The sequence below is a fragment of the Lipophrys pholis genome (assembly GCF_963383615.2).
Source record: "Lipophrys pholis genome assembly, chromosome: 2".
Classification (NCBI taxonomy): Eukaryota; Metazoa; Chordata; class Actinopteri; order Blenniiformes; family Blenniidae; genus Lipophrys; species Lipophrys pholis.
The window spans coordinates 26,997,830-27,137,511 of NC_137636.1; the positions used below are offsets into that span (position 1 = coordinate 26,997,830).

The following is a 139,682-nucleotide window of genomic DNA, read 5'->3' on the forward strand; positions in this document are numbered from 1 at the left end:
TCACTGTGTTTTCTGATTCTGTGAAGACACGAGTTGTCCATTGACTAGTCTCTAAAGTAGGGGCGGAAAGATGCACGTGTTGTTCCTTTCTAATTGTCGTGCCAAGGACGACCCCTGAGCTAACGCCGTTAATTGGATAATAAGCTTTCACCGGCTGGTTGCACACAGGAGGCAAGAGGTACATGTTCCTGGAGCCAAGAGGAAACACAGATGATATTCACATAAGTCAAACGTGACTTCATTAGTCGGGCTTCAGAATGAAACACAAGATGTTGGAGATAAAAACCTGTGCGTCTTTACGCGAGACAAGTGTTGTATATGTATCAAGAAAAAAGTCACCATTCAGATTTAATGTCATTCAAAGTGCTTCACAATTTAGAATGAGCCATTGAAGGAAATGTGAAATTGTTTACAAGCAATACAAAATATAGAAATTACTATCGTAAAAGTAAACAAACAACTGGAAACAAGGAACAATAGCTACTGATGACCCACAGGACTGCAAACACCTGACTTCAGTTTGGGATATCTTTTTTTGACACACACACACACACACACACACACACACACACACACACACACACACACACACACACACACACACACACACACACACACACACACACACACTATTACTAGACTATCACTGTTCTTCCTTTTAATTTCCCAAACGAAATCATCTTGAAAAGAAATGATTGGAGTGTGGAACTATGAATAGCTTCATTAAAATACACATTCATGAACATGTAGATAGAGAAATTACAATGAAATAAGCTTCAAAAACCATCAGTGGTTAATGTGACGAATTGGGCATTTTCCTTGAGAGTAGGAACTAATTTGAAGAAACTGTGTATATCAAAAGTCTTCCATGTAATTTTTGAGAAGAAATCATGATAAATTAATTTTAGGTGTAGAGGGAAAATAACTAACTCAGTTTAATAAAAACTGAAGGTTTTGTTGAGTGTTTCAAGCCAAAGTACCCAAGCACATGAAATAAGGACTAATTAAAAGCTATGAAATAGACAATGAGGTAAAACCAAGAGTGAGTCAGGTATGACAGTTGTAGGCAGTCATTCCAGAATGATCACTAATTGAGCCAATAAAACAGTTTTTTGCAATGGGAGTTGGCCTGCTTGACCTGCAACCAAAATGTTCTCTACTTTTATGTTAGCTTTCACTAATATGTACTTTACAGGTGAGCTGTAGTACACAGAAGTGTTTCAGGGTGTAATTTACCTGACCTGCTGGTGTTTTCTGCTGACTGATATTCTGGATGTTTGTTCAACAGGTTGGGAGCAGAGAAAAATAGAAGCTGCTTCAGATTGCTTGGTGTTGATCCTGGAACTCTGAAGAAACCTTTGCCAGATGATCCGAGGGGTCTGAGGGCTACACAAGGTACCACACTTAGGCCAGAGATCATTCAGAGCTTTATAGTAAAATTATATTAAAGTAGCTCTTTTGGCACTCGTGCTCCTGTTTCATGGTGCTGCAATCAGAGCTTGTAGCAAATATTGCACAACATTTTTCCATGTGGTCATGTAAATTGTTAGCCAGCTCTCCTGAGTTCCTCCATTTTCTGATAATTAGTTTTTTCCCCACATTTATTCTGGCTTGAATAAAACCTGCGTCTCTGCAGGTCAGTGTCGTTTGAGGATTATTTAATACAAACGGCCTCTGGCACAACTCCATAGTCCTGGAAATGTTTTCATTGCAACCGTGAAGCTTTAGCCAGTAGTTCTGAATCAAGAGACAAAATTCTCATGGAATTATTATTCAACATTTACTTTGGTGTATTGATACCAAACTGACCAGTACCACGACCTGGCTGTGCAAATTACTGAGGTCATTTCACTCCAAACCATCTAAAGAGACAAAAAGTCAGAATATAATCGTTCTCCATTCCTCTTAACATTTCAAGACCACTATCTGAATCTTATTTGACTTTATTTGACATGAGCCAAATAAAGTATTAGAGGTTATCTTCAAGTCAGAAAGACACAAATTTCTCAGAGGCAGGCATGACTGAGTGTCCAGCACTGCAGGAACAGGGCAAACCTCAGTAAACAAAATACCTCATCACATCTGGAGGTTCAATGTACATTTGTTTAGCAGTTTTTCTAAAGAATACATCCATCTTCTATACAACCATGAATCTGGAGGTGGCGGAGTGCTGGAGCTGATCCCAGCTTACACCAGCGGAAAGGCAGGGTTCAACCTGACAGGTCCATCACAGTACAAACACAGAGAAACATGTCATCACTCAACTTCGCATAGCTGCAATACGGAGTGAAATAACAGAAAATCAACTGTATTTTTGTTTTGCCTTGAAAACAATCTTTTTATGGTACAAGACCAAGAGTGTGCAAACTTTATGACCAATTTATTTTGTTTCTTTGTTTGAAAGTATATTGAAAACGGAATACATTTCTTTACATATATCAAATGTGCATTTACATGTATTACACTTATTACTCTTTGCTTAGTCGTTGAGGTATTAGTGAGTGACCTTTGCTTGGATTCTGTTGAGATGTGTTCCCTCAGCCTTTTCTGAAGTGGGTGTCCACTAGCCAGTGGGAGTTTTTGGTCCACAGCTGGAAAGACAGCAGAAAGGTGGTCTTCAAGGTTTTGGGATCCAATTGCGTTCTGCTCTGTAACATTGACCAAACCAGGTTCCATCAGATGTACTGGAAAAAATGTAAGAAGACCAAGTTTCCCAGCGGGGACATAGACTCGACCAAAAGGCCCATGCTCCTCTCTGCAGCCTGTGGCTGAAGGTTAATACCAAGTCCACATCGCTGAGAAACATCACTGAAGACCGATTGTCAGAGAGCTCAGTGATTCCAGTCCCTCTTTGTAGATGAGGCAACAATGCATTCAGAGGAAGAGGATCCTTAGTTCCCACACATTGATTTTAGGATTACTGACTCATAAAAGAAAGAATACTCTGTCTTTTGACATTAATAGAGACTTTACTGGGGGACTTTCATATCTTTTGCAGGTTTTGTGGCCGCCATAGGTTTTCTGACATGATTGGGGGATAGGCTACATGCCATTCAATGTGACACAGTGTATGTTTGAGCTCGCAAAATCTCCTGAATCATGAAGAAATCTTTGTGAGGACATGATTGCAGAGACATTTGGTGGTAGCTTCAACAGTGCTAATGGCACCCATGAGGCCTCAGTTGAACAATGGTCATAAAACAGCAAAAACCTTGAATATAGCTGCAGGGGTGTATTACTTTTGTTCATGTTGATTTGTACATGAACAAAAAAAAACAAAAACATCCCAGAGTTGAGCAAGAGAATCACAACTCTAATCATCCAAACAGTTCCTGCTGCACCTCAGGTCCATTTTTATTATTTTTTTCAATTTGTTGTTGGCTTCCATTCTAATAACCTTGTAAATCACCCACACCGACGTCGTTTGCTGTTGCCAGCCCGGCATGAAATATCTATACTCCTCCCCACTGGCAAGCGTGGCTCACAGCTGGTGGGCAGTCTGACTCATTCTTTGCACCACATGCCATACAGCGCTCCAGTTTGAGTACAATGCTACATGGGGATGGAGAAGACAAGAGAGGGAGTGAGAGAGGGGGTGGGGGGGGGGAGGGTAAAAGAGATCGTCCAAATAATCTGAGTGCATTCAGTTTCTATTTGTATCCTAATCTCACATTAGGCGACAGACTGTCACTTTACAAACTTGTTTGAGTAATTCTTCAGCGTTGCATCTCATCACCTTTTCTGGGATTTCTGCTTCATTCAAAAACAAATTTTTGTAAAATTCTTGAACCAACAGCGTTGAGAAGAAGACACGACGAAGGACCTGAGGATAACACTACCGGCCGCTTCCTCATCTCGGTGACTGCTGTCACAGTTTGTAGTAAATACCATCCTCCATCTGTCCATTTGTAACCTAGAATAACTCGAATAACCTTCCAAATGACAAATGACTAGAAATCGTCTTAATTTTTCAGTAATACACATAATTGCAGTGCATACAATCTTTTCAAAGTCCATTATAAAACCGCTTTTGAAAAGATTTTTTTTTTTTTACACAATTTGCACTGTATTGTGTAAATGTTTTTTTTTTTTTGGATTCAATTTTCTCACCTCCTGCACCTGCAACCCTTTCTGAAGTTTCAGTTTGAACCACCTCTCTTAAAGGTTTTTCTACTGAGCTTTTTCTTTACCCTCTTCATGTGTACTTCATATTCTCATCTTTTTTTTTCTTCTTTTTTTTTTTTACACACCTGAAGTAAGCCAGCCTTTTAGGGCATTCAAATTTTATGTATACAGTGATTTAGCTTAGGCTGCAGTTGCATGAATCTGACACCTCGTCCAGTAGGAATCTTCATCACAATTCATTCGGCGAAATGTCCGTCCTGTAGATCTATTGAGATCTGAAATGATCCTCTGCTCATATAACTTAGCACTGATAATACAAACAAACACATCTGAGCCTTTACATATGCTGGAAATGTAGAATCAATAATCTTGTTATCTTACTCACTGTTTGCTCGATTCAAAAATTTCTGATAAGATTATAAGAGAAAAAACGGCTTAACAATCTGTGCAATATCTCCATAACAAGGTGATGTTCTTTCTGCCGAGAAATCAAACAATTTAATTGCAATGGACATTTCTCCTCAGTCTGGTTCAGTGATGCAGTAAGGTTGTGCATGTTGTTAATATCAGTTTATTGTAGTGATTAATTTTGGAGATGGACCACGGTACTGTGTTTATCGATGAAGGGCTTCAGATTCATTTGAGACATGGCTTATTAGTATTGATATATAGAACAGTTGTTTCCATATTGGGTTTTCGGACCCTCTTGGGACGGTTTCCAGTTGTCAAAATCTAATTTACATGTTAAAGAGAGCTGTAATAACACACTTTCAAGAGAGTATTGCTATTATTTTGTAAGCCTTGTCTTATGAAGGGCAGTGAGAGTGGGCTTGTCCATCAGACTGTACAGAGATTGTATAGGGGGTCTGAGCCTTTCCTAGTGTGGAACTTGGAGCCTCCAAGAAAAGAAAAAAAAAAAGGGAACCTGTGCTGTAGAAAGTAGGATCTCAGAAGTTTTTGCAAATTTAAGAGAAAGAGTATTTTTAAATTGTTCCACTGTTTGCAAACAAATTCTTAATATTTATATTTTCTGATGGTCTCAGAGATCTTCATTCTCAGTCACGTTGTTGAAAAGGAAATGTTTCATTAAGTTAAATGTTCTTGCCTGGTCAAAGGATACTTCACAGGTGTGCAACTGGGGAGCGCTTCCATGACTAAATGTATTCATTGCCTTTTTATGGCTGCAATCAAGGCAACCAAGGGGGTTCCTTAACTTGTGGGCTTGTAATTACCTCACATTTAAGTAATAGCCGTATTATTTACTCCTTCTTTAAGAGCTGCTGATTGTCAGTCTACTAATTGCATGTTTTTTTTTACCTTGTCATTAAAAGAAATCATGTTCGTGGGAACATAGATTTTAAAATTTTCTTTCCAAAGATGAACTCTCTGCTTTAGTGTTGTAGCTGTGTTTGTTTCTAAGGACTATGACATGCCTTTTTTTTTTTCTTTCTCTTTTTTAACTCTTAGGGGGGGTGAACTAAAGTATAAGTTCTTGAGAAATGGACTGACTCACAACAGAAATCACACAGTTCCCTTTCTCACACTCTTTCTCTGCTCGCACCGTCACAAAGCTGCAGGAGAAGTTTGCTTGTACTTCTGCTTTATTTGTACCTCATGAATATGTTTACATCGTCCCTGTTTGTACATGTTCATTTTCTCTGTCAGTCAAGCCAGAAGCCACCCAAAAGAAATCAGCAGTGCTGGGTACAATCACAAACGCATTCTGATTTCCTGTTTGATGGAAGGAAAACAGCTTTTCTTTTTCCAGAAACCACCAATTTTAATTTAGTGGTGTTGTTTATACTGTATCAAAATCAGCGTGAGTTTTTCAGGTCCTCATTTAATCTATGCGTCGGTCTTCTATTCTTTACACACACACACACACACACACACACACACACACACACACACACACACACACACACACACACACACACACACACACACACACACACACACACAGATTAATTCATGATAATTTAAACAATAGTTTACAAGATGATCAAACATTATCAAACTTCTTGTCTTTCCTACCCGAAGACTCTTGATACCGGTGAATTTTACACCATTTCAATAAATGTCAAATGTCTCTCATAGTCCGAGCAGGACAATTATTCTTTTAAGTCTTATTGTGCCCCTGTTCGTCAGAGAAGTGTCACATGTTTAGACTTAAGTGCAAGTCAGGTTTTTATCGGATCAACAAAGCTGAGGGTCACCGTTTATCAATGGAAATAAATACACATTGCTGTCATTTCATTGACGTTTCTGTGTTGTGTTGTAGGACTACTGTATAAATCCAGCATCTAGTTTGACCTTAGTCCGATGCAAAATGGCATTTTCAAAAGTAAACAAGTGGGTGGATATCGTGATTATTACTGAATAAAGAAAGAAAAATATCCTGACGAAAACTGGCAGAAATTCAAAATCCATTTCTCAGTTCTGTGACTCATTTATGCCATTTAATGCACTTACATACTCAAATTTTGCTCAAAAATTGCTCCATAACTAACTTCTGTATATCTTTAGCACAAAGTTGTCTGATAAATTTGATTTGGAACCGGGGTGTTCTGTGGGCCAAAACTGGCCCGTAAGAAGCTCCAATACAGCCACGAAACAAATGGTAAAAATTTCAAAGAAAACACATTTCCTTAGAGTAGTGGATACGACACAACACTGAGTCCCGAGATCAAATATTGGTGATGTTACCATGAAAGACAGCAACCTCATTGCTATCAAACTCGCCTCAAAGCCAAGCTGTGAGGGGGAGTTTGTCAAAATAAAAACAAGCATAATGTAACAGCGATGGGAAGTTATTTGGGGCATTTCACTCTATTTTGCACCAAAATGTTTCATTAATATTGGCTTAATGTTGAAATTGTTGTCATTTTCAGTAGTAATTGTTTGACTTTGTGAAAATATTAACATTTCCATCACGTATACTCTGCGCCACAACAAAGAAACACTATAAAGTTTGAATTAAAGGTTATTATAGAACTATTTCACCGGTCCGGCCCACTAAAGATAAAATTGAGCCGTGTGTGGCCCCTGAGCGAAAATGTGTTTGACACCCCTGATTTAGAGGCTGCATAGTGGTTCATCATTGCAAGTATGTCATGGACTCGAGTCCAGAATGGACCTTTGTGAGTTTTCTTGTTCTTCCAGTGCATGTGTTTGTTTTCTTCCAATACTCTGATTTCCTCCCGCAGTCTAACAAAATGCAGGTGAGGTTAAATGACGACCCCAAATTGCACATACTGTACATAGGTGCAACCATGAGTGTGTGTGGTTGTATCTCTCATGTTTTTTGCCTCATGATGTCCTGGGAACCAGTTAGTTGGGATGAGCTCCATTACCCTTGTGCCTCAGAGATGAAGGGGTAAAGGAGGTTGATGGAGGGATTTGATTTAAGCCAGTACTGTTTCTTTGTGACGTGTTCAAATGGTAACAAGGGTACTATCAAAGAGGTGATAAAACATATTAAACCATCTAAAATATTGCAAACTTTAGTCTACAGCAATAGATCAGCATGCATCTAAAAGCATAGGTTGACAATATTGAAAAGTATCATATAGTAATGAACACGAAGCTCAAATTAATGAGGAAATACACTCTTGTGAGGAGTGAGGACACATGAGATACAGAGAGAAGGTGTCAAAAATATCATCTTTTATTGCCCTGTGTCTGCGCCGATTCTGAGAGCTGAGGATTACAAAGGAAAGCCACAAATATCTCTGCATATACAGCTGAGATTTACTGTACAATATGGCCTGTCACTCCAACAGCCGACGATCACCTCCCATAATTTGTGCCAGCGAAGGCTTTATGAATAGAACATGACAGGCAGTGTGGGATGTCCCTTTGATGAATCTGGACGGGTCTTCTCTCAACAATTGCCTATTACTGTCGGAGTAGAAAAGAAGAGAATAAACCAAATAGTCTGTTTTATTGCTTTAGGCGATCTGCAGTGATGCTGACTTACTGTGGCCTGGGTTATACTGTCAGTGGAGCAAAGAAAGACAACTCACTTTAATCACTGAATAAACTTTTATTCAAAACCAGCTAGATTTTTTAAAAAGTATGGTGCAGGAAATTCCAGAACTTCAAACAACTCACTGCTGTCATTCACAGACGATATGGAGCAGTGCCATCTTGAGCATTATTTATCATCCCTGTGATTTTCCTCATCATTATTTAGAGCAAAATGTTTCCTCAGTGCTGCAGCTGTTTGGGCACCATTGTCAAATGAAATGTCACCAGAAGTCGGCAGAATTAATCGCTCCTTTGTACGGGGGTCTGTTTTGACCATGTTTTGAAAGGATGCAAACCTGCTGTTATGTGCAATTTGCATCCCCACAACTGAAGTGTTTACATGTTAGATGGTGGAAGCAGCCCTGTGGTTTTCTATGTCAGCGTGACTGTTCACCTCATAATATTAGTAGTTTATGTTGTATGACTTCACTGAGGATCCAATTTGCTCAAATGGGTATTTTGGACCTGCAGTGTTTCAACATGTATGTATGCAATAGTCGAGAAGTTCCCTTTGCATGTTACTTTGAGTGAAAAAATAGGTGATGTTTGAACACCACAGTATAATAGCTTATGAAATAACACAATATAAAGTACTAGAAGAAGTCAAATTAAGAAATAAAATTAAGCAATGAATATTGACTTCTTTAATTAATATAGATTTTTACCAGAAATTGTAGATATAATCTAGATACCACCCAAGTGAAACTGATTTAAAACAATAAAAAAAAATAAAATAAAATAAAACAACTATTCATAGATTTAAGCATAGTATTATCAAAAGAGTAATAGCCCTCACATGGAAAAATATTAGGGAACCAAAAACAAACGATGGTTTTCCCATCTGTCGACAACCCTCCCCTTATAGAAAATTACATACACAGTAAAATATCAACGAGATAAAGTCCATCAAAAATGGAAGCCTTTTTATCTCATCCTTTTATTTAAAAAAAAGGCTGTATAAAAAAGTTATTACGATATTCGATCAAAATCTTTTCATATATGTGCTTTGATCGAAAAATATATTTTTTTAAATGATGAAAAATGTTTAAAAAAGAATCACCTTGTGTTCAGAGTGTTGAACAGCCTGGCCTCCCCCGCCTCCTAATGAATTCATTAAAGAAAGGAATGGTGAGACTCGTACTCGAGCCACAGTGAGGAGAGACTGTGAAGTGCTGTTTCTGAAGTCGAGGTTTGCGCAGAATGTGCTTTCAATCAAGGGCCGTTCTAGCTGGAACACTCTTAACAAAGTACCACCTATGTCTCATTCAAGAGAAGCACGTCTGCTCGTTCAGCAAACTTGTGACCACTAGGAGGTGCTGTAGTACACAGAGACATATAATTTTCTTACCATTAGTAGGTCTGTGTGCATGAGTGTGTGGGGAGGCAGTGTGTTTGGGTAATATTTGGAATGTGTGATAAGGCACCTTAACTTCAGCACTTTATGAATAGATATAGTGGTGTGTTTCTGTATGCTGTATTATTTGTTTTGTAATATGGAATGTTTTCTCGTGTGTGTTATGTCGTATATGCTGCGGATGGAAATGGGCTCTGAGCTAAATCCGGCATATTTAGATTATTATATGAAATGAATTAAATGGAAACAACTGCATATCAGGAACAGACTTATTGCATGTGCAGGAAATGCTCTGCAGTGACAAACGCCTTATAGTACTATCTTAAAAACAAATCAAAAAGCAGACACACTTCAGAATATGACCCAGGAGCTTGATACCGAGCCAAATACTTTGCTTGTTTGATTGCATGTTTATTGTTATTTATTGTTTCAAATTGAAAGAAAAAAGAATGCTTTCCGAAGGCTGTTGTTGACAGTAGCATGGATTGTGCGCTATACGCCACAGTACGCATGTGTCCCAAAAAATAAATAAAAACAATCTACATTCAGAGTACACACGGGGCTGAAGCTTAAAGACAGGTTAAAATGTGGTGTGAAATTTCAGAAGTCGTAGCGGTGTAATCGGTTTAAAAGACGGAGCTTGTTGGTGTAAACCGATCTCTACCTTGAAGGGATGAGGAGGTCAAGGGATGAGGAGGTCAAGTGTTTGCTGAGGACGCTGACCTGCAAAGCCTGAGCTCTGGTGACCTGGACTGATTGTTTGTGAGACGTCTCTCTGTCTCCTTTGGTTTGAAGGATGAGTCAACCTTTGAAACCCTGGAATCACAATTTGATCTCATTATTTGATCTTGCTGTTAGTGTTAAGTACCATTTATTCATTAATCAAATGAGGCACATCTTAAATCCATGCGGGGACAGAATTGATTACAGACTTCACCAGGGGAGGAGACAGAGCTCAGGCGATTGAAAATGTTCATATGCCTCATATACGATCCTCCTGCAGGAAAAAGATCGTCCTTTGGTCTCCTTTGAAGGACGACCAAATCTGTACCTGGAGTAATATCGCCCCCTCCTGGTTTATAATTTTCATAACATGCTCATTCAATAGGAACGATGAATCTGATTGCTTTACAATAATTCCTTTTTCTTTCAGACAAATTACAATTAAATAGATCCGTCCTGTTAATCAGAGTCTTCAGACACTGTAAATGAGTTTACAATTAAAGCAAAATCAGCAGTTTTGTTACATGAAGACTACTTTTACAAATTATATTTGGACACAAAAAAGAGGTACCATTCAGTGGATGTTCAATGAAGAAGAGTAGTAAGGGATACACAAGTAGAATAAGCAATACAATAAAGTGGAATAATGTAGTTAAACATAGACCGTTTTTTTTTTATTGCGTGAACGTGATGCACAGAAATGATAAACATACAATGCAATTTTGTTTGAAATGATGATAGATTTTTTTTTTTTTCAAATGGCAATGTGTTTCATTGCTCCCCAGACAACATGTGATGGAGATCTCCTTTTAATTTATTCCTTGGCCTTTTCACCAGACTGCAGCTTTTCCCCCTTCTGTGTCTTTTGCTCTACATCCAGCCATGAACACGGCACAGCGCCGTACCGCTAAATATCCTTCTTTAACAAAAGTCATGTGTGTATCTTAGATCTTCCTCTTTAGAACGTGTTGAACACAAGTCAACATTCTTTTAAAAAGTCCCAAACAGGGGGACATCATAAAACACTACAAATATAATCTAACTCTCAAGACAAAAAGTTCATATTTCTGTTTTTTTTTGCAGCTTTTTTCCATAACATCTTAGTACACAAGAATCCTTCATCATTCACCATAAATGTAACTTATTTACAATGGGCTTATTTAAAAAAACTAAACAAAAACACACACATCAAACATAACTGGAATCCAATCTGTACCTGCTGCATAATTGTCCAAGATCGGCTTTGTTCTGTCGCTTGGAATAAAAAAAATAAATAAATAAGCTTTTCCTGCTATTGGGTTTCTCAATTTGTAAATTTAAAATACAAAAAACACATCAGTATCCTTCAGAATTAATTAGTTACCTTCGCAAGCTTATGGGCCGTCGCTGTCCTGGATTTGCAAAGAAAATACTTTTACCTCGTCTAGCTGAACTATTTTGCCTCGCTCTGTTGATTTACTTTCTAATGCGGTAAAGGGAAACCACCATTTCAAGCAGGAGTTCATTCTAAGATTGAATCAGACGTGACGGCAGGAGATGAGGCATGAGGATTCAAGTCTTCATATTTCTATTTGCCACAGTCTGTCCTGTAAAGCAATTTAAAATTTTATCCAAACTGTGCGCCTGCTACTAACTCACTGACCTGTATGGTTTAAGATCAACTTGCGTGTAAAAATAAACTATTCATCAATCTAACTTTTTGTAACATTTCCATTTCTGTCTTTTCGGGGATTCAGCGCCAGTATTTGCTTTAGTTCTCAGCGCTTTGGAGAACAAAGAGCTGAAAACTATCAGAACCCACAAGCTCTTGTCTGTGGTCAACTCCCACGTTTGTTCCCTCAGTGACCAAAGCAGAATTTATTCAACAGGCACAACTGCTTGTATGTTTTCAGCACTGGGAACTGTTTTCAGCTCCAGTAAATTATAGTTTTTTGTTTTGTTTTATTAATTAGTATCTTAATCTATTACTGGGAGCTGTTTGCTCTTCCTCCACAGCAGCGCCTGGCTCTCTGATATGAGAAGCGTGAGACTTCACATGGTGTCAGCTGGAGATTCAAACAGCTCCTGGAAACGGCAGATGAAACAGAAAGGCTTCCCCTGGTCAAATTAGTGTTTTGCCAGCATCCCGCCTACACTCCTCCTCAGAGATTTCATCGAGAGCTCTGATCCGACTCCCTCCTCCTTCTGGTGTTGGCTGTTCTTTACTTGAGCAGGCTCACCAATTACTATTCAGCTGTGTTACGTTATTTTTGTCCTCACAGAGGATGTTCTGTTGTCCAAACTTGTGTTTCAGATTCTACCATTCTACCACTTCTTGTGTTAGATTGGAACAATTTCATAAACAGACCTTTTCCGAGGGTAACTTTATTAAATTTTTTCCCCCTGCTCATAGGAGCCCATTGTGTGCTCAGAAAGCCATTTATTGGCAGACACTTATTGTGGAGCAGATGATAAATCTATTATTCTCCACATGCAAAGCTGTTTTTCCGTCATCAGCCTCACAGTGTTCTGTTGTGTGCACTCAGTTGCATAGATTCAATACTCTGCGGATTCCCCGGAGATCTGACCGTCCAAACACATGGTGATGATGTCAGAAGTTTATGAATGGAGTGAAATCGGGTTGTCATTTGGCCGCTCTTCCGTCAAAAAGAACCAGCTGTTTCTCCTCCTTTCTTTGCCTGCTTGAATTATGAGTTGTGGTCAACTTTTATTTCGCTTTTCCTCGAGCAAGAAGGCTCACCTCACTCTTCACTTTTTTTTTTTTTTTTTTTAAATTTACCCTCGGTTTCCATCTCCACTTTGTTGGAACTCTTCAGAAGACGATATTCTCTCAGGGACTGTGCGTCCATCCTACACGCGGTCCCAGTGACCAATTCTTGTGGTTAAAATGCGATTTGAATTGTTCACTTAGTTTTTTGTTTTGTTTTTTCCGCTTAAAGGAGACATATCATGCTTTTAAATCCTTCCTTTTTACATATAAATCATACAGTTGTGGTCTATACAACGCGAAACTGCAATACTTGGGTCTGAATTCCTCATTATTATAGCTCCACAGGCCCATTTTCAACCCCTTTTCTGATGTGCTTCTGAGAGCAACTCGTTTTGGGCCGGTCTCTTCAAATGCAAATGAGACACTTCATACCCCGCCTCCTCTCCAGGTTGCAGAGGTCACACTCGGTTCAACGTCACCCTGTTCGGCCATCTTTGTAGTTTGATAGAACAGATACAATTATCTAGCGGCGCAGAAACTTTATATTCACACATTATTTACAAAATGTCAACAACGGAAGATTTGTCCATCCAGCCATACATGTTGGAGCCAGAGTCGGACCCGGCAGAGCGAGATGAAAATGACGATGATGCACCTTCAGAACAACGTCTTCATATGGATGTAACGCAATGGTGTGTTACTATATTTACACTAACTTCTCCATCCATGCCCACTACTACAATACTGCCTGTATTACAACGACTATTTAACACAGAAGTTACATTATAATCTAAAACGAGCACACAGCGCTAACATATGAAGACGGTGCAACTGCTAATGCTAACAAAACAATGACAGGGACGTCTTATCATCACACTTTTTAGCGTTATATACAGCTTACCGAAGTGCTCTGTTCGTCGTCTCCATAGATAGAAGGAACTGACCGCTCAATCAGACGAAGTCTTTCGGCAAATCCTTCTTTATACTGGCGGAGGTTGCTGAAGCAGTCGTCCTTAAAGTGCTTCGCGCACACAAAAATGACCTTACCCACAGATGTGGGTACATTTCTGTGAAAAATAAAACTCAACCAGGCACTTCGAAAAGGTTCTGATGCTGGGAGACGGTGTAACGAAGCTTGTGGGTTACTACATCCAACAACCGAACATTTCGACTTATCCTCTCGTAACTTCGGTTGGACTACAAAATCGCAGCGAGAAACAAAAATGGCGGATTGCTCGAAACGTCGATGTCCTAATTTGGCAGTTCCGCTGAGAATACTGTGACGTCATTGTTCAAAAAACGTAATAGAGAATAGAAAAATCGAAACCGATCGCAAAATATGACCAAAACAGAATATAAAGATATCAACGGAGCACCTGAAGAGACTACTTTGAACTTTTCTGTACTTCTAAACACTCTAAATATACAACAAAATGCATTTAAGGGCTAAAAAAGTGGATTTAGCATGATATGTCCCCTTTAAGCTGTTTCACAGTGAGTATCGCACAGTCAGCGGAGTCGGTTAAGTTTGTTTGGGTGGCAGAGATGGAGCTGCTCACCAAGATCACAATGATGAGTCGGATTAAATTTGACTGGATCTGCCACGATGGGTCAGCGTATCGCTCTGGACTGGAGCGAAGTAGCTGCAGGGAGGCTGCCTCGGCCTGCTGATGACCCTGCTGTGACTACTGATACCTGCGACTCTTTGGTTATCCAGTACTTCCAATTGTTGTGGTTGGACCTTGCTCTGGTTGTTCGTGAACATGATCTCTTTTTCTTGAACTCAAATGAGTTTGTCAGCCCCGCACTAAATGGTGAAGTTTTCTAAATGAGACAGGAAATATCTTCAAAAAGTCACATTGCCTTCATAATTTTACTAAATGTGACCCGATCTGGAGAACTGAAAATCTTCTGAAATTGGGCTGTTGAAGTGAGAAATGTTTAAATGTTGGGTTTAAATACTCTATGAGAAATATGTACATTATGTACAGAGTATATACATTATTAGGGAAACTAAACATTTACATTGATTATTTTTACGGACATACACAATAAAATTAAGAATAGTAATAGACAAAATCCTGTTATCACAGAGTTCATGAAGCACAAATGAGTGTTTGACCTTCATCGTTTACGTCTAACTGAGAGGCTCTGAGGAACATTTCAGAAGTAAGCGATACCGTGCGGCATGGGCCCTTTTTTATTGTTTTCCCAACTATCCACCCAATGTAACTCAGACTACCTGAGAATGCCAAAAAACCAGAAACCTCTGACAAACCTGCTTTCCAAAATAGCATTTTGGTCTCTTTAAAGTACAGTGAGAAACGGGATAAAGGGATTTTGGTTTCAGTTGAATCTGTAATAGAGTCAGCTATCATCAATATCACCTATTAAATGTTCAATCTACAGTCACTTTTTAGAGTCTTTTCACTAATCCTGGATCTCCTGTTGCCTCTTTGACCTTGACGTGCACCGTGCAGTGTACGCTATCAGGAGCAAACCTCACAAAAACAGCCACTGGGGATTCCTCTGTGGTGCAGAAGACCGGGATGAGATTTCACCGTCGACCGACTCCGAACCGCTTATTGTGATTTGGAAGGTTGAACAGAAGTCATGTTTGAATGTGGCTGACTGCAAATCGGTCGTTTAAGATGCTATGCAGATAGTTTTTTCAGCACCCTGATGACCAAATGAACCAACCCACTCAGAATACTGTGAGGGGAATGCTGGTCTCCTGCATCATCTTTCATCTTCATGCCAGATCTTTTGGACTCGCGCCTTTGGATGGATACCATTCGCCTCATTACAGGATCACAAAGCAGCAGTTTTCAGTATCAGAAAACAACAAACACAGCAACAATATCAGTGGGATTTTTGTATGAAAGTCAGCAGTGAAATGCGTCCGACCAACCGTTACCCTGGGAGACATAGCTCATTAGCCACGACCTCCCGCCGACTTTCTGAAAGAGAAACTGGATATTCTACAGAAAGACATTCACTTCTCTTTGGTTTCTATAGTTTTAATCTGATAAACAGCACAGTGCAAGTCGAAACAGGCCCCCTCATTTGTATGCAAATCCCCTAAGCCCCTTCCTACTTTCAGGGGCTGAAAGTAAATAACAGAATCCAACATTGTGTTTTGACTCACCGGCCTGCCCATCACTCACCCTGTCCTCCGTCTGATCAGGAGCCACTTCCAGTCCTAATTATTGGATGTAATGTTTTATTTGACACGGCAGACGAAAGAATGCTGCCGCTCAGCAGTTTTCCTTGTTGTCTCTGTCATTACTGGCGTATGATGCCAGGAGCAAATATCAGACACTCACTAAATAACCATCTTCCAGCCACTCAGGTATTTTTCCTTTCCTGAAAAGGAAGGAATAAAAACAAATCTAAAAAAAAAAAAGGACCCTCTGAATGTCAACACACTCAAGTTTGGTGAGCTTATACAGCCAATACAAAGAAGTCTGGTGTCACATATAGAGGCTTTGTGATAGAGTAAAAGCTTATTGAAAGGTTAAATGTCAACACATCTCTGAAGTTGGACACACTTTCCAATCATGCCTTAAAACCTATCTGATCCACTCTGAGCATGATCATTGGAGGCCTTAAATGTCAGGAAATAGTACAAAGGACTTTCAATATAAGAAAGAAGAAACAAATTTTGCATTAAGATTGAGAAACACTTAGCCTAATGGCCTGGCCTTACGATAATCTGATAATCAAACTTTATTAAACCAAAGTATTCAAAGTCTTCTTTGCAAAGTGCCTCTCAATTTGATTCGAATAATCCATTGAAAACCATGTTAACCAGACATTCTTGTGCATTTCCTATGAATTTCTATTCCATTGAGCTCTGGTCACTCTGGATTGATATGTATCTCGTTTTTGTGAATGAATATCTTCAGAAACTAGAAAAAAGTTTCCAATTCAACCCTGAACATGAACTGTCCCTCACTTCGTACTTGATGAGAACAGACAGACAGCCACATGGTGGTAATTTCATCATGCAGTTGTGAGCACTTGTATACTTAAATTCATTACATTGCCATATTGCAACATTGCTTACAACACGGTAGCAGACAGCACAGATTCATTGAATTAAATTTTTTTTAAAGCTTCTCTGTTTGCTTTCAGCTTTCATTTGCTTTCAGGTGAGCTTTATTATAGTGCAAACCATTCTGAGTTACATGCTGTACTGCACTGTCAACATCTGAAAATATTTTTTCATGATTATGTCAGTTTTTAATAATAATACATTTTATTTCTAATGCAATTTTCTTTTAAAAATCTCAAAGCGCCACAACCACATTAAAAAAGGAAACAACACAAACACCTGATGTTTGAAAAGGAGGTTCGATGTGGCTCAGACTTTAGCAGAGATGAAAGAGTTTTACTGCATCTTTGGTCTCTAAATCTCTTATGGGATAATTGCCCATATTGCATCTTTTTTTTCTTCAGATTGATTTGCGGTAACAAACACAGCTGAAGCTCCCAACTCTGATAATTTTGGTAGTGACCTCCATCAACAGATGTAAAATATAACAAACAAAGTAGCTAATTAGACCCCTAAAATAACAGCTATTGTGAGTAATTTCCAAGTTGTTAAAGCAAAAGGTAACGCCTTAGAGACTTTCACTGTTGCTGAAACTCGAGTAATCCAGACGAAAATCACAAAGCTAGCAATAGATTTTGATTGACATGTGATCTTATTTAAGTATCGTGCAAGAACAACACAGTAATTTGCGCTTCACGCCACAGCGTCTGCATGCCCGGCGCACAATAGCAGATGCAGGACGGGTGCCACGAATCACAACTGCTTCCTGCCTTCAAAAAGCCCTTCAGCACTCACATGTACCTGTGTTTATTTGTGCAGCTTTTCTGTATTGTGTGTGTGTGTGTGTGTGTGTGTGTTGTGGGTTATTGCATGCCACTGAGACAGCACTGATGAGAGGTTTTTCTCTGTTTGTTAAGTATTGCCTCTGCCAGAAGTCGGCACAAGTGTGAAAACTGAAGACACGCAAGCTGTCAGTATGAGGAGGGTGGAGCCGGAATAACGAGGTGAAGGCCCGGGCACAGAGACACATAAATACACACCTGCAGGCATACAGGCACACTCTTTTCTCTCTCTCTCTCTCTTTCTCTCTCTTGTACACGCACACACACACACACACACACAGCAACACAGCAACACAGCTGTACCTGACCTCACAAGCCATCCTGTTAGCTGATTGGCTCTGATCAATCAGGATTTTACCACATTGGTGGGCGATTGTTATGCGAGTCATGGGCTTGGCGGTGACGTCATGCAGTCTGAGACATGGCTGCTATATTTAGCCTCAGACAGCATACAGAGGCTGTTGCCTCAGTAGCATCCTTACAGGGGCTCACAGGCTCCACCAATGTGCCGGACGGCCAGACACTGCGAGCAATTGTGAGCATGACTTGCATTTTTTATTTTTTTTTTAAAACAAAGACAAAAGCCTTTGTACAAAATCACAGACAGAGATAATTACCGCACACTGATCCATCTAACGTCTCCTCCAATATTTAACAAGGCGGTCCTCATGAGAATAAGCATCTGGCTGCTTGTTTGGATGTGCAGAATACAACAACAACCTGTTTTATCTTAACACAAAGAAGCAAAAGCACTGAGAAACTAGAACAATAGAGCTGTTATGCCATTGTGCTGTCAAATGTCAAGTCACAGACATACAATGGCCCACTTGCATGTTCAGCAGACAGTAAAGTTTGACTGCAGAGCTGTTGAGAACTACCTAATTAGTGTAAGTTCATTATCCCTTTGATATTATGTCAAGTTACCTTGTAAGACTCTCATTGCTTCTTTGCCATTTTAGTCTGGGCTCATAATACACTGGAAAAATAGATAAAGTGGTTAAATTATTCAGCTTTTCAATACCTTCACATGGGGTTGTTGTTCCAAAAACATTGAATTCAAACTTTATTGACCCAAATCCAGCTTTTCCTTGATTTTCCTCCATTTGAATATTGGATCATAGGAGCTGCATTCAGAATCTGCTGTGTCTGTGTGAGTTGGACTGGCTCCGCCCACACATGTCCATCTTGGGAAGAGGAGGAAGTACTTCCTCTCGTGGTGCCATGTGCCAGAGCAGAGCTGCCTAATTTTGGGAGGGTCAAAGAGAGGGTCTACCTTGATTGGGATTGGCTAAACCCCCGATGACACTATACAGAGTTTGATTTCTGATTGGCTCGTTGGAGCAACACACTTTTTAAAAATTGAAACAAGCCAGGGAGAGAGAAGACAGACTTTCTTCACTTCTGGGACGTCATTATGGGGTTGATTATTACTGTTGGAAAACCATTAAAAAGTAAATTTTGCATAATATGACCCCTTTTAAACGATAAAACTGAAAATTTACCACATTCTTATAAAAAGATAACTCTGTTATTGGCTGTTGAAGTAACAAACAACACATACTGACATCAGTGTAATTGAGTACTATTTCAATTATCTAAACCGTTGTGGGGTTTTGTCCCCAGGCTTGTAATTTGGCTCATATTCATGTATAATTTAAACCATGGAATGTACCGTGTATTTCATCATTTTATTTTATATCAAGGCACATCGAGCAATATAAAGACATGTAACATATAGCCACACCAGGTACCTAACACAGACATTTATACATCAAAAACAATCAAATAAGTGTATAAAAGTGTATGCAAGTATAAAAATGTATGGAAATGGTATATTTTTATAGTCATATGTCCCTATTGAGTATTCACAATTTGAATTTACATTCAAACATTTGAAACCTTCAAATCTTTGAATGAGAGTTCAGTAGCCAAGAGGTGTATTCTACTTTGTTGAATTGAAGCCTGCTAAAGCAGTTAAATATGGAAATTTTTTTATAAATTATTGAATAGTCTGTCTGGCCTCGCTCACAGCACGCTGTGATCGGCTCCAGTGACCCGTGACCCTGAACAGGATAAGCGGGATAGAAGATGGATGGATGGATGAATAGTTTGTGACAATACTTTGTACTTTCACTTGAGTGTTTTTATTTGCAATTCAATACAATTCAAGCAATATAACTGTACTGGTATGAGTGTGTGTGTGTGTCTCTGTGTTTGTCCAGGTTGGTACAATCTTTTCACAGTCAGCTCTGATCAGCTCCAGACCCCTATGACTTTAAATTGGATGAAGTGGTTATAAAAATAGATGATCAATGGATGATAACCCAGTACAGGGTGAAACAGGGACTGACCCAGCTAGACTGAGTTATGGCTGACTCAGCAAGTTAATTTATGTCATCGGGATAAAAATGACTTTATTGTGATATAATACTGGTTATGCATAATGTAAAATGCACGCAAGCCTTGTTTATAAGACGTATGAAAGGAACAGCTTTTTGAATGAATACCTGCACATAGATTGCTTGATGTTGTTTTGATGTACCTACGTGGTGATCAATGAATGGAAACTAGATCAAAGATATTAAAGGGATCATATTATGCAAAATTCCCTTTCTAATGCTTTTCCAACTGTAATATGTGTTCCCATACCTGGGAATGATGCCCAAGAAGTGAAGAAAGTCTGTCATCTCTCTCCCTGTCATCCTCCAATGAGCCAATCAGAAATCAAACCCCAAATAGTGTCATCGGGGGTTTAGCCAATCCCAATCAAGGTAGGCCCACCCTGTGACCCTCCCACAATTAGGCAACTCTGCTCTGGCACATGGCACCACAAGAGGAAGTACTTCCTCCTCTTCCCAAGATGGACATGTGTGGGTGGAACCAGTCCGGCTCACACAGACACAGCAGATTCTGAATGCAGCTCCTATGATCTAATATTCAAATGGAGGAAAATCAAGGAAAAGCTGCATTTGGGTCAATAAAGTTTGAATTCAATGTTTTTGGACCAATGAGACCATGTGAAAGTGTTTAAAAACTGAATAATATGACCACTTTAAATGTGTACATATCTTTCACACCAATTCTAGTCATTTTGATGTAAAAAAGATTCAAATCCTATTAAAAAACAAAAATAACACGCAGACTGGTGAGATGAAAAAGAGTCCTATGGTGAGAAAAATACTATTTCTGAAAATCACGAATGCTGTCTCTTTGGGACTTTAAAGCCATTGCACTTGATATCAGTGCAGAGTTTAAAATACTGATCAACATTTGTGTAGACTTTTCTGATAAAAAGCTTTACTTGTTGGAGCCAGATGATGCTCAATCATTGTTAACATGCTTTAAACCACATTAGTACACATTTGACTTGTGCTGAAACAAAAATATAGCAAAGGGGGCTTATGTTTTTAGTTGAGTCTCAAACAAAAATGAAGAAAACACAATTTGTATGTGATGTAAAACCTCTGCCTTTAAAACATATTACTAGAACCAAGTTCAAGAGAGATTTTAAAAACCGCATTTCTCCAATTTAGCTAAACATGTTGTCTTTGCACTGTTCAGATCAGACATTTATTATGTGTGTAAGTCATTGCATTGCATTGTTCATTTTGCACATTTGGCCTACTTCTGCTGGGACTGCAGTTACTGCCATGTATTTGCATGTTTACAGTATGTGGTGGTGCTTTGCCTGTGCTGAACAATGAGCCTCCGCTGCAGTGTTGCTCAGCTCTCTGCAGAAGAGAGAGAGAGAGAGAGAGAGAGAGAGAGAGAGAGAGAGAGAGAGAGAGAGAGAGAGAGAGAGAGAGAGAGAGAGAGAGAGAGAGAGAGAGAGAGAGAGAGAGAGAGAGAGAGAGAGAGAGAGAGAGAGAGAGAGAGAGAGAGAGAGAGAGAGAGAGAGAGAGAGAGAGAGAGAGAGAGAGAGAGAGAGAGAGAGAGAGAGAGAGAGAGAGGGAGATTTGCAGCGGCTGCGAGGCGTTGGCTGCAACATGGGTGGACGCTGACGCAGCTCATTCACACTGCTGCTGGGAGTGTCCTGTCCACCTCCAGCATGTGCATCACTAGACACACACACACACACACACACACACACACACAGAGGGCCCAGGCGATGATACAAATGATGCTTCTGGTTATGACTCTGCCTTTGTCCCGGTGTGTCCAGCTGCTGCTCCACCCCATCACCTCATTACTGCATTGACTTTTCTTTTTTTTTTCTTTGAATGCCGAGCCTCCCTCGTGGTAAAACACTATCACAGCCCCTCCTTTTGTTCTGAAGATTGTTCTGAAGAGGAGAATCACTGTATCTCGCTGCTTCCTACGTGTGGATGTATATTTGTTACTGTGAGCATGTCAAGTTCTCCTCCTGCAGCAGGGGATCTCTGCAATAGCGCAGCTTACTCTCCCTCCCCTCCCCCTTACCTCCTCCCCTCCCTCTCGCTCTCCCTCTTTCGCTCTCTCGCCCCTCCTCTCCATGTGCACACAAGGCAGCGTGCTGTGTCTGTATATGTGCGCGTGTGCTCGTGCGTGCATGCGCAGGGTGGATGGGGATGCTGCGCGCTGGAGTCGAGAGCTGCAAGGTGACTGAGGGAATGGCGAGGGATACAGAGCTCTGACGGCAGGAACGATGCAGTGCCCTTTCCATGAGCACATTTTTCTCCTCCTCCTCCTCCTCCTTACATCCCTCCATCTCTCCACGCGGAGGCACACCGCCTGCCCGGCTCGCGGCGCCTCTTCCTCAAGCGCATCACCAGGTAAGAAGAAGGGCTAGCGCTGCTTAACTCCCTCCTTCCCACAGGGCAGGGGGACGGGGGATGGTGGCCGGAGGGTGCCACCTCCCCTCCCGCCACGCACACACACACACACACACACACACACACACACACACACACACACACACACACACACACACACACACACACACACACACACACACACACACACACACACACACACACACACACAGGTTTGCCGTCGTAGGCAGTTCCTGTAACCTAGAAAACAGCCGTCTGGAAGCTGTCTTCATTACTAGAGTCTATAACATGCAGCCACCACATGAGAAGTTCTAATAATGCAGGTAATGATTTCTGATTTGCAGGTTGAGTCATTCCATGAGCAGCACAACAAGGTAAGGGTGTGTAATAGGAGGTGTGTTTTGTTTCTGCTTTATGCACTTTTGTTTGTCGTGTTCAGTTTTTCTCCCCCCGTCCTCTGGGCTCAGTGATGGAGTTAACTTGGTAAAGCAGCATCCTGCTCGCTGAATGAGGCGGCCCACTAGTGGGAGGCCTGCATGTGAGTTTCAGCGCTCATTAGCCTCCTTCGCCACAGTCACCTTGTGCAGTGATCGATCCGACCTGACAGCCGAAGCCACCCCTGCTGTTCTGGTGTCTCACTCATTCACTGTCTGATACTCTGCCACAGAGAGAATCAGGACCAAGTGAAGTAGGCAACAAATAATCCGCTCGTTTACCCAGACTCATCTGGCTTTAGAGTGACACCTAATTCCACATATTTTATGAACTCTCTTTCATAATGTGGAGACATACCAATCTCCTATGACTTTGTTATTCTGTTTTTTGTTAAAGTATTGAAATCTAACCCACCTGTTTATATGTGTACCTGTAGAAATGTGGTGTGTTTGCCTTTTGAAAGTGTTTAATGCTGATAGGAGAACACTGGTGCTCTGTTGCTAGGTAGAGAGGCCGAGCTCACACAGTCTACCTGCCGTAGTTTTGGACTCGGCAGACGAACTTGGAGCAAATAACATTTGTAAACTGCAGTGAATATCAAATTTGATCCAGTTTTGAGTGAAACCTGCCTGGTGTTAATCAGATTACTGTTTGTCACGAGGAAAAATGACAGTTTTAAGTCACACATCAGGATTTTGTGGCATTGAGGGGCAAGTGCAGGTAAAGTTGCCAGGCACTTCCTTTGTTTAGCACATTTCAACAACAAGGCAATTGAAGAGGCTTCACATCAACAAACAAAAACATTATGAAGCCTTAAAATGATCAAACAAAATAAAGAGAATGAAAAATAAATGGATTACAAACTGAAAAGACACAATTGAGCACAAAATGAAACCGAAAGGTCTGCTATAGTTTGAGTTTGTGTTGCAGCTTTTTCCAGGAGCTTGTTCCAAATATGTGGCGCATTATCACTTGTGAACATGAGTATATTAATCAAACACACTCTTGATACATATGTGATCCATATATGATCAGCAAAATTCAGCCATAATAACATAAAATATCTATAAAGTCATGCCTCCTTAGGTTCCAGTGCAGGGTTGCAGTTTAAAGACCAGACGAAGCAGCTGGTTTAAAGGCAGCTGACAGTGACGATGCTGAGGCAGCAGAATCTTGTGTGTGTGTGTGTGTGTGTGTGTGTGTGTGTGTGTGTGTGTGTGTGTGTGTGTGTGTGTGTGTGTGTGTGTGTGTGTGTGTGTGTGTGTGTGTGTGTGTGTGTGTGTGTGTGTGTGTGTGTGTGTGTGTGTGTGTGTGTGTGTGTGTGTGTGTGTGTGTGTGTGTGTGTGTGTGTGTGTGTGTGTGTGTGTGTGTGTGTGTGTGTGTGTGTGTGTGTGTGTGTGTGTGAGAGAGAGAGAGAGCAATCGAATTTACAATGACAAATGACAAGTTTGAAATGCCATTTTGAATAAAAGTAGTTGTTTATCATTGCTTGCATGTCATTGCTCTAACTCAAACTGGTAATTAATTTCAACTAGACTTACTCTCATGCTGGGAACAATTAACTTTCCCAAAGGGGACACATAATCGCTGTAGGCGACTGAACAACAAGTTGAAGTAAATTCTGCTCATTATTAATACAATTAATACATCTGTTGATAAGAGCCAATGTGTGTGCTCTTGATAAGCTGTCCAGCATCAACCATTTTTTTTTTTCTGGGGATTTTGTCTATAATCGTGATTAATTTAAAACCTTTGAATTCAGAAATCAAATAAACACTTGGCTTTACAATAGGTTTTTATATGTTCATATCTTGGTAATTTATCATATCTCATCACATTTTTTCATCTTTCATGGCTTCATCAGTAGCCGTGATTTTGACTTTATGCTCTGTAGACATTCACAGTTGTCGCTTTAATGGTCCAACAGATGTAATTGTCTGACCTGCTTTGGTCAAAGAGCCACCATCAGGCTCTGTGTAGCACGTCTGTGTGTAGGAAGTTCCATGCAAATGCTTCATCAAGGTTATTACCACAAATTAGCAGAGATGTGATCTCCTCTGCCTCAGAGAGCATGACTCTGCTTTTTCATGTCTCCCTTTACCACAGGCCAATTTTAACAGTGCAGCAGATTTTCACTATTATTATTGCCCCCTGAGTAACATCAGACTGCCTAAGTGTTGGCTAAATTACCATTTTATCAAAACATGTTTTAGCTTCTGTCAGTACAAGTAGGGGCACAGTGTTTGACAATGGAGCATAGATGGTGAGATTTTGCTGATTTGTCTCATCTGATGGCTGTGTGGGATTCTCAGGATTAAATCATCATGTCTCTGTGGTACCATGAAGCTTTGAATCCAGTCACTTCTTGCACAGGAAGCTTATGTGTGGCTTTTACTAATGAGCTTATTCACAATGTTTCTCTCTCTCTCTCTCTCTCTCTCTCTCTCTCTCTCTCTCTCTCTCTCTCTCTCTCTCTCTCTCTCTCGCTCTTTCTCCCTTTCTCTAGTCTCAATCAGCTAGCCTGCCTGCGAGAGTCGCACCACCCTTTCTGAGCTCACCCTGGATGGGAATCCTGTAGCCCTGGAGACATGGTACAAGCAGGCCGTCCTACGCTGTGTGCTTCATCTGAGACAGCTGGACATGAAGCGCATCACAGTAAGACTGAACAAACCGGATCTGAGTGTGTGTGTGTGTGTGTGTGTGTGTGTGTGTGTGTGTGTGTGTGTGTGTGTGTGTGTGTGTGTGTGTGTGTGTGTGTGTGTGTGTGTGTGTGTGTGTGTGTTTACAGGAGAGTAACTGGCAAGTGGCCAAATGCTACTAAAAACAGCATTTTGAAAGATTAGTATGAGCTTTATTCAGATATGTGGGCCTCTATTGGAGACTCGATTTAGCACTGAGAAGCTGCTTGGAACTTAAATCAGCCTGCAGTAGGTCACAGGTCTTCCACAGAGGAAGAAATCGCAATAGAAATGGGATGTTTTGATATTTGGACATGCAGATTCATGTCACCGTCTGATCCTTAAAGCCTATACACAAGTTGTGACCTTAACTTATTAGGACCAACATTCTTCCCTCCAATTCACTGTCAGTTGAACATCTCCAGTCTAATATTCATCTTTCCTTTCACACTTTTTCAATGCACTCATTGAACTCCCTGTTACGTATCAGAGGGAGAAAAAAAAAACCATGGCTAGCTGAACCTTGCCAATCAGATAAGCTTTTTATAATACGTATAATCTTGGAACGATTTAATAATAATGACTCCCCGCATGAAACATGAAGTCATAGTATTTATACAGCATGCAGGAATTATGCCGCCGTGAAACATAAGCATGCATTTAGAAGCTGTCAAGCAGGGAGCACCCAGGTCTGAGCTTGTACTTTGAAGGAATCTGTAAGTATCACACACCTTGCCCTCCAAACAAAATGCTGATACAGTCACATAAAGGAAACTTATAACTCCAAATTCAACAATATTCCTGTTTTCACATGGATTTGTGAGGTAAATGTGCTCTAGAGCAGGTTACATTATCATTAAAATTGATTTAACATCCTTACATTGTAGCTATTGGACTTGGAGACAATGCTGCTTGCGACCTTACTTATCTTAAAAAAAAAAAAAGGCAGTATTCATAAATTAATCAGTGACTTGATGATGTATTTTCAAACTGTATCTTCAAGTGGTTTGAGGGAGCGTGTGCGTTTTAGCTGCTGAAGATTTTCCTCTCTGGTTGATTTGGTTGAACATGCCCGCAGTGCCCAGAGCTGCCAGAAAATCCTTGCTTGACTGCGGATAGATGAGCTGATATTTATGAATGAAATGTTCACACAACACATCCAAGAAAGAAATATTAGAAAGCAATCAAATTTACATGGGACATATTTTTAATTTGATCTATTTAGGTTGCCTGCAACCAGCTACTCATCATTCATTTTATAATTATTTCTATTCTATTGTATTCCATTCTATTCTATTCTATTCTATTCTATTCTATTCTGAGTTCTTGTGAAACAAACCTTTTTCTAATATTAGCACTGTGCTAATAAATGCCTCATTTAGTCTCCCAGCCTCATTTAAACGATTGAACAGTGACAAAACGTAGGTCTCAAAACGTGAAAAAGATTAATTTGTATTCTGCTTTAAAACAGTAAAAGTGTGCTTGCTAATGAAGCAACATTCAGTTCTGGGAAAGTCTCTCTTCTGTCTTCGGCTGCCAAGAAATGTTTAACTCTTCAACAACTTGATGCACGCGGCACATTTGTCCATTATTGCTGAGGAGCATACATATTATTCCCTCTAACCTCTCCGAGAGGTAAATATAATATAAATATAATCCCACAAAAGAGGTCGTCATATGTAGACCAGAAGGGGGGTATACATCTTTTCCCATCCAAGCAAATCACACGTTGTGTTTTAGTGACTGATGAGGGTCAGTGACGCTAGCGCTCGCTGACTAATCGAACATGGCTGGCTCATGACCAGGGGGAAACATACTTCACTGCACCCTCGTTCACTGGTCAATAAAATACTGAAAGCAGAAAATATGAAATACTCCCTGAAGATTTAATCCCAGCTTTTTTTTCAACTTACTTTATTTATTTTAGTGTTACATGATTTCAGCCCCCTTTTTTTTCTGATAGATCGTATTTAAAAAAAAATAACTGCATATGCTTCATGTGTGGATTTAGCTCACACTGTGGTATGTTTATATCAAATTGGATATTTTTCTTTACCGTTGACTGAACCCTTTAGAGCTGAAATAATCCACATGATGGATGCTGCCTAAGTAAAGACAAAATTATTGCTATAAAGAAGCAACTTTTTGCAGCCACTAAGACATTGATCAGTTGGAGACAAAAGCATTTACAGTCTGGTGGTAGAAACTGTTTTGGAGGAAAACTGCACTGCTCCTTAATCTCTCCCCGATGGCCGACGTCACCGTCATTTTGCCCCCATTGATCACACCGCCGCCTCGTCTGCGCCAAGCTCGTCACACACAGCTGAATACCCCCTCTGCTCTTAGCCGCCACCCTCAGATTGTGTTGGCAGCAATGCATTCTGGGAGTTTTGGCTTCCCCCAACAGCTGGGCTCAGTTTATCTGGGAGACTGAAAATCAGACAGATAATCCTTGTGATGCAGCCGGCTGGTGGGAGACTTTCTCTCAGCCTCCTCCACTAACGCTGGTCCACTTCGGCTGCTGGGGAACAGTCCTTCTCCCGGCGTCCTTTGTGGCGTCGCCCCTCTCTCGTCAATTATTCACGTCTCCTGAATGGAGCGACACTCTGATTGCACCGGCTATCTCTTTCAGGACGAGGATCGGCGCATGGCAGGTGTACAGGCTCGAAAAGACGAGGAGAAGAAGAGGGAGAGTCACAAGCAGACCATTCATAAGGTACCACTCCAGCCTGATCTGCTCTTGTTTTATTCCTCATGTTATCTGGATTTTGCTTTGACTTGCATTGCAAATGCGCAGTGCGGCCTACATTTCAGAAGAGATTAAGTATTCTCTGAACACACTGGTGCCTCGGTTTGCTAAATGTATGTCAAGAAGTTGTTTGTTTTTCATATGCACATGAGAATTTGTTCAAAATACAAAATTAACCTTCGATATCAACAAAGCTTGTTCGAAAACATCACCTATTAATGATTCATTTTTCACCCATCTGTGTAATGTCTACTTGTACTCTTAAAATGTGGGAATCATCTTTAAAACCTTCAATGGGATTTTCTACAGTTTTTTGGTAGAAAAATACCTGCAACAAATGAAAGTCTATTGGAAATAAGACCTTCTTTCTTGGTTTTTGCAATGTAAACATTAGAAAAATAATAGTGTTCAGCTCAAAATGGAAATATACCTAAACAATGACTTCATCATGACCAAACAAAGTGTTCCAGTTTGTTTTGTGAACATTTGACTCTTATTGACAAAAAGACTAATCGCTCCATTCCGGTTTCCCGTGAGAATATTGACTTAGTCTCTAGAGCAGGAGTGTTAAGTGTCAAATTCAGTACAAATGAGCATGCACAATGAGCAAACAATTCACAATGCATAGATGGAGCCCACATACTAGGTGATTAATCATCTTACATTATCCTGCAAGCACAGCCTGTGAAACTCCACTTATTTCAGGCTATGGTTGGAAATAGCTACTGATACAGGCACCAAGGAGGTCTTTAACTGATTACATTTGCATCACTGACCTCTAATCGTCTCCTTGGTGGTAACAGCTCATACTGAGCTTACAGAAAGTGGGGTGGATCACATTAAATCCACCTGTTTAAGTTCACTCCGGTCAAACACAGGCTGTAGAACAATAGAGACGACAGAGTCTGAACTAAATGGTTTAATCACTGGACACTTTCAAGCTAAAGGAATCACATATGGTGTTTACATAAATATTTATTATTTTGAATAGAAAGTGAATATCTACCGTATACTTCAATACAAGAGAACCAGACACACAACAATGCTTACTTACGTAATGGATATTAATATATAATGATAAAGTCTGATTTCTGTCACATTAAAAACTATATTGTCTCTGCAAACCGTTGGAAACAAATATGTATGTATATCTGCATCAGCAGTGCTGTCTGGATGTTTGCATGTATTTGAATGTTGTTTGTTTAGCATGTCGTCAATGACTGACACCTTTTACCTGTTTGTTGATGGGAAACCTCAAAAGAGTTCAAGTTGAAATTGTTTTCCCTCATTAATTTCTCAAATAACTTAGTTGTTTGATTAGTTTTGAGATGAACAAGACCGTTTCCTGTGGGTCAATAAGTTTAAGGTTATGGTTAAGGTGTGTGTGTGTGTGTGTGTGTGTGTGTGTGTGTGTGTGTGTGTGTGTGTGTGTGTGTGTGTGTGTGTGTGTGTGTGTGTGTGTGTGTGTGTGTCTGTGACGGATTCATGTGCACAGCTCATTGTCTCTGAGTAACCTAACTCTCGCTAATCCTCGGCGTGAAGAAACTATCATGTTGAATGGAGCAGCCAATGGTTCAGGAGGACGCAGGACTCTCTATGAATTGATACTGACTCACCAGTGCATTGAGGAGTGGCACATTCCACAGCCGAGCATATCGAAACTACACCTTGGCCAACAAAGAACAATAGGAAGGAAAAAAAAAAAAGCAGAGAAGCATCTTTATTCCAGCAGGGTGAGATGCAGCTTTCTTATCTGCTGCAGATGTGATCAACCTACACATGTCTTCATGTCTTCAGATCTCATTTAATTGAGACAATATGTATCCACATGCAGTTTTTATACTCGTACACAGACAGGGAAGACAGGATGCATTATGTTTTGTTTTTTTAGTGAATACGGAAACTACAAAGAGATTTTATCATGTTAATTTATGTTCTTTGTGCTGCTCGGGAGAATTGTCACTTGAAACCTCTTCTGTGTGTGTGTGTGTGTGTGTGTGTTTGTGTTTCCCTCTTCCAGGAGAAGCGGCGCCTTGCTATCCGTAATGCCGCGCAGCAGTGGGAGGGCGTCAGGGCCTGCCTGGAGCTGCCACCCACGAATGGCTCGAGAGAAGAAGTGAGTCCGGAGAACAGTCCCGCTCACAGCCCCGCCCAGACCAACGGCCTCGTACAGGAGCCTTCTCCAGATGAACCCAGGTACATTTATTTACATGCAATTCTAATTCCATAGCACCACTTATAACGAAGTATCTCCAAGCAATGACTTCATCACGGTCAGAAGATTAATGAAACAGAAAAACAAAAACACTTTGAACATGAGCAATCATGATGGGAAAAGGCTCATTTTGGTGACGGATGTCTGACTCGACCGCTTCTAGTTAGAAGGTAAAGACCAGTATGTAACAAGTTACTTAAATACCATGTACTACATCCTACTGCCTACTTTGAAAAGTAACTTGTGCTTTACTTACTTTTCACTCATAATTAGTTTGCGGTAATAGCGTGAAAGTAGTGGTCTTGCTAAGCTGTCTGCACTGTGTGGGTCAGTCTAATGACAGAGTCACTCAACGTCAATCAGTTACAAGGAGGAAGACGCTTCTTCAGAAAATATGATTTTTGAACAAATGACGCAACAATCCCGTACTATATCCTGTTCCGGATATAGTTTATTTGTGAGACGCTAAACAAAGTTTTGTGCAACTTCGGTCAGGGATATACTGAAATTGGAATGAAGAACATGAGCATAGCGCCTGTGCAATGACATGCGATTTTATAAAGCGTTCCTCAATTTTTAGAATGTAATCCAAACCCCACATTTTGGTGATATTAAAACATGCCAATAACTGAACAATTCAACATAAAATTTTATTAATGTGTTTATTGCGCCTGCAGGTAATGCTGACTCCCAAAAACTAGCTGATTTTTCACCTTTTTATTCTAAGGTTTGATTTAGGATGAAAAGCAGTAATAATTAATTCATCCTGCTTTAAATTATTTGAAGAAATAATACACTGTGAACCATACGTCCTAAAAAATGAAGTTGCCTCTTGGTTTACTTGCTTATGGAGAGAGAATAATGCAGCATTTGATTAGTATTGGACTGAGAGATGGTTCCTGCCTATTGGTGAAGCCAAACTCTGGATTTCTTCTGTTTCATGTATATAATCCTTTTTTTGGGGGGACTAAGCTGTGATATGATATACATTCAATGTCATATAGAAGGCAGTCTGTGAGATTTAATGATATGTGTGTGCTTCTATTTCAAAAAGTTCTTGTTTTGTATTTAAAATGGCTCTCATTTTATTTATTTTCTCTGTGAAGAAATGTGTCCACTGTTGCCGAGGGTGTTTGTCTGTATTTCGTCAGGCGGGTTAGCCCCGGCTCAGGACCAGAGAAACCATCCTCGGGAACAGAGAGTAGGCTCCGCACCAACAGCCGTCCAAACAGCCCTCGAGACCCCAAGTAAGACATCAGCTTCCTTCACTGTCCTTTCAATATTAAAAGTTGGTGACAGAATATAATTTGCAGAAATGATATATTAAATTGAGTTCTGGTGAGACCTGTTCTTTTGAAAACCATACTGTTCCGTTTAGTAATGCAGTGGTCCAATTTACTTTGAAATGTGGGAAAAATCAGTGTACGGATGTAAAAAGTATACAGAGGAAGTTTTGTACTTCTTGTCTTCACAACATGATGTTGGAAGCTTTCAATCAGTGCGTGCAAAACAATCTGCGCTCCACTTAACTTGACAGTGTCTCTGCGCCTCCTGCAGTTTGCTGTCAAGGTCTGGGTGAGTTATGAGGGAGAGGGCGGAGATGATAGTGGGGGCTGCGTCGAAGACTATTATTACAGGTTCCAACGACGACTTTTTCTACCTGCACTAGGTTATAAGACTGGCCCCCAAGCAAAATCCTTCAATAGCAGTAGCTCCCCTTCCCAGGCTCTGTTGTAACTTAATTCACGTTGCCATCAGGTCAGAGTAATGTCCGGATTTTGTGCATTCGGTCGACCACAGTTGCTTTAACTTGTATTGTGGGTCAAACAGCTTGTTTTACAAACAGCTTTGAAACAGAAGCAAGATTTATAACTGGAAGGGAAGAAATCCTCAGCATTTGTGAGTGGGAGGGGAATAGCAAAGCTGTTTTGCTCAACACTGTGGATTTACGGAAGAGTGGTGATACTTACCCAGCCGAGTCCAGATTACATCTGATTAATGTTGGAGAGGTGCAAAAACTTGCACCATCCTCCCCCGGTTGGAGAGTCTAATGGGACAAATGATGGATGAACTGTGCTGTTTTTGGAGCCCAGTACATCAACGCTCTTACTATTGGCTGACATCACTAATCAGATCCTCGGGGGAGTGAATTCCCAGGAAATGCGACCAGCAGGAGAAGGTTTGTACTAATGCACCATGAAGAGATGGTGAATGATTAGTTACAGGCCATACATAACAATCCTACATTAACATCAATAGATGTTAATTTCTAGGTACATTTTTACATCTGGATGAAGTCTACATTAGCCAGGACAACATCCATCCTTCTATATTGCTTCATCCTACTGACAGGAGCTTGAGCCAATTCCATCCCACTGGGGGCAAAGGCAGGGTACAAACTGAACAGGTTACAGTCCATCAGAGACAAACGATCATGAAAACAACTGTGAAACAAAACCAGAGAGCCCAAAGAGAATCCACACGCAAACCAAACGGCCCCCAAGCCTGAATCAAAGTGAACTGAAGTTGGTTCTTTGAAACTATTTCATCATACAACAACATTCACCATGCGTCTGGCTCTGCAGGAAACATTTGCATGTTCACATCGAATGGAGAAAACCTTGGGGTGTCCTCCTATTTCTTTAACTCCAGAACACTGTCCATTAAAAACAAACTAATGATTTAAATGTTGAATAGTCCAAAGAATGTCCACTGATAGTTGTAAATTATTAAAAATTTTAACTGTCGGGTGAATTTTTTAACATGGACTGCCCTTTTTTCATATAATCTTTAAAGTTGTACTCAACCTCAAAGTTTTATTGTTGGTATTTTGAAATATCCAACAATAATGATTTAACTTCAGTTTTTTCCCGTTGTAATAGACTTGATCACTTCGGTGAGACTCACATTTATGTATTATAAAGAGGTGAGATTAACGGTTGTGAAGATGGGCTATGCAAAGGAAGTGAAAGTTTCTGTTATGTGGAACCAGAGCCTTCCTGTACACAGAAAGCTTAACTCAATACTACATAATAATACAGTTGTCAGTGTATGGATCCCCTTTTTATTGAATATAAAACACAAATAAAATTTGTTTAAAATGTAGTCTGAAACTCTAACTTGGAACGGAAGTAGAGATTGGAAGATAAAATGAGTCTAGCACAGTGATGCAGTGCTAAGCATTGTATTAAAGACCCATGAACAATTTCTCTGTGTGGAGTTTGCGTAGTTTCCCTGAGCCTGTACAGGTTTTCTCCTGGTACTTTGGTGTGTAGCCACAATTCAAATAAATGCTATTTATATTTATTCTCATTTATCCAGGTAGGAGGCATATCTAATGCAAACTGAATCAGGTCTAACTGGACTTAAACAGCATGAACTGATGAAACCACTTGAATGAGGCGCTAAACGTCCTCCAAGACATGACATGTTTTTATTTCATTTTGGCACCGCTTTATATTAAAGATCCAAATATTCGTCCATCTATTGGGTCACATGACAAAGTGGAGAGCGCAACGAGTCAGACATGCCTCTGCTCTAAATCTTCCCCACTTGTCTGATGACTTTTAGAAAGGAAAAGAAATAGAATATTATGTCAGTAAACTAATAGCCAATTGATCAACCAGTTGATTACTCAACTACATGCACTAATTGTCCATAAAACCCTGACTTTATTCCGACTATGTAATATAAAATGATTACACCAATCAGTGTTTCCCACCACTTCATGACTCTCGCATGACTTTGTGACCCTTTGGTTGCTGACCACACAGAAATAGGAATTTCAAATTATATATTCAAATCATTTGTGCCAGTTTCTCAAGCTTCAGTTGCACTGATCTCATTCATCTTTTTAATGGAATCACTTGTTTCCTTCGATAAAGCAAACTCATGAAGTCATCTCTCGCTGCTGTCGGTACGTTTAGTCCTGCGACAAATTAAGGTGAGAGTGGATGAAAAAGTGACAACAAAGGCTCATGAAATTTATGGTACAAAAGCTGGTGTCGGTGCCAAATTGTGTCTGTGATGGAGGACAAACTTAATTCATTTGCAGGTTATTTGTGATTTATTTGACCTTTTATCCGCTGAGAAATGGAACAAGCGATGCCCAGCAGCGGAAAAGTTATTACCCAGGAATCCAAGAGGGAGGATGGAGAGGACTTTGTACTTTGCTAGGCAGTGATTTAATAAAGACTTGTCCTACAATCTTAAGCAGGGTTTAATTTTTTTTCCAGGAACATAACTCATGAGATGTCTGAACAACGGTGGGAAAGGTTTAGAGGGGTCCTTGTAGGAAACACGAAATCCTGAAGGCACACAAGCTGTAGGAGCACTTTGCGTTGACGGGTTGCAGGACTCGTCACAAAATAAACATACAGCCGAACCTCTGGATCGCTGTTCGAGAGGGAAATGATTGAATACTACGTTGCAATGACAGCTTGAAGAGTAATGCTGGGTGTGTGTCACTGCTGCGCGGCGTTCAGACGTCGCAGACGTGGACAAGTCGGGTTTTAGAGGGGATTAAGTTGTTGAGATCTACTTTTTTCTCGGCTCGTGGGGGGGATTAAGTGAAATCGCCCTGATTGAATTAAAACCGTACTCTTAATAGGTCGGAGCAAGATCCCTATCAATGTAACCGAGTCCTGGCTCACGTCTTCCTTACATTGTTGTCTTCATCTCTTTCGGGGCCACCTGGCAACCTTTCAGCTGTGATTATGAGGGAACAATGTGCGACACGGTGTAGAGTGCATTGATGGCAACCTTCCAAGCAGACAGAAGTTACCGGCTTTCTCTACACGATCCTTCTACATGTACACTTGCACTCTAATCTCCCGCTCCGCTCTTCAGCCCCCTCCTGATTTACAGCCCTCGCCGATCTTACATTGTGGAGGCGTGGCGTGTCCCGACGTTTAAACTGCCTGTCAGTGTCTGGTGCCTCCCCGTCTCGGTCCGTGTTCATATCCACGTGTCTGCTTGAAATATTACACACTTAGGCTTGGCCATTGCTAAGTTTCCTTGCTGCCAGTTCTGGTTTCAGGTCTTTAAATCTCACACCTGCTCCCAGTCGGAGCTGCGTTCATTGGAAAGTTTTAGCTTTTAGCACAATCATCAGTCAACACAAATGACATTGAACATTTTCATTTCACCAAGTTGAACTCAACACTAAAAGTAATAAAATGGTTGTTTATTTCTACGTCGTAACAATGCTTCTTGGCAATAAATCCTATACCTTTGGAAAGTCTGTTTATTTCCCTTTTTAAATGGTGCCATATTTCAAAGATTCGCAATGTGCATTAGTGGGATGAGCAACAGAGCTCAGTAACAGGAGCAAAATGTGGACAGACCATTCACAGGCTCAGCAGTCTGCACACACCTGACTGAGAGGGCAGCGCTTTCTGCAACCACCTTTTATTGCAAATCAACCAAAGTGGTTGTGTTGGTCAGTCCAGGATGAAACAGCATGTTCTGGCTGATCCCACACGTGTTCAGTAGAGATGAGGGAAGGACTGCTGGCACATCACGAGGAACAGAAGATCATTTGTTACAGCAAGGGTTAGACAAGGTGAGACAATCCACCAAACACAAATTTGCTCTTGGAACAGAGGTCATTTCAATTCACTTTCTGAAACTCTCCGTTGATCTATTTTCATCCCTGAGGTGGGTTGTGTTCCAGTAACTGACCTCATATGGTGCTCATGCTGCGCACGTCAACATTTCACACGTTTGTGTTGTAATCAAGGTGCTGGCCGGAAATGCTTCCTATTCTTTCAGGGGAGCTCAGTGACTAAGTGTGATTCAGACATGAAATATTGGTTTCTTCCAATACTCCAGTGGATTTCCCCATGCTGTAACCATTCCATGATATTTCATGAAGTCTTACAGGGCACATGTTCAATGATGTTATCTGTACATGAAGGCAAATGATGTGTCTAGGCAAATATTCTGACTTTATGGGACGTTCCCTAACACTGATCATGCTGGATGAACAACCCTATTGCATTCTTCGTACAGTGTATAGCTGTCCCACTCTGTTCATACAAATATGAATACAAAAATCCTACATTCATGATTAATTTACCAGATTATTGCTACTCTATACCAAAGTCTGTAAAATCTGTCGCCATGCCAACTAAAAGATATTGTAGATGCGAGTGAAGTATAATACTGTTACGTGCAAAGCAAGATTTCTAATGATTTACTGATATATCTTTAAGATGCATATTTGTACGAGGAGTAACGTTTTCTTCAACTGTATTTTATATATTCAGAAAATGTAGTTTTGCAGGGTTTTATGGTTTATCTTGCTTTGAGCTTTACTTCTGGCTGAAGGTCAGGCCCACAGTGCCTCCTACCGCTTGATTATTTTGATCACTAGGAGAGGATAAAATATTTCAAACTGTATTTGAAGATCTAAGTAAAGCAGCCCTGTCAACTGTCAAACCTTGAGAGTGAAATTCACACCAAAGACAAACTCATGGCACACCCCATTTGGTTCTCACGTATTGGTTGTGCAAAAGCACAAGTTTGAGGTTATTTAGTGATGGGGGCTCTAAATAAAATAAAAATAAATCATATTTGATCCTCATTTATATAAAAATAGCAGCTCAGGTCTACGAGTAATTCGTGTTTCCCAAAAGAAAAAAGGACAGAAGCAGAAGTTTTACTCCTTTTTTTTTTTAAGAACTAGTATTTTCTAGTTAATTTGCAACTTGTGTTTAATGTGTATTTTATATGGTTGTGAGGACGCACGCACGCACGCACGCACGCACGCACGCACGCACGCACGCACGCACGCACGCACGCACGCACGCACGCACGCACGCACGCACGCACGCACGCCCCAAAGGCTGAACAGTTGTGACCTGTTTTACTATCAGGTGGTCTTTCCTTGGCCTGAACTTTGCCATCTCCTGAGGCATTTTGACCATTCACATATCTCGAACACAAGAATGACTCCATTGAAGCAAGTCAAGGCCAAATTATCCCCCACCGAGGACCTGATGTCCATGTTGTGTCATGTCTGCTCTCCAGCAGCTAAAGTTTATGATGTCCAAGTAGAGTATTCCACTGTGAAAACTGTTTTTTTTTGTCATATTTTTGCCATCTTCACTCTGTTTACTCTTCAATTGAGTGAAAAGTATAAAATCTTGAAAAATGTTTTAAAATGTGTTTCAAAAAATAAATCTGTAGTTTCATCAAGAATCGAATAGTAAATTAAATATCTTTGGGTTCAGGACTGAAAATTAGATGACAGCAGTCTGAACACATTATGTGGACATCAGGAAAATTTGCTATATTCTTTTTAACTTATGGTCAGTAAATGAATAAAAACAAATATGTGTAGATTGACTTTTTCTCACCTTATTTTAATAAGTCTTTCCAGACTGACTTAACTAAGATAACATCATAAACTGATGAAGCCACAGATCTGATTCAAATGCTTTGAAACACATTGTGCTATTTCTCACAATGCATTCTGGTGTAAAAAACACGTCCTCAGTTAGCAGTTTATAAAAAAAAATTTCTTTAGATTCTGTTGGTTCCAAAATTTGCAACGATTGATTTGACTTTGAGCTTCTCAAATCTGCTGAAATATCTGAAATCCTCTGGACGATCAGTGTTTCTCTTCAGGTTAATGCTTTCAATAGACTTTCACTTCAGGGCACATGGTTTCTGCCGACTTCTACATGTTTTCACAATCAGAGTATGTGTTTGATGCAAATGCTGCTTTACTAGTTATTAAGGTAGTTGTCTTTCACTGTGATATCCCTGGATTGTCAGGGAGTGTTGTGTTAGGCCTCCTACATTCTGTAAAAACAGTGCAAGCCTCTTGTTACTGAATATATTGGTAACGGCATTCAAATTCAGTGACTGAATTTCTTTACACTTGAAATGACACTGCAATGCAGCAAAATGGAGCCTTTACGTTTGGTATTCGCCTGCAGGCTGCAAGATTGACCCCCCAGCGAGTGGGGAGATGTGTTTGCATTTTCTTTTCTTTTTGCTTTACTTGGTCTTCTAGGTTGATCTGATTATATCTCATTTTAAACTGACTTCCTTCAGTCTCTCATGGCTCAGTTGCTCCTCACTTGCAAAACGAAAGTAATCGGTTGTATATAAAAATGTAATCTTTGCCGGGTCTCACAGTATGGAATCTCTGTTTACATTATGACTTCTTCCGCACATTGTCTTTTCCATTGTGTCACTTTTCTACACACATTTCTAAAAATGGGTCTGTGCAAGGCTCTGGGATAAGGCTTCTGCCATCAAAGGATTAATCCTCTATCCACCATGGCTCTCTGTCGCAGTTAGGTTGGATTGAAATATGAACAGGGGCGATTAGTTTCTTGGCAGGATGAACTCGAAATGATCACAGTGGAGTAGCGTGCAGCCAGTGGCCATCCGATGCCCTGCTATGCTGCAAAGTCCCATGAGTGTCGGCAGACTAAGAAGGCCGAGCAGCATGGGCTCCGGCGGAGGGAGATTATGTCTCCTTGAGACTCGCCCAAATTCTCCACTCTCACGACTCTCTTATCAGGGAAGGGTATTTCAACTGCCGTGCGGGAAAATGGGGAGCAATTGGGCAACACAAATAGGACATTGACTGGAGCAGTTAGTGTTCTCTTGCCTCCTCTTCCTCTCTGCACAGAGTCTTGAGTTTCAACCAACTGTGATCGAAGCACTTTGGACTCTGTTCAGCAAATTTAGCACGTCCAAGTAGCGTTTCTGTGTGTGTTTCTCCATTCTTTGCAGGCTTGTGGAAACGGGGAGTGGCAGCGTGCAGAGCTTGTCCTTGTCCGACAGTCACCTGGCGGAGCTGGATGGAGACACTCTGCGGTTATTCGGGCTCGGGGCCCTGGAGGCCCTGGAGAGGGGCTGGGGTGTCCAGACTGCTGCCGCTGTCACTGTAATCACCTTCCGCTACATCAATTTTGACGCCATCGTACCAACACTGCCGCGAACACGGGTCAAGTTCCCGAATCTATCGGTGAGCTTGGATACTGTTATGAACCGAGTCGACATTTGAGAGGACAATGAGATTTTACATTGCCGATAGCTTAATCCACTTGGAAAAAGTTTTAGTGTCTGTGTACGGAGTAAAACTTTGGAACAGACTGGAAATACAAATCAAGCAATGTCAAACAGATTTAAGCTGTTTATAAACATCAGGTCTGGTCACAATGTAGAGAGAGTGGGTCTTAATCTTATATCAATATTCTGTCTACTAGTGTTGATATGTGTTTTGGTTTCCTTACCATTGATGATATATTGTTTATTACCATTGCTGGTATGTTTTACTTAGTTATTGCTGTATATTTTATTAAAGAGTGTTGTATACATGATTGCCAAATCAGTTCATAGTTTATGAAAAAATGGAAGATGTAACAGTGAAGCTCATTGTGTAGCATATTAATTAAAGATGGTGGTGGGATTAAATACGTTTTCTTCTTCTCACTCCCTTTCAAGCCGAATTGGAGCTGGCTTTCGTTTTATGTTCAATATATGTTGATACGACATGTCATGAACCATGTGATGACTTTGTCTCCCATGTGCTCCACTGTCGAATGCTTTTGCCTGAAATGATCCCTGTTATCATGACATAAAAGGTTCAGACTTTAGATGTCTACTTTGTTGGTTGCAATAACCCTAATGGCTTCTTTTTAGTTGATATAAGCTGGCCTGTTTCTTATCTTACGGTATTAAACCAGTCTAGAATTCCTGTCTTTGAGATGTTGCTTATTTTGCTTTGCTATATGCAAACAAAGACAATAACTTTCATGTCTCATATTATCATATGAACATTCTATCCACAGTGCTTTCCTGTTTCTTAAAGTGGTTTTGAATTTGTCATTAATCAATATCTTAAGTTATTTGTGCTTTTTTTCTTTAGCACATGATCTTCTTGGAAACCAACATTAGCCGTCTGCCGCAGCTCGCAGCCTTGGCTCAGGTGAGACGTCTGGACCAGCTAACCATCCACCCCGAGGGCAACCCAGTGGTCAGTCTGGCTTTGTGGCGCTCCTTCGTCATCTACCGCCTGAACCACTTCAACCTGCAGAGGATCAATGGCCAGGAGGTGAGAGACTGTTTGGTTTTGACCCCAAAATCTATTTCTTCCTTTGTGTGTCACAATATGTAGGTCTCCACAAAAGGCTTTTATTGTATTGACCTCCACATGTTAAAGCCAATTGGTGTGTGTGTGTGTGTGTGTGTGTGTGTGTGTGTGTGTGTGTGTGTGTGTGTGTGTGTGTGTGTGTGTGTGTGTGTGTGTGTGTGTGTGTGTGTGTGTGTGTGTGTGTGTGTGTGTGTGTGTGTGTGTGTGTGTGTGTGTGTGTGTGTGTGTGTGTGTGTGTGTGTGTGTGTGCGCCTCAGGTGACCATGAATGACGTGATCGCAGCAGAGCGGGTGTTTGGGACTCTGGGTCACATAGCAGCCACTGAAACTCCACGTTGCCGTCTCCTGCTGCTGCTGGAGGAGTCCAGGTGAGATCCCGATCCACACCGCAACACAACATTCAGTGCAGTTCATTACCAGCGGTGTCCTGAGACTGTGCACGTTATTTGTCAAAGTATGAGAAGAATCTGTGGATTTTTAAATGTGCATATGTGAGTTATAGCTCCTGAGCATGTTGGCTTCTGTACATGTGTGTGCATGCCTGTGTGAGGAATTTTGTGTGTTCACATTTGTGTACGCGCGGGTGCAGGTTTGTGTGTGGAACACGGAGACAGAGCCTGGCACCGAGGAGCCAGGGGAATTAGACTATGTGTCTCAGGGTAAGGGTGGGTACTTGGCACTTTGACACAAACATTCCTCTCTCTCCTCAGCCAAAAAAACTCTTGAGGTCTGTCACTCTGGGTCAATGGAAAACATCCTCACAAATCAGAAAACTGCTCACCTTGTCACGCACACGGCTACTTCAGTGGCTCTGATCTTGCTGGAGGCCATTAGCAAAATCGGCGGTGTGAAAACGTGCTTCATGTTTGACCACTTAAAAAAACTGTCGAGCGTGCATCTTTGTTTCTTTCCTCTTCGGCTATAATTAAAGACGTGGATTGCTGTGGCAGTGCCAGTAATTATCTGGTAAAGAGACTCAGTCATTTCCTCCAGACAAAAACAGTGACAGCAAAGGGCAGATGAAAATGATCTTTTTGCTGTTTGAACAAAAGAAGAAATGAGTTTATTTGAACAATTTTCAAAAATCTCTTTTTTATGAAAAGTTTAGTGTTATATGAACCAAGTTAAAAATCAAAGATGTTGCAGTCAGGAAAATGAACAAGTGAACTTGGGGACAAATTATATCCACATAATGTCATGGATAGATAATACACACATTCCCTGAAATGAAATGCTTCTATTTGTTATAACGGATTTTACACATTTTGTCCATCATCACTCCTGTAAAGTTAAATAGTGCATCTAACACTTCCAGTTTATTTGCACAAATGGTTTAATGCAAACGAGAGAAAAAGTGAACAACATCAAAGGGAGAGTGTTCCTGTTTCCCATCTTTGCTCCATGATTTTCATTTGTTGTTATTGTTGTTGTTGTGTGCCCCTCTTCAGTGGGCTGTGGCGTCAGCATCAAACACTGCTGGGGTGTCGTGTTTCCTGCAGGGGTCAGTCAGGAGAGGAAGGTTATGGCGTTCCCAGGAGATCTAGCCAATCAGAATGTGTGTGGCAGACACTATTGTCAACAAGACAAAAGCTAGATGTGATAGACATTTTCCTGCTGCACTATATCTCCCACTATGATTCACAAATCTACAAGTGCTTTCAAATGTCACTTCAGTTTCATTTCACTCTTCTCGCTGCATCAGGAACATTAAGTGAAACCCATCATGCTGTACTCATTAAGGAAACATTATCCATGTGTGGTATCATGTTTGTTCTGTATAAACCATTAAATGTTCCATATTTCACACAGGTCGGCCATTTTATATGTGTATATATTGTTTTAGGGTTTGCACTAACCATTCATTTTTTAACTTATTTCCACCATCCTCTGGAGGCAGTGTTGGCGCTTGTGATCCAGACCTTAAGTGAGAAACAGTGGGTGTCTACACTGATTTTCAATATTGGATGTAAAGGTGGGCGCAAAACACCTGCTGGAATGTGCTAATCACGTGTAGGATATCATGCAAGGAAATTTTTACAACAATGGTTGGTGCTGCAGTGTATGTGTCCCCAGCCCTTATAAACATCCATTAAGATATAAAAACCTCTCTGGTTCACTTGGAGCTCCCTGGTCCTTGTTTGGTCTTGAACTGCACCAGAAAACATTTGAGAGTGGACGGAGATCTAGTCTTTTAGGGGACTTGATCTGTTTTCTTCATGCAGATGGAAGCATTTACAAATTCCACCAATGGGTTGCACTAATACTGTAATCACACCAGGATTCATCTAAAGAGTCACATCTGTACGGTGGATTTTCCTTCTGAAATAACTTTGGGTTTGATGTTCTGTTTGGTTTTCTTTGTACTCGAAGCCTGCTTGAAGCCTGAGGCTGCTCAGGCTGCAGATACTGTCAACCATGAGCAGGATGCAATTTATAAACAAAGGAAAAAAAACTACCCTAACCTTTGTGTTTCAGTAAAACTGAACATAATGATGTAATCCAGAAGAAAAAAAAAGAGCAAGACCATGATAAATGTAACGGTTGCAGACATTCACTTTAACTTTGAAGTAAAATTTGTTCATGAGCGCCAGTCAACAAATATCAATTATTGATCATGGATAAGCAATGTTTATTTTAATGAGCATACTAAAAATAAGGCATAACCTCAAATTTACCACTCGATGTGACACAAAGTGTGAATTTAAAAGGTGTAAATAAAATGTGACATCTGCTTTGCTGAGGTGTTAAAAATCTTTAATCACAGTGCAGGGGAGTGAGATTTTAACCACCCGGCAGTAAAAATAAATAAACAGAAGTGAGGGAGAAGTTGACCAGAAGGATGGTCTATCCAATCCAGATCCCGCCAAGCAAATCGCACCCTGGATTTAAGTGTGACCTTATGACACGGCCCGTTTATGAACACACATAAAAGAGGCAGATGTTCTCTTTAAAAAAAAAAAAAAAAAAAAAGTTAAACTAACAGGTAGAAATATCCACTCAGTTCTGGTTACATCAGAAAGCGTTGATCTGTTCTACAGCCGATATCTCCTAATATTGAATTATATCACAAGTATACCGACTACTATATAATGTAATTGAATTAGAATTTATCGTAGCTCGTTCATCTACTTCACAGGGATAAGCAGTAATCGCTATCTACTAAAGTATGTATGACTTTTATCATGTTGCATGGCCAAATGTGATTTGTTTCTCGTTTCATTGGTTTATTTCACAAAGTTGCACATGTTTTGCGAGAGGAATATAGTGTGTTGGAGTCCTGTGTTGATGAAGGTGAGAAGAGCTAACTTTTTTAACACGTCAAATGGCAGAGAAAAATAACATGGATTTTTTTGTGTAAGTGAATGAGCGCGATATTATCAAAGACTTCCAGCTTTAAAAAAAAAATGCTACTCTGCTGCAGTGGATGTTTAACGGTTGCGTTCTGTGGAGCTCACATAGTAAGTACAGTATCACCAATCGTTTTGGCTCAAACCCAAAGCTCTGTCACAGCTTTTCACCACACGTCTCATTTTGTTTGTACAAGATTTCACTCACTGGAAGCTGATCACCACTACTGCTCCTTCAAAATGAACTGTCGCCTCAGTTTCACTCACAGATGGATGCGTTCAATGGTTGCAGCTTATTAACGAGGATGATGTGCAATTGGTGCCCACTCAAATACTTTTTACACACTGACTCTTCTCGTATGGAATTTTTTTATTTTATTTTTTTTACCTCCAGCCTCCTTTGGAAATCTCCTGCATCCTGATACTGTCCGGATTTCACACTGATCGGCAGCAACTCTGCTGCTTTTGTAACTGTGCATATCTGTCTTCTTGGTTGAAATGTAGATATTGTATTTCATGGAAATGCATTCAAACTAATATTTCATTCAAAGTGTCATGTCAATGGTGTATTTGAAGCTCTGAGGGCTCGGTCAGCTGTCCCTGGTGTCAATTCGTAATTCTTTTTCAAACGAGTGAAGATCGACACTAGAACACACCCTCATGACTGTCATCCTGTTCCTGACTCGCTCTTCTCTGTCTTCACCCCTAAAGGAAGCGGCAGCTGCAGTTCCTGTTGGAGGGACGTGGCCGGCGGGCGGGACTGAGTCCGGAGGAGCTGCGGGATAATGGGAAGCTCTTCGGAGAAGGTCTCAGCAGAGCGCTGTTCAACTACCCAAGCAGAGACTGTAGTGCAGACAGTCCCGAGGTTCGTCCTGGAGTTCTTCTCTATAGTTTTACAAACCAACACTGCAATAACTCCTGGGAAAGACAGAAGTTGCCAGTTGAACAATCAGCTTTGGTACGAATTTGTTTGTGTCAAATGAGTTTGACCCTTCATTGTCATGCTATTGTCAAGTTTGGATTCTCTCCATAGTCAACCGCTAAAATACAATCACTCACTCCAAAAAGTCTTTAAATTCCAAGTTGTGATGCATTATCATTTGGACCATTATCTATCATGAAATCCCCCTCTTTCTTTCTTCAGCATCCACCAGCTCAACTTACAAATGAACTGAAATGAAGTAACTCAGAATTCATCTGGTGGGACTGCCCAAAATGCCACAACCTAAACAAACCAGTAGAACTAACTTAACTCAAAAATCCAAACACACTACAAATAAAACAACCAGAGCGCAGGGGCAGCACTCATCCAATGTCTGCACAAACAAATGCTTCTCGAAGTTTGGCTGGAAAAAACGTTCATCCATCCATCCTCACACACACAGAAGACATAAACACACAGAGTAAAATGCAAAACAGAACATCAGATGACAAAGCAACCATCTACATGTTTTGTCTCCATTTTGTTGAACATACACGAACACAATGGCTGGACATTTGTGAATCTGCTGCTGGTGTCAATACACAATATTTAGATTTAGAATTTAAAAAATACATATCTGAAATATTTGGTTATTTTCTTATTGTCTTCACCACGTAGCCATTGAGCTTCCTTAAATTTCTATTAAAGCCACAGTTTTGTTAGCAAGTGTAATAAGCAGCTCTTGTATTACCAGAAGGCGTGCACAGACTGACATGACATAAAACCCATTCATTACACCCCAAAGGTTTAACAGTGATCGCTGCTAACATGATTACACTGGGGCTTACTCCTGGTTCAGAGTATTACTTAAATCTCTCCTCTGTTGAATCACACTACAGAAGATAAATGGGATTTGGGATAACATGCCACTCAAGCAGATATATTATATAGCTACTTTCACTTTTTCTTTTTTTTCTGTGGAATGAAACTGGCAATAGCAAAAATGATGTTCTGATCTTATTTGCATGCAGATGCTTCTGTCTGTGTCTGTGCTGATTGGTGTCCATTCTGGTGTTACAGTCCACTTCTTTTTTGTGCATGTACACATTTTGGCCACAATTCAACCATCACAATAACAGATTATCCTGATTATTGATGTTGACAGAAACATAAATAATGATACAAAAAAAACCATTTCCATCTTTCTTTAACTTGTGTTTTCTAGATATTGTGTCTCATTTTTACTTTCTCTGTTGAGACAAGAATGTCAAGGGTCTTTTTGTTTTTTTGTCTTAGTAGGGTACGTGTATCAATGTGTCAGGTTAGAATAATGAACTGTGGTCTAATGGAAATAGGAGCCTCTCAATGGTTTAGGGGATGAATGCTGCTACCCAGTTCACTCCAACCTTTATCCAGCCGCTGCTGAGCCACTCCAAGTATCATGATAGGCTGAGTGGCAACCTGTATTAACAAGTTGTTCACACGTGTGCAGTGGTGCAGATCGGCCTGACTAACACACTGCTGAGTTTTCCTTTAACTTTGAAGACACAACTCAGACCTGACTGTCACATTTACTTTCCCTATCCCTTCATTGCTCTCTGTCTTGTGGCAAAACAATAAAGGACATATCGGCGATGGTAGCTGAACATGGCCATGCCAAGAAGATTGGCTTTGAAAATCGAGCATTGAGTCTGACAGTCGTGCAAATTAATGCGCATCATCAATGCAGTGTATCTGCCTTCATGAATGTGGAATGTTGGGGGTATTTTCTAGATTGCACAAAATACTGGAAGACGTTTATTGTTAACAGAGTCATGTAGCGCACAATGTGATTTACTACCTCTGAAAAGGCTTGCTTTGTTTATGATTATGTCTGTTTTTAATGTCTTTGACAAGAAGTTACAAATCTTCCGAGCCTTCAGCAGATATGCTGCTGGCATTTTCCCATCTGGCTCCCACTACTTTAACTTGCAGGCTCTAATATATTTTCTCTCTTTCATTGGTGTAGCACTCTATCTTGAATGTCTTCCGTTGATGTTTGACATTGTGATAGATCATCCCCAAGACTGCATTTTTCTGTTCTGTTTATTTTTCCAAGTTCAGATTTATCTGTTGTGATGTTCTAAAATGTTTTGATACATTCCTTCACCAACACACTCCACTGTGTAACATCCGATATTGTACTCAGCACTGCATTCAGTCACTCCATAGTGAACTCAAGCAATGAACTGTGAACCCAAACCATTTCCAGCATCTCATTCTCATATAAATAAGGCCTAATGCACCTCAAACCCTCATTTAACCACTTCTGTTTGCATCCGATGTCACTCAGTGTTATTCTTAGATGACCACCTGCAAAACTCATGTGACCATCGCTCCTTGATCATTTATATCAGGGGTGTCAAACATAAGGCCCGTGGGCTAACACCAGCCTGCCAGATCTATTCCAGCCCTGGGTTTGACATATCAAGGAAACAATATAATAATACTGCAAATGGCATTTCACTGTATTTTGCAGGAGCTTCAGTAAAAATAGCTTCATATCGAGACTAACTACGTTGAATTTCTTTAGGTTTTCCAAAACTGTATCCTACATCTTTGAAATAAAACACAAGGAAGATTTGGAGCTGTTCGGTGTTTCAGGGTTATTACGCTGTTATTTTACTGCTCACTTGTGCATTGTTAACACTATATTAAGATTTTATGACATATTATTTTTAAAACAGGTATATTTGGTTAAGTGGAAAACCACAAACTGGCATGGCTATTTTGTTACTAAAGGAGCTTTGTCTGTCTGTCACATTTTGAAACAAATCAACAAAAATAAAAAGCTAGAAAAGTCTGAAAGTTTCACACTTTTTTTTCCGAGCAGCTATAAATTGAATCCACATGAGTAACGTTGTCTTCCTCCCCACAGGAGGGCACTGTGGAGTCAGCGGAGCGTGCAGCCATGATAGAACAGTACCTGCGGGAGTTGGTCCAAAGGGCGTCAGACACCAACCTGAAGGGCGAAGCTTTGCACAAGCTGTGGCCGTCCATGTTTGCAGAGATGGTGAAAGACTGTGTGCTGGAGATGAGGGACCGAGCGGCATTCCGCCAAGCCAGCCTGGCAAAGCTCTCTGAGACCAAGTGAAAAGAACCAAAGGTTCAAACTATTAGGCCACACACACACACACACACACACACACACACACACACACACACACACACACACACACACACACACACACACACACACCTTGGGCACCTACTTTGTGTCATCTCACACCCCATCGATAACACACAATCACTTAGTGATTTCATTCTAGAGTTTTTAAAGGTTTTGGAAACTGAAGTGTGTATTCTCCAGACTGTTGGTACTCGTGTCTTCAGATGGATATATACTACTGTGTTTTAAACATGTCTTGAGGAATTGTCATGACAAAGGCATCTCGACTGAATGTAGATTTCCACTGAAACTTTGCAGGTTGACCCCTGAGAGTTTGGACCTGATTCATACTTGAAGAGAGTTTAAAGAGACTTACCGACTCCCAGTGCATCGTGGGTCCTGACAAAGCATCCTGTGCACTTTAAAAGCCTTCTGAATGATCCCTGTGCGACATCACTACTGTCACCTGCTGAAAATGACCAGTGTCTCCTTATTTGAGACTTGAATGATATTTCTGTCTTGAAACTCATTTCTGTCCCACGCACCGCTCGCTCACTTCCTCTGGCCTGACACGAAAGTAAGGGCACACACAAGGACAATGTTTTCTTTGTTTACCACTGATTTTCTGTATTAGTATTAAAAATATTCTGCATTCACACTGAAGTTGTGCATATAGTTTGCATGCTTTCTCTTGTTGAGGCGGGAATCTGTGGCGTCTTTCCATTCAGATCATTTCCATTCTAATTGAAAGCGTGCGCCTGCTACCAGAACAAGAATCCACTCCTCAACTAGCTTGTCTTTTTGGCAATAATGTTGAGAGACGGCATTATGAACACCTCACAGCCCAGCAGTCTGGAGGAACTATGACAGGTATAGTGTGAATTCCGACTGGAATGTCCCTGGAGGTGTAGAGGCTCCGCCAGGTTCTCACCACCTGTTCCCGCGCTCCTCACTTGCGCCATCCCAACAAAATATAAAGAAAGAAATTCAACCCTTTTTTACCCAGACCCGTCTGTGGAGGAGACCGCCCCGGCCCGGAGGAGTGTCTGCGGGGGGACGCAGCATCTAACTCGTCCACACACACACGCCGAGCAGCTGACAGGGACTGCTGTCCCGAGTCATCCGCTCCACTGGAGATCAACCACTCGCTCACAGCGGCAGGTTGGGCAATAAATTAGACTTTCTTCACTGAGCGTTGGAGCAGTTTTAAACTTCTTGAATGACTAGTAACTCTGAAAGGGTCATCACCTCAATAATATATGTATTTATGGAAACAAGTTAATTGGTGACTCTAAATTGACTGTAGGTGTAGAGAGAGAGAGATTATGTGGTCTTCTGCCTCCCTTTGATGATCTTTCCACTATGTACATTCATTTAAAGTCGGCTATTATCTTCTGCAACCCAAAGATAGATGACTGTTTTCTTTAGTTTTGAAATGGGTTGATATACTTCAGAGGAGTTTAAGCTTTCAGATTATACATTGAGGAAACAGTAAAAAACTGTTACTGCTCAGAAGCACAGTAATTTCACGGTACGTATAATAATATTCACAGTGTACAAACATGGAGGTCAACACAATAAAACAATAGAAAGTATTTTATGACGTAATAAACATTTTCAGAAAACATCACAAGTTTGCAGTTTAAAAAGTAAAATAAATTGCTCCACTAATTAAAACTTTTGTGCAGTTTATGTCAAACTACTCTTAATTTCTTCAAGTTCTGGAATTTTTTTGTCCAACTCGTTCAATACAAACAGAAGTTGCTAAAATCGACATTGTCCGCAGTAGATATTTTATTTTTTGTCAATAACTGAAGAGGTTTTTGGTATATTTTCATTGTTCAAACCTTCATGACTCGTGAACCTGCTTCTGGAGAAAGATTAAATAAACCTCACCAAGTTTTAAATTCACTCATGATTGTGTTTATCTGAACCACAAACATCCAAAAGTGTTGCGTTGCAGCTATAATGACAGAATAATGTCCTGCGTGCAGTCAGGCCACAATAGCAGGTTAAATAAAGGTAATGGACTGATGTTATCACACGTAGTGTATATAGTGTACATATTTCAATAATTTTTTTTAACTGTAGATGATCAAAGTCTCCTAAAATTATAACATTTATGAGAGTAAAAGTTAAGGCATGATCTCGGAGATGTCTTGTGCTACAACAAACATTGTGAAGTGAACAAGTTAGCCAAGCAGATTTGATGCTATGGTGACTCAGCATCATGACCCATGGTACAGGGCTGACATTTTGAGATATTAGTGCATTTTTGATTTTATAATTCAAATCATTCCATTTATTTTGACATTATTCAACTTAAAGTTCCTCTAGCAGAATCCACAGGATAAAAATGACAAATTTAGGAGCCAGTTGTAGTTGTTCATGTACATTTCTAATTCATTGTCAATACCTTTCTGAAGAAAATTCACCATTACACTCATAAAAACAAGTATTTACAGCATTTAAATTTTGTGGAACATACCCAGGGTTTGTTGACATCCTGCGGTAACGGAGACGCCCGAAGATTCTTGAGGCAAGATCCTGTTTGTACACTCGATCTTGATTCGCACAGGACAAACGATTAACGATCAGTGTCACAACATTTAAGACAATTCTCATGGCTTGAATACTCTCTTTGATAAAGTTTGGCTTTTTTTTTTTTTTCGGGCTGTGAGGCAGTTCAGCCAACACAAGCTCAAATAAAAACTTAGATTTTACAAGAGAAAGCCTTTTTGGACAAGTCTGCATTGTCACTAGTGATGCTGCCTGCCAACATTTCCCAGAATCCCCCTTGATAACCGCTGCAGGCCAATGCTCATTCAGACGTAAGCTTCAATGATTTCTATTCAAAAGTAATAATTTAGTGTAATAGTTTTGCAGGACCAGAAAGAATGAATGAAGCAAGGACATTGTTGCACTTGTGTAGACTTGCTGACTCAATTCATGCGATCTCAGATACACAATCTGTGTTTGGGTGAATGACAAGCAATGAAGCTGAGGGCCGAGTTGGAAGCTGCAGTGTGTCTGTGGCAGACTTTTGTGTTTTGTCTGGAGATGCGGCTGACAGTTTGTTCCACCTCACAGGACCAACTATTAGTTCCCCCTGGAATGAACCAAGCTGCATTGTTTATTGTCAGCCTTGCGCTGCACAAAATAACCATTTCATTCCACTTGAGAGAGAATCGGCCAAACAAAGAGAAGAAACGCTCCAGATTTTTCTCAGCCACAGTGCAACTTTAACCCATTATAAAGTGCTCATTAGAATACTCGTAAGAGGAATATTTTGAGACTAGGTATTATTTGAAGAGTATTTCAAGAGTCTCCCCACCACTTTTTCTAATTAATTCACTAATTGAGAGTAAAAACAGTAAGAGGTGTTTTCCCAATTTTCCAAGGCAAAGGGCCAAGATATCTGTGTTTATATCAAATTTATAAAACATTTAAATCAAAAGTGTCATTATTTACACAAATTGTTAATGTGTGGTACAAATATTATGTGAAGTCTTCTGTCATTGTCAATAATATTATGAATGAACATATTGTGAGTTGGGGGAAAAAACAAAGAAATTATAAAGTTACCAAATATGGTCACTTATCCAATAAAAAGTGAACCCAAACAAACCTTTACTGAATTAGATTAAACACTTTATCTTTAGAAATGGAAATGTGTCAAATTCCTCTAATAAAGTTTTCACATGGATATTTTTTTCCAGTGAAAACCATCTCCAGAGGCACCTCATTGCATATTTTCAGCCCGTCTCAAACAACAGACTGCTCTCTCTGGAAGTCTAGTCCAGAGGGGCCGTCAGCGGGGTCATCCGGAACAGCGCTTCATTACCGATGCCTTAATTGGAAGCTTGTTTGCCTGTGAAATGTTTGGAAACATTGACGTTAAAGGCAAATTCCTGAGCTGTATCATAAACTATGCACCAGTGAAGAAGGTCGGCGGGGTCAGCAACGGGGTGAGATCCCCTGTAGATACAGACTGTAACGAATACACTGTACGTTAACACATGGATGGAGCTGTGGTGCATGGGAGGGAAACATGACACTGATGGCTGTGGAAAGAAATTCATAGATTTCATAACATTTAAACATGAAATGGTTACTGAATAGTATAAAAATAAAACATGTTTACAGACATTGGTTAGGATGAGCTGCTGCGGTTCAGACCACAGAGTTATACCTAGCTCTCTTTGGCTCTGTCAGAGTAAACAAACGTGCTGAAGAGAACAATACATGTTATAAATATATCAGTGTGTAAATGTTAAAAAGTTAGATGTCAGTGTTTTCTGTCCTGCAGCTGTATTTACTAAAGTTTGCTGAGCTTTGTGACCAGAGGGAAAAAAACATCAACGGGAACCATTTCATTTTTTTTTGTCATGAACAACATAGAAACACACAGTTTAGCTGAGTTTGAGAGGAAACATCATTCTAATCACACAATTTTGAGAAAGGATGAGCAAGAGTCAATAAAAATCCCAAGAGAACTCAGACACTCACTACTTTATCCATCTATTGGCTTTTTTGTTTTATTTTATTTTACAATAAATCAAGTCTTGCTGTTTATTGTGTGTCAAATGTGCTATTACTTGATTTATCATCCATTTAGACCAATGATTCCCAGGGGGACCCGACCTCCGCAACAGACGCCAAAGATTCATGCAGGATTGTGAAGCCCTCTTGATTTGAAGGCATAGAACATATTTTTATTTCTTCAAAATAAATGAGTTTGCATTTCATTAATTTATGTCACAAAACTACAAATTTTACACGTTTACATTAAAAGTGTAAACAGCGGGAGAAAATTGGGTGTGTAGCCAACCGAGACAGTTACATAGAATATGGCCTCACAAAAGCAATAGACTAATTTAGAGCTGGATGCATCTTTTGGGGTGAAAAACTTTTTATTTTATTTTTTAAACTAGTTTTAAACAATGTAAACTGCAGTGGGACCAGACCAACAAAACATCAGAGATGGTGAGTAAAACCTTTTTTTTTTTTTTTTTGGAATAGGACAGGCTGTGGCAGCTCTTGTGATAGTAAAAATGTGGGTTCCACAAGAAAAAAGGTTGGGAACCTCCGCTCCAGATTACTTTATCCAACTCAACATGCAACAATTAACCCCTAAAAGCATATTTCTGGAAAACTGCAGAGAAAACAATGAACCATGGATATTCTCACCGTGATGCGGGAGTGCAAACCACTTCGTACCATGTCACTGTTGTCCAATCCTTCAAAAGCCAAGTTTTCCACGTCTTCCTTCACACCAGAGCTCCATTGTGACACGCTGATTGGATTCAGGTGTGTTGGAGCAGGAAGACGTCTAAAACATGCACGAAACTGCCCCCTCGGATTGGACAAAAGAGGCATGCTATGTTTTGCTTAAACTGCCACTTTAATTCATTATATACTTACTTTTATGGTAAAAGACTGATTTATGATAAGTGGCAGCTGCTTGAGCTAATTAAAGTACAATTACGCATTAACTTTACGCGTGAGGGGAGAGAAAGAATAGTCATTGCAGGATTTCTTTCATGCCTTTTTTTTTTTTGTTTCCTGGAGAGAGAAAGAAAATATCTGGTTTTGTTACCAGCTTCAAAAGTGTTCTGCCAACGTTGGAGAGTCACTTGAGGTGATCAATCAGATCGTTTACCTGCCTCTGGCTGCAGCTTGGACGGTGAGAGAGAGCAGAGGCGGGGGGAGACACTCGGGCTGATCTGCCCTCTTTCTTCCCACGCAAACCGCCGCCGACACTCACACAGCGAAGGAAGGAGGCTCACCTTCACATTTGACACGACACACACTCAGACAAAGTAGTGTATTTCGTCAGGGGGCGCAGCGCGGTGTGTTTTCCGCCCGCTGCGGCCGCTTTCCAGCTTTCTGCCACTCGGTGCCTCCGTGCGTAAAACCAGACCCGCCGAAATCACCGCGGTGACCCGCGTCCGGAGTTTATACTATGTCTGGCTTTGATTTTCTACTCTGGTTGCGGAGTAGCTGATTTACATGGATCATAGTGAAAAGTCCTGATCTGTACCTGGATTAATGTGTCGACCATGAGGATACCTGCGCTTGGGGAGGATACGCTTGTTTGAAAGTACAGTGAAGTGTCAAATCCTTCACCATACCCGCATCATTAACCCAAAGGTATGTTTACTTGGTAATGTACAGTGGGCTGCACGTTCTTGTCATAGTTCTGCAATAACTTTGAAATCATCAGCAATTTTTCTGGAGTCTAAATCATACTAGAGCAGCCAATTTGCTTTTTAAGGAGTTCTTTCTCCTGTGAAATGTGGTTCAATAGATTTATTTAAGCAAATGTGTAGAGTTATGGTGGGCTATATTTTAGGAAGGTGAGGGCTGGATCTGAGGCAAGGGTGTCAAACATATGGACAGAACTGGTCCTCCTGAGGCTCCATTTAGTCTCTGGATGACCTTGTAAAGTGAAAAAATTTCCATTAATTTCATTTTACAATAAAGCATACAATAAGACATCACTCAGACCACAGTGATACAGCAGTGAAAGCTACCTGCTTCACTGGCTGAGAAGAAATGTTGACATCAAACCCAAACTGTAATGGTGAAATTGAGGAAACATGTTGAAGACCGTAGAAATAGGGTTTCCTTTGGAAAAACAGCCTTTTAGAAATTTTGACAGCTTTTGGGATTCAAAAAAGGATTAAGAGAAGTTATCAGTTATCAGTATTAAAATTTAGGTGCAACAAAAGGAACAGAAACACCAAATTGACGACATGGTTTTTGAACATGTATTTTGCACCAAGAGGCATCTTAAATATGGAATAATGCTAAAATGTTATGTATTTTAAAAAACATTTGGTGACAAATATCAAAATGCCTAGTTCATATAGTTAAATGGAGAGATTTTTTTTTAAATGAACTCAACAAAAACAAATTGGTATAAATGTCCCCGGAACTTCAGTTGAGCTTGACAGCCTTGCTGGGGAGGGAGGGTCAGTTTTTCAGCATGGTTGGGGGGGGGCAAGAAGGAACCCAAGAGGTCAAGTCACACGGTCAAGTGAGTCGGAGTCTTTTTTTAGGTCAGGATATTGAAATGTGCGAGTTCTCAAACTTTGGGGTCTAGCTCCCGATAGAATGATAGAATTTCTTTGCACATTTTTGTCATGCCGTCACTTTTCATTGCACAGTTATTCAGTGTGGCCACTGAGAGTAGAAAATGCCACCATCACTTTGGTGTTTGCTAATGTGAACTTCTCTTTTCACACCCAAGAGTCCCCCACTGAGCAGTAAGGAGCGATGCAGGGAGCCTGTCCCTGGACTATCAGGTAATTGGACTATTTGTGCATTCATTTGTTGTTTGCTGTTCTAGTCCTGCCGCCACTTTGTAACTCCCTACCTTGCCTATTCAGTATATCCGTAATTTAAAGTACGAGTAGTGCAAAGCTGTAGTCATTTCTCATGTGTCTGCAGAGTTTCCGTGCTGCTGTTCTTGCTTTGGTCGGACCCCTTGGACAGCCAGCAGACGACAGACCACAGAAAGGTGAGCAGTGGTTGCATATTAGATGGTGCCATGAGCAAGCTGTTTGATGTCTTCACAGTCATGAGTTGAGACCGCCTTCCATTTTTTTTTTCTTTAAATTTTTCTTTACTCTTTCATTAAATGCACCAGACATTGCTTCCCTCCGAGCGTGGCACGCATGATTGTGTCTTGTCAGCAAAGCCAAACAGCACACTAAATAAAAGTGTTCCCACGGGAGGAGAACCCAACACGAGTGGTAATCTGTGAACTTGTAGTGTGAGGGAGTGAAAGCTTCTGTGGATAGCGGCAGAATGGAGAGGGCTGATGTCAGCTGTCAGCAAAGCACCTCTTGAACCCTGAAGCCAAAGGAGCCACATGGCAGAAACTTGTGGACGAGGCTGACGGACACATCGAAGGGCCTGTCAGTTAGTAGGGGGTCAGTGCAAGTTGGCTCCACGTGTTTCCACTGGGACTCCAGCTGTGTGACCTATTGCTGACCCGGAGACGACAGTGGCGTTGAGTTACAAAAGCTGCAGTAGTAGAAGAGGCGGGGGAGGGAGGTCTGAGCTCTCTCTGAATAGCTGCACCGACTGATTGACAGTAGAGGAGCTCCCTGCCAACTCTCCCGACTGCTTCTGTATTCTCTTTCCATCCTCAAGAAGTCAAAGGCAGCTCAGCTTTTACTACGGCCATGTGTTTGCCCACAGAGGTTGCTGTGAATGGAGACAAAGTGCTCCTTAAAGAGCAGGACTTCCACGCAGCTCCGCAAATAAAGCCGGCTTGGCATCGCGCTGCCGCTGGCAGCTTACTCAAAAAGAGTGCAACGATCGCTGCTAATACGTCCCTGGCAGAGTCACACAGAGGGATAGAGTCAACAGTGAGAACCGCAGGTAGCCAATAGGGGATGGACCGCTCGCAGACACCCACTAATCAGCTAAATCAAGGCTTTATGAGCGTGAACAGAGGTCTGTTTCATGAACAGTGGTGAGGGGCGGTGAAGCAGGATAGTCATGGTGATGAGATGAGGTCACTGACTTGAGCTTTTATACAAGGCCATGATCTGCAGGGATTAAAGTCTTGTTGTTGATGGGTTTTTTTTGGGGGGGGGCTTCCATCAGTTATTGGCATTCACATGCAATTGCACTGCTGGACTTCTCTGCAACTTTGTGGCCATGCTCATAAAGGCTGTTTCATCTCCCTACAGGTTCCTCAGAGGGCAGAATCCCTACAGGAGTTCAGGGCAGAGCATGGAGAGATTCAGGGCTCCTGGGGAACCTGGGGGTCCTGGTCCACCTGCTCCCGGAGTTGTGGAAAAGGAGTCCAAGAGCAGACCAGACCTTGTCTGCCTGTGTACAGTCCGAGGTACCCCTCCAGAGGGGGTATCCTTCCCGAGCAATCGGGCCATGTAGTTTCAGCCCTGCGGCCTACTGTTCCCCTGCATCATGACCCAGTCAGATCTTCCAACAGCAGCGGCCGTGGAGAGACATGGAGGGACCGAGAGACCAGGCCTAGTGGGCAAAGGTACGCTGTGGGTGCGGGTTCGGTCTGTGTAGAGCTGACCAAGAGATTAGCAACCATGTAGGCATAAATTTGCTATATACACAATGGAAAATAAAAGCAGTATCTGCAACTAGAGTTTCTTTTAAATTGTGTGTTTAGTTGCTGTAGTGTGACACAATGTATTGCTTATTAGGATTCTGTGACGGGACTGATCAACAGAAAGGTATAAAAACTATAGTATAGGTGACGATAGATGTATAGATTACCAAAATATATTCTAGACTGGATGATAGCTCAGTGCTGATAGTGGAAGACAACTTATGTTGGATTTGGCACAGTTCACGTTTTTCTGACTGCCACATCAGACAGTCATAGACACTTCCCTGTCCGGTGACGGTCATATTCATCTGCATGATAATTGGTTAATATGCGTCAGTCTTACTGAATATTGGGATTACAAGATGTTTCATTAGGAAAATGACAACATTCAAGTTGCCTTTCATGTGGCAACGTCCTGCCTGCAGTCCGGTGACAAATTAGATTCAAATGGTTAAGTGGCAAAATGTATGTATAAAAGAGCTCTGCACAACTATGTAGCTTCCATGAAATAAACATCCATTCAGTTGAACATTGAGCCGCAACACATGGAAACTGTAGCATTGCTGCAACGCATCTGTGACCATCTTAAGCCAATGTGACTTAAAGATCAGCACTGAGTTTGTCTTTATGCAGATTTTCTTCACTATCCACACATTTTACTCGCATTTCTTCAGCGGCCACGGAGATTAGTAGGTTCCATCTGACTGGCTTAATATGTTCACGTTCAGAACATGAACGCACCACGCATGGTAACTTGATTTATCACAGTTCAGTCTTTTGCGATATGTTGATATTGTAATGATGAGAAAATTCCAGTATATTTAGCAGCCCTGAAGTAATTCAAAAACACTGAATAAAGTCCATGTCAATCTCGGCAAGATGACGTAAGAATATTTGGACTTTGGCTTTTTTGTCTTTGTTATGGTGAATCCACAGTTTCGAATGATTCTTCCTCTTACTTGTGGCCCATCCGTTTTTTTTCCTTCCCACAGGGAACTGTTGGCAAATTTGATTATGTGACATTGATTTTGACTCTATCAAACTTCGGTAAGAATACGCACAGCATTTTCAGCCCCCCTCCCCCTGGTTTTAAGATGGGCAGGTCCACATAGCTGGAATACAGCTGCACTGCATGCAGAGCTGCCTGGTCTAAAAGTGACTCCTTGGAGCCATCACCGTGGGCCATCTGACTGCCCTCCAGCTCTTTTATGGTTGAAGTCAAAGGCCCGGCTGGTGCTTGGCTGCTTTGTGACCTCCTTCCTGTTGTGCCTGCTCTTAAACAAATAGCACTGACAGCTGAGGGCCGGGTCGAGGTGGCAGTGGGGAGTTTGAGCATAAAGAGATGAATGACCACACTGGTGCCCAGATTTCTCTTTCTTGGCTCCTACGAAAGTTGCAGGCTGGGCCACAGTGCTCTTCCCGCGTAAAAGATGGCACAAAGCAGTAATGTGCTTTCAGTTTCAGGAATGTTGCCAAAGACTTGTATTGTTAGAAGTGAAGATAAAAGCAGTATGTTTTGAGTGATTAATTCCCTCATATTTGTGTTTTCAGGAGGTTCCCTCACATCATCCCTGGGCGATATGGCTATGGTAGAGCCCCTTATGTTGCTCCTCTGCAGACGGATGCTGGCCGGGTCACTGAGACACATCACCCACGCAGACAGAGACGCTCTGCTGCTGCCAGTTCCCACCACCCCTCTGCGAGAGGCCACGGTGGCCACAGGTCAAACAGCCCGGATCCCTCCAGCAGCCACCATCGATACACCAGACCCTATGTGCAACCTAGAAATAACCCAGTCTGGGCCCCCCTGTACCAGCCTTCATCAGTCAACCAGGCCGAGGTCCAGACGAAGACGCAATCGGGCAGCGAGACCTCCAACACTCAGCAGCATCAAGAGAGGCCCTACAACCCTCTGCCTTCTTCTTATTGCCGCGGAGAGCACGCTCACTACAGGATCTGCAACAGTAATGTATGAGAATGTGTTCCTCCAAAACATTTTACCTTTTGCCACGGTTCAAACTGTCCCGAGTACAGGAGAGAGCATTCTTTTCACATTTTGCAGACGTACAATTTAGAGTAATTGGACTCTCTGATTGTGTGCTGTTTCCTCGCTGCACTGTGAATGGACTGGCAACCTGTTCAGAGTGGATAAAGCATGTATGAGGGATGGATGAACAAATAGAAGAGGGTTTTCTTATGTGTGTGCATGTAGGGTGAACCTCACGATACAGTTTGAAAGCAAATGTTCGTCTTTTTTTTTTTTTTTTACAAACTGAAGGATCAGTGTAGTTCTGTACTGTCAGATTCATGTAATTATTACTTTTCTGTATATATTTTAAACTCACATCTCGGTTGATACACCTCATATTACAAAGGCGAGACACACTCATAAAGTTAACCAGGTGGTGGAGCCTGTCACAGCTCGCATTCAGCAGGTTACCCGTCCATCAAAAGGAAAACACTAAACAAAACACACATTCTGGCTCAGGGAGGTCATGCAAATTCACACAGGACTTTTTCCTTTTCGGGTGTTATTCTGTCACAAGCAAAGTATTTCCACCTTCACATTATTGAGGGTTTTTTCCTCTCTCTTTCTGTGGGTTTCTCTTTATTGCAGTTTGGCGTTTTGGTTCTTCGTTGTTTGTGTGTGATTGAGTTTCACCACAGAGCCACATCTATACCTGAACTTTAATCTTGCTAATTGGAGAAATCCACTCTTATTTTTGATAGAGCTACTAAAGCTATGACTGTATATGTCTTCATGAAATGAGAAATGAGTGCTACAGCGTTCCCGTCTGTGCTGCTCATACTGCCAAGCTCTTCAAAATATTCTGTCATTTATCCAAACGTGAACCTGCTGCTCATCAAACCCTCACTTATTTATTGTTGTGCACTTGACTTGTTGAAGTTTTCACTCAGACATGTATATTTTTCAATTAACATTTATCTAAAGCTAAATCTTCCAAATACCAGCTTTTAAATTTAATCTGCCGACGGTTTCAGTAAAAAACGCTGCTTTAACAGTTGTTTATGTGGACGTACCAGATGTACAGCCAGCGTTGATACAAAGTGTTCAGACGAGGGCTGTTAATCTGATCCGATGGAGCCGTGCAGCGAAATAAATTCAAACAATGTCTGGTTCTGTACATTGTCTCACTGGTGTGTGATGACATAGATATTCAAGCAACGTAAAGCAGGCCTGAGGCTTGTTTGGACAAAGGATGTATGGAGAGACTCTGTGGAGTTCAGGTTTCACTGCGGAGCCGTCATAAATACTGCAATCTGCACCACTTTGAAGGCCGAGCTTCGAATGGAGGGAGAGAAACAACGCTGAGATGGTTGGTTGTAGTGGTCGGAGGCCATCAAAGACTGAGAGGCGGCTGTTGATCCAAAAAGAGTTACCTGTCCCAGTCTGTGTTTTCAAGGAAAATAAATGCATGTATTTGTGTGTGTGCTCCCTGATTCTACCCCTCAGGCCTGTCCTCCATCCAGCAGACCCATCAGAGCTGTCCAGTGTTCCTCCTACAACAACCAACCCTTCATGGGAAGACTTTACGAGTGGGAGCCTTTCAACGAAGGTACGTTTGTAAATGTATACGTTTGGAGCATTTCATGTTTTCTGCACTCTGGAGATATTATACCAGCTTTTAATAAAATATTGGTAATTGTTTCTCATACATATATGAAAGTAATATGGAGTTGTTACAAAAAGTAGTGACGCGACACAATAGCAAATCATTGTGGCCAGTTTTATTTTCATCTTGGCAATTTATTGTTAAGGATTGAATAAAAAGTGCCTCAGACATGAAAACGTCTCAATTAGGTAGTTAACCAGATTCAAATTGATTATAAAAAAGAATCAGTTGGAGCTTAGAACTTGGCTGCTTCAAGTCTATAGCTACTTTACAGGAACAGAGAAATTAGTTTTCTCCCTCAGGGCTGTGAGAATTTGGGACCTGTCATTGACCCCCGGCTGGGTTGTTTGATGGTTTACTGTAGATAGGGCTTTATGAAAAGATTGAATATCGCCCACGGTGATCCTGAAGGAAAACGCATAATGTTTTTTTTTTTTTTTAATCAAACGTTGCAGGACTGAAGTACTTTTTGGTATTCTTAAGTTGTAAATGTCATCACAATGCAGGTGAAGTATGAATACAGTGTTTATTACAGTTATCAGGCTTCATCCACCGGAACACCATGAAGGTTTAAAATCTTAAAGCAGGCAGGTCATGTTGCCAGTATGGCTGAAAAATCAAACCGGTCCCTCTCATCTGCGAGAAAGCTGGCGTCCTCTCCTGAAAAGAACGCCATATAGTCAGTCCACCTCCATATTCACTGTGTTTTATGCCTTTAGCTGCCTGACAGATGACCCACAAGTCCTCCAGGCAATACATCACAGTACATTTCAATAAATCTCCGGCTCCCTGAATGATGCTCATTCATACAAACTCTCTGACCTCACACACCTGAGGTATCCCGGCAACGGTTAAAAACACCTGACGATCTGCAAACCGTTGCGCGTGGTAACAACAGCCTCAAAAATAATCATGCAGATATGTATTTTGAGCTCTGCAGCTTTGACTGACGCCTGATGCAAGATTAAATAACCGCAGGTGACAGTGCAAGGTTGAGTCCGGATCATTCGACACCTTTCCTAAACAGCACTTTCACATACTCCCAGACATCTGTTTAACAAATACCTGGCTTCCCAGGCTTGTAGTATATCTTCAGTAACTGTTAAAACATATGAATGAAATGGGAAACACGGGATCAGGATTGTCTTCATCTGCTTACTGCTGTTTTTGTGACATCAAATGTTTCAAGAGCATCAGACTTTTTTTTGTTGTTGTTGTAAAAAGATGTAGCCTACAGATGGAGGAATAATTACCTTGTTACAATAAATGCAGTTTTGTAACTTTCTAGAAATGGAAATAATGCTGTAGTTCATTGCAAGACTAGATTTTTAAAGGTGTACAGACGGTGTGAGAGAATAGAAATCGAACTCGGTAACATGGCGTAGCATTCCGTGTGGGGTAAAGTCTATTAACCTTTAAAGTGTTTTTTAAGAAAAATCATATCTTTTCGGGCTCATGATTTTATGGAACATTACTGTGGAAAATGTGCAGAAGCTGGAATGTATACAACGACATATATCAAACAGAGTGAAGGAAATCTACTGTGATTGTGCTCTTCTTGTGTCCATCCTGTGTTTTTCACATCTCCTGTAAATTTGCACCCCGTCAAATGATGCCTTGCCTTATGTGGGTCATTTTTAGCCGGAAGACATTTAGGTTTCGGCATCAACACCTGATTGCAAATCTGTAAATGTAGTTTCACACTGCAGATGTTAAAGATGTGATATTTAATTAAAGCTTCAGATACAGATCAGAGGGGTTAGCAGTCCTGCAAAAAACTACATGAGCAAAGTCGGCACCATTGCATGTCTGTTGGATATTTGTTTGGTATCTCATGGAGCAGCCAGGTATAGTTATTGCTGAATAACATCCGCTATAAATGCTGAACTTTATTACCTTCATTTTTTGCTACATACAGATAAGCGTTTAAATACTTGGGGGGGGGGGGGGATGCTCATGTTGAAATTCCTGATTGAAATTTATCCTTCAGTTCCTGGGGAGCAGCACTGCGAGCTCCACTGCCGGGCCATCGGCTTCAGGTTCTACGTGCGACAGTCGGAGCGGGTGATTGACGGGACGCCATGTGGGCTGAACGACTCGTCTCTCTGTGTGGCGGGGAAATGTGCGGTAGGCTACAAACACATTTGCTGTTTTCAACGTTGAGGAAGGAAATGGGAAGGCTTCATTTGATTTGTTGAAGATATTTAAAGTTGTAATCTACTGGAGTCCTGAAGGGGATTTGTGAAATGCAGGGAACTGTTACTATTTTTGCCTCACTGGTTCCCTTTTAAAGGTTAAAATATAATTGCACCATTGCCTTCATTGGGAAAAAGTTATTTCTGTGGAACAAAGCAGATTTTCCATTCATCCCTTTTTAAACACATGGAGGAAGATGAAGAGAGTTCTCCTGCTTTGTAGAGGAGCGGAAGCTTCAAGATGACGGTTTTGGTGCGGAGACACTTCAGTGTGTGTGTGAACAGAGACACACACACACACACACACACACACACCTGGTTATCGTAGGACGTCTGTAATGGTTGGAGAGGGTCGGGAGTTTATTAACACTACATCTGAGGTCCATGATAGTGTTTGGATGTGACGTAATGTTTGACTGATGGAAATAATTGCATTTCAAAACTCAGAACGAAGAATGCTGATATGATGAAAGTGAGGCTTTTTGTGTGTTTGTCTTTGTTATAGTTTCATTTGTCATAGTTTCATTTGAATTAATAGGACTGCTAAAGTAAATGGACCTAAATACCGTAAAAATATACCCAAACCCTCATTGGGTCACTTTTCTTTATTTTTTAAACAAAAGAAGATTCAAGTAATGTGTATTTCAAAGAAAAGATGGCTTTTGTCATCTCATTCTGTCACTTTGTCAATAGCTGTCAGGCAAATGTCTTCTGATCAGTCGGTCTTTAACAGCTTTGTCTTGGCTGGCAATTTTGTAAGGTACTCTTAAACGAACATTGCAACTTGTTGATTAATCTGTTATGGTAAGGTTTTGAATAGTTGGAAGGAGGCAGGTGTAAAAGTGGCTGCTCAGCTACTCCATTGTCAGAATGTGGTGGTCTCTCATTTCACTGACAAGAAGCAGGTTAAAGGTTTATATGAAATGTCCAGTGTCGTATTTGAACAAACCAAGATTCAAACTTACCAGCTGGAATGATGATTGTCCATTAAACACCAGGTCATTGAGCAGAAAGCCTTGATGTGGGACTTCCTGTAATTATGACTAATGCCCTGTAACTGCATTGGCAATAATAAAGATGTACGGACATTCAGATTCTTTGAACCCAAAAGGTGTCCATTTCCATGTACAAAATTTGTTTTAGTTTTATTACAATGCAAAGTACATACCAGTAAGTAATACTATAAGGCTGGCATGATCTTCATCACGTTATTTGTTTTTTTTTCCTGGATTCCCACTTTCAGTTTCAATTTTATCCTGAATTAATTTTGCGGAGAGAAATGTTTTATTCTTTGTGTCGCGTGAGTTAAGTTGTAATGCTCCTGGCTGTTAGCAGCAGAGGGCAGCACAGCATTACGAGTAAGATCTGGGTTTGTGTTGAGGAGAAGTGAAGGTCAGCCGGCTGAAGCGGGGACGCTGTCGACATACGGGCCTGTGTACGGTTGGCTGTGTGTATTTTATGTGCTGGATTCACTTTAACAGTCTTTTGATCAAGGTTTAACTGTAAGAAATGGAGCTGGTTTCCAGCTGGCCGTGCTGACCTCACTGTATTAACCCTCATGTGTTTCCCATGCACAGTAATCCTGCAACAATCTCTGCAACATTAAGATTTAATCAAGACTGAGAGCCCTCTGATCTCTGACTTTGGCCTTGATCACATTTCATCCATTGAAACACACAGACACACACTCACACACACACAACATTGTGATCCTTCACATAGGTTCATTTGTTTTAGTCTCAGTAGTTGCAGCTAAACTGTGATTTATGAGCTCAAATAAAGCAGCTATGTAAAACACTTGCTTTTCTTTCCCCCTCTCCAGGATCAGATTTTTCTAACACACTAATGAAATACTTAAACTTGCCAGCCCTTTATTGGAAAGGGGGATTTATTTATTTTTTTCTCTTCTCTTTCCCTGCTGAGATCTTCTCAGCTGGTCCTGCCATTTAAACAGAACATCCCTCCAGCTACAGTCCAACATACAATGCAAAAACATCTGGATAATTGAATTTAATCATGGTCGTTGTCATGATTGGAATTGAGCATTATTGTGGGAATTTATAAATGTTTGCAGCAGTTGGCCCCCACAGGTTTTTATCTCCCCTGGAGGAGGTAAGAGGACCCTGCAGATACACCACATATGGTATATACATGATGCTCAAAGCAAGAGATGTCCGTAGATGTATATTGATAAAGGGAGAAAAAAAAGACCCTAGCAAGTAGAGCTTGGTTGAAGTGTGCAAAGACGGCCATTCATCAGTAGCAGAAACGGGAACCGGAGGAAGAAAGAAGACTTTGCTGCTCTGAGGAACTGTTTGAAGTGTCAGTCATCGCCGGAGCCTGTCTGGGTCAGCTGACGGTCAGCTGGTTCGCTGGACTCTGCTTGACTTAACATGGCACTTCGCAGCATCAGAAGGCGACATCCCACGAGGTTTAAAAGAAATTAAATGCATTCATTAAAGTCGTTACGTCACAGCTTTGTCAGAGGTGCAGGCCCGTAAGTCTTCAGTAAATTGGAGCTCATGAATTGTTTTTCCACCAGTGCAGAAGTGAGCATTTGTTCACAGGAACTGCCGATTCTAAAATCATACATTATTCCATATTTAGCTATATGAGCTCTTGTTCATTCACAGAACAGCCATCAAATGAAGAGGATGAGAGGAAAGAACGCACTTTAAATGCTGTTTAGCCTAAAACTCGCACTGTTGCAGAAGTAAAGAAGTAAGGGTTTGATATTAAAATGTCAACAATGTGTCAAGACAGTTAAAATTGACTGATATAGGCCAAGATGATGCTGGCATCACAGAGGTGGAGAATCCAGCCAATCGCAGGTGAAGTTTCCTGGAATACATTTCTTCTGAGGTTTCGTAGGCCACACACACTGAAGTGTTATGCAAAAGCATCAATAACATATTTAAATAAAAAAGATCAGGTTATATAAAAAAAAAATACATAATTTACTATTTGAATAAATTTGAACCATGTTTTGTTGCACTATAAATCACGCACGTTTGAATTTAAAGAATTAGAAAATGGATTATTGTGGATAACAAACTAATTGCAGAGTCTTGTATCAGGCCTGGAAAAAAAAATGTAAATATAGTTTGTGCCTAAGATCAAACTGAAATCTGGGGAAAAAAAAAAGGATGAATGCAACAAATTAAATTTATTCCTGCAGCATTTAGGACCTAATCTGTTGGTACTAGTGTTTTTCTTCAGACTGAAGTGAGCATGATTCATCCTCTGAGGATCAGGAGTATCTCCAACATTTCAGAGTTTGACCAAATGCTGCTTCGAGGTTGATCTTTGTGCCTCCGGCTGTGTAAAACTGTACTTGCTCTGTTCACCAGGGTTTATTCAGACTTTAATGTGCTCATCAAGGATGTCTGAGGACACCAAACAAAGATGTGACAGGTGTCATCGGGGCAGATCTTAGTTGGTGCATCAAACATGAATTACTGCAGCTGTTTTGACTCTGTTTTACATGACATCAAAGGAAAGTGCATAAGTTACATACCAACATTTAAAGTTAATGTCCTCACAGAAACCGGTTAGATATTAATGTTTGTCTTAGTTTAGATTCAGTTTGTGACATAACATAATTGAATGCAGGTCTTGTAGCCTTGTCAGTGGTTAACCGATGGGCTGTAGTTTCTGGGGCAGTCGGCCGCCGCATAGTTTGGATGTGGCCCTCGTGGTTTTAATGTCTGCACAGAATCCACTCCGCTTGGAGGACGAGAGTCTCGTATATGTAGTGACGGCGTCATTCAGTTTGCGGCGTGAGCATGCTCGCAGGATTCCTTTGGAAATCGGAGCCACATGAGTAAATGTTACAACTGCGTCTCGCTTTACAAGTGTGTACCGGATTGTATCTTACAACATCTTTTTCATAACTTGTGAAAGCCACAATGTTAATGCAGCTTCTGACTGCATTACTGGAAAGGTTTACACATAAATATGAAGTATTGTTTTCTCTTTGTGTATTTTTGTAACGCTTGTGACATATAGCTACAATTTATTGGGTTGACATGATACACTGTGCAAAATCATTTTAAGAATTTGAAAGCGCATAATCTCTGAATTACATAATTTCCAAGTCGAGTAAAAACGATTAGTTGGGCTATACTGAAAATCAACCCTTGAAAGAAGAATGCAATCCAACTATGTCGGGAAAACAAATTACATCTTAATATTGAGGTATAATTATGGTTTTGTTGTATTAATTCACATAATGAATTCTATTACATCGACTCAGGCATCGGTTGCTGTCTTACGGTCTTTAAAACCTGCTGGTTGTTTGAGCTGCACAAAGCACAGTGATGTTTATTGTTTGATATTGTCCATCAAGATACAGCAGATAAAAAGCCATGTCTATTTTATTTTCCTCTTCAAGGAAAGGTTTTTGCTTTAGCACAGTCATTCTATAGCGTACTTGAAGAAAGATGATTACAATTGAATACCTCAGAAAATGTACGTTATCCACCAATTGCTGTTGGGGTGAACACATGCAGAGGGTCCTGTCGATAGCAGCTGAACCAAAGGAATGAGTGAAGTCAGAAACTTGGATCAAGACAAGTGGTTCGACATAACCATGAACCTGCTTCTTCAAACATATGAGAGTTGATCGCGAAGAAAGACAAAACTATGTCGCTGTATGATGATTGGAATCTAACAACTTTGAGGAATTTTTAAAAAGAAAACACAGACTGACACACTGGAAATGCAAATGTGTCTGTAGAAGCCATTTTTTTTATGTTCATCATTTCCTTAATCAAAAGTAAAATAATTGCGATTTAAATTATAACTCGTAGGACATTTATGGAAATTAGCTTTGTAAAGAAAGAGACTTCAGATTTTTGGCCATTTTGATCTTTAATAATATATATTTGTGGTGAGTCGTTTGTGGTTGTAGAAACTAATTATTGAAGGTGAGGTTGAGTGATTGTTTGTCAGAGGAAGAACCACACCAATTTTGATTTGATCGTGTTTAGGAGAAATTAATTTGTCCAGCTTGTTTGTTAAAAGGACCCGTGAAGTTTGTGAACGCTTAATAAACTTAATGGTTCCAAAAATATAAACGGAGCAAGTCATTTGATTTGCTGTGGACAGTCGGAGAGAGTCTCTGCCATTTTACCTCATCTGTGAAAATGACACTTCACTGTCCTTCAATGTAAAACTTTGTCATCAATCCTTTCATCCGGAGCCTAATTCTAAACCTCTTAAATATCCAGTTTCAGCTTTCATTTGTTGTATTGTGTGTGTTAGAAATTTACAACGCTGGGATGGAAAATGTGGAGAAAGCAACATCAACCAAATTATTAAAATCCACAGTGTTATTTTGTTGGAGTTGAGTTTGTAGAATGGCTTAGATATTCTAGTAGCCATGGATCTCCTGTTCCATTGTGTTTCATCACAATTCTTCTGTGATTAATTCATTCTATGCCGTTAGTGTCTGAGCTTTCAGTCTGCTGTCAAAAGTAAAGGTTGTATTTCCCCAGAGTTCTTGCTATGAGCCCTGTGCTTTCATCGCCATGTAAACTGTTTTCTAAGCAGCTGAGTATTTCCTTGTATTTAAAATTGAAATGTAAAAACCAACGTGACAACTGTTAGGAGACACACTTCTGAATCATTCATTACTCTACTTACTGTATCTCCCACCCAGCCACAGTATTTAACACTTCTTGGCCCCTGAGGCGCCGAGAAGTGTTGCAAAAATACCCCGACCTGGAGTTATCCCAGGTACTCTGAAGCGTGTGATTTACATCCGACACCAATGTCGAACCAATTATTCAAGCCTGTGCAATCAAACGAGTCGGCGCATGTCTTCACATAGTACAGAGATCCCTGATACTGTAGTACGTATTCCTCAAAACGCATTACAATTTCCAAGAAGAGCTCCTTATGCAAAGGTGGGGGTAGAAAAAACAAATTGCATTGTGCATTCTATAAATCTCACTCAAACATGATCAAAGCTAAAAAGGATCTGAATTTTTTTTAATGTCGATTTGAAGTTCCCAAATGTTATTTTGAAGAACAAGAATGTTGTTTCTAGTGAATCAATATATTTGCTGTGTGCACTCCTGTGCAAACAGTTTTAACTATGGATCTTCTACAGTTTTGTTTTAAGCCTGTTTATGAGGAAGCCTTAATTACATTAACCAATAGTAGTAGATGTGAGGACTTTAAGAATATGTATTCGAACACACGTGAGGAAGTTTGACCTTTACCTGCTTAATTGCAATGTTCTTGAGGGTGGATGAAGATTTGTGCCAAATTTGAAGAAGTGTCTTCAAGGCAACCTGGAAATATAATCTATAATCCACACCTCTCTGGGCAGAGTCGTACAATGGTGATTGGATGTTAATATTATTTCATTCTATATTGTTGAAAACAAATGCACTACTGACCCTACACTTATTTGTTTTATAGCAATACTGTCTTTTTTGGGGGGGATGGAATTGGTTAATTTTTCATTGTTTTTTTGTTGCTTCTACACTCTGATGGAAAACCTTCAATGCAGTGAAACTGCATATTGGGGCCAGTCTTCCTGTTTGAAAGGTGACGGCACTGAGCACTTCTTATGGTTCTCGCATGTTGGGGAAACGTGCGGCACTGAAGCTCCTTTAATGTGGCTCATCATGTGAGAGGAACCCTGAAAGAACACTCCCTTTATAGTGAGAGCTCCATTCAGCTGTGACCTCCCCTCCACCCCTTTAATTCAGAAGGATTGCATCTGAGAAGGGGGTGTGTGTGTGTTTATGTGTTTTTAAAAGGCGATCGCTGACTGCACACTTTGGTGGTGTGGCCAGCTGAGGGTAAAAACCTATCTCTCAGAAAATCACAGTGCTGTGAGTGAGTTTGTCTCCTACCCCACTGTTGAGCGCAGTGTGGTGCGAGTCGTGATGAAATAACAGGAAATCCCTGTTATGATGGCTGAAGTTTGGATCTCGGTGATCTATGTGGAAGATAAATGAGCCAGATCTCGCATGAGCCTATCGAAATGTTTCAATTGAGACCGTGGGAGTAATCAATGCTGATAAGCACCGTAACATTTCCCTGACGGACCTCACTATAGATTTTGACTCATTATTGTGGCCTAATGAAGATGACAGGTTGAATGATGGTCGGTTCGACCTGATGCATCACCGAGGTTCTCCGACGCAGCCTTCCCCCTGTGACTGGCACGCTTCCCAGCAACCAGAGCACAGCTCAGGCCCAAACTCATCAAACAGCAGCCAAGGCCACTCCTCACTTCTCCCGTCTGACAGCTGCATCTGTTTTATGCATTGCCCGCTGTGGTGGACGGGCGGACTTGTTAAAAGGGCGACGAGTGCTCTGATATACAGCCTGCCTGGCACAGACTGGTGGAGATACCTTAATCCCATCTCTGTCACGACAAGCCCCAGCTGCACCTCGCAGGGTGTTCCCCGCCGTTCCCCGCTGCAGATGGTAGATGGTCGGCAGAGTTTCAATTCAGTCGGCAGACTTGCAGTAACAGATATGCGTGTTTCTTGAAGAGAGATGTCTTTACAATCAGTCCCTCAAATACCAGGCCAGAAGTTTTATCTTGTCCTTTTCTTGTAGCAGGTGCAAGGCTTCATTGTTGTGGGACCAAAGGTTAGTTTATAGCAGCACTGCTAGAGTAACTTATCTGCTTGTGTTGTATAGATGATCACAGTGAGGTTTGTTAGTAAACCTACTGTATGTCTTTATTTTGAACCTCATCAGTTCATTATTTGAGTGTTCATATAAGAAGAAATGGTTGTGTTCTACTGTCATCAACCATTTAAGCCAGTACATGATTTGATGTTTGTAAAGTCATTTATGATAAAAAATTAAATGATGATATGCATTATAATAATATAATAAATACGGCTGTCTTGTATAGCTTGCTGACTGTGCAGTGGTCTGCTGTATATTTAGTATTTCTGCTACTAGGAAGTGGGACAACTTGTGAGCTTTCCCAGTTACTAGCAGTCACTCATGAATGTGCCATTAGCAGACAGTGTAAAAAACACTGAGGCTACGAGGAGGGGGGGAGGGGGGGGTCTGCTGCTGCTGCTGCTGCTGCTATCTATAGAAACTTAAAAATCCTTACATTTGTCATTAGACATTAAAAATTTTTTTTAGAATTCCTTAAACATTCACAGTTGTTCATTGTCTGGAAATATGGGATGAAAATGGGACCCGTGGTACCCAAGAAAATCTGCGGAAGTATTAGCATTTAGTTAAGAGCCCTGTGTGCCAATATAACTGCAGCTTACAGAGCTGCTTTCCTGTCTGTAGACTTTTACTGTTGTGAAAATGATCAATGTGAATTCTCAAGGCCTGTCTAACTTTGTACTTTACGCTCAAGTCGGTCTTTGCCCACACCTCTGTTATTTAGCTGGTTTTGTATCATTTCTGAGTTTTACACAATCCCAAGTTGATGCCTGAATGGAGACATTACTTCTCGCCGCTCTTCTTTCTCCCCGGGGCAGAAGGTCAGGTTCAACTTTAGCGCAAAGGAAAAAGCGGAGATTCTGAGACACTTGTTGGGGCACTTGTCGCCTGTCAGGGGGGGCTTGAATGTAGGAATTCCAGTCAGAAGACAGTTCAGACAAATGGATGTGAAGTTTTGAAGGAGATGACAGATTGATGGCTTAGTTTGGCCCTTCCTGTATCCTGATGGACCCCCCCCCCCCCCCCCCCCCCCCCCCCCCCCCCCCCCCCCCCTCCCTGGTGGCTCTTGGTGGCCCACATCGGCCTTTGCTGGCTCTGCGTGACCTGCGCACCTCCAGCAGGCTCCTGCGCTCCGGGTTCCACTTGTTCTGCTCCCCCACACCTCGGCTACAGCTCATAAAGCCTTCAACAGACAGGGGAGTGTTTAACCTTGTGCACAGAGCCGGCGTTAAGATATGAGAGAGCAAAGTGCTTTTTGGGGATCCGGTTGATGCCCGTCTGCTAATGTTGATCTGTGCACTTTAGTTTTTCTCTAATGAAGGACAGCTGTATTTTCAAAGACGAGGATCCGTTCTGGATGTTTTTGTAGTACTTGTCAACAATAAGCAAAGAATACTAAACTAAGCCTGAGTTTTCACAATTTTAATAAATAGAAGTGCGGTTTAGCACAGTACTCCACAATTCCGCTCAAACGTGTCAATGCATTTTTATGGATATAAATTGTATACATGTATAATTGGATATGGCCAAACAAGCTTATTATATTTATTCTATATTACATATCATTAATTATTTAAAAAATGTTTTTGTTTATTTATGACCTTGTCATCACCTTTTCAATAGTTTAAACATGTTTAAATGAAATGAATATTGAATAAGTGGAAGCTAAAGAAAATTGTCTGTATGGAGAAGAGGTGGGATTAAATAAGTTATACTTCTTCCCACTCCTTTTTGGACATGCTCTCTAAATATATTGTTCCGCTGTAATTATTCACTGTTTGTGTGGTGAAATATCTTTGGTTATCTGGTGTCCACTGTGGTCGTGATAGTGATTTTGAGCATGTCCGAAATAATATGAAAAAAGAAACACACTAGACTCAAATTATTTTTCAGTGAGTCGGGCTGTTTACTTGAGTCAGTTGTGTTGGAGCAGAGAGACGTCTGAAACATGCAGGACTGTGGCCTTTGAGGAGCAGGATTAGAAAGCACTCCTCCAGCCAACTTTTAAAATCCTTTGGAAAATTTTGCTTCCTGACCCATTTTCTTCCCACACATTTGTAATGTTTCTGATGCATTGAATGTGCTGTAGGGTTCTGAAAAGCAATTGGTTCTCACTTTAGTCATCTTAAAAGTAGTTTGAGGCCGTTTTGTTGTTTGCAGAGGCGGGTGGTTTTAAATGGTTTGTGCAAAATATGGAATACCCTGTCAGTAATGATGGCTTGTGAAAAATAAAGCAAGATATTGTATGCATTAACATACGTAACGGCAAAGTCATGAGTCTAAAATGTTATTGCATCCTGGATTTGATAGCAGAGTCTTAATAGTGTAACTGCAGTGATGGAAATGTCAAACACTGAGCATCAGTACAAAAGCAGTCATTTTTAATTGACAATTAAGACTAGGAATACTTTATTAAAACCCAATCTAAAAAGTTCATTTGTGATGAATATGAATTTAAATGATAAAACTTTTGGTGAGTTTAACTATTGCTGAATATACATAAAGCCTTACCAGATATTTCAAATTTGAAGACTCTAAATAGCAGGCGAATAGCTAAAGCACACTTTTTATTACCTCTGGATGCCAACAGCTATAAACAATAGCATTTTGTTGATATAATATGTGAAACACTCTTGGAAAATGTTCTAGTGTTTGTACAGCTGCCGGGTTGTTTGCTCACATTGACACAAATATCGAAAAAGACTAAAACCTTCCTTATAATTTGTGTGTGCTTGAAGCATGTGCTTAAGTGAAGCGAGGACGTAAATAAAACAAGGAACATATTTCTATGATACTTTTATCGTAAAATGGAGCATGCATTAAAGGCATTGCTCTAAACCTCAGCTGTGCTTTGTGTTGTTTGTGTTTTATGTGACGGTAAAGATCCAGCAGTCATGGTCACTGTGACTGCTTCATTGTCTGGGCTATATCGGGCGCCCCACACAGAACTGCAAGACCACAGGAAGAGCAGGAGCGTTTGAACTTCCACTTCCTAATCGTATTCTGGTGGCTCAGGCAAACAACAGCTGAACCGGCACCTTCCAATGATGCCGTCAGCAGAAATGTATAAAAAAGTATTTGCGCAAACGGATCCCAGCACTTTTCCTCTTAAAATATCTTCACGAGATGATGCACAGATGTAGGAAGCTTCCAGCAAAGCAAGCCAAACAAGGAAACAAGGTTGACTGCCTAAAGGTCAGTCTCCTCAAATACTACATGGACTTCTCTGTATTATTACACTGCTCCACATGTGATTACTCTTATTGCCACTGCTTCTGCTGGAATGAGTGAAATGTAGACCTCTAATTGGGTTTTTTTTTTATTCCTGAAAATTTAGCCGCCATATCTAAGGGATTATGAGTTGTTATGTAATACAAGATACGCTCAATAAACATGCTATGAACTGAGATACAGACTTCACATGTGTGGGGTTGATGTGAAGAACATAATTGGAAAGATTTCAACGGAGACGAGCAGGTGTGCAACACATGACGAGCCGTAGCTTTGTATGTTGGAGTCGGAGTCCCCTGTACAGATTGAGGAGGGTCTACCAGACGGACACAAAGCTGTATTTTTGGTGGTTACACAGGACTCCCTCAGACGGACGGCTGTTGACTGAGACTTTCTGCTATCTGGGTGGCTGTTGAATGAAAAGACAGTTGAGCACATTTTAGGCCTCATCAGTTTGTTTGGAATGTGGTGTGCAGCGCTCGATGTGTGGTCAGCTCATGCTACACATCAGAGGAAGAAAGGAAAAAAAAAAAAAGGAATGGGTGTCATTTGAGAGCCAGAAAGGAAACAGGAGTGTGAGGGGCGCGTTTTATCTCGGGACTGTAAAAGTTTGTCATAGAATGTTGATCATGGGTTGTAGAATTCCCTTTGTGAATGAACTCTGCTGTTTCTAATGAGTGTGTGTGTGGTTGTGTGTGAGACGAGGAGTAGGTCAGCAGTTTCCTGCTGCTCGGGGTTGAACCCCCGTTGTAAATCACACTCTTATCTGGCTGAGAGTAATGGCTGTATTAGCAGAGCGGCTCCAGCAGGTGTATAACGCCATTAAACCTGGGAAACACTGCCGAGCACAGGCTTGGCAACTTCCCACTTCAGTTGACTCGAGGTATTTTTGTTTTTGTGCACACACCCAATATTTATCTGGATTACAGTCAAGTGAGTGTTGACCCGTCAAAATGCCAATACCAAAGTTGCACTGAAAGCTCTTAATTAATATTTTAGGTCTTAAAAGTGGACCTTAACATTGAAACTTCTGGCATGTCGATATCGACTGCAAACGAAATGTAGTTTTTTTGACAGTATTTCTTCTCGACTCAATGACATGATCATGACTTATTAATCTGGGAAAACAGATCTGTTGGTGTTTGTGGCAAGAATTTTTGAAGTCTGGGCACAATATTAGTTAATGCCTTTGTGTGTTTTTGGGGGCGATGGGTTTGCTTGGTTTTAGTCACTTGTGCATCTCTAACAGCATCTCAGAAGCAGTCCAGTGGTTGACTTTGTTTTTAATCATTTCTTTTTCTGTGCTTGGCATCTAGTTTGTTACCTCCAGAGAAAATGTTGAAAAAGTGAAGTGAAATGCACAATCAAGTGCGGCAGGACAAAATCTTCACATGCATGAATGCACATTGTGATGGTTATATGTGCTTTTTGCCATATGTATGCTGTGATTGTTGATACTGTGGTGACAAACTTTTTTTTTTTTTAATATTGTGCAGATTAAATAAATGATGCAACACATTATAACACAAATATCTGCTGCTTCCATTCTAACCAATACGTTGATCTGTTCTGGGCAGGTTCCTCCACAATATAAATGTGAATTTCATTACACCAGCTTATTATTTCTGTGTTGCAAGAACACTCCCTGAAAGAAACTGCTTGTTCCCATCAAACCTACAGGTGGAAGCCCAAAAGAATTCAAAGATCATAGAAAACTTTTTTGATGTGGATTTTCTAAAACACTTAACATGACTGTACTTGTTTCATGTAAATTAATGCATTTCTATTGCAGGACTTTTTAGTTTGAATTCTGACTTGCAGGCAATGAAAATATAATATACAGTTTCTCAATATGATGGGAATGTTCATTAGTCTGTCAAACTTCTGAAAAGTCGATGTGTCCATCTCATGACGCTTCAGGGCAGAAGTCTTGTTTACTTTGATGTGATAAAAGTGAAAGGGACATCAGTTATTTTCAGATGTGAAGCTGGGCAGCAATGACATGTCACTTGAGATGTCCTACTTTTTTTGACAATGGTTTGAAATTAACTGTAGCTTCATCTTCCATTTTGAACACCATTACCCTTTTTTTTCTTTTTTTTTTGCACTGTGTTTTTTGGAAATAACTACTTTGCTCATATTGAATTCCTATCAAAGTCTTCAGGTCATTGCTAATCAACATACAAAAGGTAGACAGTTTGGTACATGTCTTAGGTTTTTCTGATTTTAATTCATGTAAAAGTACAAATATCCAAATGTTCCTTGTCTTGTGGCGGTGCGTGTGTCTTGAAAGGAAATGTTAAACTAGAATCCGTCTTAAAGGTTTTGTTATGCACATATATAGTTTTTACTCCTGTAATTTAGTCTGCAGTAAATGTCCATTACTCTCCACTGCTTCAGGCTCATACTGTAGTTGTGTCATTCATGGTCATGGAGGTGATCCAAACGGACTGTTTGATCTCAGCGACTTCAGGCTCAGAGGGGAAGCAGCACCATGAGCAGTACGTGTGCATTGATGTGAAATACATCGTGACTATTTTACTGTCATAGTAGTCGAGTCTGTTGCTCTTCAGATGAACCACAAGCAGAAACCGCAGCCTCTCTTGCACCACGCCTTGCCGCTCCCAGCCTCCATCCCCTCTCAGCCTGCTTTATTCATTAACCCATCTCCTCCGCAGCGCTTCTGCCTTCTTTAGTCAAACACATTGCTCGATGGGAACAATCATGGGACCTCCATGCTTGGCCTTGCTGACTAATACGTATCCCAGATGCAAAAAAACATCATGCGTTTTCACTTCATCGTAGTTTCTGCCTTTTTTTGGGGGCTAACTTTGACTGATCAAGTCGATGGGAAATCTGAAGGTTGATACAAGGTGGATTTGAGATTTGCTTGTGATTTTGATTGTGAATGAAGAGTGTCCTCACTGCAGCTGTTGTCAGGAAGACCCTGACTGTGTGCGGTACAGTTGAGCCCACCTGCTGGAGAGCCCACCTCTGGCATGTGTGGGCTGCAGGGCTGATCTGCTTGATGAAGGAAACAAAGAGCTTTGATTGCGCCAGGAGAGTCAGTGTGGCCCCGCCCAAACCTCTGGGTGCTATGGGATGTCTACACATCAGAGAAACAGAGGGACGGATGTGTGCATGGCCGTCATGACAGATGAGCCAGATTTCTCCTACTTGCTGCAGCTGCGTTTGACTGGAAAGACTGTTTTAGCTCCTTATTGTGCAGACAGCTCATACTGCTTCATAGGGTGTGTTTTCTTGTTGCAGGTGTGCAATTATTAGTTTCCCTAGCTCTTCCCTGCACCCAGAGCTTTCTCTTGCTCCTAATGACTCCCACAGGATCCAAGGAACAGTGAATGGGGAAGTGTAACTTATGGAGAACGTTGCCAACATACATATCATTACAGCAAGAGTGTTTGGCCGTCTGTTCAGTTCAGCTAATACATGCGAGTGCACAAGAGTCTGAGGCCCGACGCTTCATGGCAGCTCATAATTTTACCGGGGATAGAGGTGAGGGGAGACCCTCCATCAACATAAGTATATTTCTACTGACTTCTAACCTGTGTGATAGTTTGCAGGAGGAAGAAGGAAAGCCAGATGCTCACAAAAATTTCAGTTTTTCAGAAAAGAATTGCCAAGATTTAAGTGAGGGGTGTCAAACACATTTTATTTCACGAGCTTCATACAGCCTAATATAATAGCATTTGCGCTTGAACTTTCAGCTTTTATACATATTAAAATGTCTATTCACAAAACCAAGCCATTACTACAGAAAATTATGACAATTTCAACATAAAGCCCTATTTTTGTGAAACTTTGGTATAAAAAATAGTGATCTGACTAAAAAACTTTTCTTATTGCTGTTGCATGAAATATGTTTTTACAAAATATCCTTAACAGCATGGCTTTGAGGCTAGTTTGCCATCAATGAGGTAGTTATATTTCATGGCAGCATCACTGATGTCTCAGCTCAGGTCTCAATGTTGTCTTTTGTCACTACTATTAAGGAATTTGTTTCCAAAATCATTGTTTTCTGAGACATTTTTTACAATTTGCTTGGTGGTTTTGCGGCTGGATTGAAACTTCTCACGGGCCAGTTTCAGCTCACGGGCCTTATGTTTAACACTCCTTGTACAGGTAAATGTTTTTTTCTGCATCTTTAAGAATACTGTAAGGATATTTCTATTGTTAATCTTCCGTTCACCATTTTACAGATTGAGTCGAATTCTCTGATTCAGGGTCGAATTATAAAATCTTGGCTAAAATGTACTTCCAACTCTGCAGCTAGGCCTCACTTTCAAACGCTTGTAATTTAGTGAGGTATCCTGATGTCTGTTGTGTACTGAAGCATTGAACAGTGAAGAAAGTTTAATTAAAAGTAAATTTTGGGGACATTGTGCTGTTTTTGCAGGTCATTAGAACAGAATAGTCCAAACCATTAAATCAACATGCGGCAGATCAAATTTTAAGCAAACCAATCATTGTGACGAGCTTTAAAACACAAAAACTGCATTACAGGCATTAAAACAACCTCTCAGTACTTTCACTCCTTTGTACATTATTACTCTTGCAGGTAGTAATTCAATCACAATTAGTCCCACATGTGCGTTAAGTGAAGTGCACCACAATGCTGGGGGAATAGCCGTGGGTTTTTTTTCTGGAGCAATATAGATCACAAAATAATCTGTTTAAAAAGAAGACTCTTTAATTCAAACCACATATTGACTTTATAGCAGCGTGTTGCTTTAATTTTTGGTTGGACTGCAGCAGTGAGAAAGCCTTGGACAAGCAAACTTCAACTTTTTGGGGGAAATTCTAACATGGTCCAGCTGAATGCTTCATAACTGATAAAGTTACACTATTGATGAGCCAAGTACGACAACTTAATGCATCTGTTTCACATTTATAAAACATTCTCATTTTGGATTGAAGGTTTCTTTCATTTCTCGCCACGTCCAACTGTAGCGCGTTGCAGAGGTTTCGGTATGAAACAGAAAAACCTCTTCAATGTCCTTCTTGTTTGAGGCCTGTGTTCAGTTTGAATCCTGGTTTTGGCAGGAAGGTGCCTGAAAGTTTCAGTGACTTGTTGTGGCAATCCCTGTTAAAGGGGACAGCTGAATAGACACTTATTTTCCAGGCCTGTGTTTGTGAAACCGCTCCAGCCACAATGTCCCCAAAATACTCTGCATTGGTTCAAAATATTATGAGAAAACCAGCTGTCAGATATGAGGATGGAGGGTGTACTCTTCATGTCACTATGTCCTGGTAAATTGGGATTTAATGTTGTGGAAACAATAGAAAGAAAGCCATATGAGGAGTCGGTTCTCTCTGGCAACAGCAGTTTTGGTCAAAAGAATCTTATTGTGTGTGAACAGAAAAATGTGTTTCTCATATGGGGCTATTTCCCACTTAACTAAGTACAGTACATACATGTATAGTGGTTTGTGACAGTATAAACAAGCATGACGGTGCTCATCTGCTTATTCAGAACACATTATTGCTGTTCAATTCACATAATTTTCATATCGATGCTTATACTTATAAGAATTTATTTCCAACTCAAGTTTTTGTCACTTTGACACACTCCCTTAAACTTCCTCTGTGATTTCCACTTTGCAGTAGCTGCAGCACTTTCCTCTCTGCCTCCAATTCATTTTCTACCCTTTACTCTCTCCCTTCTCCCCCCCCCATCCTCCCCCAACTGCACCTCCCCCAGCTCAGTTTACAAGGAGAGCTCATAGAGATCAGTCCTGGAGTGAGAGGCTTCTATTTGGCATTCTCGGAGCTGCAGAGGCTACCGAGAGTGGGCTGACACAGGAGCGGTCCCTGGACCTCCTTACATTTTTTTTTTTTTTTTTTTCCTTAACCTCTCGGTGGATGCCTGAGTGACAACTGGTTGTACACGTCTCTGCCCACATGTGAGAATGATGCTGTCAGGACTGGCTCTTCTGCTGCTCGTCTGCCTCCACGTGCATGTGCAGGGGAATCCCCGCTCGCAGGTAGGACCCGCGTCGCCTCTGGAGGGACCTGGGAGGCAGTGGGGAGCCCCATCCATATGCTCACTTTCTGACTGTCGGAATTGCGTTTGTATGATGCTCTCCTCAGTGTGAGTTTTTTTTTTTTTTTATCCGTTTACCAGGAGGTCTTGGCAGTCTGATATTTTTGCTGAAATTCAATCTCATTTTCAGAACCTGGTGATTAAAGCTGATTTGATTGTGATGTTTTAAATTTGTGGAGCCTGGCACTTCTCTGTATCTGGCTTTTGGTGGCTGCATGCAGCGCTGGGCAACGTCATTCCAAAACTTGGCCTGTCAGTGCAGCCCTGTGATGTTGCGGTCCATTCGCTGAGTGCGAGTATTTACTGTATGACTGCTTTTTTACTGTAGCTCTGCTTGCTGTCTGGGCTGTTTATTTTTCCACACCACATCCAGTGGCTGCTTGTGGGATTGGGTTTCCCTCCTCGAGGAGGACTCGGTGAGTCAGGCCTGTCCCGGTTCTATAAAGATGTACTTGGAGCTCTATTAAGAATCGACTGCGACCCTGAATTAGCCCGTTGGTGCTTGCAGTTCTCTTCGGCTTGTTTTAGATCCATTGCTTTTGGTGGGTGATTAATGTGGCTGGTGTCAGACTTCTGAGGTTTAAGTGCATCAAGTGCCAAGATCTTGATGAAGATGTCCGTGCCAGTTTTATATGACTTTAAACTTAAATAGCATGCATTTCGATGTGTCAAAGACCAAATATAAATTAAGCACCTGCTCTGATGGCAGAAAAACCAGATGGACTAAGATTGGTTGTTTTGCCAATGTGTTCTCTCCACAGATGCACCAGTGATTTCACACCTCAATCTCAAGAGCTACAGTCTAGAGCATGATGACATCTGCCTGCGTTCTATCTATATGTATTTTAAAAATGTTGAACGTTTTTTGGAGTATGTACAGGCAATATTTCAATAATTTTGGATCATAAATGATATATAATTTACAGATTTTGCCCAACTTGGGGTCACTGGGGATTTCAGCTGATCCTTGCCGACTGAAGTTCACAGTTTATCGCAGCGCAAACGGAGAACGACACTAAAAAGCAAAATTTAAAAGCAATTTAGAGTCACCAACGAGGCTAAAATACAACCGGAGTAAACTCACAAACACTCAGCTATGTTCGAATGTCCCATCTTGAAATATATTTCCTTCAAAAAGCAAACACATTTACCAATTGGTTGACCAGCAACAACTTCAGCAAATGATGTGCTTGTAAATGCCATTGTATGTCTTAGAAATCCCATGTACATGACATCCCTGGATGTTTGGTCTTTGTCTACTTGTTCAATGTTTCTTTTGACAGTTTTACATGTATGGATGACGTTCTGAAGATGCAATTGAGCAAAGTCCAAATTTCCCTCGTCCACTATTAACACAGTTGTACATGTACCCACTAAGTCGGGTCAGGAATCCGTCCATGTAGAAATGGCTTTATACTCAGTTCCCGGTATTTTGCAGAGTTCAGCAACAGCATGGAGGCGTCAGACAGGAGGAGCATGCTGGAAATGATTTCTGGACACCGTACCAAGCCAGTTAAATGACAGATATGCACGAGGAACTGTGACATCATGATCACACTGGGATGAGATGCCAGCTACATGTGCGGAAGTTGTTGTTTACAAGTCGCTGAGATTGGTTGAGACATGTGACGTTTGTGCCTGAATGTGTATTCAGAGCCAGTGATAAATATATAGAATATATGATGTAATTACAAACTCCTGCAAATGCAGAGAAGGAAAGTTGAGTTGTGCTTTTGTTGAAAAGACTGATTGGAAGAAGAAAAACATAAATCTGACTGACTTCAATTTAATCTCGCTGCGCTACATTTAAGTGGAAGCCAAAAAGTATTCATGTTTTCATGCAAATTAAAAAATAAATGTATAATTTGGAAAGGATCATTTTCCTTTAATTCTCCCCAAATTTCTATAGTTGAAGAAATACTGCAAATGAAGGTTCAGAATGTTGCCATGTTATTTGATCTGTTAACACATGTTTAAGGCCTGTATTTGTATTATTTGCATCTATTGCAAAGCATGGGCAGAACGAGTTGACTTCTTTCTTCAGTCGTTCCCGGTACAAATCGAACCTGTTTACCTCGACCAGCTGAGGCTCAGTAGAAACTGTGCTGTCATTCTGTTCCTAAAGCGGTCCATCCAAATGAGTGCAGTGATGTCAGGAGAAACCCTACGCCTTTTAATGGCTGTAGATTCGTCGCGCTCAGCGCTATTTCTGAGTTTTTTTATTTTTTACAAGCGTGGGAGCCTTTAGCAAAGACGCTGTGCCCTCTGCCCCGGGCTGCGAGGGCAGTCTGTGGCGTGGATGAGGCCTCTTTTTACTGTTGGGATCAAAGGTCTTGCTACTCATGCCTACGTCTCTCTTCACAACTTGCAAAGCTACAAATGCTTTGCAACCTTCAAAACTTAGTTTAGAACTCCTGATTTCAATTTTGTGAGTATGCAAATGCTGTGATAAGATTTGGGAGCTTGCTTACAGACTTTTTCGATGAAGACACTTAAGCTGGACCACAAATGCCACTTGCATTGTCTTCAACTATTGTGTTACCCTCAATGATCCCTGCCGCGTTCCTGTTTTGGTTTAACACACGCTGCTATTGATTTTCTACGAATGCTGTGTTGTGGAGCGCGGAGGACTGAGTGATTACAGTCAAACACCAGAACTTGGGTTTGCATTTGTGGTTACAAACCACATTTGGTTTCCTGCTTGGTGTTTCCATCCTACCAAGGCCAATAGTGAAATCCAGAGGGAATGAAGAGAAGGAATAAGCCTCCGAGCTTTGAGACATTGATGATATCACATCTTTTGTTGTGAGTGCAAAGCTGGACCGGAGTCGAGGTTTGATTCTTGATGATGGCATTGCCTTTAAATAGCTGTTTGCCTCATTTATATGACTGAGCTGAATGATGTATAATGTTAAATGTGCAAATGTAGAGCTTGATTTAGAATTGGTGAAGAAATGCTTTCAGATATCTGACGTCTAACAAACACACTTCATTCCTTCCACCCACGTATGTTTTTCACAGATAAGACGAGCATTCCAAAACAAATGGCTGCACACAGTTTTACTAGTGTGGTACAATAGTAACGCAGCATAAAGATTTGCTTCTGGATGTGTGAAGTTGGCATATTCTCCTCTTGCCTTTGTCGATTTTCTTTTGTCTGTCAACTTTTCCTTTTCATTCCAGACGTGCACGTTTATATTACACAAGCTGATTTTTTTCACTTTTTGTTAAACCACTGCTGATTTTATTTAAGGTGATGAGACCATATGAGATGCCTTTCACCACTTATAATTAAATCTTTTGGTTGTCAGTGATACCAACAGTGGTATAATATGATCTTGTTAAGACTCTGGGCAGGAAGGCAGGTCTTTAATTGCTGATGTCTGAGCCTTAATTACGATTAAATGCTTTGGTTGACTTCTGAACGTTCTCATCTTACTACTTAAGGTGGGTTGAATGTGATTTTTGCAAAAAAAAGATCACAACAAACTATCTCCGTCTGTGGTCTCAAGAATGACGGCTTGATTTAAAAACCTGTCTGGAAACAGAAGCTCTCACATATTGCTTAAGGTCATTCTGGGTTCAAAGGAGACTCTTGTAAAAGGAGTCTTAAATACTGTTTTGACTTGAAGGACGCGCATGATACCATGGTAAAACACTGCCACCAAAATCTACTCACCCTGGACAAAATGACATTGTTTGATCGAGTTAATGAGTTGTCACCAGGTTAAGACGGTAAAATCAACTTTTGAGGTTTTGGAGAGTGTAAATCTGAAGCCAAAACTGGTCAGTTGTAAACACCACGGCCATCCATCCCCTTTCCCATTGAGTCCACATGTGGCTGTCAAAGCAGTATGGAGAACAAAGAAGCCCCCAACATTGCTGTAAGCTGTAACTTTGCCGAACTCTTCTTGTAGAACCCAAGCCGTTTCCAGACCACTCGAGAGATGTCCTTTCTCCAGCGGGGCTTGGGCCGACCTGTGGGCCTCGTAAATCTCTAATGGGAATGGACAAGGGAGCACTGTAACCTCAACAATCCATCCTCCCGTCGCTCATTATAAAAACAAACCAAAATGCTGCACAAGTGTGTTAACAAGATATTAGCCATGACTAGTTAATGAAAATTACCTACAGTTAATTGTCCTCCATCACTGTAGTGTTGCTTTGACACAGTAGCTGTTAGCACTGTATGGGTCGACCGATTCACAAGTTCTGCTGGGGCGACGTCAGTTTGCATGAAGTCCAATGATGGTGTACAGTTTATTTTTATTTTATTTATTTTTGCCATATTCGCTCTCTCAAGAGAGAGAGATTTCTTTAGTCATTCAGAACTCTGCACCTGTTATGCAAAGAATTGAATTGATGAAGAAATGACAGCATGAAGAAGCAGTGGCAAAATAAAAAGCTGATGTAAACCACAAACATGCAGACAGGTCTTATAAATTCAAGATAATGTTTTTCCAGGACCGTAAATGCATCACAGGTGCTGCAGAAGAAGAAAGCTGCCACAGGAAGCAGGAAAGAGAAAGGGGCTCCACAGCCAGTTTCAGATTTGACGATATGGAAGAGCGCACAGAAACTTCAGTAATTGTACAATTGGGCTTTACTGGGAGAAGCTAAAACTTCTGGTAGTATCATAATGTTTGTTTTCCAACTAAAGCATCATAAAAAAATGAATTGGATATATTCCAGAATAACTCTGGGAAATGTTGAGGATGAACCGTTGGCGTGACGCGTTGCCCTGACAAGATGAGACATTTCCCAATTCTTGCAGCTTACAGTGTACACTTCAAACAGGAAGCACAGGGGACAGTAAATCAGGCACAGCCACTGTTTAATGGAGGAATGTCACATGTGATGGCTGACGTGCTGCTTCCTCACACACAGATGCGTTTGAAGTGCTGACTGAAGTCGAAGCAGTGTCGCTGGCTCCTGCTCATTAAAGCAGGCTAATTCTCCACAGCATCCCGGGCATGTGGGAGGCAGATGCTGGTAACCGTGGCAACCACTTTGTGCACTTAATGAAGCCTGTTTTTTTCTTTTTTTTAATTTTATCTCACATAAATATTTCCCTCCCCTGAACTCATGCTAATTTGAAAACCGTATTAAATCAAAACCCCGTTTCTGATTTCTCATCTCTGAGATGATTGGAGGACTTGAATAATCTCATTTCCAGACACAACATTACGTCCTGAGGTTACTTTCACTGTAAATTCTTTGTTGCTGGGATGATGTTGCCTCTATTTCACCGCCCGGAAGCCAACTTATTTCTATATTGCCTTTCCAGATGCGCCAGAGTGTCACAGCTGACCGAGTCATGATCACTTCAGTGGCTTTTGGCCAACATTTTACAACCTCTCTGTGTGAGGAGCTGTAGAAATCCCCAAAGTGTGCACCTAACAGCCTCCTTTTAACCTTACACTCATAAATATGTTTCAAAATAACTGCACTGCTTCCTTCCCGCAATGTGTCTTTACAGTAGGAGCACAGATCAAATTGGAGTTTTATTCTGTAATAACATAATCTGGCATCTGTCTGCCGACATGAATGAGTTACAACTCCATATTTTTGTTGTGGAATTCATTTGTTCTTTGCGTTTACTCAAGTGAAACTGTTGTCGTACATTCAAAGATAGTGAAAACATGGTTCCAAAAAGAAAGCAGTGCATCTCTCACACTGCTGCTTTTTGTTTTGGATTTTGCACTCTGTATGTAAGCTGAGCAGGAAACGGCCACGACACAGGTTAGAAGGTTTTGGTGGGAATCCAGCCTGGATTTATGTGGATTAAGACTTTGGGGGGGTTTTCTTAACCATTGCACCATCCCCAGTCTAAGAAAACATCCTTTTATTCACAACCTTGTCGTCTTTTTATAATTTTTTTTCCATAGTTTGGCTCTGCATGGACCGCAGAGATGTCGTTTCAAACCATCAGAAAACGCTGTGCTGGAAACTGCACAAGGGGAAAAACCTCATGTGGTCCCTCATTGTCTGACTCTTACCTAATCTCAAGAGAGAGAGAGAGAGAGAGAGAGAGAGAGAGAGAGAGAGAGAGAGAGAGAGAGAGAGAGCGATCACATGGATTTTGTGTTTTCCACGTAACTGTCAGCCACAGTTTCTACTTAGCATGTGCTGTGGATGGCTTGAGGCTTATAGACTGCAGTTTTGGCTGTCTTCTCTTACTTGCCTCCCCGAAAGATTTTAAAACTTAATCAAGACGATACGTTTGACCGCACAATGTCACCCTCCACTAAGTCAGAAATGATGGGGCCTATGACGTACTTCAATATTCAAGAATAACTTTGTACTGAACGTAATCTGCTTACTCCAGGAAACTAAGCAAACTAAGAATCGAGTCTTTGTTTCAGTTGCATTTCTTTGCGGGGAAAAAGCTTGATATGAAAGTAGTCTGAGAATGTAGACGTGGTCCAATGTCTTACCTCCTTTGTAGTCTGAAAATTGTTGTTTTGGAACAGAGCTGGATGTTCTTTGATCATCACATCACTTTCCAAGGACATTTTCTTATGCAGTCGTGATTCTCACTCTCTGACACAATCCTCACATCCATGAAAGCTTCAAGGTACTTGAATGATATTTAACACATGATCAAAGATGCCATATAATTTTATTATATTCAAAATAGGCCTCCGATATATGTAGATTCAGTTATATATAACAAAGTGATATATCTTTATTATCAAAGACACATACAGATTGCAGGTTACTCAATATGCTTAATTATGCCTAAAATAAATCAATGAGGATTACATCACAGGCAATTACTGTAGTACTCTGTGCAAAGCACCTGTCAATTATATTACATATACTTTTGAATTCAATGAAAATCAGACATTTTCATGAATTTATAAAATCCCCTCGGGACAGGAAAAGAAAAGTAGATGGGCCAAAAGAGGATGTTTGGTCACTCTCCCATAAAACCGTGTTTTTATGTTGTTTTGAATCCAAAATAGTTTATTAAAAATTTACATTTTGAAGTGAGGAAAATTCATAAATCCAACTAATACAGGACTCAGGATTACTATTGCTACAGAACATCAGTGCCATTTTTCACAACAAATACATGAACTGATTAACTGTAAAATAGTGGACGAACAACAAGAGGAGCTCCAAATCAAAAGGAGAGATTCGTGGTGTAACAAACACTGTACGTGGTGTAGCATCCTGGTGTCTGTTCTCTTGGCTATAGTGGATGTATTTGCAATGAAGTACTGGTAGTTGGTGTATTTGCATGTGAATGTAAGGATGCAGGGGATTTTCTCATCTGGCTAATATGAAGGAAAATACCTCCCCACTTTTTTTTGTTTGAACAGCAGTTTAGAGCTTTCTATTCTGTGCAAATTCAATTCTGGACTACAAACTGTGATCTGATTTGAAAATCTTTTGGAAGATCTATTGAGAAGCTTTTGCATTTTGATTCGATGCCCACAGTAAGGGTCTGTAGTGGGACACTTATATGGATGCCTCAGGCCTGGATATGTCTTCTGTTGCAGATTATTCTGCGTGTCAAACTTTCAAACACGTTTTTCCAACGAATGCCTGCACAAACATTGAAACGCTGAGGCACACACTGTGATCATCAGTACTTTAAGGGCACGCATTCTTCTCAGTCTTGTGTACACACAATCCCATACAGAGACGTAGAAGCTGTATCTGTCGTTCAACAGTCAGTCCTCAGTGGCAATTGAGGAAAAAAGTCATCCTGTCCTTGTTTGTACTAAACTCCTCTGGACCTATAGTTGCACACCAGTCTTCCAGGCCAACCTTTCACAAGATGCTCCTGCTTCCTAGGCCTGGAAATTTCAATTTAAAAGACACTGCAAATTAGAAAGCAGCTCAGTCTAACGGTCTAATAATAGGCTTCACCTCATTTAATTACATAAAAACCAGAGTTGACGGCAAATGGATCAAAACCTAGAATACCATAAGTTAAAGTAATACTGTGAGTTCTACTATATACAGTATTTCAAATTAGTACCAATGTACAGCCTTAAACACACACCTCCATGCAAAATATTGAACTAGTCTTGTTTTAGTTTTTCAGTCCAGTCATTCTAACATTATAAATTTTTTAATGCATGTCACCTTCAAATTGTCTTATTTACAATTTGAAATCTCAGCGGTACCAATACATTCTTAACACCACCGAGGCAATATGAAGTGTGAGATATAAAAGCAAAGCAGCATTGAATTATCTTTTGTGTATCAAATCAGTCCCATTTAAAGTGCAGTGGCGACGCTGACTGAGGCTCCTGGCAGGTGGAACAGAAAGTCACGGTGCCTGATCATACAGTGTACACACAGCAAGTACGCACAATAACATTGGCTGAGAAAACCAAACAAACGGTTCAGCCGCTACAACAGCGACGTGAGCACAAACCCTCAAACGCTCGTCTGCGCTGACAAAGCTCGGAGCTGCTCCTTTTTCTGCACATTTCAAACTTGATTTACTGCGGCGGAGAGGAGCTGAAAGACTGCACACTGCGCGTACCTCTGCTGTTAATTCAAATATGATATCATGAGAGCGCCAACTTTTCATTCATATTTACATTCCTCGTGCGGAGCAACACAGCAGCCCGCCTACGTGGATAAAAGCTCTGTTATTGCAAAGCAGCAGTAACATAATGCCTGAGCTGGTGGGAAGAAATGTGGCTCCTTGGCAGCTTAGCACTTGTTTAGTGGTAAAGCCATGGTGATGTGATATCTGCCATTCTGTCCTTTGGTATCATTTAGCACATTAAGTCACTCCCTTAAATATTTAATCCAATGAAAAGAAACGCGCCAGCACACGTTAAAGTGAAGTGAAGAACTGGGAACAGTTATCTGCAACATTAACGATCGAGGAAACTGTGAAAATAATTAGTCACTTGGGGACTATTGGAGCGCACCTAAATATAAGCCGCATCCACCAAATTTTAAAAAGAAAAAATAGAGGACGGAGTTACGTGGTGCACCTGAACCCGTCACTCATATATTGGCGGCATGAAGCTTGTAAACTCACAAAAATCCATAAATTAGCCGTGTCATTGTTTAAGCCACTGCGTTCAAAGCGTGTGGAAACAAAACTAGCAGCATGTAGTCCGGAAATTACGGTATTCAAATAGTGGTCTAAAAGTTCTGTGGTATGAATGAAAGCAACACAAAAGCTAAATAGTAGAGTTGCTGTAATCATAAAATATTCTCCACCAGAAACACTATGAATTATGTGAGAAATGTTGGTCATTCCTGCTTTGGAGAAACACATTTCTCTTGAAGTTTTGACGTGTGCAAGAAGACGCTGTATAAATTCTCACATATTCTGTTTTCACTGAAGTTGGATTAACGGTGGGTCCGCAGATTCTCATGAGCAACAAGCTTATAGAATGCCATATTGATAATGCAGCTGGAACTACTGATGTGTCATAGAGATTCTGTTCCTACATATGCAAACTCTGCTCTTCAGCCCAAAACTCCCCCCAGGTCCCCAGAACCAACCTCTGCATGGTGAGTGATCGGGCCTTCTCCTCAGTTGCCCCAAAACTCTGGAACGCCCTCCCTGACCACATGAGGGCTCCACAAGCGACTGATGTGTTTAAACAAAAACTAAAAACCTATCTTTTTTAAAAAGGCTGTTTTTTTTTCTTTTTTTTTTAAGTGTTTTATGTGTCCCTTTTAAACTTTAACAGAATTTTCTCGGCCAGACCTACCTTTTCTTTGAATAATTAAAACAATTTTCGGTAGCACTTTGAGGTTGTTTAAATGTAAAGTGCGTTACAAATGAAATGTATTCTTAAATATTCAGCGTGTCTTCCTGCATGAAGATCTGACTGGGTTATTAAAGTCTCTCATGCTGATCAGCTCTAGATTGTTTTCACACCAACAATAAAGTACGTTGTTGTACATGAAGGAGAATGCTTTGTTACCATGTTGGTACGTTTAAAGGTACTGCATTGTATCATTGACTTAAGGAACTTGTTTGTATTTTTGTGGTACTTTTTTTTTTTGTTTGTTTTTTAGGGAAAATGGCCATCTTGTCGGTGGTTTTTAGTTTTCATATGTGGTGTTCTATCAGATGTTTCTACTCTGTGCTAAACCTGCGAGGCTTCTGAAACAAAGCCTAGAATCAATCAAACCTAAACAGTTACATGGTATTACAGCCCTGAACATCTAAAAGCAGCTTTACATACATTTGACTTTTAATGTTCAGAAAGTATTTGACCTAGAATGTTTCACATGGACCGAAAAATGAGCTCAACTGGGTATCGAAGTATAGATAGTACCTTGTGGAATCAATATAGAGTCCCACCGTACTTCAATTTTATTTTATTTATTTTTTGACGGTGTACTAGGTTCTGACCTCATCCTGTTTAAAAAAAAATCTGCCTGAATATAGTGGAACGGCAGCCTGAAAGCATATTGCCGCTGTTGTCGTAGTGCCTCAGGTTCAAGAGGTCGAGCAAGACGAAGGTCGAAGCCTGTCCTGTATGTTTTTGGAATCCCCAAATTCTCATGACCCCACAAATGACTTGTTGTTGTAATTATTATTAGTTTTGGGGTTACACTTAACTTTTAGCCCCACGGCCTGCAGTGCACAGTTCACTTGGCGGCCATCACGCCGACTCCCCGGGGTCCAGGCACAAAGGTCTCAGCCCCACTTAGTTTTCAGTGTTCAAACATTAAAAGCTGGAGGGAGCAGAAGTGTCTGCAGGCCACTGAGGACACGTGTGCACTTCAATCAGACGGCTCACCTCCGAGGACGTCTGTCTAATTCAACATGTCTTCATGCGTTTTCTGCGAGCAGAAGAAATCTCCAGTGACAAGTGCCTTCGAGCAAAAACTGTGCGAGTTCATTTCGTAGCAAGAACTCGACCAGCTGCATCGTGTGGGGAAAATCCCACCAGGATTCACTTTAAGATGGTCTTGTTTTCAGTGTTGGAGAGTCGACTGAGAGAAGACTCTTCCGTTTTGACACGTGTAACGATTTCCAGATGAGGGTGGGCTTCTGCAACGTTTAGAAAAGAAACGACTGTCTTTGGCTTTCCAGTGAAACGCAGGCCGATCGCCTTCGCCAGATTGCGCGAGCCACCCGCGGAGGGACGGTGACAGAAGCAGTGATTTGGTCTCAGTGTGACGAAACCAGGAAGGACTCCAGAGCTGCCTTTTCTATTCGTTCATCATCAGCCACACTGAGGATTTGTGCTCTGGGTTCAGTTGGGAAGAGCCCATGAGGTTCATGTGTCCTGACACCAGAAAGGTTCATGGTAAAGGTTATCGTTCTCTGTGACGGCCTGCAGCGGAAAGGAGACCATTTGAAGGACTATTCAAGGAGACATTAGTGTTTGGTACTTGCCTGCCATTTTAAGACTTAAAAGCTTGTTTTTGACAGTGAAGCAGTTTAAACAGTAAAAGTACTTCAGTTTTCCACCATGTCCTGTTTAGTTGGCCTTGAAATCTTTTAGGCTCTGCACATATTGGCAAATTAAATATCCCGTTTTATATCGACACCCACAATATTTTTCCTTGTCAATACAGACTTGAGGTGAATGAATCAGTCTGACCTGTCTCCACTACTACCTTAAGAGGTTTCCATCTGAATTGCTGCTCATAACTTCTCGCCATATATCAGCCAGGATCATTAGAGGAGAAATTTTTCCTCACATTTTGAGGCAAAAAGCTGCTTTTCTGCTAAAGCTTTTGGGGTTGAGGTTTAAGGATCTAATGTTGAAAATGTGGAAAGATTATTTCATTGTTAATCAGGTTAACCGGTTTTATTTGTCCGTTAACACACTGTTTAGTTGTCATGTCTTGATAGTTGGACGGTGGCGTCGTAGTTTCTGATCTGTATAATTTTACTCTGAAAGGCTGCTGTGCTTTGCTGTGTTATTGTATTATGTTTGGTTATGGAGATCCCCCCCTTTATCCAGCTATGTGCTGCACTGGAACTTAATTCCTTTCTACCCACAAAAGCCTTTGGCAGTTTTATTTAGGTTTTTTTTTTTTTTTTTTTTTCCCGGAGCTCTTGGTTTGCTGTTCTTCTCTCCCATCACTTATTTCCTGTGTGGAAGGAGGCACTTGGTGTTTGTTTTGGCCCAGGTGGTGTTTTGGCCAGGACCGCTGTGAGGTGCTGTGGGTGGAAGAGGCTGACTCTCCTCCTGAGTTCACCTCGCCTGAATCGCTCTGCTCCTCAGCCGCTGCACCCAACTCCACCTTTTCTTTCTCCTTTTCTCTACTGCACACCTTTTAGTCAGTTTTTCTTTTTTCGTTCCCTGCTTCTTCAGTCCACAGATGATTTATGACTGCTGTAGTGCTGTGAAATCCATGGAGATGACCACATTTTTCATGACTTCTTGGAATTTTGTTTTTGTCATTTGTCTTTGGAGTTCACATTGGCACTGTATGACCACATGTAGAGCCCAGCAGCCAGGCTCGGGTCTGTTGAGGGAGTTATATTTTAAGTCATTTTATGTGTCTGCCAGTAACGGCCAAAAGCTGGAGGTATTTTGTCTTCAGATACAGACGTCCATCCATTCGTCTGTCCCTATATTGTTGACATAGTACTGCCACAAATGCCTTTGAATGACTTTCAATACACGTATTCACTTCAAAGAGACTTTTAACCAACGTGAAAGACTTTCACCATCTTGTCATCTTATTAATAAGTAATGAGAAGAGAGGTATTCAAATCACCAGTATTGGTAACACAATTGGTTTGCCAGACTGTTATTGTGGTAACAGAGAGAGCGAAAACACAAACGAACCTATTTACCAGTCGGTCCACTGCTATTTCCTCACCTATGGTCGATACCTATCAAGCCGTTATCCCCGAACATCGGGAGGAGCCAGTTGAGGTTTAGGTCACATAGACAGGATGTTCCCAGGTTACCGTGGCAGTCGGACAAGATCAAAGTTCAACAGGGCGTGCTGGATGAAACTGCAGACAATGAAATCTCTGTTTTTTTTGCAAGCTCATGAAAATAAGCAACAAAACGCCCAAAGTGAACGACCAGCATGTAAACATTTCAGGATTAATGGGCCAAATCTCTATTCATCACAAATAATAACTTTTTTAAGATCATAATGGTATAAAAATAATTGGTTGTCTGCATGTCAATGCCAAAGGTAGTGGTAGTGTTATTGTAGAGTAAACCCTCTGAATTATCTCAATTAGATGATGGAGAAACAGATGTTCACTTGAACTCAGATCTTCACAAATAGGGGATTATTTCAAGAACACCTGAGAGTGTGGTTTCAACTTAACGAATGTTAACACATTCTTGTCGTTTCCCGAGATAAAAAAAAAAATCTGTCGAAGTTAAACTAAAGTCTCTCAATCTCTTGTGAAAACGCCATTTCCATAGAGGAGGCAAATGGTGGAAAGTCAACATGAGCTACAGAGGCCTTAAATGTACATAATGTGAAATGCAGCAGTTTGGAATTACCTGTAATTCTCCTTTTGCTGTCTCTCCTACATCGATAATAAGACTTCAGACATTAATGTCAACTGCAACTTTGGCAGAAGCACAAAACCGCTGGGCTCCAAGTGCACACATTAACTTGGAGGGAAACGTGTTTATCTTACAACCCCATAGCATTTGCAATATGTCAGCAGCAATCAGAGGATTGACCGTGGAGCCAGGTGGGAGCTGCACACGGATCCGAGGGCCCGGGGAGTGGGTGCTGTACAATCAGAGCTGTCGAATGTGTGTCAAAAGTGGTGTGTTTTGGCCGTCCCTCGGTACAGCTGGAGCCGCAGCTCCATGTGTTTGAGTGTATGTTAGCTCAGTGCAGCCAGTTTGAGCCCCAGGACCACCTGTTTGCACAGTGAGCTGCTTTTACTGCCGGTTTGAGTGAATTTATGGACTGCTGATGTTAACGGTTCTATTTTTACTGTGCCCAGGTTTCCTGTAATTTATTACCATCAATGTGACATAGAAAATTCACACCCTGGAGAAAAGGGAAGGAAATCCTCGACTCAGTTCAAAGGCGGTCAAAGCAAAAAAACTTCTGTAAAGTAACATGAACCCTGTTAATTAGTTATTCTGTTATTTCAGTTAATATCATTTTATGAGGCTAATTTAGCAGGTCCAGCTTGAATTAGTGTATATTTTTACAAAGCTCTTTCTGTGTTTGCAATATTCAGGAAACTTACCTTTTTTTTATTTTATTTCAGCATGGATTTCATTGACATCTATTTGACTGTAATAATGATCTTTCCATGTGCCCTTCTCTCTTCTGTGCAGAATCTCGGCTGCGATGATTATCTCGGCTCGGAAAAGGTGATGGACAAGTGTGGCGTGTGTGGCGGGGACAACACAACCTGCAGGCTGGTCTCGGGATTGTTTAGTCACAGCCTGACCAAAGTCGGCTACCACAAGATCGTGGAAATCCCAGAAGGAGCCACCAAGATCAACGTCACGGAGATGGTGAAGAGCAGGAACTACCTAGGTGGGTGGTCAGAATGCGGGTCAATACTTCACCGGGGTGTCAACAGAGAAACCTGAGCTAAGTGGGGCAGTGGTACTCGGCGGGGTCTTCTTACTTAAGACGTGTTTACTACTTCTCAACAATTCTTTTGACCGATTCAAATTTTTTGACTCTGCAAAGTAAATTGGGTTTTTGAATCATTTTAATCTGTCACAGAGTGTTTGGGAATCCACATGCTCACGATAGCTTCACCCATTCCCATTGCCCAGTCTGTTGCATAGTGCGAAAAGTTATTTAAATCGTAGGCAAAAATCGGAATCAGAAACGGGTTTAGTTTCAGGTATAGTTTTTTTTTTTTTAACACCCCAAGGAATATGTTCTGGTGGAATTGGTGCAGAACAATGAAAACACTAAAATAGTTCAAACAAGAAAGACAAAACGGTAGAAAGAAAAAAACTATTTAAGTGAATTAGAATGAAAGAAATGTATTTGCAGTGTACGTTAATGTAACGTATATTGTCTACGGTGGAAGTGATGGGGTGGGTGTCAAGAGATTATCCATTCTAAACTTGTGCAAAATTGGAAAATTTGACAAACCTTACATGAAACAAAATGTTAATAGTGATACCAATGTCCAAAACTACTGCAATTCAAGTGTGCAAACTGACAATAATATACTCATAAGTAATGAAAGTTAGAGAAACAATTTTAAGAAGTTTTAGTTTTGGTATTTTTTTCTTTTTCTTTATTCATTTATTGAATTTAATTAATACATTTCACCGTTCAGTACTATTCCCTACAGGCTAAGTGACAGGACTGGTGACATGCACAAAAGTGTGAGCAACATGTATAATCTGTGTTCTTGTTCAAAAAAAAAAAGGTTTCATAACAAAAAATTCTTTAGTTTTAAAGGTGCAAAACTATAAGAATAACAAAATTTTTTACATCTTGTTCATTGAACTCAAATGTTATATTCAGACTACGAAGGAGAAAACGTGAATTTTTATAGTTTTTCCACATCTGAGAAAATCTAGTTTCTAATGTCATTTAATGCGATAGTGAAAGGGCTGAACTGCTGAGAACCTCACAGAGTTACACACGAAACACTCAGTTATAATTTATCTTTGCTTCTGCAAACGAATCGGCTCACAGTCGCACTTCTCCACTCTTACATTAGCAACTCTGTGAATGGAAATAGAAGATTTAAATTGAAACAAGAAACTGACGCTGTTGCTTCCCCAACAGTCCTGGTGCAGCAACTCGGTTGAAATATTTCTACCAATGCTTTTAAAGTAGCAGTTGCACGTCATTGACATTCTGTCTGGTCTTTTCTACGCAGCTGATGAACTGAATGAGTTTATAGAGACAATGAGTCACGAGTCTATAAACTGATTTTGAGTCTTTCATTCTGGACTTGCACATCGCTACAATCGGGCAGCTTCTATGATCGTAGGCAGGTAGAGGAGTCCGATCTGGCAGCCAGCTCCTCACTTTTTCATTATCTCACCATCGCATATTTAAAAGCCGTCATTACTCCACCGCAACATGCTTCTGGTGCCGTCCAGATATTATTTCAAAACACCAAACTTAAACTTTTGTTAGTCCTTGGTCCTCTGGAAGAAAGGACATCGTTGTCAATACGATCTGTTGTTGAATTTTGTGAGACGGAGACAAAGATGAAGAGTCGGGGTTTCGATGATGCACAGGAGGTTTTTTTTTTAGGATCGTAAAAGAAACGAAGTCAGCTGCCACTCTGAATAGAACCCCAACCTATCTCTCCCATTGCTTTAGTTTCCTCCACTTTATATAGACAACACACACCTGAATAATATCTGTTTTTTGTTCAGATCAGAGTTTGACTCCTCTCAACCTCATTCGATGTAGTAGCAGTGTGACCTACCCACAGTGTCTCAGGGTGATATGACACTGTAGTCAAGATGTATTGCAGTAAAAATGTTCCACATCAGTCTCGTATTTGAATTGTGGATTTGCCATCCTGAGATGCCAAATATTAATGACTTTGTTTACATTAAATTCCCCCAAAACATGATGCATGACGGTCGAAGCAACTCTGTAAACAGCTTATTTGAATTGCCCAACAATGGAAACTTTGCCTTTGTGAATTTAAAATAGACTTTTCTTTTTTCCAAATGAGGGTTTTTAAACTATGAAATTTAATTCATTGTTCAACCTCAACTTCACCCTCAGCCTGATAGTTTTTTTTCTTCTTTTTTCTTTTTAATGCTGGTTAAAATGGTCTGAACTGTGAGGAGATGTGAACTACAAGTTTGGTGATCCGTTACACCACAGCTCAACAAACACATCATACATACTGAGGCCCGACAACACCCCGAGACGTGAGGATGAAACAGGTTGAGGAATTTGGGTAATTTTACAACAGTACTGCTTCTCATGCATTTATGGATTTTAAATTTGTGGCCTCGCAGTGTTTGCTGTAGTACTTGTCTAAGGTAACAGCTAATTTAGCTGTCTCCCGCATAATGTAGTGTTTCAGTTTCCATCCTGGTTTGCAGTTTCATTAGATGCTGTCAGCTGCGGCGCTCTGCTCTCGTTCCAGATATAAATATATGCAGAGAAAATAAGAATCTCCACCACATGCAGTGTTAAATTACAGTTGGAAAGTTCGACACCCGGGGAACAAAAAAGTTCACCAGAGGTCATGAATATAGAGTTATGTTTAATGTATTTCGTTTTTTTATTACAAGTTTGCTGAGTCCAGCTACGCAGGTAGCAGTTGCTTGCAGGATTAACCATGAACCCATGTCGCTATTCAACCGTCAGTGGGGCCTCTCATTAAAATAGCCGATACAGATAGTTGATGTCTTTATGGAGGTAAAACACTGCAGTGGGTTATTTCTCGAAGCGGCTGTTGGAATGTCGGACATTGTTTCAGGAGCGCCCCAATGCAGCAGAAGGTTCAGAGATGAGGAGTAGGCCCCCCGATTCACCCCCATTCATCAGGGCTTCGCGTGAAGAAAGTGTAAAAACATGTTTTCATTAGCGAGTCTTTCCCTTCAAGCCCAAATATCTTTGTTTTAATTATGGTAAGGAATTCCACTAGTGAGGGAAGGGAAGGGACTAAGGATAGATTTGCTGGTTACTGTCCAAATTCCTCTCTGTTTTCGCCCATCAAATAACATTCTTTATAAATACACACACACACACGCGCGCGCTTTCAGCGTGAAATCCATTCCCTGGCCCTTCACTACTGTTAACCCTCACAAATTGTGACTGAGCCTGACCATCCCTTACACACTTAGTCCCTCAGCCCTGAAACCTCACGTCAATCCTTAAATACATGTAGGCTGCTTTGAGGTTTGCATATTCAGAAACTCTGAGCTTTAAAAACCACACACACAAACTTTGACATAGAGCCAAGCAAAAAGCATACACAAGCATGGACATTGACACCTTTCACTTTCGCAATTTATTAGATTCTCTTGATGAATAATCAGTTGTTTGAAAGTGCTAATCTTGAGTTAATGAATGTGTATGACATTTTCGAGTTGTTTTAAACCTGCAGCCGGTGGCAGAAATCTTTCAGCAGGCTCCCTCTGCATCCTCACCACTTCCTCCACCCCCCCACCCCCCCACCCCTCAGTTTGGCCTCGGTTCTATGCTGTTCATCTCTAATAGTGCTTTTAGTTATCCAAACACTCTTTTACAAGACTGTCTAATGTTACACATCTAATGCTCTCCTAATGGCGTCTTGCCTTTAATCCACAAAAATCCATGGAAAACTTCTCGGGAGATTTTCTTACAGGATTTGTATGACAGATTTGCCAGCACAAACAGATTTGTCACATTTGTAAAAAGACTTTAAAGTCCAAGTGACAGACTTTATTTCCGCAGCTCATGTTACTGTTTTTGGGTGGAGAAGTCCGGTGTCAGAATTACTTTTAAACAAAACTAAAAGTCAACCTACTACAGGTCTTTACTACGTCAGAATGGTTTTACGTGAAATAATAATTATGTGTAAGAGGTATTTTCCTTCTCGTCAGAGGTCAGGGCTGTCTGTGGTAATTGTGTGGTTGTGCCGCCCGTCTCTTCCAGCTCTGCGAAGCCGATCAGGCCGGTCCATCATTAATGGAAACTGGGCTATCGACCGGCCAGGGAAATATGAAGGTGGGGGCACCATGTTCACCTACCGCCGACCCAATGAAATCAGCAGCACGGCTGGGGAGTCCTTCCTCGCTGAAGGGCCCACCAATGAGATCCTGGATGTTTATGTGGGTAACAAATGAGCTCTTCCCTCAACAGGCAGTGATAGTAGTGACTCACTTTTCTATTCATGGTGTGATGGACAGGCAAGTACATGAAGGGACATTATTTTAGGGTTATTGTCTGCCTTGTTTCAGATGATCTTCCAACAGCCAAACCCCGGTGTTCACTATGAGTACCGTTTGCCCTCTGAGACACAGACCAGACAGCAACCAAACCACAGAGCAGAAGGTAGAGACTCACTTTCTGCTGCCAAACATCTGGTTGCTCGCTGCATTTTCTAGACGGAACAACGAACTGAGAAAAGAACTGGCGGATAAAGCTTTAAACAGAATCTCAAATTTACTTCAGAACTTGCTACTTTTCATTTGTGGTAATGTTTCAGGGAATGCTGTCAATGGGCAGGGAGGATACAACCAGCACACCGACACCCAACAGGAAACCTTTAACTCGGCAGGCGGGGGCTGGTACCCCCCTCCCCGCCCCGACATCCAGGTACCAGTCGCTCCACCAGCCAGACGTGAGAGAGAGTACAACTGGAGACAGAGCGGCACGACAGAATGCAGCGCTTCCTGTGGGAAAGGTTGGATCACACACTTTGCTTTGACTATTGATTGTGGCAGAATTCAGTTTAACTTTTTGAAGTGCCCAAGTCGTGCCAAAACTGCTCTTTCATACTATAACATGTTGCATCTATAATCCTTTACACTCTGATTACAATGGTCGGCAACAAAAAGTTTAATTTGGACTCTTTTATGTTATGTGTCTTTTTCTTGATATTTATTTCAAAAAGATCAATGTTGGGCCATTCAAAGTGTAACTAATGCAAACTGTTTGACAGAAACCCCTCTGATGGCATTAACTATTCAAAACTACATCAGATAGGCATTAGGGAAGCATGTCACATTTATTAGAGGCGTATAAACAAGCCTGTTCTCTATGCGAATGTGACATGCTCATGGTTAGATACTTTAAACATTATGATTCTGACTATTACTTTTTGATAAAACACAATCAGTTTGCTTGGGCTGCACTTGAATCTGTATTCTGCTTTTCAGGTTTCAGGTACTCTGTTTTTAACTGCGTCCACCGGCTGAACCAGGTCCAGGTATCAGACGCGCTGTGTGACAGCAGCAGCCGACCCAGCCCACAAGAAGAGGCCTGCAACCTGCAGCCATGCCCCGCATTGTGAGTGACCGCTCTTGTTCTCCTGTGCTTGTGTAAAGTGCACGTCGCTGTTTAAAATGGCTGTTATCTGCACAATGATCACCAAGGTGTGGAAAATAACGGACCTGGTTAAAACCTCATTCAGAGCTACAAAGAGCATGCCAAACCTGGAGGGGCAGCGTAACTAGAAGCATGAAGCCCCGCTAGCCAATCAGAGTCCTGGAGAAAACACAACATCATGAATGGCACGAGTTATTTCCTGTTCTTTCAGGGATAAAGGCACACTGTTTGTTTGCTTGAACCGATGAAGAAATGAGGCGTTTGAATATAAAACAACTAAAACACAAGAACAAGCACTGCTTTCACTGTATCCTTTTTCAGTACAACCGTAAACACGGCTTCCATAAAGACGACGCTGCTGATGCTTCTGTCGCATACTGTGACGTAACTCTCCTTCTCTACATGCAAACGGAAAGACTGGGTTTTCCTGCAATGTATTCATTCACATTTTTGAAAATGTTTTATTACTTTATACCTGTGCTTATTGGACTTAGTTTGACTTCTGCGTGAAGAAAGCTGTTTTAGTATCTTTCTAATTAGGGAAACTTACATCTTTATGATTGGCTGATCAAATTGTGTGCTAACAACATAGAACGCTTAACATTTTACACTCATGTTTTTATTGCAGGCTACTGCAGTCAGTCATCTGTAATAAGAGAATTTTATTTAATTTTTTAAAGACAGTGGGTAAAAATCACATAAAACTAACCAAAATAAAAAACATTTTCCGAATTTATAGCTCCAATGGTTCTTTAAATAGGATCAATTTCTAACTGGACTTTTAAATTGTTGTGCGATCAGGTCCTCACATCCTGTAAACCAGGGGTCTTCAATTCCAGGCCTCGGGGTTGGTGTCATGCACGTTCTCGGTCTCTCCAAGTTGCAACACACCTGAATAGAGTAAGAGGCGTGTAATTGGGATTTCTTTACAAGCTTGATATTCGATTGAGGTGTGCTGAAGCTTGGAGAGCGGTAAAACATGCAGTACACCAGCCGTCGAGGCCCGGACATGAAGACCCCTGCCGTAAACCTTTGAGTACCGTTCTACTGTAAGTCGTACCAAAAACTTGATACTAGATAAAATGGACACGAAACTTAAAACTGACCCACTGGATGTACGCTTGCACATCTGCTCTATATGTTGTTGGAAACTGTTAAATGCATCCTTTTAAGGCAAAAACACCAGCAATGGCGGTATTTTTGAAAGTAAGTAAAGTAGGAAAGGAAGAAAGGTAGTAAATTAAATTCTAAAGATCCTACAAAAGCGGCACATATCATAAATTTCAGCCCAACCTTTTAAACCTTTGACCTGTTAGTGCCCTTCATTTGCTGTGCATATGTTGGGAGAAACTGGACGAATTACACAAGTCACTAAATTTGGTCACTTGCCCAAAAAAAAACAACTAGTTAAAATGAGCAGGACTGTAGACATTAAAGTTAAATGTACGAATCAGGGATTTGAAACATTTCTTCTCATCTCTTGCTTTTCACCCGAGTAGCTGGGACATCGGAGAGTGGTCAGAATGCAGTAAGACGTGCGGCCTGGGCATGCAGCAGCGGCAGGTCCTGTGTCGCCAGGTTTACGCCAACCGCACCCTCAACGTCCACACCACCCGCTGTCGACACCTGGAGCGGCCCGAGACCACCATCACCTGCCAGCTGAAGATCTGCAGTGAGTGGCAGATCCGCTCTGAGTGGACCGCTGTGAGTGACGGCGACAAGCCATTGTGAACTCGACACATTTCATTCAGTATGTCGTCATGTTTTTAATTGTGAAAGTGCTTCACTCTTTCCACTCTTTTAGCACGTTGTTTCTTTGAGTAAGCGGTTATTTGCATATCTTATACTTTATTCACTATGGGATATAGATCATAGAAAGAGACGGCGAACAGTACCGTGACTAGATATGAGTCTGAATCTCTCAGAAGTGCAGAGGTTCATTATTCTGTGAAATAATGTGACAGAAAATTCTGGAAAATCTCTGCAAAATGTTCTTCAATGAGAAAGGCAATAACCATAATAAATGATTCCAGACAGCTCATACATCTAATATTGGATAGATGAGATGGTGGGAGCATAAGTCATCCCTTGTTAAATTCAGGCACGCACTGGAAAACCGCTGCATGGGCTCAGGAACAATTCCAGATATCCATTGTCTTTGGACATAGTTCATTCAAGAGCAAAAGGAGGAGCCACATGTGAAAACAATCCAAAAATGCTGCTGTCTTTGCATCAAAGCCAGTCAAAGAGACCATCAGGCTTGTTATCAGCACACAGTAAAAAACAAAAAAAACAAATCTGGTTTTGGTTGGCTCTGACAATTTCTCTTTTACAAGTACTTGTTACAAGAAGAAGATATATGGGTTCATATAAATTGTAAATAATTGCATCCTGTACGTTTTACAGTTGCTCATCAAACTACCTTTTGGAATTGGGCTTGTATGCATAAAGCAAATGACGGGAAGTACACAGAGTACTTTTTATGTCCTCATGCTCTACATGAAACATAATCAGGGAAAAACTAAAAAAGCATCAACGCAACCTTTCTACCTACACAGCGCTGTATTAACCGCATATCCTGTGTTTCCATTAGTGCTCAGTGCCTTGTGGACTGGGTCAGAGGTCACGGGAGGTACGCTGTGTCAGCAACGTGGGCGACTTTGTTCCCGACGAGGAGTGCAACATGAATCTGCGTCCCAACGACGTGGAGAACTGCGACATGGGAGCTTGCGCCAAGAGCTGGTTCTACACCGAGTGGGGCAACAGGGTAGGTGTGGGAGCGGCGGGAGACACAGTGACATTCATTCATTCAGGCCTGATAACAGAGGCGGCCATTGTACACAACAGGCCGGTCCTCATCACTCAAGTTGCTGCTCCTCAAAACCACAGCACATAAGGATGCTTAGTGATTCCTAACTAGAGGGCAGATCAGATTTGATTGAGAAGATGATTCCTTATACTTTAGAGTGATTTTGAATTTAAATATATTTAAGAGGAACCCAATTCCAAACTGAAATGCCCCCTTCACCAATTGTGTTCAGATTGTGATTTAACCTGATTATTCAGCTAACCTATGTCGTTTTCAGTGGCTGAAGCCACAAATAGATTTCTGTTTAAAATGTTTCTTTCTAAATGTTACTGCACAAAACTAAATTCCCTTGTTCCCAACATTTATAAAATGCTTGTTTCTTGTGCTCACGCTGTACTTGAATGCCTTCCATATAGATAATTGAGGATTTTTTCCACCAATTGCTGAAAATGCTGCTCATTCTATTAATTTGATATCCAAACTCCCAGCGTAAGACTGAGAGCCGTTACAGGTAAAGATGACGTGTCCAACATGTGAGTAAGGGAGACTAACCACACCTGTATGTCGGTTAGCGCTGCATTTATTCTCCCTCCAGTCCACCTAATACTGAGAGCTGAGGCTGTCGACAGGTTATTAATTAATTTGAAATTTTTTGGGTTAATGTGGTACGGACAGTAAGTTAAAGCTGGAAAGGAAGAGTTTTGCAACTGATTAAAGAAGCAAGCAGAATTGCACAGATGTTTTTGTTTTACAGTCGTGTATTCACTTAAACTCGAAGCACTGCACAACACAATGGGACTGGGACAGGGACATAAATGAAGCCGTTTTCACTAAATGCATTTCAGACTGGAAGAACTGGGTCAAACTTTGTTTTCCCTCAATATTGAAGTTCTGTAAAACATTCATGCTTGCAAATGCGTTTCCTCACCGTTTAGGACAAATACCTGTTGAACAACCTGACTTTTGACTCTGCAGTGCTCTTCTGAATGTGGGATGGGAGTACGAACCCGGGGGGTCCTCTGCCTGAACAACCACATCAGCAGCCTCCCTCTGGAGGGGTGTGGCAGCGAGCAGCCCGCAGAGTCCCAGGTCTGCAACAACGGCCCCTGTGAGAACCGAATCGAGTGGTTCACGGGGCTGTGGAGTCAGGTACGACTCCCACAGGGACACCATGACGGTCTCTTTGCAGTCTGAAACTAAATCCTCACCGTCTGAGCGATACTGTTGATTTTCTTCTGTTTTTTGTGAGGTAGTGCTCAGCGGACTGCGGCCCGGGGAGCCAGCAGAGGTCAGTGGTGTGTTTGATGAAGTCAGATGAAGGATTCACGGTCATGCCGCCGTACGAGTGCTCGTCCCTGGACCGACCTCTGAGCCAGCAGAGCTGCAACCCGAAGGCCTGCGGAGCCAAGTGGTACCACACAGACTGGAGCGCTGTGAGTAAATCAAACCCTCCTTTCTCTGAACAACCAAACGACTTCACGGTGGGATGACCTGCATAATTGCTTCAATTAAAAACCTGCCAAAGCCTGTTTTGTTTTTTGTTTTTTTTGGCAGCTGTCAAGTTTCAGTGAGTCCTGTTTGATTTTGCAAAATTGGTGATTTCTTCAGCTTCGAGACGCAACCTGAACAATCAACCACTAATAATGTCACTGCTGATGTAACTTTTATTTTCTAAACTTTTTTTGATCTGTTGGATATTACATTTGCAGTATGTATCAAGCATTTAGTTATCTAGTTGTTTGGAACCAAGGGTTTAGGGAGTGGCAGGACCTTGGTCTCATTGAAAAAACTACACTGCATCATGACGTGAAGTTAATGATTTATATTTATTTGCCGTTTTCATTGTTGCTGTTTCTTGACGTCCAACTATCCAATCATTGTAGTTTAATCAGTAGCCCAAAATCAGTTTGGTATATCTTGATGTCTGTTTGTGTGTTATTGAGTATTACAAGTGTGTAAGTGTGGCAAAAAAAAACTATTCATGCAGTTTTGAATGAATGAATGGAAGTTTATTTCGGACATGTGAGAAACAAATCAAAATGTTCAAAATGACAGCAAAACAAAATAAAACAACAAAGCAAACATAACAAAGCAAAAAAAAAATGTACCTAGTCTTAAAAGAATTTAATTTAGAAAATATATTCTCAAGGTTACTAAAGAGTTTAATGGCCACTCAAGGAACATGTTTTTGTGGAAGTGGAGCAACTTTATATTTGTATGCATTGCTGCCTGACCGGAAATGTTCCAAACTTCACTGTAAGAGTTAATATAATAATCAAATAAATACATTATATTAATAAAGCTAATGTAGCTTTTTAAAATGTTTCTTTTAGGAAACTGAGATTGTCAGAATTTCTACCACTTTTCTCTCCAACTAATAACCAATTGTCTAGTAAATTAATAACTTTCCAATAGTGTAATTGGGTATTTGAACCATTATCATAATTACGTTTTGCCAAGCGTCTATTTCATTAGGACAAAGGTAAAAGTATCAACTCTAGCCAGTAATATGAAAAGGAATGCTTTTCTTGGAAATTAAGTTTTTGTTTGCAGGTTTCGTGCCGTTTGCTTGTCACAAGTGGATGGACTGGTGCACAGTTTTCCTTCTCTTTCAGTGAGGAAACATGGTGGATGTTGTGGTTGTAAAAAATGTTTTACTGTTTTATGACACGATTGGCCATTATTATTGCAACAATTGTTTTTATTCAATTTATTTTGAACTATATTTTTAATTGTGATCTTTAATTGTGATTTTTTTTCCACTGCAATTTTAACTTGTGTGTATTATAATCTGTTTCAGTCTACTGTTAAAGTGCCTTCTCTTTCAATAACAAACTTGACCTTTTTTTTTTTTTTTTTTTATGTTTTCTTTTCATCTCATTTTTAAATTGTGACGTTCTTTTAGCTGCGTTCAAAGTATGAACGGTGCCATATAGATGAACTTGTAAAGGCTGATTGCTCTTACTGATTCGTTCCAGTGTTCCAAGACCTGCGAGGGAGGCTTCCGTGTGCGGGAGGTTCGCTGTCTGTCTGACGACATGCTGTCCAATGAGCAGTGTGATGAGCAGCGGAGACCAGCCCAGAAGGAGGACTGCAACCCGGAGCCCTGCATACCTCAAATAGGTCCGTTTTCAGGAACTTAGACATTCCTTGATGAGTATTACGCATCAAAAATTCTATTTAGCGAAAAGATTCTTCCCAATTATCACCCTGTAACTGCAGTCATGTGATTTCTTTCCTTTTTTTTTTTTTTTTCTTCCTTATAGATGAGAACTGCAAAGACAAATACTTCAACTGCAACGTAGTGGTCCAAGCTCGCCTCTGCGTGTACGATTACTACCAGGCAACATGCTGCGCTTCATGTTCACGGGTGGCCCACAGGCAGCCCATCTATCGTGGCCGCAGCTAGCCCCAACCCCTCCCCGCCTCAGCCCGGCCACCCCGCTGGGCCAAAATGAACTAACCCTGCGTCGGGCGCCAGGATCGTAGGCCGGCCTCGGGGACGAGTCTGGCTGGACTTCGCCTAAAACAGACTCTTGACTTGTTTGCCATGGTTGGAAACCAAAGGGACCTTTTTATTTGAGTTGGTGCATTTGGACACAGCTGGCTGGAGAAAAAGAGCACCTTAAGAATAGCGGGTGACCGGAGTCAGTGGATCATCAGAGCCCTGGAGGGAGGAGAGAGTTCAACCCCAAACTGCCGAATTGAAACTGATTTCGGGTTTGAATTGAGTCTAATTTAAGGAATTCTTTTCCTTGGTTCAAGATGAACAGTGCAGCTGTTAAATTTACCTTTGGGTGTTGATTACCTGTGGAGGAGGAGGGAAGCACCACAAACTGTAAATTGTGGTGTACTTGTTGCAGGTGTATGAAACAATAAGTTTTATTTCTTCTCCACAAAACTCAGATGATATAGTTGATGCTGTCTCATGTATAATCCTCGGTTTACCCTTTACGCTGACAGCAGGGGCAGATTTTTACCTTTCCTCCAAACAAACTTTGAGTTATAAACCCTCCATGGTGCTCAGTGTTTCCTGTACTCAGCATGGATTCATAAAAACAAGAAAAAAAAAGTTAGATTTTTGCCCACATCAGGTTTCTCTGGCAAACCAACCTTTTTTTTTCTTTCCACCCTACATCTCAAGAGATGTAAAAGCAGCTTCTGTATTGTGTATGTAAATATGTATCTATGACAAAATGTGTAAGATAAAGCTTGTTTTTAAGGGTTTTCTGTACAGTTTGCCTCACTCCCAGCAACTGAAGAGAAAAATCATCCCCTTTATTTATTTGTGTGCGCCCCCCACTTCCCCTTCCTACACCGTTTATCGGCCCCCCTCATGACTGGGGATAAAACCTTTGCAGCCTCTGAACTGGATGTCGGCTTTCCTCAGCCTGCTGGATAGAAGCGGCTGATGGTCAGAAAGTCATCTGTATTCATCCAGTTCAAACTATTATGTGTATATGTATCTTTTTTTTTTGGTTGTGTGGGATTAGATCATTCCACATTTGTACAATTCCTAATTATCAAACATATGTTGAATATCCTTATTTGATTTTTTTTTTTTTTTTAATTAATCACTTCAGCTTTTTACTGCTCTTTATTGATGTATGCGTGAGGTTTCCAGTCATGGTGAGCCGTCCTTTCCTACCATACCTCTGCTGTTTAATTTTCCTTTTAAACCGACACCCAGTGTGTTGTAGAAAGTTCTTTGTTTTTTTTAGGATATAGCTTTGAATTTCCTCTAAGCACTATAAATTTACCTCCCACCCACATGTACTGTTCTTGTATTAAGTCAGTCTCTAAGAGAAGGAGCCCTTGTCAAGGTGCCATTGTGATGGCATGATATTTCTTTTCTAAAATAAAGACACTTGGGAAGTAAGGAATTTATAAAATTCTCCTGTAGTCTGTGGATTACTCCAGTCCTCCATCCATTATTTTTTAATTGCAATACTGTAAAACCCCAAATAATTTTACTTGATGCTTTGGAATAAACAAAATTAGAAATTATGTGTACAAGTAAATTTAATTTTTTCTGCTGTGGTTATTAAATAGTGAAAGAATTTATATAATCGCCTTCAGAAGTTCAATTTAACTGATCACACATGGACGGTAAAGGTGTCTGCTCCCAGAGAGCTTCAGACATAAATTGGGGGTTCCAGTGATGCCTTTTCCAAGCATCATATTATTCTTATTTGAGAATAAAAGTACAGTTTAAAACTATTTATCTTGGTGTAACATTTTTATTCCTGAACCTCTAAGGATAATTGAAATTAATTATTGAAAAATTAAGTTTTGCTGCTCAACCACAAGTGGACCAGTTACATACAATAAAGACCTAAATACAGAACTTCTTTTCTATGAATCCCAACCGTTACTTTTTTTTTTTTTCTTTTAAATCTTATAATCTATAAAATATTAGGTCTGATCACGTCCAGCCCTCCTGCCAAAAATGACTGTTGGGCTTGAAACAAAACAGACAGGCCATGTGGTTTCAGCTTTGTAATGGAAGGTTTCCTCCTCCAACAATTAAGGTAGTATTACTGACATTTAACACAGACATCCTACTGGAAGGAAATCCTGGTCAAAATTAAAGGCCACAATAACTACCTCTACTTCTGGGTCGTGGCTTCTCAGAAGATAAAAGGTTTTAGCTTGAGTTGTTCTAAATGAGAAGTCTGCTTCCATCCTGTCCAACCAAGTCTTTCGACCAAACTGGCCCAGATGCAAACTTTTAATTTAAACAGGAGAAGTTGGTATATGGAGAAACGGCTGAATAGACCTAGTGGTATTCTCCTGAGTATAGGAAGTCATGTTGCCAAACCTTATGCATGCTGCTCCCAACGTTTTCAACATTATAACAAATCCAAATGCACCATCACGCTACTTTAGTGTATTTAAACAGGTGTGTAACAATGTGATGATGGCCAATAATGTAATGTTTTGGGGCCTTTTGGAATGTACTAAAGCCCATTATGTAATACCATTTTGCCAATAAACTAAGTTAATATTCAGAATTTCAGTCCAAAACCGCATTTCCTAAAAATGGCATTCTTTTGCAGGTTTTGTGCACTTTTGTTATTAAAAATATGACTGGTCACAATTATTCTATTGATTGTTGCAAGCTGCACTTTATTGAAGCCTTTATCAATCTGTTAATGATTTCTGTGCTCTTTGTTCTACATTCTATTGCTTGATATCATACAGTCTGTGCTTGGAAAACAATATTTATCACCCAACTCTAAATGTGGTCTTATATTTTATGTGTTGCAGTATTTTAACAGAGAACGGATCAGAGATCAAACTGTTAAATTAAATGTTTGTAATTAAGTATGTTCCAGTCCCCTTCCCCAGAAATGCATTCGCACACACTCCTCGCACGGATCAAAGGCGTATGTTCAAATATTCTCAAGTTATTTCATTCAATCTGACATTTTGCTCTATGTCCATCATGTTGTGATCCCAAAAGCGACCAACGAGGTGGCGATAAAGTAAGACTTGTCTGGTGCCTGTTGATTGATGCAATACCTGCACAATATCTCACTTAAAACACACACACACACACACACACACACACACACACACACACACACACACACACACACACACACACACACACACACACACACACACACACACACACACACCTCTTCCATCTGTTTTCAGTGAAGGTAACTAATGTATTTAGAAATCTTCATTGTTGTTCCATTTAGTTATTATTCAGGCTGCAATGAACACAGGCATACAGTGCCAGTGTTGCCGCTGCACATCTGAAAATCAGTTAGTGACTCACTTTAGGTCATGACCTATAGTTGGGGGAAACACTGCACTGCAAAATCAATATGGAGAGAATAATCAGGTTTTTAAAGCGTAAGTCCTGAACACTTAATATTTTCTTGTTTGACACGGCAAGAGCATTTCTAAAAAATGTTGGTCTTTTTGCAGACACATTGTGTAAGTATTGATTAAAGTCTCTAGCTATTTAACCGCCCAGCTATAGCTCAGACCACATCTCCTCCTGTATGTATCCTCTCTTCTGCCTATTTAGTTTTTACTTAATTCAGGTTAAACAAAGCTGTCACTTCTCAGGCTTTGAAGATGAAACTTGCGCAATGTATTCCAGAACCCTGAAAAGTACACCTTGTGTGCCTTTGAATTGGTCCCAAAAGGTTGATGTTGGCTGTCATTGTAATGAAAGTTCATCTTTTGATTTTATTTTATTTTTATAGCTTGCTGGATTGTTGGTTAGTTAACTGCCAGCACACCTGAGGGAGACCTGCGTTTTTCTCTACCTGCAGCTTCAACCTTCTGACCTGCAGAGACTCTTTGGTAAGTTCATCTGACCATTGTGGACAAACGTGGTCCTCATAACTAAAGTCCAAACTTACTTCTATGTTGACATCAAGTTTTTATAATGAATATATAGCTAATGTGGACATGTAACCTATATCAAACGCTTGTTTAATATTCAGTAACATGTCTTTATTCAGCATAGATTCACTTCAGCTTCAGTTTCATTTTGGATTCAAGTCAAACATTAGATGTGAAATATTTTAGGCCTTTTTGGTTTAATTTCTGTCATTTTAGTCACAAAGGTGGAATTCACAGCATTAGAATGTTTCATCTCATCATGTTTTTCTTTTTCATGTAACTGGAGGTTGTAATTATCACAATTGAAACAGAAAATGTCACATATTGATCAGTTGAGGACTGTGTTAAAGCAATAGGAGCGACTGACCAGGCTTTATTTAAATGTAAACTCTGTGGAGAGAACAGTTGTTGTCAGTTGGTGACACATGAAGTCCTAAACTGTGTTGCATCTTTCTCTATTTTCTCCTGATCAGTGCAGCTGCACGCAAAAAAACCCTCCTGAAAACATCCCCGGAGATTTATCAGTACCTGCGACTTTAACCTCCTGACCTGCAGAGACTCTTTGGTAAGTTCATCTGACCACGGTGGACAAACGTGGTCCTCAAAAGAAAAGTAAAAGTCCAGATTAACTTGTATGTTGACATCAAGTTTTTATGAGAATTATAGTGTCTCCTCTGGTCCACCCCACATCATGTGCCAGTGGATTCCCAAATAATGACATTAAATCACATAATTATGACTATATAGGGTTGCTCACTGCTTCTGAACATCTGATTTGACACTGGATGTCCTTGTTTAATAATAACCCATTTTCTAGATACCATATAGTGCAAGTCTGGTGGGGTGCGTGTCTATTGAGCCATCCTGCCATCAATTGAATGATCAATTTTCAAAAAAGATAGCCGGAATAATAGTGAACAGTTTGCTCAAAGCCATCTAAAATATGGATACACTAGTGAAAAATGAAAAAAATGTTTTACTCCCGATATTTATCTTTAGTCTCACAATCTCAATGGAGTGGCTTCATGTCCCACGCCAGGCACCACCTTCAAGAGTTTTTACATAAAGAATTTAATCACTGCAATATTTTTTTTACTTAGTGACAAACAGCAGTGTAGGCCTGAGTAAGTAGAACTAAATAGTGAGAATTTAGATAAAAAATTTGTATTTTATTTGTTTTAATTTGTATGATAATAATTATAATTGAGCCCAGAGTGACTTTAGCTTCCGTTTGATTTGGATTCTAAATGTTTCTAAACAATGAACTCTTCTCTTAGGTCTGACCGACAGCAACATGACCTTGATCGGAGACATGATCTCCTCTGACACCTCGGAGTATAATGTGGAGCAGATCCTGGGCAGTGGGGGCTTCGGGACGGTCGCTCTCTGCAAAAAGAAGCTCACCAACAACTTTGTAGCTCTTAAGATCATCAGTAACAAGAAAGCCATCGCTTCCTCAGAGAACGAGGTGCCTGACAATAAAAATCTCTTACATTTCACTTGCATTGTACCCAGAAACACTGTTTAACATGAGATTTGATCTGATCTGGTTCCAGACCAAGTTTCTGCGCTTGATGCGTTCGTTGGGTTCGCACCGATTCAACATCGTTCAATGGTTCACCTCCTTCATGGCTGGTGAGAAATACTGCCTGGAGTTTGAGAGGCTGGACATCTCCCTACATGAGTACATAGAGACTTATAATATCAAACTGCTGGAGAGCCGTCCCATCGTACATCAGGTATGACTTGTGTCTCTTTCATGTGTCAGTTTACTCAGAATTCAAGCTAAAACTTGATTACTGGTCCACATGTTTCTTCAGGTCTATGAAGTGTTGTTCTGTGCTTTGTTTCAGATGGCTGAAGCTCTTTCCTTCCTGAAGGAGGCTGGGATTGTTCATACTGACCTCAAACCTGCCAACATCATGATGGTCAATCATGTTCATCAACCATTAAAAGTCAAACTGATTGATTTTGGTTTGGCTATTGACGACCCGGAGAGACGGACCAGTTCCCGGCACGGGACTCTTTGGTACAGGTAAGTAACCACTTTGTTCTGCAGATGTGGACCAGCTGTGTCGGCACTGCCGGGTGACATCTTAGTTTCTGAGTCTGTTTCATGTTAGACCAAGTGACTAAAGTGTGTTTGTGTCCTCAGAGCTCCAGAACTGCTGCTGGGAGCTCCGTATAACCACGCCATCGACACGTGGGCTCTGGGCTGCAGCATAGCACAGATGCTGCTCGGTGTTCCCCTGTTCGTGGACAACAATGATGCTGATATGGTAAATATCACATTTAAAATCCAACACAAATGACCCTTTCATCCTCATGGACAGAAAATTGTGGAAGTTGATTCATATTGCAGTCTTTGTTCTGTTTAAACATATAATCCAACATTGTATTGTGTCCACAGTTAAGAATGATTGTGTGGATCATCAGACAGCCTCCAGACACGGTGATGAACTTTGGACTTCACACAAAGAAATATTTCACCAACATGACTGACCTGACCAGAGTTTGGTCTCTGAAGGTACCATTCATAGTCTCCATTTGAACCATGTTGGATCAGAGTAGATTGCTCTATGTTTGTTCTTCAGACTACCATTATCTACATGTAGATTTTATGAAATCTTTCCTGTCATCAGTCACCAGTTGATCCAGACAGGGAGCTGTACCCCATCAACACCCTGGCTGATCTTTTGGGGGTGAGTGTTATCTCCTGGAAAACGTCTGTTCTTATGATTTCAACAGACAAGTTTAATTATTTTCTGAATTCTAGTTTGATTTCTTGTGTTGCTGCAGTTTACTGAAGAAACTGACGACCCGGCTGAAGAACGTGACGGAGCGAGTTTTGTAGATTTGTTCCAACTACTGGGGACCTCTGGAAAACGAGGAGCAGGGAGGAAACTGAGACCGAGCCTGAGACAAACACCTTCCCACCCAAGAGAAGGACGCTAGACCTGGAATATATCAATTAAGAGACTGCTCCAGCTAGTGGATCTGCCCGAGGAAGAGGGATGAAACCGAGCCAGTGACAAACTCCTCCCCACCTGAGAAAAGCTGGCTGGAACCCTAATATGGGCTTTATTTTGTTATAAATGTTTTGACAATAAAAGCTTGTTTAAAAATGTCATTCGAATAATCTCCTGTGTGAAGGTTTAACCATCTACTGTGGAAAAGGGTTTTCAAATCAGCAACTTTAAGACTGTGGAAGCAGACTGTTCAAATCCTTTCTTATTTGCAAATGAAATATTTGTGGAAGGTCTCTCCCACTGAACATTGAGAAATATGTATTGAATATGTACTCATTTTCTTTATATGAAAAACAGTTTTCATCTTTCTCAACATTCTAGAGATGGTGTGATTGTGGAATATTACAACTATTTTCAGACTGATGAATACCAGAACAGATTAGAATTCTTTTTTTCTTTGTTGTGCAACAAATAATGTGATGAGACAAAGTACCCCAGAAGAAAGAAAAGTTCCAATCATTGCTAATTTCCATGTTAATAATCAATATATTCCTTCAGGTCAGGTTTGTTCTTGACAAAAACCTGCAGGATAATTCCATTTAACACAAGAGGTGTAGTACACTCAGAAAGAAAAGTACACAGAAAAGACTTAAACTAGAAGAAATTTGTTATTTTTGTAAAAACAAAAGTATGGGAACATAATTCATTCTCTCAGCAGGCGAGTTAAAATCAATTTCTGGGTGCAAGCTTAAAAATGAATATAACAAATCGGTGTATTGTACTTGAGAGAAAAAAATCAGCTCATCTCATAAAGTCCAAAGACAGTCTGACCTCGTCACAGCAGGATAGAGAACGTTCACAGTTTTCATTAAGAAAGTAAGTAAAGCTGAAACTACAGTAGTAAGCAAGACGTGAAGAATGTTTAAATACTTCATTTTGCACTACTGTAGATGAATCATGCACTATTTATTTATTTGTATTACAAAATATAAAAGCTTTTGAAATGTCCATTTTGGGGTGAATTATGAAGCACATTTTTCCAGAATCAAAATTGTACTATTTGCCATTTTTTAAAGTGGCTATACAATGTGATGCCATAAAAAAAAAAATTTTTTGTAAAACCAATGTCTATATGAAAATGATGTTATTTGGAAATCACAATTACATTTTTTTAAATGGATTTTGATTTTAAAACTATAGTTTATCTCAGATAAAAATGGGTGTGAATTGTGATCCTTGTGTCCACTCCCATTTATTAGGAGATCAGATCCCACCACCAGTTAAAAAAAGGAAAAATGCTCATTTGAAAAACATTTATTAGAAATTTATTGCACAAATAGGAAACATATAAAGAGTACAACCAACATCAAACACAACAAAAAACACCTTTAACAGACAGTGCTCACAAATAATACATTCACATGAGCTTAAGCTCTTTGACAGGTAAATTATAAAGTTTTTAACTATAACTAATACAAATGAGAATGACACATTTTTTGAATGAGAACAGTATAGTCAAAAAAAAAAAAAAAATAATGGACTAACTTAAATAGCGCCTTTTCGCTGACAGCAGCCCCAAAGCGCTTTACATTCACACACACATTCACACACCATTGGAGGCTGCAGCCGTGCAAGGCACTGTCACTCCAATGGGAGCAGTTTGGGGTTCAGTGTCTTGCCCAAGGACACTTTGGCATGTAGGCAGGCAGAGATGGTAGAGATGGAATTGAAACTGCAACCTTCTGATTGGGAGAAGACCGCTCTACCCACCAAGCTGTGCCGCCTCAAAGGGACTGGAAAGCAAAGGGTCTCATTATTCTTTTTGGAATAGTTTTTTAAACATCTCAACAGTTTTATTACTTTTTTTTTTGTGTTATTTACTTAGTGTTTTAATGTGTTCTTTAAATTCAAAATATACTGAACAAAAATATAAATGCAACACTTTTGTTTTTGCTCCTATTTTTCATGAGCTGAACTCAAAGATCTAAGACTTTTTCTATGTATGCAAAAGGCTTATTTCTCTCAAATATTGTTGACAGACTTGTCTAAATCAGTGTTAGTGAGCACTTCTCCTCTGCCGAGACAATCCATCCCACCTCACAGGTGTTTCATATCACGATGCTGATTAGACAGCATGACTATTGCACAGGTGTGCCTTGGGGTGGCCACAATAAAACACAATTCCTGGAAGCTGAAAACATCCCAATTCTTGCATGACCAGCATACTCACCAGATATATATATATATAATGTATGGACATATATGACTGGTTTTATTGTGGCCACCCCAAGGCACACCTGTGCAACATTCATGCTGTCTAATCAGCATCTGGATATGCCACACCTGTGAGATGGGATAGATTATCTCAGCAAAGGAAAAGTGCTCACTAGCACAGATTTAGATATATCCCCATTGAGAGTCACAGATCTGCTATGTGACATTTAGGCCGTTGGCAGAGGAGTAATAAAGCCTCCTGAGTCTTGTCCGTCACTGAGCTGCTGAGTACCGGAGAGGCCATGGAGGCGCGGTGGCATCCGCCTCGCTGACCTTTTTATTCTGCTGCCTCCGAGTAGAAGGAAAGCGGTGCTGGTTGTCTGTGGCGGCTCCAATCTGTGTCTGACTCCTGCAATTATTTCCCTTCTGCAGCTCATGGAAGTCCTGACCAACCTGAAGCCTGCAGTTCTCCTCACACTGGTACGAATCACTCAGTCCTGCATGAAAACAATGAGAGGATCTCACAGAATCGCTCTCGCCTCACTGCAGCGTGCTTTAGGTTAGATTCCATCCACTGATCATGCTGATGGAATCCAAATGCAAAGAATCATCATATATATATTGTAATAACATTTCAATATTATTCCTGCAGCAACTACAGACAGTGGGAGCATCAGCCGAGAAGCCTCCTTTGATGGAATTAACCAGTACGGCATTGATTTGTATTAACATAATTACAGTAATTACATTACATGTGAAACAAAGCAGCACATGTGCACACACCAGATTTGACCTGAACTCTGAGGGTTTTTTTTTTAATTCTCCATTTATGACCAAGGATCCAGCAGATTTTTACTGCACACTGATTGTTGCTGATGAATTTATATTTTAATCTAATTAAATTTTCTTTTCTTGTTAACCTTTAGTTAATGTAATTGGTTCTTTATTGTCCTTCGGGCTGATTCTTTATCTTTTCTTACATAAATGTAGTAATTCCCCTTTTTTTGATGAACTTAGTAAAAGAAATATTAACAATTGCATCAAATAATTTTGTTGTTTCTGGTTACTTTTTTATTTTTTTAACCAGCTTCTAAGTAAACAACATGCTTCTGCACCCAGTCGTTGTGGAACGGTGAGTAATAAACATTTGTTATATGAATAATGAATAAATTAATTTACTCTTTGGTTTCAATAAATGTACACATTCCAAGGAGAAGTACGTCAACGTAGAGGGTGGCGTGCTCCTGTTTTGGGTAACAGTTTCAGCAGTCAATCATGCTGAATGTGTGTCATCCGTCCCACCAGTGGGTGTCTTTATTTGTCCCACTGGTGCAGGAGAAACATCAACAACAGCATTTGGATGAGCCATCTGAAATGTAACTCCTCAGGAAGAGAAAAGGAGGATGTGCAAGATATTAGAAAAAAATGTCTTTGGACCATTAAATGCCACAGGTCAAAAGATAGCTCAGTGTTTTATTTCATACAGACTCCAGGGGCCTGTGAGAGTGTAAAGGTTTCTTCAGGCAGATTCTCACTGCGCTGGTAATTGTGTGTCTGCAATCACAAACATGGAGGAGGGCTTTGTTTCTCTGGGTTGTTATTTTCCTTCCCCCTCTTAAAGTCAGGAGTCGGTCTGCATGCCTGTAATGGACTCCGTGCTTGCCTGCTTGTCCTTGGCATTAGAGTTTGCACCCTCCAGATGAATTGACATTTTCTCAAATAAAGAGGAACGCTTTTCAGTCACACCTCCACTGGAGCGGTGCTGATTGAACCCTCACAGGGCTCCTTTTATTTATTTTTTCCTTGCACTTTTTCAAACCTTCATTAGTTTTAATTGCTTGGTTAGTTGCTTTATTTTTGAACATTTGAAATGAAATCAAAAAGAAAAATCAGCTTGAGTGTGCTTGCGTTTCCACGTATGAATGCCTGCAGAGCTGGTCTCATGTTGTCAGAACGTACTGAAAGCACAATAAGGTGTTTTTCTTTGTTTTGGGTCAATTTAGAATTTTAGACGTGGTTTTGAGCAAAGGTTAGACGGGAGTTAAGGTCAAATATTTATTTTGTGATCGTTGAGGTTGGGTAAAGGGCTGGAGATACTTAGTGCCACTGGAAGGCCACACATTGAGACACGTGAGTTTTGTCTCTATCGCCTTGGAGCCTAACCATCTAGTTGGGATTTAAAACCTAATTGATCAATTTCAGAGTGATTATATCAACTTGATTGTCAGGCTTTCACACTCATTTCACACTCACGGTCATATCTTTGATGGTTAAGTTTAGGATCAGCGACTAGTGAAAGCATTTTGTTGATGATGGTTTACTAAAACAGGCTGTGGGTGGTAGATAAATACTCCATTTCTCCACTGTAAATATAAGAAGGATCTCACTTACCTTAATACAATATCACTCAGAATGGCAAATGTTGCTATATTTGTTGTGTACATCATAACAAAAAAATTCTTATTTCATTGTTTAACAATAGTTTTTCAAATGTTTGAAGTGAAGTAACAGCATGCAAGGATAAACCAAGATCATTTATGACAAAGTGGTATCGTGCATTGTTCAGAACAGGGCTAGTAACCAAAAGTTGTCCAGATTATCAACTTCAATTGATATTCCTGCACCTTTCCTTACTGCATCTGTATCAGTGATGAGAGCGACAGAGAGCTGGTTCCTCTCCTGTTATTTCTCTCAGTGTTTGCAGCCGTCTCCTAAAGACCGACATGGAGCTGAAGGTCCTGCACTACACCAACGGGGTTTACAGTGAATGGTGAGAATCTTCTGAGAAACATTTTCCTAAGAATTCTACCTTTGTCGCTATGTCCAATATTATAATATTGTGTACGTATTTGGAAATATAATGAAAACAGTCACTTATCTCTACATTATATCTGTACATTCCTTCTCATTCATGTGGCCACAATATTTATCTTCAGTCTTGGAAAACACTCAGTTTATTGTTTCACCTGCTTAGTGACATTTAGTCTGTTTCTCATGTTTCGTCACCCATCACAGCTCTTTACAGCATTAAGTGGGTAAAAAAAGGACACGTCATAAAATCAGACGAAGCTCCAGCAGACACGTTCTGCCTCTAAACTCTCCTGAAGTGAAACCAGACAGATCACTGCTGCTTCGGGACATTCACAGACATAAAACCACTCGTAGCGTCCTGTTCACCTCACACAGCCTTGTTGGCTTTTCACGGAGCTACGAGGCTAACTGTGAAAGCTAATGTTAGCTTCACACTGTGAAACTTGCAGCCAGTAAAAATGCGAAACGCCATCATAGCCAATCATAATGTGAAACGTCATCACCATGCGCGGGTTCAAGCCCCGCCCCGGACAGCTCTGGTAGCTCAGGCGCATGCGCAAGCCCCGCCCTGGACCGATCTGGCAGCCCGGGCAGATCGGGTCATAGCCAAGTGGATTGAGGAAGGAGAAACAAAACCCATCATATTCCACATTCAATTTATAAAAACAGCCGAGAAAAAAATGATTCACTCTCCTGATGAATGGGGAAGAATACTTAGAACCATAAAGTATAGCGAAGGCGTTCTTGAATTTCTTTAGATACCTGTATGTATCTTCTTATTCTAAACCAAATGCTGAATTACTTTAAGTCATTTATTACTGTAAATGATGAAATCCTCCTCACAAGAAATGTTTGTGAGGAGGATTTGAAAATTTAAGTATCATCATAAAAAAAAAGCCTCTGACTGATCTCCAGGCTCAGATGGAATAACTACAAATATTTCTGAAAAGAAAAGAAAACATTGCTATTTGAGGTAATAGTGTATTACTGGAAAGGAATTATTGACAACTAAATGAGGCAGAATTATGCTTTTATTCTATTTGTCATGTTTCCTTACCTTCAGGTCAAAATAAGAAAAGTGTCTCATCTAACTCCACTCTGCTCTATTCTTAATTCTGCATTCACATTTCACATCACTGCACCCGTGTCATTTTATATCCCAAATTGTTGGTGAGCCATGTAACAAAAGTTTTTCTGCAGACACTTGCTGTGTACATGATTGACAAAGTTGTCTAACTCAGCTGCAGCTGTAACCACAGTGAAGCTCAGGGTCAGAGGTCAGCTACCAAACTGATCTGCCTCCTTTATTCTTCCAGTGACAATGTGTGGCTGCATTAAGCAAAACAAACGACAAGAATGGAGAATAACTGTAGTTTCTTCGGCAGGAAAGGAGTAAATGTCCCTGACAAACCTTCAACAATACCTATGGCAACTTGAAAAGAATAAAACCATCATAAATCAGGTCATTGTTCTTTATTATATATATGAGCACAGGGTACTTTAATAGAGAAAACCCAACAAATCCACATGAGCAAGCGTGAGCGACGGTGGAAAGGAAGAACTCCCTCTCACAGGCAGAGACCTGCAGAAACCAGACTCAGAGGTGGAGGCTTCCTGCTGGCCGGGTGGGGTGAGAGGACAGAGGACAGAGGAGAGGACAGACAGACAGATAAGAGAGAGATCCACTCTGTGAAGACTGATCAGGACAGGAGGCTTCAATCCACCTTCAGCTCCACTGTCATGTCCGGTTGGTTCCCCTGTGAGAGCATGTTAGAACTTTCTCCCACTGGCTATGACGACCTCTGCCTCAAGCCTTGTAGGACCTTCGGCCATCAGGATGTTGATGAGGATCTGCAAAACATTGACAAGGTGCAGGTAGAGAAGTTTACAAAGACACAAAATATTGAGCACTCGACTTCTATGATGTCCTCCATTCCATTGATCATCTTACTTCTGGGAGCAAAACATCAAAACGTAATGGATGAGTCTCAGGTCCTCCTTCTGGATTCCTGTGACTTCCTCCATCTCTTTCAGTGTCTCCAAGATCTGCTGCAATACAGAGAATTAAAAGTAAACAAATCAAGCTTGTGTTACGTAAAAACTCTCAAACTTGATTCATGAGATGTTTTCTTACCTGCTGGTCACTGAAAGGCAACATCCTCAGTTTGAGGTGCTGCTTAAGGGAAAGTGATGCTGGCGGCATCTTCCACAGGTTTATTCTGTCTTAACGGACCCTCGACTCCATGAGATCATCATGTAAGATCTAAAGACAAAGCGCAAAGAGAGAACATATATTAGCACTCGGGAATAGAACCACTAACAGCAAAGTGTTTCACTCACCTTGATCTGCTCTCTGGAGAATACAGTCAGGATCACCCCCTTCAACAGCCTCAATGATCCTGCAGATTAAAACATGTTGTTAAACCAATGAAAAGATGCAGCAGCAGCAAAGTTACACTTTGATTAAAGTCAAAACTGTCATTTAACAATATTAATCAGCCAACTGTTGACAAGATGTAGAATCAGTTGATGTTTTACTTTGACAATGTGATCATTAAACAACTGTTGATGATTAAAACCCCTTTAGGGAATGTGGTGATCTCATTTAAAGACACAGCGTCCAACACAAAGAGTCCAGAATAAATATCTCAGCCAAGTGGTTCAGTCCTTTCTGCCATACGACACACATCTATTGAATAATTGAACTACCCGGTAACTATTGTTTTAGTACCTTGTGCTCTCATTCATGGTGTTACAGCCACTGGATGACTCATCCAGATGTTGGTGGGATTTTAACAAACAACCAACATGCAGCCAGCCTTTGCAAAGTGTACACTGCTTCCATTCCAGCATTTCTGTGTCTGGATAAAAAAATCCTGCAAAACAAGAGATGTATTCACATTATTCTAGTTTGTATATTTCATTTAAAATAAAGTAAAAAAAAGATATGGACAAAAAACTACTTAATGTGAAAGGATGAAAAGGAGAGAAGAACAACCTTATAGTAATCTGCCTCCTACACACACACACACACACACTCATTATGAACCGATGGCTGGAGACAAAGCAACACTCTACCATCATTTCACTAGGCAGAGGCTGAAGAACCAGGTGGATCAGGTGTGATCTTCATATCAGTGGTTATGTAGGTGGATGAGTGATGGTTCATGTGTTACATGTTGTTAGTTCAAACTCAAAGCCATGAAGGCTGAGCAGAGTCTGGGTCCATGCTGGAGGCCTGAGTGACGAGGCTGAAGAGTCAGAAGGAAGGAGAACAGAGGACCAAGGTTTGTGGGATGAAGTAACTTGTGTCACTGGCCAGGTGTTCCTGTTACCTGTTGACAGCTAGTTTCCTGCCAAGGAGCCAAAACAGGAAGAAAACACACATATATATATATCATCTATCTGCGATGAAACCGATAAAAACACAGTACTTAGCACATTGTATACGTCCATTAATACAGTACTATACAATTATTGGTATGGGTCAATGTCGGCACATTCGTCTCTTAACACACCAAAAGTTGCTGGAGCAAGTTTTAACAAGGGAAGAAATTACACTTAGTAAACCAACACATGGAACGATTTATTTATATTTAGTTTTTGTCTATTTGTTTTGTTTCTGTATTGTTAATTCCTGGCTTATGTGGTTATTAATATGTTTTGTTAAAAAATGGGCAGCATCGGGCTCACTCTGCTGGTCCAAATGTCATAGGTGATGAATTTGCCGGTGTTTCACCCGTTCTATTGATATTTTGGGAGATCTTATTTTGCGGTCTGCCTTCTTTGTCATTCTCACTAATATGAAAGAATCTCCAAACCGTGGACATCTCTTGAGGAGTTCATACGTCTGTGTGTTAATATTTGGCAGCTTTGTGCTTTGTTGGCTTGGTGTCATTTTGCCGGCCATGGCTGTTAGCTCCCAGGCCAGCAGGAGAATGTTAATGATGAGGCTGTGAATGAAGCAGCATTATTGTATTTTCTCTCTTTGACTTTCTTCCTCGCAGCCGTACGACAACCAGGCCCACCTGCTTCCTAGCAGCGAGCCATGGGGTGAGCCAACCAGCTACGGCCCCTGTCCCGCAGAGGGACTCGCCTACTTCATCCCAGTAGAGGTAAGAGTTCTGGGGGTGATTTTGCTTCTTCAAGCTTACACAAATTACACATTATTTGAATATGGGCCAGCTGAAGTTAACAATAGTGAAACCTCTGTGGCTCTTCGTACCACTACTTCCGACTGGTCTATACCACAAAACAGCATTGAGATTCTTTTTGCAAGGATTTTAATTCGGAAGGCTTTCGAGTTGAATCAGGGGTGTCAAATACGTTTAAGTTCAGTCGCCACATACAGTCCGATTTCACCTGGAGTGGGCCATACGGGTACAATAGTGTCATAATAACTAGCTCATTGGAGCTTTTTCAAAGCGTCCAACTCCATCTCCATGAAAACTTTTTGCAAATGCTCCATCTCCATGGAAATGGGGAAACCAACATTTTCTGAAATGCTGCTAATTGAAGAAAGGTAACCGATAATTTCCTTGTTTCCATTTTGTTTTGTCCTTTTTAACCTTCTCGTATTTTCTCTCGTTGACTTCCTTCCTCGCAGCCGTACTACAACCAGGTCCTCCTGCTTCCCAGCAGCGGGCCATGGGATGTCGGTCCCAGCTACAGCCCCTGGTGGGTGGAATCCACCGACCACTACCAGGAAGGCCCTCCATTTGAAATGGAGATGGTGCCCTATTTCTTCCCGGAAGAGGTAAGCGTTTTGGGGGTGATTTTGCTTCTTCAAGCTTACACAAATGACATTATTTGAATATGTTGTTGAAAACGCTTCGTCTCCATGGAAATGGGGAACACGAAATTTTCTGAAAGGCTGCTACTGCACCACGGCCATTGTAAACAGTTCTATAGTTCTATATAGACATATACGTATATATAAGCGTGTTGCTCGTATCTAATGCCATTCGTCCCCTTCCTTTGCGTCCTCAGTACTGCTTGCCTCCTACCTATGTGGCAACACCGGAGCAATACCCTGCTCAACAAAGAAAACATATGATAGTATGATAGCTATACAGTGTTACCCACTACTGTCAACTGATCTGAAATTGAAGTGGACTTTATCTGTTATTTTCTTAATACTCCCATCTTCTATGCAGCCTGGTTTGACTTGTGGAATCACCTCTAGGGGCAAGTGTGTACACCCTGAACAGTTTGCTTCCAAGTAGTGCTTTGATTACCAAAGTGTGAGGAATTCAGTGTGAGATTATATATCATTACACTGATCAGTTATTAGTGTCTTTGAGCAAGAGGAATTTCAATACGATTTTTATTGTTTCCTAGCATGCTTCCATTAAACTCCTGCGTTGTGTCTATTACAGTGAGGCCTCATGCAGTTCCGATCGGTTTAGAGAAACTATTTGAAAGTAATATAGGTCCCGTTTACACAACGTTTTCACGTGAAAACTGAAAACATTTGGTGTGTTTTGAGGGATATCTAGAATATGTTTAGAGAACTACCAGAAAGCAAAAAAGTACTGCGGCGTTTTACATTCTTGTCTCTGTTTCGATCCACAGCAGGGGCTTACTACTCCGCAGGGCCAGAGTTCAGCCCCTCGGTGCAGGCAGCACCCGTAATCACGGACCCCGCACCGCAACAGCCGGCGGCAACTCAGCCCCCGGAGTGCATCATCCAGGAGCACAAAACGGTAGAGTCTGCAGCCTTCACCACAAAACATGGCGCTCCGAGAGCGACAAAATCAGATCTGATGAACCAAACGGGAAAGATTTAAAAGAAATGTTTAGACATTTGTTTTTTAACTCTGATTCTGGACTATAACAGCATGGAATTCCAGCTTGGTAAATAAGTATTGTGAGATAAATAGAAAGATCTTGATGGTTTTACAGACAAAGACGTTGAAATGTTTGAGGTATTCTTGGAGCTTCATTGCAATACAGTAGTTTCTTCAACCGTCGACTCATCTATGAGGATGAAAGAAAGCTCATATAGATTATATATCTTCCAAAGCAGTTTTTTTTTTTAGGATTGTAGGGACCCGGATCCCCTTTGCAGAGTTCTAGAGATCAAGGTCCATTTACACAGCACTGTTTTCAGATGAAAACAGAAAACCTTTAGAGCATTTTGAGTGCCGGTTTACACGACATGTCTGCTCGGAGTGAAACAGAGGAAAACACAACTTTTCTGAAACATTGCTCCTGCGCAAGCACACCAAAACCGTAGTAAACGGTTGTCTTGATTAGCATTCATGCCTCATAGCGAGAATGGTTCAAATACAGCCCACACACTGACCCGACCAAGACCTGAAGCATACCTGTGTACCCACAGTGAAAAAGCTCAAGTTAAGAAGAACTATTTAACCAGATAAGGACTATTGTGAACATTTTTCTCTCTTGTTTTGAAAAGGATGAAGTATCAGTATTGGCATCACAGTGAAGATTCAATATTTGGTTCCTCAGATGATATTTGTGTTAACTTACATTTCCAACATTGTTTCCTGACCTTGGAGCAGGTGGTGGTCCAAACAGAGCCTGAGCCCGCCCCAGCCCCGGAGCCTCAGCGCCCTGTTGTCTCTCCTCCGGCCCCAGAGGAGGTGGACCAAGATGACAAGCTGGATGGAGACGGCATCGAGCCAGACTCTCCCCAGCTGTCCACTCAAACTGTACTCCCAGATAAGGTGCAAACACCACATACATCCGACATCAGACTCAATATTTGGTTCCTCAGATGATATTTGTGTTAACTTACATTTCCAACATTGTTTCCTGACCTTGGAGCAGGTGGTAGTACCAACAGAGCCTGAGCCCGCCCCAGCCCCGGAGCCTCAGCGCCCTGTTGTCTCTCCTCCGGCCCCAGAGGAGGTGGACCGAGATGACAAGCTGGATGGAGACGGCATCGAGCCAGACTCTCCCCAGCTGTCCACTCACTCTGCACTTCCAGATAAGGTGCAAACACCACATACATCCGACATCAGACTCAAGATGTTACAGTCAGCAGAACTAGCAATTTTTATGTCGCAAAATAGGTGTTTCACAGTGGAAGAAAGCTGGCACATGAAAAAAAAAAGTCATTATTTAAATGTGTAATGAGCGAAAGAATTCCTGTGAGAAAAAGTGACACAGAGCAACAGTACCTCAAAATTGTATTTAAAAAAACAACAACCAAAAACCCTGCTTTGTATCAAGAAGTAATTCTTACTGACAACTCATGTCAACTAATGTCTCGGTCCTCAATAGTAGTGCTAACTTTTCACCTGGACTGTTAAGAAAATGAGTTGCCCACCACTGACACACAGGTTGCTTGAATTCTTTTTTGTGATGACTATAAAAGACTGAAATCATCAGCAAAATTTCACATATATCCATTGGCAATCCATATTTTTCTGATAATTGTGTTTTGAAAAACTAGATTTCCTTGAGAAGCAATGTAACACCCACCCTTTTCAATATACTTAGTAATATGTTGACTTACTCCTTACTACTGCATTATTTGTTTCATTTTACATATCCTCAATTTACTCTGCAAATCAAAGCTGAGTGCTGCTTTTAGAAACGATAATCGGATGTTCCAATATGAATTGAACCTGTTCATGATAGACACTGTGTCCCTTCAGTCAACCCTTTTGTCTTGTCCAACAGAGCCATGAAAAGGCGGAGGTGCCCTTCCAGTGGGGTGACTGCATCCCTGAGGACGAAGACGTCAACTACTTTGTGAGTAGACAGTGTTTGGATTGTACCGTTGGAGTCTCGGACTCATTTCACTACCAGCTCACTTTGATCTCATCAAATTACAGCAAAATAACTCACAGCGCCGCGTTTTTCCACTTTATATTTGTGCAGTTAAGTATGAGGGCGTTCTTATATTGTCGACATTTATTCAACCTGAAATTTCTTTGACAAAAAGTGTCATCTGAAACCTTCTTTGACACAATGAAACGGTAGCAGTAGTTTCCTCAGGGTCCAGAAATGTCTAAAAATGACGGTGATGCTGCTCTGTTTGTGCAGGACGTCGACGTCCCCCTGTTTGACTCGAATGAGAGGCAAAAGAGCTCAGCGCCGCGGAGCTCAGTTTTCAGCTCGAAACACTCCTGGAGGAAAAGGCAGATAATCAGGACATCATTGACTGGGTGGAGGTTCGTTTCAGTGTGATTTAGATCACGAGTATTCCCGGAGTTATCCGCTCTTCTAAAGCATTCGTTGGCTTGTCATGCTCCCTCACGTGCTGTTCAATGGAGTCTCTAACCTTGATTAACAGTCCGACTACGGATTCGCTCTTTAAACTGTACTGAAGTTACAAAAGTCAATAGTTGGTGCTCGCATGTTATTTTGATCTGTTTGAGTTGATCAGACTTTTTTGAAATCAGATTTATAAAACGGCTCCTGACCGATGCATTAGGAACATTTCGGTTTATTTCGGACATGCACTCAATAAAACAAAAAATAAAATAACACAAAGAAACAACAAAAATAACAGAGCAACGCAAGCAAAACAAAACGAAAAAAAACGTAACAGATAACTAATTAACTGATGGCCCGTCATATCTGAAAATCAACAGTCATTCGTACTCCTGTTTTCCTACTCTGCTCGTGTGTGTGTGTGTGTGTGTGTGTGTGTGTGTGTGTGTGTGTGTGTGTGTGTGTGTGTGTGTGTGTGTGTGTGTGTGTGTGTGTGTGTTTGCGTGTAGACCAACCTAGTCAAGCAGAAGACATCAAACCAGTTCACCAGGGTCTTGATGACTTGTGTCTGCCGGGCCACCATCATCTGTGAGTCACCTCCCCACCAATATGATTTTGATTTTGAGAAATTCACTCATACTGATCTCAGAGTGCAAACTCTTCCCTGGCAGGAAAGAAGCATTACAAGCTGAGCAGAGCGGCAATGAAAGAAAGAGCCGGGCTGCTGCGGCACTTTCTTACTTTTTCTTGATTTGTCTATATATTTTTAAATGTTTGTGTCAGTGATGGACTGAGTCATGGTAAAGTGATCTTTAGTGTGATTTCCTCAACATGGGAACAGCAGCTCATTATATATCATATATTACAGAGGAGTTACAACACAAACTCACAGCAGCTGAATTCAAGCTGTGTTTTGATATTTCCATACGTCGACTTGTTGCATTATGATTAAACCGTCTCTACAATATGTAACCTCGGGGGTGTCTCTCTTCGCGTTTCAGATCTCTTGTGGATATTCTTTCAATGGCTGTATGACCATGAAGTCATCGGAGAGGAGGCGTTCTTCTTGTGGGAGGCCAGCAGAGACACCAAGGAGCAGCAGGGAAAAGACCTGGCTCTTAAGTCCCTCACCACATTCCTCGTCTGGCTCCATGAGTCAGATGACTGATTAAATGATTCGGATGCAACCCGGCTCACGGCGTTCCTTCTGTCTGCATGAACAAAAAAAAATAAATATATATATATATATATATAAAAAAATATATATATACGTATATACGTATATATGTATTCTTCAACCGGGAGAGATTGGATTTTGGATTGAATGTTTGATCACTTTTTGTTTTTATTTAGTTTTTCCTGCAAAACTGAATGTTTATTTTCTTTTACAGATGGCTTCCCCCCATCTCGCCACGGCAACACTATTCAAGATGTTTTTTGCTTAGCAACAGATCTGTTGTGTGTGTGTGTGTGTGTGTGTGTGTGTGTGTGTGTGTGTGTGTGTGTGTGTGTGTGTCTGTGTGTGTGTAGACCAACCTAGTCAAGCAGAAGACGTCAAACGACTTCATCAGAGTCTTGATGACTTGTGTTTGCCGGGCCACCATCATCTGTGAGTCACCTCCCCACCAATATGATTTTGATTTTGAGAAATTCACTCATACTGATCTCAGAGTGCAAACTCTTCCCTGGCAGGCAAGAAGCCTCACAAGCTGAGCAGAGCGGCAATGAAAGAAAGAGCCGGGCTGCTGCGGCACTTTCTTACCGATGACCAGAAGGAGCTGCAGGCGCTCTACGCTCTTCAGGCCCTCGTGGTGGAGCTCAACCCGCGTGCCAGTAAGTGGAACACATTTCAGTATTTCTGCCGTTTCTGTGTAAACAGACATAGTTTCTTTGATTTGTCTATATCTTTTTAAATGTTTGTGTCAGTGATGGACTGAGTCATGGTAAAGTGATCTTTAGTGTGATTTCCTCAACATGGGAACAGCAGCTCATTATATATCATATATTCCAGAGGAGTTACAACACAAACTCACAGCAGCTGAATTCAAGCTGTGTTTTGATATTTCCATACGTCGACTTGTTGCATTATGATTAAACCGTCTCTACAATATGTAACCTCGGGGGTGTCTCTCTTCGCGTTTCAGATCTCTTGTGGATATTCTTTCAATGGCTGTATGACCATGAAGTCATCGGGGAGGAGGCGTTCTTCTTGTGGGAGGCCAGCAGAGACACCAAGGAGCAACAGGGAAAAGACATGGCCCTTAAGTCCCTCACCACCTTCCTCGTCTGGCTCCACGAGTCAGACGACAGTGATTAAAGGATTCGGATGCAACCCGGCTCACGGAATTCCTTCTGCATGAACAAAAAATAAAACAAATATATACGTATATACGTATTCTTCAACCGAGAGGGATTGGATTTTGTATTGAATGCTCGATCACTGTGTGTGTGTGTGAGTGTGTATGTGTGTGGATGGGTGGGTGTATCAGCTAATAACCAACTTTGTTGTTTAACGGCTATAGCCAAAGACGTTTTAACAGGAAAGACTGCTGAAGCCCGATCTGGCCCGACCCGTTATGTCTTCAACCTTCACATCCAGCATGAGAATTCAGCTCCTCCAGCCGTCTGCAGTCAACCAGTAAATTACTGGCTGTTTGAAAAATGTGTCCATTGTTGCATTGCTATACGGATCGTTCTTTTTAAGAATCTTCTTCATCTAACACACATCAAAGCAATCAAAAGCATTCGATGTCAGATTGAAAATTTACATTGTGTGTGTATAAGTAGAAGGAGAAAGGACAGACTAGATACAACAGCATCAGTAGGGTGATGGAAGAAAAAGCAATGCTTATATATATATATATATATATATATATATATGTATGTATTTTTTTAACCTTACAAAAAAGCCAAATTTGTAAATCACTGATCGGAACCCTTCAAAGTTATACGTGGTGTTTCGCAGGGCTTTTATTACAGTTACACCCCTAGTTATTTATATCCTCCTCATTTGGAAACATTTAACTTATTGTCTTCCACTTCTTCTGTTAAATGTCTCCCAGTCAAATAGCTTGTACGATTCAAAATCCTACTGTTAACGTCCAAAGCTTTCTTTATCTCGCCAAGCTATTAAACACATACAGTGTCTACACGCTGAGTGTGTGTGACCTGCCCGACATAGTGAGCTCGTTGGTTCAGAGACAGGTTGTCTCGTGAATGACTGGAACATGTGCCACAAGCCAACGCACGCTCATCATTAAGTGTGATTGTTTAGCCCTTCATTTAAGAAAATGCCTCCATGTAACGTCCTGTACATTGTTGCTCAGTAAGTTCCAATTGACAGTGACTCTCTTGTCCTCCACAGATCTGTGTACAGGTCCACGCCCGCCTCCCCTCTCTGATGTAGAAGACGAGTGAGTGCAGAGTTGTCCACGTCTCACTGTGTAAAGCTCGTGGTTGTAATAAAAAATAACAAGTCTGAAAGGATTTCATCTTGGGGATGTTTAAAAAAAAAATTAAAAAAAAATAAATATATATATAACTCATTGACCTGCTGTCTAATGCGATACTGGCAGAGCACTTTAAGCCACGGCCTGCTTTACAGAAAAGCGCCATGAACTTCACATTTTTAAGATTATAATTAAATGATTTTAATAAGTCGTGATCTAAAGTGGGCCGGTCTGAGATATGAAACTCCAGGGGTTAGAAATGAGTCCCACTCCAGCCCTGCCTTCAAGTTTATGAAACGGTTAGGATCTGAGGGGGTGTGGACGTTTTACAGCCATGCTTCCCTTTGTCTTTGAAAACAGTGTCCAAAACATTCATTCTAGTGAAATATTTCAATGATCTTAGACATTGGATTTAAGGTTTTCATGGCTTTTTTTTTTTTTTTTAAACATCTGTTTATTGAAATTTACATCACATCAACATCTCTTACACAAATATGCATGTGTTTTTATTTTTTTTGTCCCTTTTTACATTGGTAGAATAATAAAATAAAATAAAATAAAATACAAATACAAAGTGTATCCCCCCTCCCCCCAACGGAAAAACCAACGAGAAAACAAACAAAAAAAAACAACCTGTGGAGTGCCACATGAAGAAAAAGGAAAAATCTGAGTCACTGTCAATTACAATTAGGACTTTTCAAAATAGTCGATAAAGGGTTGCCATATCTCCTGAAATTTGTGCATGTTACCTCTGAGTGAGAATTTGATCTTTTCTAGTTGTAACAGACTCATCACTTCCCTAAGCAATGCTGGATGTGCTGGTGGGTTTTTCTGCTTCCAATTTGGTAGTATCATCCTTCGAGCTAACAGGGTCACATAGCGTATCAGATTATATTGATTTTTTGACAAAGCTGTTGTGGTCGCTTTCACCCCAAATACAGCCAACACTGGGTCTGGCTCAAGTTGCATATTAAGAACGTCAGACAGAGTTTTAAAAACATTAACCCAGTAGTTACAGAGTCTTGGGCAGTTCCAGAACATATGTGCTAAAGAAGCCGGAGCCTGTCCACATCTGTCACATAGAGGGTCGACTGTAGGGAACATTTTTGACAGCCGTAATTTTGATAAGTGTATTCTGTGTAGGATTTTGAACTGTATCAGTCCATGTCTGGCACATACAGAAGAGGAGTGGACAAATTCTTGTGCTCTTTCCCATTGATTTTCTGTGATTTCCACTCCCAGATCCTCCATCCAAGCTTCTCTTAGATGGTCTAGCGTCGGTGGGCAGTCCGTTTGTGTTAAACCATTGTGAATCTTAGAGATCGCCTTTTTAGTCTGTGGTTCAGGCAATAACAGTGAGTCCATTGGAGAAACCAGAGGTTTGTTTGGGAAGGATGGAAATGTCTTTTTAGCAAAATTTCGGATTTGTAAATATCTAAAAAGGTCTGTGTTGGGGATGTTAAATTTCACTTTTATTTGCTGGAATGTGGGAAAAATGTTGTCGATATATAGATCATTGATGGTCCGAAGTCCCAGTTAATGCCATTTGTGAAATGACATATCAGAGAGTGAGGGGGGAATGAGTGATTATTTATTATTGGCATTAGCGCTGAACAATTCTGCCAGCCAAAGTGCCTCCGAATCTGGGACCAAATGTTTATAGAGTGTGAAATAATTGGATTCTTCATCTTTATTTTTGGTGTTGGTAGAGCAGAAAAAGGTAGTGCAGCTAAAGAGGAAGGAGAGCTATTTAGATTTTCCATCCTTGCCCATTCAGCCCCCCGCGTGTGCAACCAGAAAGACATAGATCGAATGTTACAAGACCAGTAATAGAGGCGAAAGCAAGGCAATCCCATACCCCCAAATGTTTTAGGTCTCTGCAGAATTTTTTTTTTAATTCTTGGAGGTTTCTTATTCCAGATAAATTGAGATATGGCCGCATCTAATTTGTCAAAAAAGGATTTGTTAATAAGAATAGGGATGCATTGAAAGAGAAATAAATATCTTGGTAAAATAGTCATTCTCACAATATCAATTCGACCCGCAAGGGAGATTGGAAGATTAGCCCACCTGTCAAAGTTACGTATTGTATGGTCGTACAGTTTCAGGAAATTATGTTTAAATAAATCAGGATGATTTTCAGTAATATCTATCCCTAGATACTTAAATTGGTCTGAGATCGTAAGTGGCAGGGGGTTGAGAGTATGTATGTTCTGTCTGGCTTTTGGGTTAATTGGGAACAATGTACTTTTTAAAAAGTTGATCTTGTATCCGGATATTACGCCAAAGTTTTCTAAGATTGATAATATGCCCGTCATTGATTTCGCAGGATTTGAGATGAACAAGAGTAAATCGTCTGCGTATAACGCCACTTTGTGTTCTGACCCTGCCCTTTCTATACCTTCATATTCTTTCTCCGTACGTAGCGAGATAGCGAAGGGTTCAATGGCGAGCGCAAATAACAGTGGTGAAAGGGGACACCCCTGCCTCATAGAGCGACCAAGCGGAAAGTAGCTTGAATTAACATTATTCGTTTTTATGGAAGCCTGAGGTTGTGCGTACAGTAATTTAACTAGGGAGATGAATTTTGAGCCAATTCCAAACTTAGACAGGGTCGAGAAGAGGTAATCCCATTGAACCCTGTCAAAGGCTTTTTCTGCATCTAAGGAAATTAGTATTTCAGGGTGTTCATTATTTGTGGACTGTGTATAAATAATGTTAAGTAGTCTCCGTATGTTAAAAAATAGCTGCCTGTCCTTGATGAATCCTGTCTGATCTTGGGATATTACTGTCGGGAGAATTCCCTCCAGGCGTGTGGCCAAAATTTTTGCAAATATTTTATAATCTACATTCAGCAGGCTTATTGGTCTGTAAGACCCAGGGTCCAGAGGATCCTTATCTTTTTTATGTATTAACGATATATTTGCTAAATAAAAAGTCGGTGGTAGGCAACCCTTAATAAGTGCGTCATTAAGGACGTCGAGTAGGAGAGGAGAAACTTGGCTTTTAAACGTTTTATAAAATTCAGAGGTATAGCCGTCTGGGCCTGGGGCTTTTGAGTTTTGCATACTTTGTATAGCCTGTTCTACTTCTGACCTAGTTATGGGTTTATCTAATAATTCTTTGTGACTTACCCCTATTTTTGGGACATCTAATTTTTAAAAAAAAGTTTCAATCAGTGATATATCTCCCAGGGATTCTGAGGCATATAATTTGGTGTAAAATTTTTTAAAAACATTATTTATTTCTTCTGGGTCAATGGTAGTCTGACCCGAGTCAGTTCTTATTTCTGTAATTGTTCTTGATGCAGCCTGTTCTTTTATTTGGCGTGCTAGAATTCTACCGGCTTTCTCCCCATGTTCGTAGTATTTATGTTTTGTTTGAGTTAGGAGTTTGGTTGTCTCTGTAGAGTAAATTAGATTAAGTTCAGTTTGGAGGGTTAGCTTTTTTTTATGAAGTTCCGGGGAGGGCTTGAGTGCATACTGTTGGTCCATGGCCATAATCTCATCACTTATCCTGCTTTCTCTTTCTCTGCGTTGTTTATTTATTGCACTTTTATAAGAAATAATATGCCCACGTATGTACGCTTTCAATGCCTCCCATAGTGTAGATCTTGAGGTGTCAGGTGTGTCATTAAATGACATATAGATATTTATGTCGTTTTTCAGTTTGTCAACCAGTTTTTTATCTGATAGTAGGCTATTATCAAAACGCCATACCTTTGAAGCACGTTCCCGTCCAAACGTTAGTTGAAGTGTTAGTGGGCCATGGTCAGATATTACAATTGGTTTATAGTCACAGTTCTTCATCAGAGGCAAGAGTTCTTTATCTATTAAAAACAGATCTATTCTGGAATAAGTGTGATGGACTGATGAAAAGTAAGAGTACTGACGTGCGTTGGGGAATCGGGTTCTCCATGGGTCTGCCAATTTATATGTATTAAGAAACGTATGGATTTTTTTTGCAGATTTAGATAAAGCTGTAGGTCTATTTGACGACCTATCCAGGTTGGGGTCTAAAACCAAATTGAAATCTCCACCAATTACCAATCGGTGAGAATTCATGTTCGGCAGTTTTGCCAAAAACATTGATATGAAATGTTCATCGTCGACGTTGGGCGCGTAGATGTTAGCCTGAGTAATTGGGTAGCCGTACAGGTTTCCGGTCACGATCACGAATCTCCCCTGCAGGTCAGCTATAACCTCAGACATTGTGAAAGGTATTGAGTTTTTGATTATTATGGCAGTGCCTCTATTTTTAAAGTTAAAGGAAGAATGGAATATTTGTCCTGTCCATCTACAACGTAACCTATGGTGATCTATATCCCTTAGATGTGTTTCTTGTAAGAATGCTATGTCTGTTTTCAGCTTTTTGAGATGGGCCAGTACGTTTCCACGCTTTATAGCTCCATTTAATCCTTTACAGTTCCATGTAACAAATTGAACCAGGTTTCCAGATATATCAAAGTTATTGATCTTATCAACCATTATCCACTACTGTGTAGTTTGAAAATCAAATTTTTGCAATGACATTTCGGTGGTAACCACATTGGAAAAAAATAAAATAAAATAAATAAAAAACAAACAAACCAAAAAAAAAACACACACAAAAAAAACACCCTGTACTGGGAACACAACTTTCCCTTCGGAACCATATATGAACCCCTTGCTGTCCTTCCCCTAACGGGGGATGTGCTTTCTAACATTGGTCGCTTGACTTACCACTAAGCTCCTATGTTAAGTGTGCTTATTTGTTTTCCCTAGACCATTTTTCTTTCATGTCCTAACTTTGCTCCCTGAGAACTTTGTTTCTTAAATTATATTAATCAGAAATTAAAAGGTACTGTCCGAACAGCGATAAAGTAATGAAGTGACTTATATGCACTAAACATTCGTACTACCAGAACAGCAATACAGTAACGTATTTAGTATCTATCATACTAGTAGTAAACCATTTTCAATATACTGAACAATAACAAGGTTGTGTGGAGCCGCCCACATTAATCTGTAAGCTGGGCTTCATATCAGTCAAACAAATAATAATACCTTTCCCAGCATTACAACAGATAAACAGACAATATGGAGCAGCTACTCATTCATCTTCAATACAGTTTTTATTAATTTTTTTTAACCCTTTATCGGTGTTAGAGTAATTTTATATATAGTTGATCTGATGTGCGCACAATGATTTAACTGAGGGTCCTGTGTTTTACGCAGGCCAGGTCCCAAAGTCTTGGATGGCAAGCTATAGATAGGCCTCGAGCCTGAGCCCAAGGATCTCCACCTCTCGATTCCTGAACTCCACCTGCTCTGGTCGGGCGGTAGGCGGCTTCGGCCACACCCCTTTGACTCGCACCTCACTACGCTGCGGCCCTTTGCACTATACCACATACATCATCTCCATAGCCTAAATCATTCCCCCTCTGAACTATTATGCAAATCCCCAAACCCGTGTGGCCGTATGAAGTGCGGTGTATGAATTGTGGCTTATGAATTGTGGTTTATGAATTGTCGTTTATGAATTGTCGTTTATGAATTGTGGTTTATGAATTGTCGATTATGAATTGTTGCGTATGAACTTTCGAACCCGGGTTATTGTTGGTATTTATGTAATTTTGTCTATTTATGGCCATTCCTATCCATGTTTATCCGTATGTGTAATTGTTTTGTGTTCACTGTAAAAAGAATCAATAACACTGGTACCATTTGCAAAGCAATGCTCGGTGTCCATTTCATCTCTCCTAGAGCTGTAACCAGGACTTCTGATTAGCTAAATAATAATTTATAGAACCATTGCTAGACTAGCTCAAGCGCATGCTACATTAACATCTAACGCAATTAATTGCAAATACTACACTGAGAATGAATTTAACAACTCGGTTAAAATGGAAGGGAAATTCTCAATTATTCATTTCAATAGTAGAAGCATGTACGCGAATTTTGACGCAATCAAAGAATACGTACAACAGTTTGAGCATCCATTTAGTATCATTGCAATATCAGAAACATGGTTTAATGAGGATAAAGGCATTGTTTTTGAGTTAAATAATTATACCTTAAACTATGTAAACAGATCCAATAAAGGGGGAGGAGGAGTCAAGGAATTTAAATTCAAAATATTAGAAAATATGACAGCATCAATAAACAACTTACTTGAATGCTTATCAATAGAAATTATCAATGAAAAAAAGAAAAATATAATAGTTAGTTGTCTATACAGGTCACCAGGCTCATCCGTGGAACTATTTACAAACTGGGCAGAAAAAACATTCTCAGAATTAAGTAACAAAGTATTATTTATCTGTGGGGATTATAACATTGATTTGATCAATCCAAATAAACATAAGACTACTGATGAGTATATTAATAGGATGTACAGTTTGAGTTTATACCCGACTGTCACAAGACCTAGCAGAATAACAAAGCACAGTGCTACCCTCATTGACAACATCTTCACTAACAATATGCAGTTCACAAATGTCAGCGGCCTAATGGTTTGTGATATAACGGATCATCTGCCCGTATTTACTGTGTATGATGATAAAGGGGTTAGATCAAAAATCACCTCAAAAATATTTTTATAAACGCGCAAAAACTGAGGACTCAATTTATTCACTTTATAGTGACTTAATAAAACAAGATTGGAAAGAGGTATATAACAAGAATGATGTAGATAGTGCTTATGATACTTTCATGGAAATCTTGAGCGTAGTATACAATAAAAACTGTCCAATTCGGCAATTTAGTAAAAACAGCAAAACAATAAAATGTCCGTGGTTAACCAAGGGTTTACAAAATGCATGTAAGAAGAAAAATACTCTATATAGACAGTTTATTAGACTAAAAGCAGATGACTCTGAAAGAAGATATAAAACATATAAAAATAAACTGACCGATACATTAAGAAATACTAAGAAACTATATTATACCAATCTATTATATAAAAACAAGAACAACATGAAAGGGGTATGGGGAATACTAAACACTATAATCAAAGGTAATGCAAACAATAATTCATATCCAAACTATTTCACTGATGGGAACAATGACAATCATAATATGAATGACATTGTGGAAAGTTTTAATAGATTTTTTGTAAATGTTGGGCCGGATCTGGCAGCAGAAATTCCGGAGTGTAGTAGCAACGAAATGGAGTCATTGATTGACATTATTTCAAAAACGATGTTTTTGACTGGAGTCACTGAAGCAGAAATAATAGATTTTGTTAACGGGTGTAAGAATAAATTGTCTACAGATTGTTTTGATATAGACATGACACTAGTTAAACAACTTATATATGGTATCGTGAAACCATTAACTTACATATGCAACTTATCGTTTCAAACAGGAACATTTCCAAATAAAATGAAAATTGCAAAAGTTATACCAATACATAAAAATGGGAACAAACACATCTTCACTAACTACAGACCTGTCTCTCTGCTCCCCCAGTTTTCTAAAATCTTAGAGAAACTTTATAACAGTAGAATGGACAATTTCATAGATAAGCATGAACTAATTAATGAAGGTCAGTATGGGTTTCGAGCAGCAAGGTCAACTTCAATGGCCATCATCGATGCAATAGAAGAGATTACCAATAGCTTAGAGGGAAAGAAACGTGCAGCTGGAGTATTTATTGATTTGAAAAAAGCATTTGATACACTTAATCATTCTATATTATTAAAAAAATTAGACAGATATGGCATAAGGGGAGTGGCTTTGAGTTGGATTCAAAGCTATTTAACTGGGAGACAACAGTATGTGAAGATGGGGGAATTTACATCATGATATTTGGACATTGGTTGTGGGGTCCCACAGGGATCTGTCTTAGGCCCAAAGATGTTCAATTTATGCATTAATGACATTTTTAATGTGTCAAAATTATTAAAATTAGTTATTTTCGCAGACGACACAAACATTTTCTATTCTAATGACAATTATAGTAATTTATTAACTACTCTAAACTGTGAACTAAGGAAATTAAAAACATGGATGGACATTAACAAATTGTCCCTCAACTTAAACAAAACAAAAGTAATGTTTTTTGGTAATTATAATGGAAAACCAGACCCAGTAATTATAGACGGTGTAGTTTTAGATACAGTATCAGAAATTAAATTCTTAGGAGTCACCATTGACAGTAAATTAAGCTGGAAACCACACATAAGTCACATACAAGGTAAAGTCTCCAAAAGCATCTCAATCATTAATAAAGCCAAGTTTTTCTTAAATTACAATGCATTATTTCTATTATATGGTTTGTTAGTTTTGCCATATCTAAATTATTGTATAGAGGTTTGGGGCAATAACTATAAAAGTTCATTACACCCCCTTGTTATACTCCAAAAACGGGCTGTAAGAATTATACACAAAGTAGGATATTGTGATCACACTAATATATTATTTTTGCAGTCTAAAATGTTAAAATTGCATGATTTAGTTGAATTCTCTACTGCCCAACTTCTGTTTAAAGCTAATAAAAATGTGCTACCTGCAAGAATACAAATGCTTTTTGCACGCACAGAAGGGGGATATAACCTGAGGGGGTGTGATAACTTTAAGGTTCAAGCAGTGTCTTCCACGAGGAAAAGTATGTGTGTGTCTGCATGTGGAGTTAAACTCTGGAACAAATTGGGAGTAGAGCACAAACAATGTCCAAATATTCATCAGTTCAAATCAAGATATAAAAAAATAGTATGGTCAAAATACCAGAAGGAGGAAATGGGTACTTGATTACTAATGGGTGTTACAAAGTGATGTATACTTTAATACTTTAATGGTCAGATCTAGCTAATGATGAAGTCTATTGTTGTTATTACTATTATACTATTGCAGTTGTTATTATTGTTATTATTGTTATTGGTATCATTATTTTTATCATTATGGTTGTTATTATTGTAAGAGGATATAACATGTAATTCAGTTAACAAGAAATAACTAAGTGATTATATTGTATTAGTAATATCATACATTATCTAATAGACTATATGTCTTGGCTGTTTTTGTTGTTGTTTTATTTTCTGTTTTATTTTAACAGTGTTATTGTAGCGGCCACATTATCATTATTATTTAAGTTTATGAACAGGGGTGGGAGTTAATAAGCTTGTCTTCTTCCCACTCCTTTTCGAGCTAGAGTGTTGATATTATTTTTTCTTTTATTGTATTTTTTTCTGGCTTTTATGCCTGTGTTGTGTAGCTCGAAATAAATTTGAAAATGAATGAACGTGTGACAGGGGTCACAGCCGACTGACTCTTATTTAATGTTCTAAAACAAGCAAATACAGAATTTTAAAATGTACAGTCCTGTTAGCACTTTTCTTCATTTACAGTGAGGCTATTCACCGCTTTAACCGGACTGAACAATTTCATTAAGAGAGCATGTTGTATTAAATACTACAGGGTAGGTCTCTGTCTTTGCATATCCCAAATTTAGTGGACTGCCATCTGTGCAGAGCTCGTCCACGCGGTTGTGTTGGAGAGTAGTGCTTATGGAGGTGAGGCGGGAAACTACTGTTATTTTGCAACACAAGGTCAAATAAGTGTGTTTTTCTTAGCCACACTCGTGTGTAGTACTGGAGTTTGCGACCTCTTTTCACAGAGTTTTATGTAAATGGACATTTTCTTTCAGATTTTTATCCCCTTGTGAAAAATGCATTTTATAAATCAAAGAAAGTAAATAGTCGATAGATAGGATAGTATAAGTTTGTTTGCTGAAAAACAGATGGAATTATTATTACACCTGTTTTTACTGTATTTGAAATAAAAGTGCAAATTAGCTGAGCCTTTCTCAGCTGGCTCCCCACCACTTTTATTTTGTGGCTTTATTACAAGATAAGTAATAAACATTGTAATCTCAATGTGTTGCTACCGTTTGTCTTTTTTTCTGCGACAGATCATC

General features: G+C 40.5%; 2 protein-coding genes across 2 annotated transcripts; both read left to right on the top strand.

Moving 5' to 3' along the window:
* The first annotated feature begins 22,321 nt into the window (after nt 1-22,321).
* On the top strand, nt 22,322-50,111 carry lrrc49 (leucine rich repeat containing 49). Its single transcript, XM_080458778.1, has 11 exons — nt 22,322-22,591; nt 25,533-25,681; nt 28,337-28,420; nt 30,474-30,649; nt 31,820-31,915; nt 39,423-39,657; nt 40,561-40,746; nt 41,043-41,152; nt 44,843-44,996; nt 47,971-48,198; nt 48,520-50,111. The coding sequence occupies exons 2-10, from the start codon at nt 25,667-25,669 to the stop codon at nt 48,184-48,186; spliced, it is 1,272 nt and encodes a 423-aa protein (XP_080314904.1). The 5' UTR covers nt 22,322-22,591; nt 25,533-25,666; the 3' UTR covers nt 48,187-48,198; nt 48,520-50,111.
* Nucleotides 50,112-55,482: 5,371 nt separating this feature from the next.
* thsd4 (thrombospondin type 1 domain containing 4) lies at nt 55,483-107,665 on the top strand (the record flags this gene model as incomplete). Its single annotated transcript, XM_080458464.1, has 17 exons — nt 55,483-55,511; nt 55,657-55,726; nt 56,910-57,226; nt 58,856-59,273; nt 60,780-60,882; nt 62,930-63,066; nt 94,323-94,527; nt 98,581-98,756; nt 98,886-98,979; nt 99,134-99,331; nt 99,807-99,936; nt 101,475-101,679; nt 102,569-102,742; nt 103,760-103,933; nt 104,038-104,217; nt 105,763-105,907; nt 106,051-107,665. The coding sequence occupies 17 exons, from the start codon at nt 55,483-55,485 to the stop codon at nt 106,191-106,193; spliced, it is 2,898 nt and encodes a 965-aa protein (XP_080314590.1). The 3' UTR covers nt 106,194-107,665.
* Between the last annotated feature and the right edge of the window lie 32,017 nt (nt 107,666-139,682).

Bases quoted from the DNA above. Each gene is read 5' to 3' on its own strand.
- lrrc49 (XM_080458778.1), top strand. The intron at 31,916-39,422 runs GTAAGACATCAG...CATTCTTTGCAG, and splicing joins AACAGCCCTCGAGACCCCAA to GCTTGTGGAAACGGGGAGTG. The intron at 44,997-47,970 runs GTTCGTCCTGGA...TCCTCCCCACAG, and splicing joins GTAGTGCAGACAGTCCCGAG to GAGGGCACTGTGGAGTCAGC.